Consider the following 131,624-nt stretch of genomic DNA (forward strand, 5'->3'; position numbering starts at 1 on the left):
TAAATTATTATTTTTATTATTTATTTATTTGTTACATTTATAGCCCACCTTTTTTCCTCCAAGGAGCCCAAGGCAGCATGCATAATCCACCTCCTCTCCATTTTATCCTCACAACAGTCCTGTGAGGCAGGTTAGGGTGAGAGTCAGTGATTGGCCCAACATCACCCAGTGAGCTTCATAGCTGAGTGGGGACTTGAACCCAAGTTACCCCAGTCCCAGTCCAACACTCTAATCACTACTCATGAAAGCCAATAAGATGACAAGCAACTGTTTGCCTCTCCACACTGGACAGGGTAGTTTTACGATACTGTTTTATTGCAAAAAAGCAGATACCATAAGAACATAAGAAGAGCCATGCTAGATCAGACCAAGGGTCCATCTAATCCAGCGCTCTATTCACGCAGTGGCCAACCAGATGTCATCCAGGAAGCCTTCTCCTCCAGGAATTTATCCAACCCCCTTTTTAAAGCCATCCAAATTGGTGGCCATCACTACATCTTTTGGTATTGAATTCCATAGTTTAGCTATGTGCTGAATGAAGAAGTACTTGCTTTATCTGTCATGAATCTTCCTCCAACAGCACAGAAAATAGTGGGATGCACCAATTTAGCAGTGCTGTCATTTGGATTCCCTGTAAAAAGCAAGTGAACCCTAAAGGAAGGGCTATAGCTCAGTGGCAGAGCTCAGGCTTTGCATAGAGATAAGGATCTGAGTTCAGTTTCTAGCTTCTCCAGTTGTTGTTGTTGTTGTTGTTTGTTTATTTATTCATTCAGTCGTTTCCGACTCTTCGTGACTTCATGGACCAGCCCACGCCAGAGCTTTCTGTCGGCTGTACCAATAACCACATCCAATTTGCCCTGGCTCATAGATCTTACATTCCAGGTTCTTATGGTGTGTTGATCTTTAGAACATCGGATTCGTCATTCACCACCAGCACCGTCTGCCGCTAGCCATCCTTTCAGCTTTGAGCTAGCTGCGTCATCACATCTGGGGCTAGTTGAACTTATCCTCTGTTCCTCCCCAGTAGCATTTTGACCATCTTCCGACCTGGGGGTCCCATCTTCCGATGGTATACCGACATATCTCTGGTTGTACTGAGCCATTTAGTTTTCACGGCAAGAATACTGGGTTGGGCTGCCATTACCTTCCCCAGGGATCGTATTTAGTCTGACCTCTCTACTATGACCTTCCCATCTTGGGTGTCCCTTCATGGTTTAGCTCGAAAAACTCCTGCCTGAAAACCTGAAGAGCTGCTGCTAGTCAGTGTCAACAATACTGAGCTAGATAGACCAGCATTCTGACTCCATATAAGGCAGACTCCTAGGTTCCTAACTTTTTGGAACTTCCTGCCCCTGGAGGTTAGGGAAGCACCAACGTTGTGTTGCACTGCCGGAAAGCATCGTTATCTCAGGAAGCCTTCTTTAAGTGACCAGCCACAGTTTATCAGAACTCGGTTTTTTCAGAACTCTGTTTCTTTTTTAAAAAAATATTAATTATTTTAACATGGTGTTTTTACTCTGCTGTTCACTGCGTCAAAATCTTTGGATTTGGAGCGGTATACAAATAGTGTAAATAAATAAATAATAGAGAAAATGAGTAGTGGGAGTAACTTCCGACTTGGAATACCACTTGGTAGAGACTATAAAGGCGGGGTGTTTAGAACATGCACAGTTTTAATCCTAGTGAATGGCCAAGGCAATTATTTCTTAGGGAATCAACAGAGTCTTTGAACTACAGATGAAACTCACCACTATCTTTAGCTGAGGTTGACCACCAGATTCCACACAGGACAGGACACGGCTTCTATCTGTGAGGGCCAAAAAGATGGGGTGTGTATGTTCCTCTCTTTGTTCGATGCCTCTGTTGGGGATCACAGCAATTAACTCCTCTGAAGGCAAACAACAAGGCAAGAGACAGGGTCAGTGGTACGAGAGAGATGGGAGGGGTGGGGGTTGAAGCATCTTTGGGATTTGGGACAGGAGTCTTGGGTGAGAAGCCAAAATGGATAGAAGTTTGCCAATAAGATTGAAAGCTACTGAAATGTCCCATCTGAGCAAATATGGCCAGGAGCTCAATGTTTAGACTCCTTGAACTGGAAGCCTGGAATGGAACTCCTTGAACTTTGATTTGCACACACAGTCTCCCGGGGCGAACTGCTTATACTCACAGCTACCTGGACAGTTTGGTAGAAACAACAGGATTAGGTCCCGGCAAGCAGTGAACAGAAGGCTTGCACATGCTTATGCAGTGGCAGAGCACATCCTTCTGTGTATACATGCTCTATTACTGAGCATCAGTCATTCCCCATTAACTGTAAATCTGTTCCTTGAGTAACAGAGTTCCTCATTGCTCTCCTGCAGAAGCCTTGCTTGTTTGAGCTTAAAGTGCGTGGTTTCAACCTGCAAGATGTATGTCTCTTGTATATACAACTAACTATGCCAAAGTGTGCAAACTTGAAGGAAAGAAAGAAAGAAAGAGCACTGAAAAACATTTCAGTATTAGGGTGTGTCCAGATGCACAGGAACTCAGTGGGGAGTTGGCTGTGGCCACAGTGACCACATGGATCCAACCTGCTTCACCCTTGCATTGAACTTAAAAGTGAACCTAACTGCAGGATTTGAACTTAGCTTTGCAAAATGCTGATTGGCTGGCCCTTTTGTTATCTCCAGTCAAAAGAATCAGGTCAGACGCAGTACTCCTTGATGGAGAGCTTGGAGAGTCACCACCCATCTGAGCAGACAGCATGGTGCTAGATGGACCAATGACCTGTCTTGGTGTATAGCAACTTCCTACGTACTAAAGCATCCTTCCATAACCTGCTGCCCTCCGGATGTTTTAGATAACAACTTCCAGGCATTCTGGACCACTGGCCATTCTGGGTGGCACCAAACTCAAGGAATGGCATTAGAACAGTCCAGGACTTCCACAGCTTCACACTAGAATATGTGTCTGAATCAGATGCCTTCCTGACATCTGGATTCCTGGCTGCAGGGTTTTCATATGTTTGATCAGCGATGGAGAGGGAGGCTGAAAAGTGCAAAGTGAACATAAGAGCTGTCACCTATTGACATGTTATTTTGTGGGGCTGCTTGCAGTGCGTTGTCCACCCAAAAGAGAAACTTCTGGTTAATATCCCAAATCCTGTAGGTCCAGGGTTGACTTAATGATGATATTGAAACTATACCTGGGAGAGACATTAGAGTAGAAATATAAATACACATGTACATATCCATATGCAAGAAAAATGGAAAGCATTTAAAGGAACAAGTCATGTGTTTGGCACCAAACATGTATCAAAATCTTTTACTTCTGCATTACAGCTGTAACCCAGTCGGTATGAAATAGTGAATGCCCTAGTTGGCACAATATATTTCCCCATAGTGGCACAATTTGTGCAGTTTCTGATATAACTCTAGAACATCCATAATTTGAAAGATATTGCATGCACCATTCATTAAACTGTTCCTCATTATACCTTGTTCAGCCTGGTTCAAAGCACAAGTCCCTGCAGCTAAAGTGAGAAATTACACACATGCCCAACCAGCTGAGATCCATTTAAGAAATTAAGCAATCTAATTGACCTAAATTCATTGTTTTCATGGCCCTGACAAGCAACCTACGTAGTGATGGAGGAGGTTGTGGTCTCACCCATGGCCTGTCATCCATACAGCACACCTCTGGAAGAAGTGGACAGAGAGAGCTCATATGACCCCAGAGGATATGAAAGCAATGGATGATAGAGTCAGGTGAACAAGGGACCAAACCTCACACCAGCCCAACAGACAACCCAACCCTCCAAGCACCCACCCTGCAGATTGGCCAAGACCTCAAGCTCGCGTGTTCTCCCTGACTGAAGACACCAACTGTCTATCAAAGAGAAGAAAAAACACCAAAGGAATGCTAGATTCCAGGTTGGAGTATGGTATCTTTGAGACTGTACTGGGCTACAAGAGATCCATAGGCCATATATGTCTTCCCCTAGCCTTCAGTGCAACTTCCACCAAAATTCAGTGGCATGTGCCAAACCAACTGCTAATTTTCCACTGAAATTCAGTGGTGCAGCAGTGACTGAAAAGGGTCAAATTTACCTTTAAAACAAGGCATGTGCTGTTGCCATCACAATGCTGAAATCCAATGGCTTACCACTTATTTTTTTGTTGCTGCTCTACCAAAATTTGATGACAGCAGCAGCAGGGGTACAGCCTACAGGGGATTCCAGAAGATGGAATTTGGCCTTTAGCCCAACCCCAGATGTTGCCTACTGATGTTTTAAGATCTCCATGTCTCAGCAGAGAGATGAGCTTGAGTCTCTTTTTAGGGCATACAGTTGTCTGCTTTGGAGTTATCCACAGTTGTCTTTAAAACTTTTGTATTAAGTAAAAAATCCTATTCCTCATTGTTTTGGGGTTAAATCACCAACATCATAAGTTGCCACAGGGAGGACATGATCTCCCTGAGCTGGCATCATTTTTTATTTTTTTTTATTTTTTATTTTTTTTGGTATGTGGGAGAATGGAAATGAAGCCAGTTTTTCCATTGTCAAAATGCTTAAAGATATCTGCCTAGTTTGGGAACGTCCCTTTGTTAATGAAAATCAAAACAGAACTAGCGAGATGTTTTCACCTGGAGAAAAGTTTTCATGTAGATCTGAATCTTGAAAGTTATTGAATAAATCTGCCATTTCCTGGTCCAAAGACCTCTTGAGGGGTTTCATCTTTCCAACCTCTTCCATCACCTCCATTCATTCCCTAGGAGAGCCTGAAGTTCAGGGTATTGGTTGCCTCGTCTACAATCAGAGCTATTAAAGAGAAAGGACCACATAGGCTTCAGTTTCTAAGTGACACTCTAGAATTTATTTAAAAACACTTATTTAGAAACACTCTAAATAAACATGGCAATAAAAGCTGCAGATCCAGTTCTACAGCTAAGTAATGTTAGACCGGGGACTTAATGATCCTGTGAAGTTCAGTTGCACAAAGTACAGGACAAATATTTCTCCCCACCCCCATGTGCCATTCCATGATTTACAAATAGGGATGTTGAAGAAATCATCAATAGAATCATATGCATTTGGGTGTCTATGAATCCAGACCCTGGCTTCTGCAGCAAACTGGCTTTTCCCCAGTCCTGGACTTACAGACCTTTTTTGTTTTTTAACTTTCCAAAATATTATGCAAATTTAGTGGTAGAAAAACAGGTTAAAAAAAACCCACTGGCCAAAAACACACATATCCCCTATGGGCTAAAGCATGAAAATGGACATGGGGGGGGGGGACTTGCACATTTTGGGTGGGGGGGTTGTGCATTTTGGGGGGAAATGCACATTTTTCCCAAGGGCAAATTTGCACAAATGCAAATTTGCACAACTTCTGGAAATGGGAAATCATCTAATTCCATCAATGAGTGGACGATGGAATGAAAAGCACCTGACAATCCACAAAACACAAGCAGAACGGATTTTATAAAATCCATACATCCCTATTATTCAGCTGCATTTACATCCCCCAAAATAGGTTCAGCACCTTAGATAGCTCCATTTGAGTTCTGGCTGGTTCTGATTGAAACCCGGAGTGGATTCACAGCCCCACCGAAATAGTAGCCACCAGTCTCCACCGGTTATAACTCCTTTCCTGATAAAAATCGCCTGTATCTATAACTAGTCCCAGACATTCAACAGGTCCAGTTTTCTCCGTTTTTGCACATCCGCTTTGGGGGAAATCTATCCCTGCTGCTGCTTTGTTCCCAGTTGTTTGTCAGGAAATGATTGATGCCACCGTCCAATGCCTCTCATCAGGCTGAAAAAAGCTGTGACCATTCGTTGTTTTCTGAGTGAAGAAAGCCCTCCACTAGACCATGGCTCCCCAAACCTGTGCCGTCTGGATGTGTTGCCTAACAACTCCTACCATCTGCAGCCTTTAACAAATTTAGAACCACCTTGGAGTCCTTCAATTCTGGTTGGAACATTGGAACCGGGCAAGGGTTTTATTTTTAACCATGTCCATGCCATTTTCTGAATCAAAATCTCCCACCTCTGCCCAACCCCAACCCAGAGCTGCTATTGCTTACTCAGTGAGGGGAACACAGGTTGTGATATCCTATCTTTGTGTGTTTTTCCTCCTACAGATTCAGTGGCAATTTTGCCAAGGTGGAGAGGGGGATTTATTTAAGGACATTATCCCCTGCTTTTAAAAAAATACGGAAGGAGGCTCACAATACATTTGTAGAAGCAACAACGCTATGCTAAAATAAAACTGGGACAAGAGGAAGCAGAACAGTGGTGCTGAAATTTCAAAATCCGGCAAACTGTCAAAGGATCCCGGAATTGTTCTTGTGAGTTAAAATCTCCGGAAAACATGCCTGTCTTGGTGTACTCCATTACCAGCCACCCATGACTATAAGGATAGATAGGGACATTGGCCAGGGCAGGGGCTATACGTGGATCTCCTGCCTCAAATGTGGTTTGGTGCAAGGAAGCACAAGGACAGAATTTGAGAGGAGTAATTGAGGAGACAGTACCTCTGCCGATGTGAGGAAGTCCTTTGCCTTGGGCTGAAGGTACCCTCTCTGTGCTCTTCTCTGAAATTTATACCTTGTATCGGTACTTAATGACACTGCTGGGTGTGACAGCCCGTGCACAACAGGAAATGCTGGAATCAAATAAATGGCTCAGCCTTCTCGTAAATTCCTTTTTTCCCCTGTATAGGCTGTGATTCCTAGGAGACTTTAAAGCAGCTTTTTAAAACTCACTAAACACAGCACAAGAGTCTCAGCAGCCTCTTGAGGAAGCTCAGGTGATATTTGGAATGTAAGAATGACTGCTTATAAGCCATTCCTTGGCTCCTTTAATTGTGTTCCCTTATCTCTTGGCAACAGAATAATATTTGCAAATGTACCAGTGGTAAGCTCCAAGCAATGGTTGATTTCATATTTGTTGGCCCAGCATTTTTTTTCTTTAAATGGGAATCAATGCATGGGCTTTGGTGTATTTCTAATTCCAAGGGTCTGAAATGAAATACAGATTCCTCCTTAAAATAAAAAGTCAAATACAAAATAGATCTGGGCAGAAAATTCACCTTTAACCTCACAGGTGGTTCAGGTGAAATATTTTGATTTCCAAGTGCAAAACTCATATAGCCCATATGGGATGTGCAGTTTTCCCATGTGCATTAGAGAACAGTCTTCTATTTTAACTCCAATCCACAACAGGGGAACCGTTTTACAAGGTATCCATCTGGGGGGTGGGGAATTAATTTTAATGGCATATCATGGTATTTCAGTACAAGAACAAACTAGATTTTGTCTGAACAAATCTACAGTGGATCATTGTACTGCCTTGGCCCATTTTGCAGAGAAATATGCTAACAGTGCAATCCTATGCATGTCTACTCACAAGTAAGACCTATTGATTTTTTTTTATTTGATTTGTACCCCACTTTTCTATCGAGAAAATGATACCCCAAGCTACTTACATTCTTAGACAAATGAAATTGAAATGGAAAAAATAATAAAACACATTATTATTTTTATTTTATTATTATTTATGTATATAGCACATGCTACATAGCACATGCATCAAAAACTTAATAACAGGACAGAAACAACACCCCACCCCAACGATCCACTTATGCACCAAAGGCCTGCTTGAATAAGAATGTCATGGGCCACAGCTAGACCTAAGGTTTATCCTGGGATCATCCAGGGTTCGCCCCTGTCTGAGCACTGGATCCCCTGTGTGGCACTTAGTTGAACAGGTTTGACCCCAGGACAATCCTGGGATAAACCTTAGGTCTAGCTACGGCCTTTGTCTGTCAGTGGAAAGACAGAAGAGAGGGAACCAACCCAACCGCTCTAGGCAGGGAGCTCCACATTTCAATGTGCATACTCCCAGGTAAGTGTGCATTCAATTGCAGCCTAAACCAAGCAGACAGAAACAGTTCACAGGGTTTATTGTCTTGAAAGGGAGCTTTCATTCTGTTTCAAGAAAAATATAGTGGTAGAAACTCGGAAAAGTATAAGTAGATAGAAGACGGTATACCCAAATGAGTCTTCAAGTCTGCTGTGGCCTTCATGGCCAGTTGTCAAACGAGATTGTGGTAAATAGGGGTGTTCAAAGATAGGAGCACATGCCCTTTATTTATTTATTTATTTGCATGTTGTCTCTTGGTTGAGGCAGCGAGTAATCTTTCTCTGATTAATTGATTAAAACCAATTGAATGGGTTGGTTGCCTACTGGGTGTGCAACCGACTTTCACATTTGCATTGATGAAAGAGCTAACCAAGAAGACTTCACATGCTTTCATTGATTGGGCTTTACCATTAACCTTCATCCCTCATCTCAACTGAACACTTTTGCTTTCTCGTCCCTTTTGCTGCATTGACTCCTAGCAATCACCTCTACCAACCTCTACCAACTGGACAAGGAAAGCTGCAAGGGTCTTGTATGCCAATTAACAGATACTGACTGCACTGAAAGACCTTACAGAAATATCAACTCAAGCATTGCCTGGATTGTAAAGAATGGTTACTCATAAACCACTCCCTGGATACTTGAAAGCCTCAAATCATTTCAAGGCTATCTGTCAAATCTCTTCAGCCCCTGAATAACAGGATGTTTTTAACAAAAAATGTAGTTGGGAAATTCCCACCAGTTCTCATGAATGCTCCATTAAGGAACTTAAACTTCCTTATCAGTAAAGTGCCCCTTTCAATTCACTCGGCTTCTTTTTTCCATTGGTCCCTTTGCTCCTCTGTCCATTTTGCCTATCCTGAGATTCTTCTCAGTGATAAAAAAATCCTTTCCTTCCCCCCCCACCTCCCGGTGTCCTTTTCATACTGCCCCCTTCAAAATGGAGCATTCTGAGCCCCTCACACACACAGGGCAACTCTACATTAAGGGGAAATCAAGCTGCCTTACTTGGGCATTGTGCTTCCTGCTTCTTTTGCATGATTGTAAAGGGCTGCATTACTCAGGTGGAGAAGATCGACCATATGGTTTGAATTGCTGACCACATGGTCTGTAATTGAAAACTTCCCTGCCTCTCGGTGCTTATATATTTGAATGTGACAACGCCCTCTAGTGGGTGCCTTGTAGCGCAACTTCAACTGCACCCATTAGGAAATCCCACAGTATGGGAAGGCATGGGAGATGTGCAGGATGTTGACAATATCATCTAAAGGACCAACAAACTTCCATGAGTTGCCAGTCACGAGCGTGCCATATATCGCTGGTGTAGGGATGCTCACAGTGTGACCACTGGGAAGCAGGCTTGAAATAAAGCTGCTACAGCTGGTTCTTTCTGAGCTCCAAACAGGGTCCCTTTTGCTCCTCTGACCATTCTAATGTTTGAATATGAAATAGGGTGAAATGTTAATGCGATATTAAATGCCCACTAGGATCACTTTCTCAGCGGCAGAGCACACGTTTGGTATGCAGAAGGTCCCAGGTTTAATCCTCCACATCTCCATATAGTGCTGGAAAATTTCCTGCCTGAAACCCTATAGAACCATTGCTGCCAGTCAGTGTCAACAATACTGAGCTAGATGGACAAATGGTCTGACTCAGTATAAGGCAGCCTCCTAGGTTCTTAAGTGGATGGAAATGGATCCTGGAAAAATAGTTCAGCTACTTCCATCTGTTTCATCTTGGGAAGATATGGCTTGTGTTGACCAAGTATGTGTTAGCTCTTGGTTCAATTCAAAAGGAAAAAAAAACACTGAATACAATACACTTTTCTCTCCATAACTATAAGGACTGGAAATGTGATATAGATATATACGGTAGAAATATATGTATAATGTATATTTATTCAAAACATCTTCATCCTGCTCTTCAGTCAAAAGAGTCCCAGAGCAGCTAACAAGAATCAACACTAAGGTAGTCCGTACAATTGAGCTCACAGACTAAAAAGACATGAGACGAAAGGAAAGGGATTGGCAGGGAGAAAGCATGGTGGCAGGGCCAACCCGAGTCATTTTGCTGCCTGAAGCAAAAGACAAAATGGCATCCTCCTCCACAAGCTAGCTTAGAGTCTGCAGGACTGGTCATGTAGCTAACACAGATCAGTCTTCCAAAATAGGGGAGTGGTTAGGAAGCTCAGGTGGAATAGTTTGGGAGTTGCCACAGCTACCCCCCAGCTTCTGCTGCCTGAAATGGCTGCGTCACTCTGCCTAATGGTAGGGCTGGCCCCACATGATGGTGATGCTTGATTCAATTGCCCACATGAATGGGAATATATCAGTTGAACTGAGGTTTGCATTTTATCTATTGCCCTTCAGTTCTGGCCTGTTCTTGTTTTCTTTCTTCTCTTCCACGGTTTCTCTTCTTTTGAGTTCAAGCATAATCCCTTTCTTCTCCCACACCCTCAGTGCAAGAAGTTTCCTCAGACATCCTTCTGGTAGCATTTGGGGGAAGGGTTGATGTCACTGTTGTTTTCAAGGAACCAATTGGTACACCAGATTCTATACTACATTTGTTAATTATATACAGAAACATAAAGAGATACTACATGCAGATATCTTTTTAAAATACAGTAAGTAGTATATAAGGGCACAATCCTATAAGGGCAGGATCCATCCTGTGCAATCGTCCGAAATCTGCATTTTAGCTAGATGGGTGTTTTCGCCCATCTAGCAGAGGCTTCAGGGAGAGGAAGCGAAGGAGGCTGGGGGATAGTGGGGGATCCCTGATTTAGCTAGCTGTTTTGAAACTGATGTTAGGTACCATTAAAAAGGTGAAACCAACTTGTAGGTCAATTTCTGATTGGCTACTTAGACCATCATGGATTTTCTGACTGGGGAAGGGGAGCAAAACCAGTTTGGGACTCTGCTGACATCTGGAGGAGCCATTCCCTCAGCTACTGGCCTAATCCCTTGACCCAATCAGGATGCAGAACATTATGCAACCTATGCACTAGGAAGATCTACTCCTCCAACTGCTGGCCAATTGTCTTCACTTATCAGTTAGCTATTTATTACATGCTTATACTGCCCAATAACCAAGGCTCTCTGAGCAGTTCACAATTAAAACCGTAAAATAAAATGCAGCATGGCAAAAGACAATATAAAACTTTAAATGTTTAACAAGTACTACATAAAATAAAACTCAGCAGCAGTTATAGCCCAGGGCAAGCCTATGTTTTTTAAAAAAGTGTGTTTTCAGGAGGTGTTTAAAAGCTGTTACATTCACTTGCTGATACAGGAGAAAGAAGTTCTGCAAGGCAGCCGGAAAAGGAATAAAATCGGACAAGTAGAATAAAAAAAATAACCCATGCCAGATTACTAAACTACAAACAAGGGAGTGCTTCTTTTTGAACATCCTGAAAAAGCCCTTTATGGCTGGAATGTTCAGACGCAGCCCTCTTCCATGTGGAAGTAAATGGCAATGTCTTCTCATTTGTACCAATGGAAGCTTCCCTCCTGATTCAAGGAGTACTTCAGTCTTCATCAGTATTCTGTAGTGGGAATAGTCAAAGGGCCTTACCTGCCAGCTGCTGTCACAGTCCTGATTTGACTTACCCCACAGTGGCTGCTATTTGCAGCTCAAATGAAGATACATTCATATAAAACCCATGTTTAATGTCAGAGGTAGTTTGACCTGTGGTGTGCATAGGCCTGTAGCTTTAAGATGGAGAGATAGTTCCTCCTTTATTCCATGGAGTGGAGGTATTGCTCCACATTCTGCTCAGGAACATAACACTTCTAAGAGACAAAATAGTTTCTCTGGCAGTCTGAAGTCTCCTCCCAACTGCCAAATCTCCCTGCACCCTCCCCTCTCTCTCTCTCTCTCTCTCTCTCTCTCTCTCTCATAGTCCCTCAAAGCCATGAGTCCAATCCCCATGGAACAGGATACATTGGTGCATGTCTGTAGTGAGGGAAACATTCCAGGTTACTAGAAGTCCAGTCAATTATTTCACAAGTGAGATCAAAAGTGAAGTGGTAAAAAATGGACAAGGCTCTTTCTTTTCTCTTTTTAAAACACATGTGGCAAGCAAATGCAGGAACAGCCCTACCAAGAGGCAGGGTGAAGCAGACACCTGTACGGTAAATGCCAGGAGATTGCTGGGGGGGGGGCAGCTGTTGCAAACCCTCTGGCCGCTTCCCTGCCCTTCCCCTCTTTTAGAGGACAACACTGCTTCTGCCCTGCATGCGTTAATCTAGACTGCTACTCTCCGGTGTGCTGGAGAATGCAGTCCCATCCCAAGTGGTGAAGAAAGATTTACCTGCTACTGTGACCAGCCTCTGTATAAGGAATGAGAGCCCAGATGCCTTCTTGGCCTTGGCCTTAGGCAATAAAAATATATTGAGCCATCTCTGCCTGCACTCATGGAATTGAGATTGCAGAGTTCTTGAGAATCATTTCAAATCCAAGGAATTCAGATAGAGGCATCTCAATGCAAAATAACATTATACACAGGTGATGTCCTTGTTGGCAATATCCCAGGCTATAGTAAACTGTAGTTTTATTTCATATCATAAAATAAATAAAGAAATCAACATGCATTACAATTAATCATCTTTTGTAATTAAAAAAAATCACGTAACATCACACTTGGGTCTACTGTTATCTAACAAACCAGTTATGGATTTGGGTGTAAATATCAATGCTGATATAAAGAATCTAGCTCATGTTAATTGTACTACCACCCCCATTCACAGAATTCAGAAAGATCTAACTAATTTGAAAATACGCTTAGCAAGAATATCAGCAGTCAAAATTACTATAGTCCATGCATTTTATTTATTCATTTATTCCTGCCAGTTGGAACTAAAAGGCTGGCAAAAACTTAAGAGAAATGTTCATTTATTTATCATTTAGCAAATTTTTGAAAGGTTGGTAAAGACCTCTCAACATTGTCAATTGAGCAGATGTACAGACAAAGGTAAAGACTCAGACTATTTATGGGTTGTTGCTTTCTTACATTGCAATACAGCCCAATAGCTGAAAGCAATTGACTTTACCAACCAAAGGTCTAGCAATCCCAAAGCTGTAATTAACTAAAATCCTGTGATCGTCCCTTTAGCTAAAGCAAATTCCTAAAGGGGGAGTTTTCAGTTGTGAGCCTGAAATTCTATTGAGATTCTTAGTTGCAAAGTTCAGCAGGTCATGGACACAGTGGAAGGGCTGCTGTTTCCTTTTCCTCTTCTATCCCTCTAAATAGCCTCATAAAGAAACAGGCCCAATGGAGGGCTGCCTGGCTGCTGCTTCCTTTCCCTTTGACGGCCTCAGCAGTGACAGTTGGTAGCAGGAGGGAAGGGAGCTCTCAGCCACCTGGAGAAACCTTGATGGGTGAATTGAGTCCCATGATGGGGCAAATGTGGTGATGATAAAACAGACACACATATGGGAAACAGACATCTATAAAAGAAGGAAGTTATAACTTGCTTGGCATGTCTGTGCTTTGGTTGTAAGCGCAAAAGAGTTTGCAAGCAGTAGTTTCCTGCTTTTCTGCTACATAATCTTTTGGTGACTCTACGGTATAGCGGAAAAGTGCATTCACACAAGTGGGGAAAGCATTTCTTTCACCTAGGGATGGATGGATTCACCCATGCCTGTGCCTCTAATGTTGCGGAAGTGGCCCGTTATGAATGCCATTTTGCACAATATTAAATATGCCGGAATTACCTGGAAACCCTAACTACCAGTGATGAATATAAAGGGCAATTGCTAATGATTTATAATTGCTGCATAATCAAATTTAAAGGGTTAAAGGGATCTTAGGATACCCATTGCAGCACAAGGATGTAACACATAACAGAATGTACTCCGTCATTTGTTTCTAATCTTGGAAATGCAAGGAAATAGAGCATATATTTATCTTATGTGGTAGGACTACCCATAAGAAGAAGCATACTGGCAGCAAATAATTAAAACCATAATACAAATCACAAGCCATAGAACTGGATTAAATCTTTTACTGATTTTATTCAATGTGATAGTGCCTAATCTACCAAGAATATGTCTGTTATCTATGGGAATGTGTTTTGTGACCTAGGTCAGATTGGGTCATTTTTGTTTGGTTAAACAAATATTTATTATTACACCTCTGTATTATTATATCACCGGTCTATATAGGGTGTTGTATCTGACTTTAAAAGAATGAAAGAAGAAATAGATTAGATTTCCCCTTATTTCATAACTATTCTGGTTCATTTTGGTCCTTTTTGTCAAAATAAAAATCAGTGATCTCAGTTTGTCCCGGGCGACTCAAAGCAATGGGCTTGTTTGGCTCAGTCGAAGTACTTATGAACCAACCCGGGAAAGCTACAGATTCAACATTGCAGGGGTCATTGCTTGGTCCAGTCTTACTGAAGAAAGTGAAGCTCTTGAATTCTTCATTTTTTTCATAGAGATTCATGATATTCTTTTCCTAAAACACACACACACACACACACAAAGGCTAGTTAAAAATTGGTTAAAATTGGAAGAGTTGTGTATGATTCTGTGCACCACATTTCCAGAAGGACATCGACAGGTTAAAACAGGTTCAGAGAAGGGCAACAAAGGTGATACAGGGACTTGAGGACATGCCCTAAGAGAACAGGCTGAGGGAACTTGGGAAGTTCAGTCTGGAGAAAAGAAGGCTGAGGGAAGACATGTTAGCAGTGTTCAGGTACATAAAACGATGCCATAGGGAAGATGATCAAGAATCATTTTCCATGGCTACAGAAATTAGGACCCGAAATAACAGTTATAAGTCACAGCTACCTAGATTCTGATTAAATATAAGGAAAAACTTCCTGATGTTAAGATCTTTACAACAGTGGAACAGTCTACCTATGGAGGTTGTCATTCTCCATCTCCAGACGTTTTTAAGAAGAGGCTGGACAGCCACCTCTCGTGGATGGTTTAATTGCTTTTCTTGCACATTGCAGAAGGTTGGACTGGATTATCCTTGTGATCCCTTCCAACTCATCAATTCTATGATTCTATGGTTCTATGATTCTATGAGTTGATGGTCTGGATGTTGACCCCACCACAACTGCATGATAAAGGCTTCATCTGGAAGCACTCTTGTAAAGAGTCAACAAAGGATTGCATTTCCATGCTAGCAAAGAAGATAACTAGTGTGGAAATTCTACTTATCTTAGGAAAGAACATGAGTCTCTTCGAGTGAGGGGGCGGGGTCTTATCATAGAACATAGACCAAGAATGAGCAACAACTGTCAGGTGGAGGGCTGGATAACCTCCACCCAGGTCTCTGTGAGCCAAATGGCATCATAGTGGAGGGGCCACGCTGCCTGGTGTCCGAGGCTGTTCCCTCTAGGCATGCTGAGTAGATGATCCTCACAATGCATCCACCGAAAATTGGCTTCACTACACATGGTGTTCCTCCTGTTAGAGAAGCCCCATGTGCGTTGAAACTGCTTTGCCTACCCTGCGCCTTCTGCCATTGGGGACAGGATGTGGTGAAGTTGAAGCAAGGGGGAGGGGAAGTGTAGCCCGCTCATCCAGTCTCTTGAAGGTGCCCATGTGCAGCTGTCTCCACAGCCCCAGAGCAATCCACTTGTGAGGTCCTATTCTGTGATAGGAGATAAGAGGATTCCTCTTCCTGCCTCCTCCCCAAGACCCCAGTAACCTCTGGGCCAGAGGTTGCCCACCCATGATATAAACCATCCCTATCCATTTCTTAGGGAATCGAAAGAGATGTTGACAAACAAATGGAACTCACCTCTATCTGTAGTTGAGGCTGGCCACCAGATTCCACACAGGACAGGATGTGATTTCCATCTTTGTGGCCCAGAATGATAGGGTATGTATTTTCTTTTTCAGGAATAGCTCTGTTGGGGACCACAGCTATTAACTCCACTGGAAATGAAGAACAGGCCAGGAACAGGGTCAGTGGTACAAGAGGGAGAGAGAGAGAGAAATCATATTTGTTTGAGACAGGGATCTTAGATAAGAAGCCAACATGGATGACAATATAATTTAATGTGACTGAAATATTCCATCAGAGTGAATGTAAATCTTTATGCAGGAGCTCTATTACTACACTAGAAGTATGTTCAATTTTCATATCATTGATTCTGTTACATAGAACTAGTAACCAGCACAACCCTCAGGTGATCCTGTGTCCCACTGCAACTTAGGCCATGGCTAGATCATGACAATCCACTCCCAGGATTGTCCCAGAATCATCCCTGTGCATCCAAATGACACACAGGGGATCCTGAGAGCAGGCAGGGATGAACTCTCCATTTGCCTGGGATAATCCTTAGGTCTAGCTAAGGCCTTGCACTCCCATTATGGATTGTTTTTAAACAGAGATTGTTACCTCATTACATCAGTACCAATCTCAATGCTAGAGCACATCTTTTTGTAAATATGTGCTGTACTCTACCACTGAGCTACAACCAATTCTGTCCCTTCACAATGACCCATAATCTCTGGTTCCCCAGATTACACTTACACTTACACACACACACACACACACCCTTTTGCTGGCACTATTTTGCCCACTCATTTTGTGGGAAACTAGCTGGCCCCCACCTTTCACTTTTTCTTGCCAACGAATGAAGTTATAGCAATGACTGACGTTTGGAAAAGTGGAGGTAGCCAATAAAGCAAAAAAGAAGTCTACAGTGGCACACCTATTGTCTTGAGAAAGAACATCATGGTTCATTTTTAACCCATTTTTTGGCCTTCCCTGATGAAAAAGTGATTGCTGCCACATAGAAACCAATCCAGAAAACAAAGATTTCAGTCAAGCTGTGATTCAGCTGGAGTGTGAAGGGCTCTATCCAAACCCAAAAAAGGAGCAGCAAAGGCAACAGTTCGTGATATTTCTAACTCAAGTCTTATTTATAGACAAAAGTTCATGATATTTCTAATTGAAATCAAACTCAACTCCCTCCATGTTATTTTTTAAACGTTTTCTGAACGTTACTCCATAATTATGTTGCCAGAGGCAGGGGTATGGATCAGGGACTGTGAGTTACACCAACATTTAATTTTTTTTCTTATACTACGGTGACCATGCGTAAAGTAGGACAGGGCTCCTGTATCAGCAGTGGAAACTGCCTCCAGACAACATGTCTGTCTATTGAAAGAAACAATGGGGTGAAAAGGCTGGGAGTACAGGGAGGATTCTACACATCGTACTCAGGGCGCTTCCATGCGCCCCCAGTGCGCCCCCAAAGCGATCGTGTAGCTTGCCTGGAAAAGAGACGAGGAAGAGCTTCTTTCGCTCTCCCCCCCCCCGCCTTCTTCCGTCAAGATCTCCGACCCGGCCGGCGAGGAGGTAGGTGGGTGGCGGTGGCGGCGGCGGCAGCGGCAAGGACGCCTCTTCCTCGTCTCTTTTCCAGGCAAGCTACACGATCGCTTTGGGGGCGCACTGGGGGCGCATGGAAGCGCCCTGAGTACGATGTGTAGAATCCTCCCAGGTTTCACAGAGGACAGGTCTACCCAGCTTGGAAGACCAGGTACTGGGGCCACTGAGACACCAGATCTACCAGAAATGATAGACCTGCTACCTGACAGTCAAACAGCAGCATTTCTGGTGCTTCCTGAAGACCATGTGGCTGAATCAGAACCTTCCTAGTTATCCAATTCCAGAATGTACATGTGTTCAATCAGTAACTGAGGTGGGGTGGGAGTGACAAATGCAAAGTAAGCATATGAGCTCTTACCTGCTGAGTTGGAATTTTGTGGGGCTGCTATCAGAGTGTTGTTCTCCCAGGAGAAGAACTTCTGGTTAATATCCCAAATGCTGAAGAGCCAGGGTGTTTCTAACTTCTCAGTGTGACTTTTTCCGGGATTGACTAGGATGGAAATACATATTTTTAAAAAACTTACCCATCCATAGACAAGAAAATAGACATTATAGGGAAGAAGAAACAAGCAATTTCCTTAGTTTTATCGTTGTGTACCTCTGTGTTACAGCTGGAATGCAGTTTGCATGAAATGGCACAATCTATGAAGTTTCTGATATGAAATGCTCTCCATTCTTAACATATTGTGCACAACCAATTCAATGAGTTTGTTTCATTGATTGGTAGACAGATAGATTGATTGATTATTTCATTTATATCCATCCTTTCTTCCTTTTACAAGAAACCCAAGGTGGCTTACATGTTCATCTTTGGGCCTTGCTAGACCTACCATTGAATCTGTGCATGAGGAGGGGCAAGCCCATGCCACAAGTAGCGCGGGCCATCACCCCTGCCTACACATAAGACATGACGGGCTGCAGGAAGGACCCATCATGTCCACCATCTTTTTTAAAAAAATTAAAGGGCCATGTGCACAGGAGTGCACCAATGATAACGGTAAGGGTTTGTGTGTGTTTTTTTTAAAAAAGGGTTCCTCGCTCCCCCCTCGCTCCGATGTCCCCCCTCTCCCCATGGCTCCATTTCCCACCCCCAGCCATGATCCCCCACCCACGATCTCTATTCCCCCCCCCGGCCGCAATCCCCTGTCCGCAATCTCCGTTTCCACCCTATTCCCCCTGGCTCCGATTCCCTCCCCATCTCCCCACCCTGCCCTCATGGCCGCAGCGCTCTTGCAGAGGGATGTGCGCCATCCACTACTTTTCCCGGCTACTCACGAGTAAATTCAGTAGCTGGGGAAAGTGGCGGAACGGGCTATACGCCCATAGTCTCGGGCTCAGCCTGAGACCACAGGAAAAACCAGGCCACAAGTGGTGCCGGTTACCCCAGGGCCAGGGAGGTTTGACCCCTGCCTGAGCCTGGGACCCCCTGTGCGTCATCTGGACACATAGGGATGAGCCCGGGCCTCTCATCTAGCAATGGCCTTCCTCTCCATTCAAAGCTTACAAAAGCCCTGTGAGTTAGGTTATCATGGGAGTCGGTGACTGGCACAAAGTCACCCAGTGAGCTTCATGGCTGAGTAGGAACTAAAACTCAGCTGGCCTGAGTCTCAGTCCAACACTCTGACCAGTACACTACAGGGGCTGTCTTTCATCTTGTTCATCCAGTGTTAAAACCAGAGGTATGTGTGGATCTCAGTGCAGAGCCTTTCAGAGATCCATACCTCATTGAGAATGGCCAAGCTTGTGGGTCTTTTTATAATGTACCATACACTCCCTGCTTTGCTTCACGCCTTTGCTATTGGACCTTTGGCTTTGAATCCCTCCTTATGTTCCCACATTTACATTTATTTGGCTGCACTATCCCCTCTCTATACACAGCAGCCAACCAAGATCAAACAGTTATTGAGACTGAAGTTTGTTTAGACCTGTTCGTTTCAATGGGATTGACATGGATGAAAACCAAACACACCAGTTTAACTGCTTTGTGAAGCTTTGCTTCTGTCCTCTTCCATCCTGACATGGGATGTCTAGGACTGGCTCAGTCCTGTCATGGGATGTCTAGGACTAGACAAGAGGGCTTGCCGAGGAAACCTTGGAGCAGGGCAGGAGGAGATGGTGTCTTAAAAATCCCAAGCAAAAACTTACCATAGGAGCGGATCTACACAGAGTCGTCGGGGCGCCCTGAAGGCGCTTGCGTGCGCCTCCAGGGCGCCCCGAAACTCCTAGTGTAGATACCTGTAGATACCTGTCCAGAAGAGGAGGAGGAGGAGGAGGAGGCGAAAAGTTCCCAGGGCTCCTGTCACATGCAAGGGTGCCTAGAGCGTCCTTGCCGCCGCCGCTCACCTCCCCGCCAGCCTCCTGCTGCCGGTGAAAGAGCCACCCGGGTTGGAGAGCTTCCGCCGAGGCATGCAAGCACCTTCAGGGCGCCCCGACGACTCTGTGTAGATCCCCTCTAGTACATTGTTCTTTATACCCAGTAGGGTAACGTAGCTCTGGTCTTCATCTCCATTGCCTTGGCATGGAAAAACCTTAACCTCTGTTCTCTAGAATGGCTAACCCAGGCAAGTGCAAAGTAGTGCAGAATGTCCACACAACAACTCTCTGGTCAGATCACCTACACCCACATACATGGACGAGGAAGGGGAAAATAATCAAATGATCATATAAAAATCAGAGATTCATACCAAAAGAATAATGCTGTCATATCTGCTGTAGCAATGATAGACTTGTGAGTTGGGGCAATCCTTCCAGTTCCCTGCTAATACTTTCAAGAGAGACACCTTTTGGATAAAAGTTATATTCACATTGCTATATTTTAAAGATTTGGGTACTTTTTAAAAAGACGCTATCCCTTTTTATTGGCTTGAGGTTTACACTGCACAATACTGTTTAATTATTCTTTTGACGTGAAATCCTATCGTCAAATTCCATTTCAGAGAAGCTCTCGGAGCCCATCTCCCCTTTGTGGGTGGGGCCAAAGGCAAAAGGGGCATGGCCAAAATACCCCGAAAAAGCCAGCTTATTGAAGCTTAAAGCTCCTACTGCGGATAACTAAGGCTTAAGAGAGGTATTTCACCTTTTTGGAATGGGGGGGTTGGTGGGGAGATTGCATAAAATTGCACAAAAGTTATCATGCTGCCAAAGAGTTGATGGTTGGGGGAAAGAGTGTGGGACCAGGGAAAAGTTTTATCTCCCCCCAGGCCTGGGGTTCTGCAACTGAAGAGTCAGATACCTGCACCATTTGCAAACTTGCAACTAATCAAAAAGAAAACAATTATGTTTAACCTGGCTTTGGAAATTTCTGGAATAGATCTTTCATTTGCTGGTCCACAGACTTCTTGGGCAACTTCATCAATACAGTTTCCACGTTCTCCATTTCTTTTCAACGAAGTTCCAGGTATTGGTTGATTGATCCTTCTGCAGTCACAGCTGTTAAAAGAGAGAGACATCATAGGCAGTTATTGAGTGACAGGCAGCAGGAAGCTAATCCTGCAAAACATTCTAAACACAGACGGTGATGGAGCAGGTCCATGGATTGTCCCATGCTCTATAGCGCAGATTCAGCAGAAGAAACAAAGAGAGATGGAGGAATACAGAGCAAAGGCTTGACAGAGGCAGGCAGAAACAGGGGGACATTAAAAAGTATTTCCAAAGAGTTGTCCTCACTTAGAGTTGAGCAAAGAGAAGGATACCTCCCAGAAGAGTCTAGAAGAAGGTAGAATGAGGGACAGTACTAGAGGTGGACTTAGAAGGTGAGGAGGAGGAATAAAAGCTACAAGTCACACCATCAACATTTTACTTAGCCCAGGAAAAATGCTCAGAGTCAGGACTGAATGATGTCATTGCAGGACCAGAAAAGGCAGTGCAGTCTGACTTGTGTCTGCTAAAACACCTGCTTTTGTAAATTAGTCTTACAGGGTTCTTTGTCTTTTATGGTGGAATGGACTAACAGAGCTGCTCTCTTGGAATCTGCCTCAAAGTATATCAGCGTAGGTATTGGGACCAGCACCTCTGCAGATGTACCCCAAGAAGACATGGGAAATGATGTGAAGCCATACTGCGGGGGGAAAGGTGTTGTCGAGGTGCCAAGCTTGCAGGAGGAGGAGATTGGTGAGAATGACAGTGAAAGACAGGAGGAGGACCAGCTGCAATCAAATCATCTGGATAATAGCCAGCCAGGGCCCTTTGAACTTTTGGGAATGCAGGATCCTAATGAGGAGGAGGGGCTGGGATCCAAGATGAGACATCAAAGGGGAAGGGAGGAGCAACACTGAGACACCTGGTGCTCCAAGAGGTTTTCAGGAAGAGGGGTGACTCCCTGGAAAGACCCAACTTGAAGGCAGGACTTGGTTGTCCTCTCAAGTTGTGAAGGGATGGCCATGGGACCACTGCACAGCTGTTTTTCGTAGTGCTCTAACCCAAAAACAGCTAACAGCAATTTATGGAGGACAATATTATGCAAAGCCAGATAGGAAAGTCTGGTCCTAATTTCTGAATGTGGATTACATCTGTTGCCAGAGTCAATGCTCATCTCTTGGTAGTCTGTTTAATAAAGATGATTGACTGGAAATACAACTCTTAGCAGCTTAACACACTCGACAATCAGCTCTGTTCTCATCATGTCAGTCCTATCCTCATGACTTCTTTCCTGATTTAAACACCTGTTCCTTTCACTGTCACAGCTTGAGACTTGTTCTCTCTTTTCTGTCAGGTTGTTTTGGATATGCTCCAGTTTTGTCTGACTCTAATTAAAATACCTGTGCCTTTCACTTGCCCTAGAAATTCAACAGATCCAGTTTTCTCCATTTTTGCACCTCCCTTTTGGGTGAAATCTATGACTGTTGGATTGGTTCCACTTATGCAGTCAGGAAAGGATCCAGCCACCACCTTCAGAATGAAACAAGCAGTTCTTTGATAGTTGACCCTAATAATCCAGAGGTAGCCCCCCCCCTCTGAAATCTGATATGATGGGGGATGGTTTTAAATATGTGCATTTTCATTTCAACTCTGATCCATCCAAAGGCCAAAATTAAGAGAAATTGCACCTTGGAACTAGAAAATGCAGTGCCAGTTCTTTGTTTTTCGGCCCAGGAAAACAATCCAGCGGACATAGTGTTTTCTTTAGCTTTTGTGGCACATGTAGCACTGCTCTGAAATCTGACAGAACAAATGTGGGACAAAAAGGTCACAATGACATTGCAGCCCCCGTCTCTCCTAAGCCTCATCACCAAGGCTGTGAGGAATAGAACACACATTTTGACTCCCATTCATGCTTTTTAGCCTATTTAATTAGATTGATCTCTGAGCCTCTGTCTCTTCTCCTCTGAGATGTAGGCAACATTTTATAGCTTCTCAGCGATATGTGGGTGGGATTTACATGCTCATGGGAAATCCCAATATGAATCACCTGGCAGGATGCTGTTTCGAAAGTGTACCACCCGTCACAAATTAAAGAGTAACTTTAGGTAACTTCTACAGGCAAGAGCATCTCCCATCATTTATATGATAGTTTCATAGCCCTGTTGGGGAAACGCCTGGATGGTTTTTCCCTCTCGTATTCAGAAGTTGTTTCAGGATCAAAACATCTCTGAACATAGGTGAATTCACACATCCATTTGGCTCTTAAAACACATTGGCCCTGCTCAGAAGGCACCTTAAACCACCATGGTTAAGACTTTTTTCTTAACAACTGCCATTGTTAACAACAGAACAGTGCCATTGAGTCTTGGTTGAACAGAAGATGGGTCTTCCTGCAGTGCCAATTGCATGGGTTGGTCAGATGTGGAACTGACCTTCACGTTTGCACTGGCGCAAGAGTTCAGTAGGAAGAATCAACAGCTGAATGCTTTCATGGATTGGGCTTCACCAATAAACCTCAGCCTTCACCTCACCTGAAAGCCACTGTTTCCGCATCCCTATTGCTATTTTCACACACACACAAGGACTTGGTTCACATCACATGACAACCCATTGTGGGCAACCATATATGTTTTCATATCAAGATGCAACCATCCAAAATTCCTTTGTCAGAAATCGCCTGTTCCCCAGTTCCTGTTATATCAGTTACCAACATTCTGCCTCCACATATATATTTTTTATTTTGCTACTGCAAAACAAATAGCACTTTTGCAGAGGTTAGGAAGAAGGATTTACTAAGACATTTAAGTCTTGTCTTTCTAATTAAAATGCACAAGGTAGCTTACAACAATAAATTAATCAAAGCAGAAATAACAAAATAAAAAAAATAGAACAAGAATAAATAAAACTTCAGTGTGGAAAGTTTAAAAATCAGCAAACCAGAAACAGGCATTTAGGGTGTACTCCTATGCAGGTTTTGACAGAAAAAAGTCCTGCAACTCCCAGCATTCTCTAGCCTATTGTTCATTAAAATCTCAGGGAAATCTGACTCTCAGCCCAGCCCCCAAATGGCCATCCTAAAAGATTGAGAAATTGGGCACGTGAAGGGCTAAATGCAGACCTCCTACCTCACAGGTAGTTCAGCCCTACAAGAAGGCAAGTTAGCATGTGGATCAAGGGCAAGAGAGGGAAATTGAGAAGGCAGTACCTGTTCTGATGTGGGGCAGCCCTGTGCTTTGGGCTGGAGGTTCCGTCTCTGTGCTCTCCTCTGGGACTTACAAAACAAGTTATAGCTACTCAGCAATATGTGGGTGTGACTTACATTGTGCTCAAGGTTAATTCCAATATGAAAGATTTATAGGTGAGCCTTAAGGCAGGATGTGATCTCCAGAAATTCAGTGACCTGTGATACTTTAATGACTAATTTAAGGCAGTACAAGCTTTTTCAGCCAAAAGCCTCCTCTATCAGAAACACGAGAATCTCACAAGCCTATTGGAGAATGCCTAGGCATTGTTTCCTCTTGCGTAAGGTGTTCAGGGATAGAAAAATGCAGAGCAAGAAGCAACCATTTGGCTTTTAAACCATGTTGAATCTTGGTCTGGGAAGGGGACGAATAATAATAATAATAATAATAATAATAATAATAATAATAATAATAATAATAATAATTTTCTTAGTATATTATTATTAATAATATATTATTAATAATATTATGACCACAGGAATGCTGGGTAGCACATCTGTATGAATCAGTCCATCACAAAAATGGGAGATCCTTCTGTAATTGCTTAAGTGGAAAGCTACTGCAAGCTAGTACATCCTGGACCAAATGCCACTGCTTGTAGATGATGTGTTTAATTCTCTGAGAAAGATGTTTAAATTCTAGAGACCAAAACAATCTAAAACTATTATTATTATTATTATTATCATCATCATCATCATCATCATCATCATCATCATCATCATCATCATCCCTCTCCCCTCCCCATTCCTTTTTTAAATAAATGATAGATAGACATGGAAAGGAGGACAGGGCTCCTGTTTTTTTAACAGTTGAACAGAAAACGGAATTTCAGCAGGTGTCATTTGTATGCATGCAGCACCTGGTGAATTTCCCTCTTTATCACAACAGTTAAAGCTGCAGGAGCCCTGTGCTATTTTGTAACTGCTGAGCTCTGAAGACTGATCAGAAATAGAATTTTGATATGCTGCCATCTAGTGACATTTTAGAAGTGATGTTTTTCTAAAATAGAGTGAATTTATAAAATTCTGTTGATATATAATCTTAATAAAATAAATCTCTTATCAAGAGGGGATGTTAAAAAGTATGCATGTAGTATATGTTTTGATAAGGACTTGGTGTGTCATTCATCATAATCCATGTGTGCTAACTTTATGTGCAAAGTATATATGTGTTATGAGCTTGTTTAAGTTCAAAACTGTGTTCTTGGAAATGGGACAAGGACGCTTGTTGCAGCTGGGTAGAATGTTATAAACAATGATGCTTAACCACAAAATGGTTAATGGAATGCATTAAGGTTAATGCATTCTGGTAACAATTTTGTGGTTTAGCAGCATGGTTTAGCGTGTTGTCTGAACAGGGCCAGTAAGATTTTGCCTTGATTGATTGAGCAGAGAGATTCTCAGTTTTGTTATTGTTTTTTGTGCAAACACCTTGTGTTATCTGTTTTGGATGGAGCATGAATGATTCACCGGTCTCAGAGGAAAAGTAGATTAGACAAGGCCATGTGAATTGATGGGTATGGAGAAAAGAGCAGGATATTTTTCTATATATCTCTGGGACTGTGCATGCCTTTGTCCCTTAGTTCTGGGGCTGGGTCTGTTTTATCGTGTGTGTGTGTGTGTGTGTGTGTGTGTGTGTGTCCTGGGACAGAGAGAGAAAGGGATGGGACAGGAGTAAGTTGGCTGGAGTAACTCTGGCTATAACTGAGAAGGAGTAGCTGCCTTCCCCTGACTGCAATCTTCTGTGGCATCAGGGGAAGGCATGACACCCGTTCCATGTCAGCCACAGCTATTATTGAATTGGCCAACTATTTTTTATTTATTTATTTATTTATTTATTACATTTTTATACCGCCCAATAGTCGAAGCTCTCTGGGCGGTTCACAAAAATTAAAACCACAATAAAACACTGCAGTTTTGTAACTGCAGTCCAGTCCCATCAATAAGGTAAGACTAGCATCTCAATAAATTTCTGATTGACTACCTAGACCACAGATCAGAGACAGAGGCCAGATCTACACCAAGCAAGATATAACAGTTTGAAAATGGTTTGAAAACTATATATGGAGTGTGTCCTGGGCCCCAACAGTTGCCACTACTGTTATAAACCATTTTAAAGCAGTCGTATAGATCCTGCCAGAGCTTCCAATTGGGGAAGGGAAGCAAAACAGGCTTGGACATCAAAGCCACATGTCCATGGAGCAGGATATGTTGGTTTGGGTATGTACTGAGGGAAACTTTCCAGGCTGCTACACAGCCCACTCAATTATTTTTTAATTCATTCAAGAAACAAATGTGGGGCCGGCGCTTCCATTTGGCAGAGTGAGGCAAATGGTTTTATGGCAGATACAGGAGATTGGTGGGAGCAGCCATTGAAGTTCCCCAGCCATTCCCCTAAGTTAGAGGAAATGTTGTTTCTGCCCTACATGCTCTAAGCTAGTCTGCTGCCATTCAGTGTGTGAAGAATGCTGCCCTGACACCAGTGGTGAAGAAAGGTTCAGCTGCCCGTCTGGTTGGCTTCTGTATATGGAATGGGGGCCCAGACGCCATCTTGTCTTTTCCCTCAGGCAGCAGAAGGTTTTGGGCCAGCCTTGCCTGCACTCCTGGAATGGAGATTGCAGAGTTTTGAGAAAGTCCAAGTCCAAGGAGAACAGATACTAGGGGCATTTAATATGATGTCATGTACTCAGTTGAACAACCTGAAGTATTTTTCTTGGCATTATCCCAGGTCAAAGAGTAACAACGTTTGATTTAACAGCATAAAAAAACCCAGACATAAATCAGAGTGTACTAATGAATGATCTTCTATAAGTAAAATACACATTACATCACATTGTAGTCTACAGCCATTTAACAAATCAGTTATGTATTTGGGTGTAAACATCAATTCTGATATAGGTGATGTTAATTGTTGCCCCCTTATTTACCAAAAAAACCCCAGAAAGATCTAACTAATTGGGAAGCATTAATGTTGTCTAGGTTACTAAGAGATGAGATGCAAAAAATAATGTGCCACATTATAACTCCTAAATCCTATTGCTTATTTTTTAAAAGAATTGCACCTGTTGTGCTAATGATGTGAAACATGGCAGCCATAATTTATCTGATAACACCTGTGAATGCACCAAATCCAATAAAAATTAACACAGGAACAGCAAGCTCAGTTGTGTTGGAAATTAACACACATGCACCTTTTGCAGCCATTGCTCAACAAGTGCACCATATATCTATTTCAAATTGAATGTAACAATCCAAAACAACAATTTGTTGAAAGTGATACATGCCTTTGGAAGGGATGCATCGAATTTTTAAGAATGACTAAGGGAATCAGAGTGATCTAAACATAATCCCAAATCAAATATTAGAATTATTGGGTATGTTTGTCCTGGTGAAAGGGAAACCTGAAGGTACCCCAGAACACCCCTCTTTCTCAGGTGGAAAACTGCACAAGCACCCAAAATCTCCCTGAGCCCACTCCCACTCCCCTCCTTGCTCTCAGAAAAGCCTCTTGGGCCACAGCTAGACCTAAAGTTTATCCTGGGATCATCCAGGGTTCGCCACTGCCTGAGCACTGGATCCCCTGTGTGTCACCTAGATGAACAGGTTTGACCCCTGGACGATCCAGGGATAAACCTTAGGTCTAGCTATGGCCTTGGTGGCTGTTCAAGGCTGTCTTGAACTCTGCACCTAGGCACTGACTCCTTATCTACCACGGTCAAATGTTGCTTTTTCCTATAAACATCTGCCTTGTGTTTAGGAACCAGGCTCTGTAACACAAACATGGAGGTGCATCATTGCTCTGTTTATCACCTTGATCCTCCCACCCCCACCCACCCCGGCAGGGTATTGGAAAGAGCTCAGAGCGGGCTCAAGAAACGTTCCAATGGTCCTTGGGGGTGGGGAGCTTATTAGGAACAGAATGCAACAGCTGTACCGGCCATAGGCTGCCAGAATATGACATTGTTTATGTGGAATGGTTTCATTTATAGAACCTGTATGGGACTTGGGATCAGTCACGAGAGGGAGGACGGAAAAGTATGATTTCATCAGAGCAACGTTGAAAGTATAAAAGTATGCTGTGTGTGGTTGATGGGCAGAGAGTTCAACCTTCAGCTTGCGGGAGATGGGCTTTCTTGTACATGCGTAGTACCTGGAATAAAACTCTTTGAATCTGGACCTGCCTGGATCCATTCCCTCCCTATTGGATCGAGGAAATTTCCCTAACACTGGGATATCACCTTTATGTCAGAATCCAATGCACATTTAGATTGGGGTGGGGAGGGGTAACCTCATACAACTCCCAGCGTTTCCCAGCTATCATGCCCAGCTGGGGAACGCTGGGAGTTGTAGGACATTTTCCCATATAAACATGCATGGGATTGTGCCTATAATCTCTGTAATAATGAGCAAGAAATTTAATATGATTGGGAGAGAGCAACAATTTAGAAATTGGAAAATAAATAAAATGGACAAAATTGTCTCATTCATTACTGATAGGCAAATACTGTCCAGGTACGATATCAGACAAAATCTAGTTGATTGGTAACCTACCCGATTTTCAGTATTTACAATTAAGGAGTTACTGAATGAATATACTGGAGCCCAACTATCCACTCAGAAAGCTGAAATACATGGAAACACTAACTGCCAGTGATGAATCAAAAGGGCAATTGCTAATGATTTATAATTGCTGAATAATCAAATTTAAAAGGCTACAGGGGAAGGGATCTTGGGATACTCACTGCAGCACAAGGATGTACCACATAACAGAATGTTCTCCATCATTTGTTTCTAACATTGGAAATTCAAGGCAAACAGAGCATATCTTTATTGTATGTGGTAGGACTACCCATAAATAGAGGTGTACTGGCAGCAAATAATTAATACTGTAAAACAAATCACAAACCACAAAATTGGATTAAATCCTTTACTGATTTTATTCAATGTGATAATGCCTAGTCTACCAAGAATAAGTCTATGTTTCAATCTGTTAATTGCTGCTAAGAGTAGTTTGGTAAAGAAATAGGAAGACCTCCTACAACCGCGATATGGCTGCCAAAACGTTGAGATTTGGCTGAGATGGACCGTTTAATGGAGGCAGGTGGGAATTTGCAAGCCGATCCTGTAGCAGGTAAATTGATATTATTTTTGTTATTTATGGGAAAGTGTTTTGTGACCATGTCAGATTGGATCATTTTTGTTTCTTTTAAACATATATTTACTACCAAAGCTCTGGTCTATATAGTGTGTTGTATCTAACTTTGAAAGAAAGAAAGAAAAAAGAAATCGATTAGATGTAGCATCTTCCCCCTATTTCATAAGAATTCTGGTCCTTTTTGGTTCCTTTTTGTCAAAATAAAAATCAGTAATCTCAGTTTGTCCCGGGCGACTCAAAGCAATGGGCTTGTTTGGCTCAGTCGAAGTACTTATGAACCAACCCGGGAAAGCTACAGATTCAACATTGCAGGGGTCATTGCTTGGTCCAGTCTTACTGAAGAAACTGAAGCTCTTGAATTCTTCATTTTTGTTGTAGAGATCCATGATCCTCTTTTCCTAAAACACACACACACACACAAAGGCTAGTTAAAAATTGGTTAAAATTGGAAGAGTTGTGTATGATTCTAGGCATCACATTTCCAGAAAGACATCAATGGGTTAAAACAGGTTCAGAGAAGGGCAACCAAGATGATAGAGGGACTTGAGGACATGCTGTATGCAGACAAGATGTTGCAAAGGTGAAGCAAGGGGGAGGGGAAGTGAAGCCCACCCATCCAGTCTTGCAGGAGCTCTTGAAAGAGCCCATGATCAGCTGTCACCCCCACAGCAATCCACTTGTGAGGTCCTATTCTGTGATACGAGATAAGAGGATTCCTCTTCCTACCTTCTCCCCAAGACCCCAGTAACCTCTGGGCCAGAGGTTGCCCACCCATGATATAAACCATCCCTATCCATTTCTTAGGGAATCAAAAGAGATGTTGAACCACAAACGGAACTCACCACTATCTGTAGTTGAGGTTGGCCACCAGCTTCCACACAAGACAGGACGTGATTTCCATCTTTGTGGCCCAGAATGATAGGGTATGTATTTTCTTTTTCAGGAATGGCTCTGTTGGGGACCACAGCTATTAACTTCACTGGAGATGAAGAACAGGCCAGGAACAGGGTCAATGGTACAAGAGAGAGAGAGAAATCATTTTTATTTGAGACAGGGATCTTAGGCCACAGCTAGACCTAAGGTTTATCCTGGGATCATCCAGAGTTCGCCCCTGCCTGAGCACTGGATCCCCTGTGTGTCACCTAGATGAACAGGTTTGGCCCCTGGATGATCCAGGGAGAAATCTTAGGTCTAGCTATGGCCTCAGATGAGAAGCCAACATGAATGGAAGTTTAACAATAAAATTTAAAGCAACTGAAATTTCCCATCAGAATAAATAGAAATATGTTCAGTTTTCCTATCATTTATTCTATTACATAGAACTAGTAACCAGCACAACCCTCAGGTGATTCTGTGTCCCACTGCAATTTGCACTCCCATTATGGATTCTTTTTAAACAGAAATTGTTGCCTCATTACATCAGTACCAATCTCTATGCTAGAGCACATCTTTTTGTAAATATGTGCTGTACTCTACCACTGAGCTACAACCAATTCTGTCCCTTCCCAATGACCCATAATCTCTGGTTCCCCAGATTACACTTATACACACACACACACACACACACCCTTACCCTTTGCTGGCACTATTCTGCCCACTCATTTTGTGGGAAACTAGCTGGCCCCCACCTTTCACTGTTTTTTAGCCAATGAATGAAGTCATATCAATGACTGACATTTGGAAAAGTGGGGCTAGCCAATAAAGCAAAAAGAAGTCTACAGTGTCACACCTATTGTCTCGAGAAGGAACATCATGGTTCATTTTTAACCCATTTTTGGCCATCCCTGAAAATTCTTGCCACATAGAAACCAATTTAAAAAACTAAGATTCAGTCTAGCTGTGATTCAGCTGAAGTGTGAAGGGCTCTATCCAAAACCAAAAAGTAGCAGCACAGGCAACAGTTCATGATATTTCTAACTCAAGTCTTATTCATAGGCAAGAGTTCATGATATTTCTAACGGAAATCAAACTCAACTCCCCCGTGTTACTTTTTTAAATGTTTTCTGAACATTACTTCATAATTATGTTGCCAGAGGCAGGGCTACGGATCTGGGACTGAGTTACACCAACATTGCAAAATGTTCTTTTACTACTGTGACCATGCGTAAAGGAGGACAGGGCTCCTGTATCAGCAGTGGAAACTGCCTCCAGACAACATGTCTGTCTATTGAAAGAAACAATGGGGTGAAAAGGCTGGGAGTACAAGTTTCACAGAGGACAGGTCTACCCAGCTTGGAAGACCAGGTACTGGGGCCACTGACGCACCAGATCTACCAGAAATGATAGACCTGCTACCTGACATTACATATTACCTAATGGAAAAGTCAAAGAGCAGCACTTCTGGTGCTTCCTGAAGAGCATGTGGCTGAATCAGAACCTTCCTAGTTATCCAATTCCAGAGTATAATGTGTTCAATCCGTAACTGAGGTGGGGTGGGAGTGACAAATGCAAAGTAAGCATATGAGCTCTTACCTGCTGAGTTGGAATCTTGTGGGGCTGCTATCAGAGTGTTGTTCTCCCAGGAGAAGAACTTCTGGTTAATATCCCAAATGCTGAAGAGCCAGGGTTCCCTTAACTCCGCACTGTGACCTTGTCCAGGAGCGACTAGGATGGAAATATACATTTTAAAAAACTTACGCATCCATAAACAAGAAAATAGACTTCATGGGAGAAAAGAAATCAGCAATTTCTTTAGTTTCATCATTGTGTACTTCTGTGTTACAGCTGGAATGCAGTTTGGACCATTTGGACCAATGGACCATTTTATGAAGTTTCTGATATGAGTCTAGAGTGCTCTCCATTCTTAACATATTGTGCACAACCAATTGAATGAGTTTGTTTCATTGATTGATTATTTAATTTATATCCCTCCTTTCTTCTTCTTACAAGAAAACCAAGGTGGCTTTCATGTTCATCTTCCTTTCCATTCAAAGCTTACAAAAGCCTGGTGAGTTAGGTTAGGCTGAGCTTCATGGCTGAGTAGGAGCTAAAACTCAGCTGTCCTAAGTCAGTCCAACACTCTAACCAGTACATTTCATGGGCTGTCTTTCATCTAGTTCATCCAATGTTAAAACCAGAGGAATGTGTGGATCTCAGTGCAGAGCCTTTCAGAGATCCATGCCTCATTGAGAGAGGCCAAGCTTGTGGGTCTTTTTATAATGTACCATTATACACTCCGTGCCTTGCCTCTCGCTTTTGCTATTGAACCTCTTGCTTTGAATCCCCTCCTTCTGTTACCACATTTACATTCATTTGACTGCAATATCCCCTTCCTATATATACAGCAGCCAACCAAGATCAAACAGTTATTGAGGCTGTTCATTTCAATGGGATTGACCTGGATGAAAACCAAGCACACCGGTTTAACTGCTTTCTTTGTGAGAGAGCTGTGAACTCCCCTTGCAGGTATGTTTGCCATTTCCTTTTTTTATGACAAGCTCCTGTTTCTTCATGAAGCTTTGCTTCTGTCCTCTTCCATCCTAACATGGGATGTCTAAGACTAGACAAGAGGGCTTGCCCAGGAAACCTTGGAGCAGGGCAGGAGGGGATGGTGTCTTAAAAAATCCCAAACAAAAACTTATAGCAGATTAATTCTTTATACCCAGTAGGGTAACATAGCTCTGATTGTCATCTCCATTGCCTTGATACTGAAAAACCTTAACCTCTGTTCTCTAGAATGCCTAGACCGAGCAAGTGCAAAGTAGTGCAGATGTCCATACCACAACTCTCTGGTCAGATCATCTTCACCCATATACATGGACGAGGAAGGGGAAAATAATCAAATGATCATGTAAAAATCAGAGATTCGTACCAAAAGAACGATGCTGTCATACCTGCTGTAGCAATGATAGACATGTGAGTTGGGGCAATCCTTCCAGTTCCCTGCTAATACTTTCAAGAAAGACACCTTTTGGATAAAAGTTAAATTCACATTGCTATATTTTAAAGATTTGGGTACTTATTTAAAAGACGCGTTCCCTTTTTATTGGCTTGAGGTTTACACTGCACAAAACTGTTTAATTATTCTTTTGACATGCAATCCTATGGCCGAATTCCATTTCAGAGAAGCTCTCGGGGGGGGGGGCTCCCCTTGCTGGGTGGGGCCAAAGGCAAAAGGGGCATGGCCAAAAAATACCCCTAAAAAGCCAGCTTATTGAAGCTTAAAGCTCTTACTGCTAATAACTAAGCCTTAGGAGAGGCATTTCACCTTTTTAGAATTGGTGGAAGATTGCACAAAATTGCACAAAAGTTGGCATGCTGACAAAGATTTGATGGTTGGTGAAAAGAGTGCAGGCCAGGAGGATGTTTTTTTTTTCGGGGGGGGAGGCAGGCCTGAGGTTCTGCAGCTGGAGAGTCAGATACCTACACCATTTGCAAACTTGCAACTAATCAAAAAGAAAGTAATTATTTTTCACCTGGCTCTGGAAAGTCATGGAATAGATCTTTCATTTGCTGGTCCACAGATGTCTTGGGCAACTTCATCAATACAGTTTCTCCCACTTTCTCCATTTCTTTTCAACGGTGGATTGAAGTTCCAGGTATTGGTTGATTGATCCTTCTGCAGTCACAGCTGTTAAAAGAGAGAGAGATCATAGGCAGTTATTGAGTGACAGGCAGCAGGCAGCTAATCCTGCAAAACATTCTAAACACAGACGGTGATGGAGCAAGTCCATGGATTGTCCCATGCTCTATAGCGCAGATTCAGCAGAAGAAACCAAGACAGGTGGAGGAATATGGAGCAAATGGCCTGACAGAGGCAGGCAGAAACAGGGGGACATTAAAAAAATATTTCCAAAGAGTTGTCCTCACTTAAAGTTGAGCAAAGAGAAGGATAAACACACATCCCAGAGGAGTTTAGAAGAAATTAGAATGAGGGACAGTACTAAAGGTGGACTTAGAAGGTGAGGAGGAGGAATAAAAGGTACAAGTCACACCATCAACGTTTTACTTAGCCCAGGAAAAATACCCAGAGTCAGGACTGAATGATGTTATTGCAGGACCAGAAAAGGCAGTGCAGTCTGACTCGTGTCTGCTAAAACCCCTGCTTTTGTAAATTAGTCTTACAGGGTTCTTTGTCTTCTATGCTGGAATGGACTAACAGGGCTGCTCTCCTGGAATCTGCCCCAAGCTATATCAGTGTAGGTATTAGGGCCAACACCTCTGCAGATGTACCTCAAGAAGACATGGGAAATGACTTGGAATCATACTGGGTGTGGAGTTGTTGTCGAGGTGCCAAGCTTGCAGGACGAGGAGAATGGCGAGAATAACTTTGACAGAGTGGAGGAGGACCAGCTGCAGTCTAATCTTGCAGATAGAGAAGGAAGCTCAGAAATAACAACACAGACACCAGAGCTCTGGATAATTAGGGCCTCTTTATTTAACTGGGAAATCCACTCCTCCCTGGATCTGCATGTGAGAGTGCAGGAATCTAATTAATCCTTTCTCCAGGCAACCAGCCTGTCATTATGGGCGAGCCACTTGGCCAAGCCAGGAGTCAGGTAAACCCCAGCTCCATTCTTGAGCATGCATGGGGGAATCACCCCATTTCCCATTTCACCCCCGCTCATGGCGGCACAACTCTGAGTAGGTGAGACAGAGAGGTCCCCAAGGGCAAGAGATATATCCGGAGCCCGGAGCCGCACAGCCCAATCATCATAAGATGCCAACTAGTGGTCTCCAAACCTCTTCTGATGTCCTGAGGTTCCTGCGCAACCCTGCCCATTCCAAACAACCTATTTACCCATCCTTGACTAAATGAAATACCAGTATGGAGTAGACAACCAACCTGTACACCAGAACCGATCTGTGGCAGGTAAAATTCCCCTACCCCTCCAAAGCGCTAATCCCATACTAGTTATAGGGTTGGAGCCGAAAACCAAAAGAGGCCAGGGTGTGTGGGGAGCGTTCCTTTATAGGCTTGCCCCACCCATGCTAGATGTGTCCATGTGCCGAAGGCGCATGGAGCATTCTTTCTTCCTCCTCCTTGCCGGCAAAAACCTCCTGCTGCCTTAGTCGTGCCAACAGGGCAGAAATAGGGCTTGCGGATAGAGAAGGAAGCTCAGAAATAAAGACACAGACACCAGAGCTTGGGATAATTAGGGCCTCTTTATTTAATTAGGAAATTAATTAGGAAATAAACTTCCATAGCAACACCAGCCTATCTAAAGACAATATTTAGACAGGACTGGACCAAGGAATTGTCCTGAGGAAAGCTGGCTAAAAATCAGGGCTTATCAATGGCATCCTCAGTGTTTGGGGTTCAGGATCCAGTGCTGGAAGAACTGGTGTCTATAAATTAGCCTTCATGAAAAGAAAGGGAATGAAATGATGTAAAATAGGATAACTGTGATCAGATCTGTGAGAGCCAGTGTGGTGCAGTGGTTAAAGTGTTGGACTGGGAGTCAGGAGATCTGGGTTTTAGTCCCCACTCAGCCATGGAAACCCACTGGGTGACTTTGGGCCAGTCACAGACTCTCAGCCCAACCTACCTCACAGGGTAGTTGTTCTGAGGATAAAATGGAGAGGAGCAGGATTGTGTATGGCGCCTTGGGTTCCTTGGAGGAAAAAAAGGTGGGGTATAAATGCAATAATAACAATACAATAAATAAATCTCCAAAGGCTGTGATAGTGGAGGTCATGTCAGAAGTCCCTTGTCCCCCAATACCTCCTATGTCAGCTTCCACTATTGTGTCTCTATTTTATTTCATTTTTCTGCTACAGAGCTAATAGCAGCCAACCAGACCCTGACAATAACATGGTTTATGTTTTTAATAAGGATCTAACAGGGACCAGAGTCGGTCCCAGCCCTGCTGATGCTGAACCTATTTGCCCTTATCACTTGCTGCTGTCTGGGTCATTATTTGTGTGGGGCAGGCTAGCTGGTGGGTCCCTGGAGTTCAGCCCTGAAGTCCAGCGTACTGAATCAAGCATAAGGAAAGGAATGACAGAAAGGTAAGTGGAGGAGACCGTACCTGTTCTGACGAGAAGACGTCCTGTACCTTCGGCTGAAGGGCCTCTGTCTCTTCTCCTCTGAGATGAAGGCAACATTTTATAGCTACTCAGTGACACATGGGTGTAATTTCCATGCTCATGGGTAATCTCAATATGAAGCACTTGGCAGGATGCTGTTTTGAAATTGTGTCACCTGGCACAAATCCTGCAGTGCTGATTGCGTGGGTTAGTCAGATGTGAAACTGACCTTCATATTTGCACTGGCGCAAGAGTTCAGTAGGAAGAATCAACAGCTGAATGTTTCCATGGATTTGCCTTCACCAATAAGTCTCAGCCTTCTCCTTACAAAAAAGCCACTGTTTCCGCAACCCTGTTGCTGTTTTCACACACACACTGTCTTCAACCCATTGTGGTTAGCAAGCCATGCTGGGTTGTCTGAACCCAGACTGCTTCCCACTGGGAATGCTTCCCACATTATGGGGAAGAAGAAACAACCCTTCGTTTCATCGTTGTGTACCTCTGTGTTACAGCTGGAATGCAGTTTGCATGAAATGGCACAATCGATGAAGTTTCTGATATGAAATGCTCTCCATTCTTAACATATTGTGCACAACCAATTCAATGAGTTTGTTTCATTGATTGGTAGACAGATAGATTGATTGATTATTTCATTTATATCCCTCCTTTCTTCCTTTTACAAGAAACCCAAGGTGGCTCACATGTTCATCTTTGGGCCTTGCTAGACCTGCCATTGAATCCGTACTGGAGGAGGGTCGAAGGTACAAGTGTAGGTACAAGTAGCGTGGGCCATCACCCCTGTCTACTCATAAGACACAACGGGCTGCACGAAGGACCCATCGTTTCCACCACTTTTTTAATTTTAAAGGGCCATGTGCGCAGGAGCGCACCAACGATAAAGGTAAGGGTGGTGTGTGTGTGTTTTTTAAAAAAGGGGGTTCCTCGCTCCCCCCTGGCTCCAATGTCCCCCCACTCTGGCTCCGATTACCCCCCTCTCCCCATGGCTCCATTTCCCAGCCCCGGCCATGATCCCCCACCCACGATCTCTATTCCCCCCCCCCCGACCGCAATCCCCTGTCCGCAATCTCCGTTTCCCTCCTATCCCCCCTGGCTCCGATTCCCTCCCCATCTCCCCACCCTGCCCTCATGGCCGCAGCGCTCCTGCAGAGGGATGTGCGCCATCCACTACTTTTCCCAGCTACTCACGAGTAAATGCAGTAGCTGGGGAAAGCGGCGGAACGGGCTACATGCCCATAGTCTCGGGCTCAGCCTGAGACCACAGGAAAAACCAGGCCACAAGTGGTGCCAGTTACCCCAGGGCCAGGGAGGTTTGACCCCTGCCTGAGCCCGGGACCCCCTGTGCGTCCTCTGGACACACAGGGATGAGCCCGGGCCTCTCGTCTAGCAATGGCCTTCCTCTCCATTCAAAGCTTACAAAAGCCCTGTGAGTTAGGTTATCATGGGAGTTGTGAGGATAAAATGGAGAGGTGCAGGATTGTGTATGGCGCCTTGGGTTCTGTCCTCTTCATCCTGACATGGGATGTCTAGGACTGGCTCAGTCCTGTCATGGGATGTCTAGGACTAGACAAGAGGGCTTGCCGAGGAAACCTTGGAGCAGGGCAGGAGGAGATGGTGTCTTAAAATATCCCAAGCAAAAATTTCCTATAGCACATTGTTCTTTATACCCAGTAGGGTAACATAGCTCTGATCGTCATCTCCGTTGCCTTGATACTGAAAAACCTTAACCTCTGTTCTCTAGAATGCCTAGACCGAGCAAGTGCAAAGTAGTGCAGAATGTCCACACCACAACTCTCTGGTCAGATCATCTGCACCCACATACATAGACGAGGAAGGGGAAAATAATCAAATGATCATGTAAAAATCAGAGATTCGTACGAAAAGAATGATGCTGTCATACCTGCTGTAGCAATGATAGACTTGTGAGTTGGGGCAATCCTTCCAGTTCCCTGCTAATACTTTCATGAAAGACACCTTTTGGATAAAAGTTAAATTCACATTGCTATATTTTAAAGATTTGGGTACTTTTTTAAAAGACGTGTTCCCTTTTTATTTGCTTGAGGTTTACACTGCACAATACTGTTTAATTATTCTTTTGACGTGCAATCCTATGGCCAAATTCCATTTCAGAGAAGGTATGATATCAGACAAAATCTAGTTGATTGGTAACCTACCTGATTTTCAGTATTTACAATTAAGGAGTTACTGAATGAATATACTGGAGCCCAACTATCCACTCAGAAAGCTGAAATACATGGAAACACTAACTGCCAGTGATGAATCAAAAGGGCAATTGCTAATGATTTATAATTGCTGAATAATCAAATTTAAAAGGCTACAGGGGAAGGGATCTTGGGATACTCACTGCAGCACAAGGATGTACCACATAACAGAATGTTCTCCATCATTTGTTTCTAACATTGGAAATTCAAGGCAAACAGAGCATATCTTTATTGTATGTGGTAGGACTGCCCATAAATAGAGGTGTACTGGCAGCAAATAATTAATACTGTAAAACAAATCACAAACCACAAAATTGGATTAAATCCTTTACTGATTTTATTCAATGTGATAGTGCCTAGTCTACCAAGAATAAGTCTATGTTCCAATCTGTTAATTGCTGCTAAGAGTAGTTTGGTAAAGAAATAGGAAGACCTCCTACAACCGCGAAATGGCTGCCAAAATGTTGAGATTTGGCTGAGATGGACCATTTAATGGAGGCAGGTGGGAATTTGCAAGCCGATCCTACAGCAGGTAAATTGATATTTTTTTGTTATTTATGGGAAAGTGTTTTGTGACCATGTCAGATTGGATCATTTTTGTTTCTTTTAAACATATATTTACTACCAAAGCTCTGGTCTATATAGTGTGTTGTATCTAACTTTGAAAGAAAGAAAGAAAAAAGAAATCGATTAGATGTAGCATCTTCCCCCTATTTCATAACAATTCTGGTTCATTTTGGTTCCTTTTTGTCAAAATAAAAATCAGTGATCTCAGTTTGTCCCGGGTGACTCAAAGCAATGGGCTTGTTTGGCTCAGTCGAAGTACTTATGAACCAACCCGGGAAAGCTACAGATTCAACATTGCAGGGGTCATTGCTTGGTCCAGTCTTACTGAAGAAAGTGAAGCTCTTCAATTCTTCATTTTTGTTGTAGAGATCCATGATCCTCTTTTCCTAAAACACACACACACACACAAAGGCTAGTTAAAAATTGGTTAAAATTGGAAGAGTTGTGTATGATTCTAGGCACCACATTTCCAGAAAGACATCAATGGGTTAAAACAGGTTCAGAGAAGGGCAACTAAGATGATAGAGGGACTTGAGGACATGCTGTATGCAGACAAGATGTTGCAAAGGTGGAGCAAGGGGGATGGGAAGTGAAGCCCACCCATCCAGTCTTGCAGGATCTCTTGAAAGTGCCCATGATCAGTTGTCGCCAAAACCCCACAGCAATCCACTTGTGAGGTCCTATTCTGTGATACAAGATAAGAGGATTCCTCTTCCTGCCTCCTCCCCAAGACCCCAGTAACCTCTGGGCCAGAGGTTGCCCACCCATGATATAAATCATCTGTATCCATTTCTTAGGGAATCAAAAGAGTTGTTGAACCACAAACGGAACTCACCACTATCTGTAGTTGAGGGTGGCCACCAGCTTCCACACAGGACAGGACATGCTTTCCATCTTTGTGGCCCAGAATGATAGGGTATGTATTTTCTTTTTCAGGAATGGCTCTGTTGGGGACCACAGCTATTAACTCCTCTGGAGATGAAGAACAGGCCAGGAACAGGGTCAGTGGTACAAGAGAGAGAGAGAAATCATCTTTATTTGAGACAGCGATCTTAGGCCACAGCTAGACCTAAGGTTTATCCTGGGATCATCCAGGGTTCGCCCCTGAATGAGCACTGGATCCCCTGTGTGTCACCTAGATGAACAGGTTTGGCCCCTGGATGATCCAGGGATAAATCTTAGGTCTAGCTATGGCCTCAGATGAGAAGCCAACATGAATGGAAGTTTAACAATAAAATTTAAAGCAACAGAAATTTCCCATCAGAATAAATACAAGTCAGAGCTCCATTACTACACTAGAAAAATGTTCAATTTTCCTATCATTGATTCTGTTACATACAACTAGTAACCAGTACAGCCCTCAGGTGATTCTGTGCCCCACTGCAATTTGCACTCCCATTATGGATTCTTTTTAAACAGAAATTGTTGCCTCATTACATCAGTACCAATCTCTATGCTAGATCACATCTTTCTGTATATATGTGCTGTGCCCTACCACTGAGCTACAACCAATTCTGTCCCTTCCGAATGACCCATAATCTCTGGTTCCCCAGATTACACTTACACTTACACTTACACTTACACACACACACACACACACACACACACACACCCTTTGCTGGCACTATTCTGCCCACTCATTTTGTGGGAAACTAGCTGGCCCCCACCTTTCACTTTTTCTTTCCAGCGAATGAAGTTATAGCAATGACTGACGTTTGGAAAAGTGGAGGTAGCCAATAAAGCAAAAAAGAAGTCTACAGTGGCACACCTATTGTCTTGAGAAAGAACATCATGGTTCATTTTTAACCCATTCTTTGGCCTTCCCTGATGAAAAAGTGATTGCTGCCACATAGAAACCAATCCAGAAAACTAAGATTTCAGTCAAGCTGTGATTCAGCTGGAGTGTGAAGGGCTCTATCCAAACCCAAAAAAGGAGCAGCAAAGGCAACAGTTCGTGATATTTCTAACTCAAGTCTTATTTATAGACAAAAGTTCGTGATATTTCTAATTGAAATCAAACTCAACTCCCTCCATGTTATTTTTTAAACGTTTTCTAAACGTTACTCCATAATTATGTTGCCAGAGGCAGGGCTATGGCTCAGGGACTGTGAGTTACACCAACATTTAATTTTTTTTCTTATACTACTGTGACCATGCGTAAAGGAGGACAGGGCTCCTGTATCAGCAGTGGAAACTGCCTCCAGACAACATGTCTGTCTATTGAAAGAAACAATGGGGTGAAAAGGCTGGGAGTACAAGTTTCACAGAGGACAGGTCTACCCAGCTTGGAAGACCAGGTACTGGGGCCACTGAGACACCAGATCTACCAGAAATGATAGACCTGCTACCTGACATTACATATTACCTAATGGAAAAGTCAAAGAGCAGCATTTCTGGTGTTTCCTGAAGAGCATGTGGCTGAATCAGAACCTTCCTAGTTATCCAATTCCAGAATATGATGTGTTCAATCCGTAACTGAGGTGGGGTGGGAGTGACAAATGCAAAGTAAGCATATGAGCTCTTACCTGCTGAGTTGGAATTTTTGGGGCCTGCTATCAGAGTGTTGTTCTCCCAGGAGAAGAACTTCTGGTTAATATCCCAAATGCTGAAGAGCCAGGGTTTCTCTAACTTATGATTGTCGACTAGGATGAAAATACATATTTTTAAAAAACTTACCCATCCATAGACAAGAAAATAGACATTATGGGGAAGAAGAAACAACCCTTCGTTTCATCGTTGTGTACCTCTGTGTTACAGCTGGAATGCAGTTTGCATGAAATGGCACAATCGATGAAGTTTCTGATATGAAATGCTCTCCATTCTTAACATATTGTGCACAACCAATTCAATGAGTTTGTTTCATTGATTGGTAGACAGATAGATTGATTGATTATTTCATTTATATCCCTCCTTTCTTCCTTTTACAAGAAACCCAAGGTGGCTTACATGTTCATCTTTGGGCCTTGCTAGACCTACCATTGAATCCGTACAGGAGGAGGGGCGAGCCCATGCTACAAGTAGCGCGGGCCATCACCCCTGTCTACACATAAGACACAACGGGCTGCAGGAAGGACCCATCGTGTCCACCATTTAAAAAAAAAATCAAACGGCCATGTGCGCAGGAGCGCACCAACAATAAAGGTAAGTGTGTGTGTGTGTGTGTGTGTGTGTGTGTGTTTTTAAAAAAGGGTTCCTCGCTCCCCCTCTTGCTCCGATGTCCCCCCGCTCTGGCTCCGATGACCCCCCTCTCCCCATGGCTCCATTTCCCACCCCCGGCCACGATCCCCCACGCACGATCTCCATTTCCCCCCTATCCCCCCCTGGCTCCGATTCCCTCCCCATCTTCCCACCTTGCCCTGATGGCCGCAGCGCTCCTGCAGAGGGCTATGCGCTGTCTACTACTTTTCCTGGCTACTCACGAGTAAATGCGGTAGCTGGGGAAAGTGGCAGAACGGGCTACACGCCTATAGTCTCGGGCTCAGCTTGAGACCACAGGAAAAACCAGGCCACAAGTGGTGTCAGTTACCCTGGGGCCAGGGAGGTTTGACCCCTGCCTTAGCCCAGGATCCCCTGTGCGTCCTCTGGACACACAGGGACGAGCCCGGGCCTCTCGTCTAGCAATGGCCTTCCTCTCCATTCAAAGCTTACAAAAGCCCTGTGAGTTAAGTTATCATGGGAGTCGGTGACTGGCACAAAGTCACCCAATGAGCTTCATGGCTGAGTAGGAACTAAAACTCAGCTGGCCTGAGTCTCAGTCCAACACTCTGACCACTACACTACAGGGGCTGTCTTTCAACTTGTTCATCCAGTGTTAAAACCAGAGGTATGTGTGGATCTCAGAGCAGAGCCTTTGAGAGATCCATACCTCATTGAGAATGGCCAAGCTTGTGGGTCTTTTTATAATGTACCATACACTCCCTGCTTTGCTTCACACCTTTGCTATTGGACCTTTGGCTTTGAATCCTTCCTTAAGTTCCCACATTTACATTTATTTGGCTGCACTATCCCCTCTCTATACACAGCAGCCAACCAAGATCAAACAGTTATTGAGACTGAAGTTTGTTTAGACCTGTTCGTTTCAATGGGATTGACATGGATGAAAACCAAACGCACCAGTTTAACTGCTTTGTGAAGCTTTGCTTCTGTCCTCTTCATCCTGACATGGGATGTCTAGGACTGGCTCAGTCCTGTCATGGGATGTCTAGGACTAGACAAGAGGGCTTGCCGAGGAAACCTTGGAGCAGGGCAGGAGGAGATGGTGTCTTAAAAATCCCAAGCAAAAACTTACTATAGGAGCGGATCTACACAGAAGCCAGATCTACACTACTGCTTTAAAGCACTTTATAACAGTTATAAAGCGCTTTAACTGCTTTAAAGCGCTATAAAACTGTTACAAAACGCTTTAAAGCAATAGTGTAGATCCAGCCAGGGTCATCGGGGTGCCCTGAAGGCGCTTGCGTGCGCCTCCAGGGCGCCCCGAAACTCGTAGTGTAGATACCTGTAGATACCTGTCCAGAAGAGGAGGAGGCGGAGGAGGAAGAGGCGAAAAGTTCCCAGGGCTCCTGTCAGATGCGAGGGTGCCTAGAGCGTCCTTGCCGCCGCCACTCACCTCCCCGCTGGCCTCCTGCTGCCAGCGAAAGAGCCACCCGGGTTGGAGAGCTTCCGCCGAGGCACGCAAGTGCCTTCAGGGTGCCCCAACGACTCTGTGTAGATCCCCTCTAGCACATTGTTCTTTATACCCAGTAGGGTAACGTAGCTCTGGTCTTCATCTCCATTGCCTTGGCATTGAAAAACCTTAACCTCTGTTTTCTAGAATGGCTAACCCAGGCAAGTGCAAAGTAGTGCAGAATGTCCACACAACAACTCTCTGGTCAGATCACCTACACCCACATACATGGACGAGGAAGGGGAAAATAATCAAATGATCATATAAAAATCAGAGATTCGTACCAAAAGAATAATGCTGTCATATCTGCTGTAGCAATGATAGACTTGTGAGTTGGGGCAATCCTTCCAGTTCCCTGCTAATACTTTCAAGAGAGACACCTTTTGGATAAAAGTTATATTCACATTGCTATATTTTAAAGATTTGGGTACTTTTTAAAAAGACACTATCCCTTTTTAATGGCTTGAGGTTTACACTGCACAATACTGTTTAATTATTCTTTTGACATGCAATCCTATGGCCAAATTCCATTTCAGAGATTTTCTCGGAGGGGGGGGCTCCCCTTGCTGAGTGGGGCCAAAGGCAAAAGGGGCGTGGCCAAAAAATACCCCTAAAAAGCCAGCTTATTGAAGCTTAAAGCTCCTACTGCTAATAACTAAGCCTTAGGAGAGGCATTTCACCTTTTTAGAATTGGTGGAAGATTGCACAAAATTGCACAAAAGTTGGCATGCTGACAAAGATTTGATGGTTGATGAAAAGAGTGCAGGCTAGGAGGATGTTTTTTTTGGGGGGGGGGCAGACCTGAGGTTCTGCAGCTGGAGAGTCAGATACCTACACCATTTGCAAACTTGCAACTAATCAAAAAGAAAGTAATTATTTTTCACCTGGCTTTGGAAAGTTATGGAATAAATCTTTCATTTGCTGGTCCACAGGCTCCTTGGGCAACTTCATCAATACAGTTTCTCCCACTTTCTCCATTTCTTTTCAACGGTGGATTGAAGTTCCAGGTATTGGTTGATTGATCCTTCTGCAGTCACAGCTGTTAAAAGAGAGAGAGATCATAGGCAGTTATTGAGTGACAGGCAGCAGGCAGCTAATCCTGCAAAACATTCTAAACACAGATGGTGATGGAGCAGGTCCATGGATTGTCCCATGCTCTATAGCGCAGATTCAGCAGAAGAAACCAAGACAGGTGGAGGAATATGGAGCAAATGGCCTGACAGAGGCAGGCAGAAACAGGGGGACATTAAAAAAAAAATTCCAAAGAGTTGTCCTCACTTAAAGTTGAGCAAAGAGAAGGATAAACACACATCCCAGAGGAGTTTAGAAGAAGGTAGAATGAGGGACAGTACTAGAGGTGGACTTAGAAGGTGAGGAGGAGGAATAAAAGCTACAAGTCACACCATCAACGTTTTACTTAGCCCAGGAAAAATACCCAGAGTCAGGACTGAATGATGTTATTGCAGGACCAGAAAAGGCAGTGCAGTCTGACTCGTGTCTGCTAAAACCCCTGCTTTTGTAAATTAGTCTTACAGGGTTCTTTGTCTTCTATGCTGGAATGGACTAACAGGGCTGCTCTCCTGGAATCTGCCCCAAGCTATATCAGTGTAGGTATTAGGGCCAACACCTCTGCAGATGTACCTCAAGAAGACATGGGAAATGACTTGGAATCATACTGGGTGGGGAGTTGTTGTCGAGGTGCCAAGCTTGCAGGACGAAGAGAATGGCGAGAATAACTTTGACAGAGTGGAGGAGGACCAGCTGCAGTCTAATCTTGCAGATAGAGAAGGAAGCTCAGAAATAACGACACAGACACCAGAGCTTGGGATAATTAGGGCCTCTTTATTTAACTGGGAAATCCACTCCTCCCTGGATCTGCATGTGAGAGTGCAGGAATCTAATTAATCCTTTCTCCAGGCAACCAGCCTGTCATTATGGGCGAGTCACTTGGCCAAGCCAGGAGTCAGGTAAACCCCAGCTCCATTCTTGAGCATGCATGGGGGAATTACCCCATTTCACCCCCGCTCATGGCGCCACAACTCTGAGTAGGTGAGACAGAGAGGTCCCCAAGGGCAAGACATATATCCAGAGCCGCACAGCCCAATCATCATAAGATGCCAACTAGTGGTCTCCAAACCTCTTCTGATGTCCTGAGGTTCCTGCACAACCCTGCCCATTCCAAACAACCTATTTACCCATCCTTGACTAAATGAAATACCAGTATGGAGTAGACAATCAACCTGTACACCTAACCGATCTGTGGCAGGTAAAATTCCCCTACCCCTCCAAAGCGCTAATCCCATACTAGTTATAGGGTTGGAGCCGAAAACCAAAAGAGGCCAGGGTGTGTGGGGAGCATGCCTTTATAGGCTTGCCCCACCCATGCTAGATGTGTCCATGTGCCGAAGGCGCATGGAGCATTCTTTCTTCCTCCACCCTGCCGGCAAAAACCTCCTGCTGCCCTAGTCGTGCCAACAGGGCAGAAATAGGGCTTGCGGATAGAGAAGGAAGCTCAGAAATAAAGACACAGACACCAGAGCTTGGGATAATTAGGGCCTCTTTATTTAATTAGGAAATTCACCCCTCCCTGGATTTGCATGTGAGAGTGTGGGAATCTAATTAATCCTTTCTGCAGGCAACCAGCCTGCCATTATGGGCGAGCCACTCGGGCAAGCTATGAGTCGGGTAAAACCCAGCTCCATTCTTGAGCTACACTTGCATGGAAGAGGAGATTAGTGAGAATAATAGTGACAGATGGGAGGAGGACCAGCTGCATTCTAAGCATCTGGATAATAGCCAGCCATGGCCCTTTGAACCCTTGGGAATGCAGGATCCTAATGAGGAGGGACTAGGAGAAGAGATCCAAAAAAGACATCAGAGGAGAAGGAAGGAGCAACACTGAGACACTTGGTGCTCCATGAAGTTTGTAGCAAGAAGGGTGACTTCCTGGAAACATCCACCTTGAAGGCAGGACTTGGTTGTCCTCTCAGATTGTGAAGGGATGGCCATGGGACTACTGCTGGTTTCTTCACAGCTGTTTTTCATAGTGCTCTAACCAGAAATAGCTAACAGCAGCTTATGGAAGACTATATTGTACAAATCCAGATAGGAAAGTCTGGTCCTAATTTCTGAATGTGGATTACATCTGTTGCCCGACACAATGATCATCTGTCTGTAGTCTGCATAATAAAGATGTTTGACAGGAAATACAACTCTTAGCCGCTTATCTGGAAAGGAACCCAGGAGCTGGACACTTGACAATCAGCTCTATCCTCATCATGTCAATCCTATCCATATCTCATGTCAAGTTCTCTGTCATCAGCTTTACACTTAGAAGTGTTATGACTTCTTTCCTGATTGAAACACCTGTTCCTTTCACTGTCACAGCTTGAGACTTGTTCTCTCTTTTCTGTCAGGTTGTTTTGGATATGCTCCAGTTTTGTCTGACTCTAATTAAAATACCTGTGCCTTTCACTTGCCCTAGAAATTCAACAGATCCAGTTTTCTCCATTTTTGCACCACCCTTTTTGGTGAAATCTATGACTGTTGGATTCATCCCCGTTATGCAGTCAGGAACGGATCCGGCCACCATCTTCAGAATGAAACAAGCAGTTCTTTGATAGCAGACCCTAATAATTCAGAGGTAGCCCCCCCCCCCGGGAAATCTGAAATGATGGGGGAATAGTTTTAAATATGTGCATTTTCATTTCAACTCTGATCCATCCAAAGGCCAAAATTAAGAGAAATTGCACCTAGGAATTAGAAAATGCAGTGTCAATTCTTTGTTTTTTGGCCCAGAAAAATAACCCAGCAGACATAGTTTTCTCTTTAGCTTTTGTAGCATATATAGCACTGCCCTGAAATCTGACAGGACAAAGGGTGGTATAAAAAGGTCACAATGACATTGGAGCCCCCATCTATCCTACGCCTCATCAGGCAGAGGCATTTTGACTCCCATCCCTGCTTTTTAGCCTATTTAGCTAAGTGGACCTCTAATTCCATCTAGCTAGGTTACCTCTGGGTAGGTGGGTGGGTGGGTGTGGAAATGGAGAAGCTCATGGATCCAGCCGATCCTTGCCTCTCCTTCCCTCCCCTCCTCACCCATCATGCCAGCTTTTCTCCCTTCCCACCCCTCTTGTGAAGTCACTCTTGCATCCTCGGAAGAGGAGCTACTGCAGAGCTTTCCATTGCAGCTGGAAGGGGGAAGGGGGTAAATTCTCTCTTGGATTCCACTGAGGCCACACTGAGATCATAGCTATGGCTTCAGTGGGAAATCGTCACCCAGGGACCATAGGATTGTTCTCAATAGGCTTTAAATAAACAAACATCTGCACTTCCATAGCAACACCAGCCTATCTAAAGACAATATTTAGATGGGACTGGACCAAGGAATTGTCCTGAGGAAAGCTGGCGAAAAATCAGGGCTTATCAATGGCATCCTCAGTGTTTGGGGCTCAGGATCCAGTGCTGGAAGAACTGGTGTCTATAAATTAGCCTTCATGAAAAGAAAGGGAATGAAATGATGTAAAATAGGATAACTGTGATCAGATCTGTGAGAGCCAGTGTGGTGCAGTGGTTAAAGTGTTGGACTGGGAGTCAGGAGATCTGGGTTTTAGTCCCCACTCAGCCATGGAAACCCACTGGGTGACTTTGGGCCCATCACAGACTCTCAGCCCAACCTACCTCACAGGGTTGTTGTGAGGATAACATGGAGAGGAGCAGGATTGTGTATGGCCCCTGGGTTCCTTGGAGGAAAAAAAGGTGGGATATAAATGCAATAATAACAATACAATAAATAAATCTCCAAAGGCTGTGATAGTGGAGGTCATGTCAGAAATCCCTTGTCCCCCAATACCTCCAATGTCAGCTTCCACTATTGTGCCTCTATTTTATTTCATTTTTCTGCTACAGAGCTAACAGCAACCAACCAGACCCTGACAATAACATGGTTTATGTTTTTAATAAGGATCTAACAGGGACCAGAGTCAGTCCTGGCCCTGCTGATGCTGAACCTATTTGCCCTTATCACTTGCTGCTGTCTGGGTCACTATTTGTGTGGGGCAGGCTAGCTGGTGGGTCCCTGGAGTTCAGCCCTGAGGTCCAGCGCACTGAATCAAGCATAAGGAAAGGAATGACAGAAAGGTAAGTGGAGGAGACCGTACCTGTTCTGACGAGAAGACGTCCTGTACCTTCGGCTGAAGGGCCTCTGTCTCTTCTCCTCTGAGATGAAGGCAACTTTTTATAGCTACTCAGCGACACATGGGTGTAATTTCCATGCTCATGGATAATCTCAATATGAAGCACTTGGCAGGATGCTGTTTTGAAATTGTGTCACATGCCACAAATCCTGCAGTGCTGATTGCGTGGGTTAGTCGGATGTGCAACTGACCTTCATATTTGCACTGGCGCAAGAGTTCAGTAGGAAGAATCAACAGTTGAATGTTTCCATGGATTTGCAATAAGTCACAGCCTTCTCCTTACAAAAAAGCCACTGTTTCCGCAACCCTGTTGCTGTTTTCACACACACACTGTCCTCAACCCATTGTGGTTAACAAGCCATGGTGGATTGTCTGAACCCTGCTTCCCACTGGGTGGCATTTTTGTGGGCAAGAAGCAACCCAGACAAACCATGGCTTGTTCTCTGCGGGTGTTAGCCATGATTGGTCAGAAAACCTGCCCCCTGTGCTGCAGTGTCAGCCCCTCCACAATTACCCAAACGGCACTTTGGAGGGGCTGTCATATTCACCAACCCCTGTTTCAGGTCCTGACATTTGTGCAAAGTTGTTGTTGTTTCTTCTCAGGTTTTCTCAAGTGCCCACTTGCAGCTTTGAGAATATATATACGGTAACCTTGTTTTCTCTATCGCCTTGTATGTTTCATCTGTCAAAGGGAATAACTGCAATATGAAACATACAAGGTTATTGACAAGATGGGAATGAATAAAGGGTAGTTGGACAGCTGTTGACAGGTCAGGGAAAGGGTAACACATCAGTCATTCCCAAGGTTTGAAGTGTTGAACTGACCATAGGGGGCGTCCTGTTTCCATTGCACATTTCCCCAAGTCTCCAGCAAGTCATTTTAAGACTGATCTAGGGTCTACGCCCTTTTTGCAGTGAATGGGACGTGGGGCTGGGAGATGGGAGCAAAAATGGAGTCACGATTGAAGTGGGGAGAGGGAGGGGTTCTACCATGGAGGACCCTGGGATATGAAGTGGAGGACCAAGGGGAGAGGAAAGAGAGAAGATCCCATAGTGAGAACCATCATCTGTTGGGTGCATCATGGGTTGTTCTGCAAACAGCCTACACTGCATGGCTTGTTTACCAGGGTGGGTTGACATGTCGTGCAAACCCAGCGGCTGCTTTCACACCCACCCACTGTCATTTAGTGGTAGAATCCTGGCAACCAACCTGCAAGGACCTTCTGGACCATTTAACAGATGGCAACAATTTTGTCATGGCTCATCTCATGTTCAAGCAACTGAAACTTGCACACTCAAAAGCCAAAATTAATGATGACTTCACCAAACATTCCTCCTGAAAAAGAGCTTTATCACACCAGTGTTATACTGTGCAATCACTGTGAATTGCAGTGCATTGCAATCCAGTGCATCGAGTGAAGTTTTCCATCTTATAATCTGCTTTCATTGTGAAGTACTCCCATGCATCCTGCTTTAATTGTGCTTCAAAGGCAAAAGACTCAACCTATTTTGGTACAACTTTTGGAGGAAATCATTTGTTGTTTTCCGAGCGGCCACTGGGGGCGCAGGAGGAGGATTTAGTACAAATTAAACAAATGTTTACATCTGCGTAAGTTTTAAAGATAAAAGCATCAAAATTGGCACAGTAATAGATATTAAGGAGAGCTTTAAGTATACCAAATTTGAATCAGATTGGGTCATCCATTGATTTTTTATGATTTTTTTTACATTTCCCCCTGAAACCCATTTCCTCGTATGCAAAGGATCTTAGGAGCGCTGCCGCCCAGGGTGTTATTTAGCTAGCAACAACAACAACAACAACAATGACAGCTAAATGCTAGAGGGGATAATTTGAGGGAAACAGGTACGTGGGAGGAAGCTATAGGTCATCCCAAGTCCCCCTTGGAATCTACGGAATGGTTTCTTGTAAACCTCACCCTGTTCTCGATTATTGTTAAGACTCCTCCTTTGATTACACTATGGTTCATTGATTTCCCTGACACTTAATATTACTTTTAAGGTGAGGCTGATCAAACGTATATTTGGCCAAGCATTGTGACCTGACTTTCAGAAAAGCTCAGGATGGTTGCTTGTGCTCTGGTGTGTTTCAGATTCTAATCATTAGGTTTGAAATGGAATAAAGCTGCCAGCTAAAAATGTTGGCTGTAAAATGGAGCTAGACAGAAAATTCATACTTAATCTCATGGCTCAATCAGGTGAGATGTTATTATACCCACATACAAAACTTGTTTGTTTATTTGAAGTTCGTATATACCATCCTTCCTCCAAAAGGGGCACTTATCGGTATCCAATATTAATAAAACAATGCCAATAAAACAATGCCTGGTAGAACAAAACCATGGCAGTAAAAACAAAACAAAAAAAATACCATTTGTCATAGACTTCCCTCTATTTTTAGTTCAGGCCATTTTTGTGTTGATTCCAGTTTGTCCTCTAAAAATCCGTAAGTCTGGATGCTGTGGTATATTAAATCTAAACCTTTTCTGAGCTTTTCTAGAGGAAGCTTTTATTCTACACTCGTCATTCCTCATTCACAGTTGTTTACTGGTATCATGTTTCCCAAACCCTCCCGCCTTTTTGGGAGACAATATAGAGGTCTGCCACGTAATCCATAAAGCTTTATTCAGGCAATAAACATCTCTTTCTGCCTGAAGAGAGTCTAATCTCTAGGAACTTTCTTCTAGGCAAAACTATGCAAACTAAGGCCACAGCTACACCTAAGGTTTCTCCTGGGATCCTCCAGGGTTCGCCTAGATGAACAGGTCTGACCCCTGGACGATCCAGGGATAAACCTTAGGTCTAGCTATGGCCTGTGTGATACAATTATCCTTTCAAGAAAATGGGAAAGCCTGTTCCGGGAATGCTTTAACTTCAAGGAGTCTGGTTATGAAGAAGCCTTTGGCAAAAAGCTAGCTGGGCCAACTTTCTCTCGCCTTCATTTAGCTCCGCCCTTTTGAGTCTGTGGTGGACTCTAGAATCAGCTAGCCCTGAAGTGCCCTCCCCCTCTGAAGAATACTGATTTCCCACAGACTGTGTTGTTAATGTTTTCAGTGATAACGTCTGGTGAAGGTTCATTCCCAGCTGATGACGAGCCCATGAGAGTCACCTCCCACACTTCCCGTGTAGGCTGGTACGTTTCTGGCACCGTCTCTTCTGCTTCGGAATCTGATACTGATTGATTGCCTGAAACTCCTTCCCCCAGCCTAAGGGGAACAGACCTATTCATGACCACAGGTGCTTTATACGATGCCATGACCCACCAGTTTCATGGCTGTTTTTTAAGAGCACTTGGGTGGGAGGAATCTGATATTTGGGGGTATTACAAAGAAAAGTGCTAGTCCCTGCCAGAATACTTGTATTATTCAACTAAACCATAGTGCCACTTAGAGGTTATGTAGCGGAAACTACAGAAAGACAGGAAAGGAAAATAACTTCATACCACCCCATAACCAAAGCTCTCTGGACCCAAAAAAATTGCGGGGGGGAACAACATTAAAATTCATGTTGCACAATACAAAAAAGCACCTACACAGAAACAGATAGCACACAAAAAAAGACGACATGTAACTAAAATATCACACAGAGGAGGGCCAGGATCTCTTCTCGATCCTCCCAGAGTGCAGGACACGGAATAACAGGCTCAAGTTAAAGGAAGCCAGATTCCAGCTGGACATCAGGAAAACTTCCTGACTGTTAGAGCAGTACGACAATGGAATCAGTTACCTAGGGAGGTTGTGGGCTCTCCCAAACTAGAGGCATTCAAGAGGCAGCTGGACAAGCATCTGTCAGGGATGCTTTAGGGTGGATTCCTGCATTGAGCAGGGGGTTGGACTCGATGGTCTTGTAGGCCCCTTCCAACTCTGCTATTCTATGATTCTATGATTAAAAACAATTTTTAAACCATCAGTCAAAGATGATCTGGGACCTAATTAAAAACTCATTATACACAACCAAATGCCTGAAAGAAGAGGGCAGTTTTAACTGGATGCCAAAAAGATAATAATGTTAACTCATTCGTAGTGTTCCTGTGAAACTCAGCCATGCTGGTTTCCAATGCAGTATTTGTAGGCATCTGTACACCTTGGCCTTTTCTAGATGAGGCATTTATCATGCGCTCATCATTCCCCGCTCATGGTTGTTTACAGGTTCTTTAGATGACATCAAGAAGCCCCAGTTTCACTTCTATGTCTAACGAGCACTTCCAATGAGTTTTTTTTTTAGAGCAGAGAAAATGCAGCATTTAATTGCAAAAGAAACTCACTCCTCACATAACTCCTGGCAAGAACCCACACAGCTAAACACATCTACCCTCCAAAACCCAAGCACCAACAGAACCACCAGAACCACTCAGCTCCCCCATATGTATACTCCTCCCCACTTTCCACAGCATCACCAGCCGCACCCACTCAGTCCAACATTCCATACTCTCTAGACATATTATTATTATTATTTATTTATATAGCACCATCAATGTACATGGTGCTGTACAGAGTAAAACAGTAAATAGCAAGACCCTGCCGCATAGGCTTACAATCTAATACTCTTCTAGACATACTTAAGGGAATAGAAATGTGGGTAACGCCACAGTGAGCCTTAAGGCAGGATGTGATATCCAAAAATTCAGTGACCTGTGATACTTTAAAGACTAATATAAGGCAGTACAAGCGTTTTCAGCCAAGAGCCTTAAGTAGTCCATCACAAAAATGGGAGACCCTTCTGTAATCGCTTAAGTGGAAAGCTACTGCAAGCTAGTACACCCTAGACCAAATGCCACTGCTTGTAGATGATGTGTTTAATTCTCTGAGAAAGATGATTAAATTCTAGAGACCAAAACAATCTAAAACTAATTATTATTATTATTATTATTATTATTATTATTATTATTATTATTATTATTATCCCTCTTCCCTCCCTATTCCTTTTTTAAATAAATGACAGAGAGGGTGACAATATGGAAAAGATGACAGGGCTCCTGTTTTTTTAACAGATGAATAAAAAAGGGGATTTCAGCAGGTGTTATTTGTATGAATGCAGCACCTGGCGAAATGCCCTCTTCATCACAACAGTTAAAGCTGCAGGAGCCCTGTGCTCTTTTGTAACTGCTGAGCTCTGAAGACTGATCGGAAATAGAATTTTGATACGTTGCGATCTAGTGATATTTCAGAAGTGATTTTTTTAATATAAAATAGAGTGAATTTATAAAATTCTGTTGATATATAATCTCAATACAGCAAATCTCTTATCATGCATACATACAAAGTATGCATGTAGCATGTATTTTGATGAGGATTTGGTGGTGGTGTTTTTTATGTGTCATTCATCATAATCCATTTGTGCTAACAGTATGTGCAAAGTATTTATATATGTGTTATGAGCTTGTTTAAGTGCAAAACTGTGTTCTTGGAACTGGGACAAGGATGCTTGTTGCTGCTGGGAAGAATGTTATAAACAGTAAGATTTGTCCTTGATTGATTGAGCAGAGAGATTCCCAGAGAATGAGAAGACAAACACAATTGCCTGAGCTCTACCAGTCATTCCTGAAAGATCTCAACAATGACAGTTTTGTAGGTTGAGAGGAACCGAACTTTAACGTTAATAAGAAATGTGCTAGCCACTATTTCTATTGCACTTTTAACCATCATAATTGTATTGTATGTGGTTATGGATTTCATCATTGCAAAGTTGTGTTATTGTTTTTTCTGCGAACACCTTGTGTTATCTGTTTTGGATGGAGCATGAATGATTCACCGGTCTCAGAGGAAAAGTAGATTAGGCAAGGTCATGTGAATTGATGGGTACTGAGAAAAGAGCAGGAATTTTTCTATATATCTCTGGGTCTGTGCATACCTTTGTCCCATGTCAGCCGCAGCTATTCCTGAATTGGCCAACTATTTTGTAACTGCAGTCCAGTCCCATCAAGAAGGTATGTCCAGCATCTCAGTAAATTTCTGATTGACTACCTAGACCACAGATCAGAGACAGAGGCCAGATCTACACCAAGCAAGATACAACAGTTTGAAAATGGTTTGAAAACTATATATGGAGTGTGTCCTGGGCCCCAACAGTTGCCACTACTGTTATATACCATTTTAAAGCAGTTGTATAGATCCTGCCAGAGCTTCCAATTGGGGAAGGGAAGCAAAACTGGCTTGGACCTCAAAGCCACATGTCGTGGAGCAGGATATGTTGGTTTGGGCATGTACTGAGGGAAACTTTCCAGGCTGCTACACAGGCCACTCAATTATTTTTAAATTCATTCAAGAAACAAATGTGGGGCCAGTACTACCATTTGGCAGAGTGAGGCAAATGGTTTTATGGCCGATACAGGAGATTGGTGGGAGCAGCCATTGCAGTTCCTTAGCCGTTCCCCTCAGTTAGAGGAAATGTTGTTTCTGCCCTACATGCTCTAAGCTAGTCTGCTGCCCTTCAGTGTGTGAAGAATGCTGCCCTGACACCAGTGGTGAAGAAAGGTTCAGCTGCCCGTCTGGCTGGCTTCTGTATATGGAATGGGGGCCCAGACGCCATCTTGTCATTTCCCTCAGGCAGCAGGATGTTTTGGGCCAGCCCTGCCTGCACTCCTGGAATGGAGATTGCAGAGTTTTGAGAAAGTCCAGGGAAAATCTGTCTAGGGGCATCTCAATGTAAAATAGCATTATACACAGATGATGTCATGAACTCAGTTGAACAACTTGAAGTATCCTTCTTGGCATTATCCCAGGTCAAAGAGTAACAATGTTTGATTTAACAGTATGAAATAAAAAGATAGAAATCAGAGTGTGCTAATGAATGATCTTCTATAAGTAAAAGACACTCTTTTTTTCCTGGGGCTGCCTGACTGCCCAGTGCATTCCTATGGCCATTCTGAAGGAACCTAATGTGCCTGTGCACCATGTGGGAGCCATTCCAATGGAGCATGCCTTCAGCAGGGATACTTAAGGTCTTATTGCAAACCTTCACAAGAATTTTGGGAGGGGACGTACTAAACCGAAGGTTACCGAATGGCCATTGAAATGCATTGGTTCATTCTGAATGGCCATAGGAAATCATTGAAGGAATTTAGGGATCATCTCCAAATCAAAATACATAAAGGAGTTAAACATTTAGTTTTCATAGAAAACAACACAGAATCAAAATACAAACTTACAGAGTGGATTTTGGGAACAACTACTATGACACCCCAACACTGTGGTTCTAGGGATCATCCCCAAATTCAAGAAGAAATCAGAATGCAATAAATAGAAGGTAATGACAGTTTTATACACTGCTTTTATAAGCACCAGTTATAATACACCCAGATAGGAGAAGGGAATTTTGTCCCAAAATGTCAAACATTATTTAAATGTTTATATATGCCCCCCTACAGTGCCCACACCTTACAACAGGCCTGTATTTCCAAGTGGCCATAGAAAAACATTGGAGGGTTGTAATAAGACCATAAGCACCATAAGAGTCCCTGCTGGAGATATGCTCCATTGGAATGGCCCCCACATTGCACACGGGCACATTAGGTTCCTTCAGAATGGCCATAGGAATGCATTGAGCAGGGGAAGCCCCAAAACTTTTCAGAGAGGTTTATACTGAGAACTGGAAAGACTAACTGTGATGAATCGAAAGGGCAATTGCTAAAGATTTATAATTGCTGCATAATCAAATTTAAAGAGCTGTGGGGGAAGGGATCTTGGGATACCCATTGCAGCACAAGGATGTAACACATAACAGAATGTTCTCCATCATTTGTTTCTGACACTGGAAATTTAAGGCAAACAGAGCATACCTTTATCGTACGTGGTAGGACTGCCCATAAGTAGAGGCATACTGGCAGCAAATAATACAGTAATACAAATCACAAGCCACAGAATTGAATTAAATCTTTTACTGATTTTATTCAATGTGATAGTGCCTGGTCTACCAAGAACAAGTCTATGTTTCAATCTGTAAATCGCTGCTAAAGGTAGTTTGGGAAAGAAATGGGAAGGCCTCCTAAATCAAAATGTTTAGATTTGGTTGAGATGAACCATTTAATGGAGGCAGGTGGGAATTTGCAAGCAGATCCTGCAACAAGTAAATTGATATATATTTTTTGTTATTTATGGGAAAGTGTTTTGTGACCGTGTCAGATTGGATCACTTTTGTTTCTTTTAATCATATATTTATTACCAAAATTCAGGTCTATATAGTGTGTTGTATCTAACTTTGAAAGAAAGAAAGAAAGAAAGAAAGAAAGAAAGAGATTAGATGTAGCGTCTTCCCCCTATTTCATAAGAATTCTGGTTCATTTTGGTTCCTTTTTGTCAAAATAAAAATCAGTGATCTCAGTTTGTCCCGGGCGACTCAAAGCAATAGGCTTGTTTGGCTCAGTCGAAGTACTTATGAACCAACCCGGGAAACCTACAGATTCAATCTTGCAAGGGTCGTTGCTTGGTCCAGTCTTACTGAAGAAAGTGAAGCTCTTGAATTCTTCATTTTTTTTGTAGAGATCCATGATCCTCTTTTCCTAAAATACACACACACACACAAAGGCTAGTTAAAAATTGGTTAAAATTGGAAGAGTTGTGTATGATTCTGGACACCACATTTCCAGAAAGACATCAATGGGTTAGAACAGGTTCAGAGAAGGGCAACCAAGATGATAGAGGGACTTGAGGACATGCTCTATGCAGACAGGATGTGGCGAAAGGAAAGCAAGGGAGAGACAAAGTGAAGCCCACGCATCCAGTCTTGTAGGAGCTCTTGAAAGTGCCCATGTGTAGCTGTCACCACACCCCAAAAAAATCTACTTGTGAGGTCCTATTCCGTGATAGGAGATAAGAGGATTCCTCTTCCTGCCTCCTCCCCAAGACCCCAATAACCTCTGGGCCAGAGGTTGCCCACCCATGATATAAATCATCTGTATCCATTTTTTAGGGAATCGAAAGAGATTTTGAACCACAAACAGAACTAACCACTATCTGTAGTTGAGGTTGGCCACCAGCTTCCACACAAGACAGGACGTGATTTCCATCTTTGTGGCCCAGAATGATAGGGTACGTATTTTCTTTTTCAGGAATGGCTCTGTTGGGGACCACAGCTATTAACTCCACTGGAGATGAAGAACAGGCCAGAAACAGGGTCAGTGGTACAAGAGAGGGAGAGAAATCATCTTTGTTTGAGGCAGTGATCTTAGATAAGAAGCCAACATGGATGGAAGTTTGACAATAAAATTTAAAGCAACTGAAATATCCCATCAGAATAAATACAAGCTCCATTACTGCACTAGAAGTATAATCAATTTTCATATAATTGATTCTATTACATAGAACTAGTAACCTGCACAACTCTCAGGTGATTATGTGTCCCACTGCAACTTGCACTCCCATTATGGATTGTTTTTAAACAGAAATTGTTACCTCATTACATCGGTACCAATCTCAATGCTAGAACACATCTTTCTGTAAATATTTCCTGTGCTCTACTATTGAGTTACAACCAATTCTGTCCCTTCCCAATGACCCATAATCTCTGGTTCCCCAGATTTCACACACTCACACACACACACACACACACACACACACACACACACACATCCCTTTTGCAGGCACTATTCTGCCCACTCATTTTGTGGGAAACTAATCGGCCCCCACCTTTCACTGTTTTCTAGCCAATGAATGAAGTCATATCAATGACTGACATTTGGAAGAGTGGAGCTAGCCAATGAAGTAAAAAGAAATCTATAGTGGCACACCTATTGTCTTGAGAAGGAACGTCGTGGTTCGTTTTTAACCCATTTTTGGCAATCCCTGATGAAGAAGTGATTGCTGCCACATAGAAACCAATTCAGAAAACCAAGATTTCAGTCAAGCTGAGATTTCAGCTGAAGTGTGAAGGGCTCTGTCCAAAACCACAAAGGAGCAGCAAAGACAAGAGTTCATAATATTTCTAACACAAATCCAAATCAACTTTCCCCCCCACAAGCTATTTTTATGCATGCAGCCTCTAGTGAAATGCCCTCTTCATCACAACAGCAGAAACTGCCGCTAGACAACATGGGTGTAAAGTTTTCACAGAGGACAGGTCTACCCAGCTTGGTAAACCAGGTATATGGGCCACTCAGGCAACAGATCTACCAGAAATGGTAGACCTGCTACCTGCTGTTACTTATTACCTAATGGAAAAGTTAAAAAGCAGCATTTCTGGTGCTTCCTGAACAGCATGTGGCTGAATCAGAACCTTCCTAGTTATTCAACTCCAGAATGTACATGTGTTCAATCAGTAACTGAGGTGGGGTGGGAGTGAGAAATGCAAAGTGAGCATATGAGCTCTTACCTGTTGAGTTGGAATCTTGTGGGGCTGCTATCAGAGTGTTGTTCTCCCAGAAGAAGAACTTCTGGTTAATATCCCAAATGCTGAAGAGCCAGGGTGTTTCTAAGGACACAGGTCCAATTTGTCCGGGAACCACTAGGAACATATATATACATATATATGATATGTATTCAACATTCTTACACATCCATAGACAAGAAAAAAGGTCATTATGATGAAGAAGCAAGCAATTTCTTAGCACTCAACAAGTTTCATCATTTTGTACTTCTTTGGCATGTCTAGGCCTACCGGGTCTAGAGGGACAGAGGAGGGATTATCTCCCAATATGGTGACTGCGAGATCTTCCCCTTCGGGCATATCTAGACCTACCAAGTCTAGAGGGACGGAGGAGGGAGGATCTTGTGATATGGTGATCGCAGAGGCCCGATCTACACTAAGCAGGATGCAACGCTTTAAAAACGTTTTGAAAACTGTATATGTAATGTGTCCTGGGCTTGAACAGTTGTCATAACCATTATAAACCATTATAAGCAGTAGTGTAGATCCTGCCTCTGTCTACACGGGGCATGCAATGACCAAGAAGGAAGAGCACGTCAAGCCCGCCAGTTTATTCTTTGTGCAGGAGCACTCCTATGATAAAGTAAGTTTAAAAGTAAATTACTTTTTTAAATAAATTACTTTTATTTAAAAGTAAATAAAAAACTTCCACTCCTACCACCCCAGGTCCCGGCTCCTCATGTTTACTTGCGAGGAAGCGGGACAAAGCAGCAACGGCAGGCAACATGTTCCGTGGTCTCAGCATCATCCTGAGACCGTGGAAAAATTGAAATTAATCTGTAGGCCGATATCCCGGGCCAAGGGAGTCATGTGGACACACAGGGATGATCCCGGGGCCATCACCGGGACATCGCCCCATCTAGACATGCCCTTTGTTACAGCTGGAGTCCAGTTTGCATGAAATAGTGAACTTCATGATGACACAATTTATGAAGGTTCTGTTGTGAATCTAGAGTGCTCTCCATTCTTAAAACATTGTGCACACAACCAGTTAAATGATTTCCTATTTTCACTGATTGATGGACGGATTGACTGATTGGTTATTTCATTTATATTCCTCCTTTTTCCCTCTTACAAGAAAGCTAAGTTGGTTTACTTGTTCTTCTTCCTCTCCATTTAAAGCCTACAAAAGCCCTGTGAGTTAGGTTATCATGCAAGTCAGTCACAGGCTCAAATAGTTTCATCCCACATACCTGTTTCCCTCTAATTATCCCCTACAGCATTTAGCTGTCGTTGTTGTTGTTGTTGTTGTTGTTGCTAGCTAAATCACACCCCGGGCAGCAGCGCTCCTAAGATCTTTTGCATTCCAGGAAATGGGTTTAAGGGGGAAATGTAAAAAATCATAAAAAAATCAACCGATCACCCAATCCAATTCAAATTTGGTATGCTTAACGTTCTCCTTAATATGTATTACTGTGCCAATTTTGATGTCTTTATCTTTAAAACTTACGCAGTTGTAAGCATTTGTTTTATTTTTCTTTAAACATATCAAATCCTACTCCTGCGCCCCCAGTGGCCGCTCAGAAAACAACAAATGATTCGCTCCAAAAGTAGTACCAAAATAGGTTGGGTCTTTTGCCTTTGAAGCACAATTAACGCAGGATGCATGGGAGTACTTCACAGTCAAAGCAGATTATAAACCGGAAAACTTCAGAGTACTTCACAATAAAAGCAGATTATAAGATGGAAAGCTTCGGAGTCCTTTGCATGCAATTCGCAGTGATTGCACAGTATAACCCTGGTGTGATAAAGCTCAACGTCACCCAGTGAGCTTCATGGCTGAGTAGGAACTATAACCCAGATCTCCTGAGTCTCAGTCCAACACTAACCTACACTACACTACAGGGGCTGCCTTTCATGTTGTTCATGCAGTGTTAAACCCAGAGGTATGTGTGGATCTCAGTGCAGAGCCTTTCAGAGAACTATGCCTCATTGAGAAAGGCCAAGCTTGTGGGGTTTTTTATAATGTGCCATTACACATTCCTTGCTTTGCCTCTCGCCTTTGCTATTGGACCTCTTGCTTTGAATCTCCTTCTTCTGTTTCCATATTTACATTCATTTGGCTGCACTACCCCCTCCCCTATGGGCAGCAGCCAACCAAGGTCAAACAGTTGTTGAGAGTGAAGCTCGTTTAGACCTAGACCTTAAAAACCTTAACCTCTGTAGTCTAGGGCTACATCCAAAAGCAAGACTACAGGTGGGCAAGTGCAAAGCAGTGCAGAATGTCAACACCAGAACTCTCTGGTCACATCAAGTGCACATACATACATGGATGAGGAATGAGAACATAATCAAATGATCAAGGAAAACTCAAAGAGATCTGTACCAAAAGGATAATTCCGTCATATCTGCCGTGGCAATAACAGATTGTGAGTTTGGGCAATCCTTCCAGTTCCCTGCTACAAATTCAACAAAATTATATTCATATTTCTATATTTTAAAGCTTTGGGTTCTTTTTTAAAAAAAGATGCTATCCTTTTTTAATTGGCTTGAGGTTTATACTGCAGAATGCTGTTTAATTATTGTTTTGGCACAGGGTTGCACCTTTGATGATTGTAAGCCCCCAAATTGTTTTAGATTATTAAACATATTTGCACTTATTTCATTCATTTATTTATTTTTATTCTTTTGTAAGCCCTCACCAGAATGCTGGTGACTGGTCATTGAAGTGGGATACAACACCATCAATCAATCAATAAGGTTAGCTACTGGCATGGAACAACTTGTGTGTGTCATTCACAATTATTCTTGGAAAATATTTCACATGAACCCTGCTGCTGGGATTCTGAGAATTTGAGCTTTATCACTTTTCATGTTTTTTTAATAATATTAATAATAATAATAATTCTAGGTCTCACTCGTTTTGTGTAAGACGGAGATGCAAAACCTCCTTCACTTCAAGGGCCAGATTCCATTTCAGAGAGGCTCCCAGGGGCTGCCTCCCCTTTGTGGGTGGAACCAAAGGCAAAAGCAGTATGGCCAAAAATACAGAAAAGCCAGCATGTTGAAGCATAAAGCTCCTACTGCCAATAACTAAGCCTTAAGAGAGGCATTTCACCTTTTTAAAATGGGGGCGGGAGGAGAAATTGCACAAAATTTCATAAAAGTTGGCATGCTGCCAAAGGGTTGATGGTTGGGAGAAAGAGGGTGGGGCCAGGGGAAAGATTCCCCCCCCCCCCAGGCCTGAGGTTCTGCAACTGGAGAGTCAGATACCTGCGCCGTTTGCAACTAATCAAAACAAGAACAATTATTTTTCACCTGGTTTTGCAAAGTCATTGAATAGATCTTTCATTTGCTGATCCACAGACGTTTCGGGCAACTTCATCATTACAGTTTCTCCCATGTTCTCCATTTCTTTTCAATGGTGGGTTGAAGTTCCAGGTATTGGTTGATTGATCCTTCTGCAGTCACAGCTGTTAAAGAGAGAGAGAGATCATAGGCAGTTATTGAGTGACAGGCAGCAGGCAGCTAATCCTGCAAAACATTCTAAACATAGACGGTGATGGAGCAGGTTCATGGATTGTCCCATGCTCTATAGCGCAGATTCAGCAGAAGAAACCAAGACAGGTGGAAGAATACAAAGCAAATGGCTTGACAGAAGCAGCCAGAAACAGGGGGACATTACAAAAATATTTCCAAAGAGTTGTCCTCACTTAGGCCTTAGCTAGACCTAAGGTTTATCCCGGGGTCATCCCTGTTCATGTAAATGAGACACAGGGCATCCTGGGATAAACCTTAGGTCTAGCTAAGGCCTTAGAGTTGAGCAAAAAGAAGGATAAACACACACACACACACCAGAAGAGTTTAGAAGAAGGTAGAATGAGGGACAGTACTAGAAGTGGAATTAGGTGAGGAGGAGGAATAAAAGCTACAAGTCACACCATCAACATTTTACTTAGCCCAGGAAAAAAATGCCCAGAGTCAGGCCTGAATAACCTGGTTTGTCACTGCAGGACCAGAAAAGGCAATGCAGTCTGACTTGTGTCTGCTAAAATGCAAAGGATTCTTTGTCTTCTATGCTGGAATAGACTAACAGGGCTGCTCTCCTGGAATCCGCCCCGAAGTATATCAATGTAGATATTGGGGCCTCTGTTGTGATTAGTGAGAATAACAGTGACAGAGGAGAGGAGGACCAGCAGCAATCTAATCACCTGGATAATAGCCAGCCAGGGCCCTTTGAACCCTTGGGAATGTAGGATCCTAATGAAGAGGAGGGGCTGGGAAAAGAGATCTAAGATGAGACATCAAAGGAGAAGGGAGGTGCAATGCTGAGACACATGGCACTCCAAGAGGTTTGCAGCAATGGAGGAAACTCCCTGGAAAGGCCCACCTTGAAGGCAGGACTTGGTTGTCCACTCAGGTTGTGAAGGGATGGCGATTGGGTTCCAAAACAGTTTCTCCAACCCGAAACAGCTAACAACAGCTTAAGTAGGACTATATTATGCAAAGCCATATCCCTTTTGGTTGAAATCTATGATTGTTGGATTGGTCCCTGTTATGCAGTCAGGAAAGGATCCGGCCTTCAGAATGAAATAAGCAGTTCTTCGATAGTTGACCCTAATAATTCAGAGGTAAACCCGTCGAGGAAATGTGTGAATGGGCTGTTTTGTCTGTGCCCACCTTGTTTTGATGTAAGCCCTTTCTATTAGACATTAAGTTCTATAGCAATTTGATCCAAACGTAGCTGAAAATATATTGAGCAACACTTGCTCAACCAACAAGAAGTGTTGACACATTAGTCAGAGTGTGAGCCTCCCAGCGAGGACAGGAAGAGTAGTAACCACAAAGGAACAGATGCTCCAGGATTGCAATACCCATCTATGTATTGTTTTTCTAGTCTTAGAATTATCTGCACTCTGCACATGCATAAATGCCTTGTCTATCATTGGTTATTGTATTGCAAAACTGTATTATGATTGGTTTATTATATGAGGAAGTTCTGTTGTTGCTTCTGAGGATGTTACCCTATAAGTATCTTAGCGTTGCCTACAACTAGTGGGCAGTCCTACAGATCCTCTAGGGTTTGCCACCTTGCAGCACTGCAGGCTGCTTGTAGTAAAACTTTTCCAAGATGAGAGAAATGGTGTCTTGAAAGTCTTTGATCGCCACTCAGCGAACCTAGGGAACTCGCCCTTTCGGGTTCCTCCACACACACACCCTCTTAAATCTGGTATGATGGGGAGGATGGTTTTAAATATGTGCATTTTCATTTCAACTCTGATCCATCCAAAGGCCAAAGTTAAGAGAAATTGCACCTAGGAATTAGAAAATGCAGTGCCAATTCTTTGTTTTTTGGCCCAGAAAAACAATCCAGCGAACATAGCGTTTTCTTTAGCTTTTGTGGCGCATATAGCACTGCCCTGAAATCTCACAGGACAAAGGGTGGTACAAAAAGGTCACAATGACATTAGAGGACCCGCCTATCCTAAGCCTCATCAGCCAGGCTGTGAGGAATAGAACATGCATTTTGACTCCCATTCCTGCTTTTTAGCCTGTTTAGCTAGGTGGGCCTCTGAGTACATCTAGCTAGGTTACCTCTGAGTTACCTCTGAGTGGGTGTGGAAACGGAGAAGCTCATGGATCCAGCACAAAAGGTGGTACAAAAAGGTCACAATGACATTGGAGCCCCCATCTATCCTACGCCTCATCAGGCAGAGGCATTTTGATTCCTGCTTTTTAGCCTATTTAGCTAAGTGGACCTCTGAGTCCATCTAGCTTGGTTACCTCTGGGTAGGTGGGTGGGTGGGATAGGATAACTGTGATCAGATCTGTGAGAGCCAGTGTGCTGCAGTGGTTAGAATTTTGGACTGGGACTCGGGAGATCTGGGTTCTAGTCTCTACTCGGCCATGGAAACCCACTGGGTGACTTTGGGCCCATCACAGACTCTCAGCCCAACCTACCTCACAGGGTTGTTGTAGTGAGGATAAAATGGAGAGGAGGATTATGTATGGTGCCTTGGGTTCCTTGGAAGAAAAAAAAGGTGGGATGTAAATTCAATACTAAAAATACAATAAATAAATCTCCAAAGGCAGTGCTGATGATGGTGGTGGTGGTGATGTCAGAAATTCCCTGTCCCCCAATACTTCCTATGTCAGCTTCCACTATTGTGCCTCTATTTTATTTCATTTTTCTGCTACAGAGCTAATAGCAGCCAACCAGACCCTGACAATAACATGGTTTATGTTTTTAATAAGGATCTAACAGGGACCAGAGTCGGTCCCGGCCCTGCTGATGCTGAACCTATTTGCCCTTATCACTTGCTGCTGTCTGGGTCATTATTTGTGTGGGGCAGGCTAGCTGGTGGGTCCCTGGAGTCCAGCCCTGAAGTCCAGCGCACTGAATCAAGCATGAGGAAAGGAATGACAGAGAGATAAGTGGAGGAGACCATACCTGTTCTGACGAGAAGACGTCCTGTACCTTGGGCTGAAGGGCCTCTGTCTCTTCTCCTCTGAGATGAAGGCAACTTTTTATAGCTACTCAGCGACACATGGGTGTAATTTCCATGCTCATGGGTAATCTCAATATGAAGCACTTGGCAGGATGCTGTTTTGAAATTGTGTCACATGCCACAAATCCTGCAGTGCTGATTGCGTGGGTTAGTCGGATGTGCAACTGACCTTCACATTTGCACTGGTGCAAGAGTTCAGTATGAAGAATCAACAGCTGAATGCTTCCATGGATTTGCCTTCATCAATAAGCCTCAGCCTTCACCTTGCCTAAAGGCCACTGTTTCCGCAACCCTGTTGCTGTTTTCACACACACACTGTCCTCAACCCATTGTGGTTAACAAGCCATGGTGGGTTGTCTGAATCCAGACTGCTTCCCACTGGGTGGCATGTTTGTGGGCAAGAAGCAACCCAGACAAACCATGGCTTGTTCTCTGGGGGTGTTAGCCATGATTGGTCAAAAACCCTGCCACCTGTGCTGCAGTGTCAGCCCCTCCACCTTTGCCCAAACGGCACTTTGGAGGGGCTGTCATATTCACCAACCCCTTTTTCAGGTCCTGACATTTGTGCAAAGTTGTTGCTGTTACTTCTCAGGTTTTCTCAAGTGCCCACTTGCAGCTTTGAGAATATATATACGGTAACCTTGTTTTCTCTATTGCCTTGAATGTTTTATCTGTCAAAGAGAATAACTGCAATATGAAACATACAAGGTTATTGACAAGATGGGAATGCATAAAGGCTAGTTGGGCAGCTGTTGACAGGTCAGGGAAAGAGGAACACATCGGTCATTTCCAAGGTTTGAAGTGTTGAACTGACCATTGGGGGTGTCCTGCTTCCATTGCACCTTTCCCCAAGTCTCCAGCAAGTCATTTTAAGACTGATCTAGGGTCTACGCCCTTTTTGCAGTGAATGGAACGTGTGGGGGGGAGATGGGAGCAAAAACGGAGTCACAATTGGAGTGGGGAGGGGGAGGGGTTCTACCATGGAGGACCCTGGGATACCAAGTGGAGGATCAAGGGGAAAGGAAAGAGAGAAGATCCCATGGTGAGAACCATCATCTATTGGATGCATCATGGGTTGTTCTGCGAACAGACTACACTGCATGGCTTGTTTACCAGGGTGGGTTGGCATGTCGTGCAAACCCGGTGGCTGCTTTCACACCCACCCACTGTCATTTAGTGGTAGAATCCTGGCAACCAACCTGCAAGGACCTTCTGGCCCATTTAACAGATGGCAACAATTTTGTCATGACTCAACTCAAGTTCAAGCAACTGAAACTTGCACACTCAAAAGCCAAAATTAATGATGACTTCACCAAACATTCTTCCTGAAGAAGTCATCCGAAGTCCCCCTTGGAATCTAAGGAGTGGTTTCTTGTAAACCTCACCCTGTTCTCGATTATTGTTAAGACTCCTCCTTTGATTACACTACGGTTCATTGATTTCCCCAACACTGATATATCACTGCTAAGCTGAGGCTGATCAAACGTATATTTGGTCAAGCATTGTGACTTGACTTTAAGAAAAGCTCTGGATGATTGCATGTGCTTTGGTGTATTTCAGATTCTAATCATTAGGTTTGAAATGGAATAAAGCTGCCAGCTAAAAATGTTGGCTATAAAATGGAGCTGAACAGAAAATTCATCCTTAATCTTATGGCTCATTCAGGTAAGATGTTATTATACCCAAATACCAAGTCCAAGTCAAGTTTATTGTACTTAGCAACCAGCCACCATACAGCTTCACATAGATGTGTTACATTCATTCATTCATTCATTCATTCCCTTGGCCTTTGTGCACAAGAGCAGGGCGGGCACAAGAAATTTAGCAGTTCTAAAAGTTACATATTTGTTAAAATCGATATTTTATTGATAAAATATTTGATAAAATATTTGATCTTCCCTTCATCCGAACTAGCAAAGGAAGGATATAAATTTTCCTAATGTCTGAATAGACTTTACATTCTAAAATAAAATGGGGAACATCTTCTAAAGTAAAAAGGTTGCAAGGACAACCTCTGGCTTCCTTGGGGATACCCTGGAGGCGCCCCCATACAGTCTGCCAAGGGGAGTACATTTAAACTTGCCCAGGAAAAGGCTGTTCTCATCTTAACAGAGGTAAATCAACCAGGTATTTCAGAAGGTTAGGGAAAGAAGGGGCTAAATGCACATAAAGCTTATTAGATGCGCAACTTGTAATTTCAGCTATTTGAGACTGCATTTCAATATCTTTAAGACATTGCAACAGTGCTGACTTTGCTCCATCATAACCCAGTGAAAATAAAAAGGGTGTAGAAAATCCCTTATTTGAAATGGAAAGAAGAATATTTTGTTTCCAAGAGACAGAGCAACATTTCCTCAACTGCATTGAGTATAAATTCAGAAACCTGTTTAAATATCACCTTTAACCAAAAACACACACACACACAAACACACACACAAACACACACACACACACACACACACACACAGAGAGAGAGAGAGAGAGAGAGAGAGAGAGAGAGAGAGAGAGAGAGAGAGAGAGAGAGAGAGAGAGAGAGAGAGAGGGCTAATTTAAGGGCTTCAGCTTTTATTGACATCAGTACCAATTCAGCACGAATTGTTGCCAATTTAGTAGGAACTGGGACAGAGAGAAGTCTATGCAGGAATTTGTTTTGGACTCTTTCTATTGGATCTAATTTGGCTAGAGCCCGCAATGGTTGTATACCCACATACAAAACTTGTTTGTTTGTTTATTTGAAGTTTGTATATACCATCCTTCCTCCAAAAGGAGCACTTAGCAGTACCCAATATTAATAAAACTACGGCAATAAAACAATTCCAAGTAAAACAGAACCATGCCAGTAAAAACAAAAACAAAAAATTACTTCTTTTGTCATTGACTTCCTTTATTTTTAGTTCAGTTCATTTATGCGTTGATGACAATTTGTCTTCTAAAAATCCATAAGACTGGATGCTGTGGTATATTAAATCTAAACCTTTTCTGAGCTTTTCTAGAGGAAGCTTTTATTCTGCATGCATCATTCCTCGTTCACAGTTGTTTCCCCAAACCTCCCACCTTATTGGGAGACAATAAAGAGGTCTGCCATGTAATCCACAAAGCTTTATTCAGGCAATGAACACCTTTTTCCACCTGAAGAGAGTCTAATCTCTAGAAACTTTGCTCTAGGCAAAACTATGCGAACTAAGCAAGACAATTATACTTTCAAGGAAAAGGGAAAGCCTTTTCCAAGAATGCTTTAACTTCAAGGAGGCTGGTTCTGAAAAAGGCTTTGGTGAGAAGTCAAACACTGTAAACCACCCAGAGAGCCCTGGCTATGGGAGCGGTATATAAGTGTAATTAATAAATAAATAAATAAATAAATAGGCAGCAAGGAGCAGAAAGTTCCAGGTGGCCATGTGCAAGCAAATGCCATCGAATGTAATCAGTGTTTATAAAATATGTGTGTCCTTTACTATAATTGAATTAATAGGAGTCAATTAATAGGAGTTAATTGGTATGCAAAGCATGAGATTTCCAGATATATGCAGGCACCTTCCTGTGTGCCAAGCCACTACCCTAGTTAAGCCTCCCAAATGACTAACCTAAATTGGCCAATCTAAAGCCTTGGTGGGAAATATCTTCCACTACGTCAGCATCTGTATCTACCTGTGGAAAAGCCATTTGCATAGTTGATCGTTAGTAACCATCAAGGTCAACCTCTTTCATCCAATTCACCTTTGCATCCATCAAGACTTCCAATGTACTAAGGTCCTCCCACCAATCACATAAGATCTAATCTAGCCTTCCTCAACCTAATGTACTCCAGATGTTTTGGACTTTAATTCCCATCAGCCCCCAGCTAGCCTGATCAATGGTTGGGAATGCTGGGAGCTTGGATCCAAAACATCTTGGTGGCACTATTTTGGAGAAAGCTGGTCTTGTCCCCAAGACCATATATTTTCACTCATATATGTAGTCGTGTGTACTTTTCCCTTATATACACATTTTTGTTCACATTTTTTTGATTGAAAAGCTCCATTGCAAATTTTGAAGGATAAACAGATTGGTTCAAATGTGTGAAATGCAGTAAGTACACATGAAATTGTTGACCAAATTAATTTCTCTCCCATCCATAGTCTAGAGGACTTTTCCTTCACCACTGACTAGCTGCAGGGACTCTTAACTCAGGAAAAATTAGGGGAAGGGGCAAACAGATTGGATGAAAGTGTAGGAATGTGCTATTGAGTTGGTATTTTAAAAAAACAGCTTACAATCCACTGTTTGATAAAGATTTATAACATTTTGAACTTTGTGTATGCTGTTCAGGACCTACGCAGGCATTACTAACTTAACTGGTGTATTAATAGCATTTTATACAGTTTCCTGGTAGGAACAAGCCTGTATGGTTTTTCTCATACAAGCCTGAAACAAGATTACTCTGGGATCAAGGGAAGAGAAGAAGTGGGAAGTTTGGGTTGTCCTTATGTGTACTGTGCATAAATAATCCACCATGCCTAATAGAAGAGCACACCGCCTCTGCAAACAGAGGAGGTGTGCTCATGCTTTGCATCATTTATTTTATTTATTTTATTTACAATATTTATATACCGCTCCCCATTCAAAATTTTGGAGTGGTGTACAAGATAAAATAAACTAAAAAACAGAATAAAACACTTTAAAATATTTTAAAAGAAGCAAAATGTACAGTGAATCAAAATGTACAGTGAATCATGGCTGGTCATTAAGGAAAGGCTTCCTGGAACAATGACATTTTCAGGACGCGCTGAAAGGAATACAAAGTTGGTGCCTGCCTGACCTCCAGAGGCAGGGAATTCCATAGGAGGGGGCCACCACACTGAAGGCTCTACCCCTGGTGGACTCCAGTCGGAGGATGGGTCTACCAGGAGCATGCCCTCGGATGACCTCAGTAACTGGGCAGGTTGGTAGGGGAGAAGGCACTCTATCAGGTATCCTGGTCCCAAGTTGTTTAGGGCTTTGTACACAAGTACAAGAACCTTAAACCTGGCCCGGTAGCGAATAGGCAGGCAGTGCAGTTCTCTCAGCAGAGGAGCTGGAAAGGGGCAGCTCTGGACAACAGCTGAGCTGCAGCATTCTGCATTAGCCCAAGCTTCCGGAGCAACTTTAAGGGGCAGCCCCACATAGAGCACATTGCAGTAATCCAATCTTGAGGTTAACAATGCATGTTCCAGCACGGCCAAGCTATCCCTGTCTAGGAGAGGCCGTAGTTGGTGAACCAGTCAAAGCTGGTAAATGAGCCTCCAGTGACAGAGATGGATCTAAAAGTACCCCCAAACTACGAACCTGATATTTCAGAGGGAGTGCAGCCCCATCCAGAACAGGGAATGAACCTATCTCCCGGACTCGGGAACCACTCGCCCACAGGGCTCCCATCTTGCTAGGATTCAGTTTCAGTTTATTGGCCCTCATCCAGCCCGTTACTGAGTCATGACATATGTCATACCCATTCTATAGAAATGGGCATGCATGGCTGCATTGCCTCGCGGACATGTTGCTTGTGCGTTCTGAACACACTCATCATCCAGTACTCAATAAAATACACTGAAAACAGAACACTTTTCATACCACAACTATGAAAATTACATGTTGTTGTTGTTGTTATAATAGCAAAAGATGCACTTGTCAAGAAACCAATTAAAGCACTAGATTCCATGTTACATTGCAAGAAAGGGCCAATCTTCACATGATGTTGAACAAATCATTAGAAAGTCATTAGAAAGGTGTGCGGATGTATCCATTGACATATATTTTTCAGGGTCTAACAGCAGCAAGTGGTAGGACTAATTTTGCCTATACTATAAAAGAGGAAAGAGTTAAACCTCCCCTAATTATATACTGCAATCCTTCTTCCTTCCACCCTTCCATCCCACCCCACATTTGCTAATAATTTGTTTGAAGACCTGACTGGCATCCTAAGGACACATTTAGCATCATATTTAGGGCCTTGAGGCCTGTAGACTTGCATATAACTCTGATAACATGATTTCCTGAATGCATCCCTATTTTGCAAGACTGTGTCTTCACCATCCTGAAAAAGTCGTACTCCCAGTTCGGTCTTAAAGCATGAGCCAAATGACAGTGGGCACACCTATTCCAGCCCCACCTCTTAGAACATTACAGTCTACAGTCTACATCAGATGAGAGTTAGGCATGTGCCACTATTCTGCTCACATCCCGATCATTGCGGTCCTCTTGCTCTGGTCCAGAAGACATAACCCACATGTGAAATCTGCATTCTGTGCACTGATTTCTGGTACTGGCCATGCAAAGGTCTATTGTCCAGGAGATGCAAAGAACATGAGCAACATCCCCGATCATCCATGGGATGCGCCATGCCTTAGCCAAAGGACTTTCCTAGGCACTGCTAAGCGCTGATTAGCTGTCACTCCAGCATTTTGTTGCTGCTCCTATACATTTCTGGATACAAAACCACACTCTAAGTCATGGGTCCCCAACCCCCAGGCTATGGACCGGTACCAGTCCATGGCCTGTTAGGAACCGGGCCGCGTTCTCATTGACAACAATGCAATTTTTGCATTGACAACAACCAAAACGAGATTACAGAGTAGACTGGACATAAGCAACACACTTCGGATGTCACTGTCTCCCATCACCCCCAGATTGGACTGTCTAGTTGCAGGAAAACAAGCTCAGGGTTCCCACTGATTCTGCATTATGGTGAGTTGTATAATTATTTCATTATATATTACAATGTAATAACAATAACAATAAAGTTCACAATAAATGTAATGTGCTTGAATCATCCCCAAACCATCCCCTCAACACCCACCCCCCAGTCCGTGGAAAAATTGTCTTCCACGAAACCGGTCCCTGGTGCCAAAAAGGTTGGGGACTGCTGGTCTAAATCACCCTCCAGTCCAAATCGCAAATTCTGCTTTGTAAATCAATCCTACCCCCAGTTGTCCACATAAAGTTCTGAAGGGCTTCATTCAGCCACACGTGAAATATATTGTATATATGGTTTGAAACTTGCTCTTCTTTCTTTTCCCCTTAAAACTATGCTTCTGCTTCAGAATGGGGCTGTCTTTGAAAATAAAAGAGAGTGTTCTCAGTGTCTCCTGGACGACTGAGACCAACTGGCTTGTTTAGCTCAGATGAAGTGCTTAGGAACCAACCCGGGAACTCTGCAGATTCAAAGCTGCAAGTGTCTGGGCTGCCTTCAGTCTTGCTGTAGAACGTGAAACTCAGTTGTTTCTCAGGTTTGCTGTAAAGGTCCATGATGTCTCTCTCCTAAGAAAAAATGAAGGCTCAGATAGAAGGAATGTTGTAACAACAAGACATGAACTGCCAGCTCCGAGTATGAGGGCCTTAGGGCAAATTGTCCTCTAGTGGTTTCAGGTTCGGAATAAATGGGTCCTTAGAAGGTTTCTACTCCACATCAAGTGGACTTGAATTACTGTTCGCAATTTATATTTCTTGTGTTTCTTTTTTTAACAAGTTATACTCTTTCATTATAAAAGGAATAGAAAAGAAACAGTGGAAACCCATAATTAAAGTCTATCCTACCCCCATGGACAATAGAAGATGGAATAAAATAGGCAAAACCTGCAAACACAGGAATTTTTTAATTAATGCCACAATAGCCCTTAAAAGCCTGAAAGCCTGTCAACATTGGAGAGACAAGCACTGTAATTGTATTTTACTGCAAAAAGAAGGGGGGAAAGAGCGGGGGAAAGATAGCCACCAATCAGATCTGAAGAAAACAGAACAGGAGAACACAGAAAACATTGTAATGGTGGTCATTCCAGGAAAACAAATACTGTCGTGGAAGCATCCCTAAGTCTCAGTTTTCAACCTCTCTAAGGGTGGAATATGAGTCATCTCAGTAGAGAATACTGGGATGTATTTAGCAGCTGGAAGATCCAGCTTGCCTCGCGATCTCTTGGGCATTGGACAATCTCAGGCCCAGAGGCAGGAAACAGCAGCCTTGCTGCAGGGCAGGGCAGGGCTCTGGACTAAAGGCTTTACCCCACATACCTGTTTCCCTCAATTTATCCCCTACAGTGTAAAGCTGTCTTTGTTGTTGTTGTTGCTAGCTAAATCACACCCCTGGCGGCAGCACTCCTAAGATCCTTTGCATATAAGGGAAAGGGTTTAAGGGGGAAATGTAAAAAATCAATGGATGACCCAATCTGATTCAAATTTGGTATGCTTAAAGCTCTCCTTAATATCTATTACTGTGCCAATTTTGATGACTTGATCTTTAAAACTTACACAGATGTAAGCATTTCGTTAATTTGTACTTTAAACATATCAAATCCGCCTCCAGCACCCCCAGTGGCCCCTCGGAAAACAACAAATGATTCGCTCCTAAACAGGTAGCAAAATAGGTCGATACTTTTGGCTTTATAGCACAATTAAAGCAGGATGCATGGAAGTACTTCACGGTCAAAGCAGATTATAAACTGGAAAACTTCAGAGTCCTTTGCACGCAATTCGCAGTGATTGCACAGTATAACCCTGGTGTGATGAAGCTATGTGACTCTACACGTGTGCTGGTGAGGAGCACAGGAGTTGGGGAAGAGGACAGACTGTGTCAGATTTAATCAACTGTGCTGCTTTAAGAACTGCTGCATTGAGATCTGTGGCTTTAAGGACATCTTAAACAACAGCCTCGCTGCAGGGCAGCGAGCTGCCACCAGCAGGCTGCCCCAGCAGGGTGGTCCCCGAAGAGGGTGTCCCCAAAGGGGGTGCACCCCTTTGGTTTGACCCTTCAGGATGCAATGAGGGCAAGGTCACCTCCCATTTTTGTCTTCTTCGTCTGCTCTTTTCTTCCCTGTTTGTTTGTCCCTGTGTTAGGACTGCTTCTTCTGCTCAGGGTGAGAGCCTGTGGTAGTTTGAAGTGGGGCCACCCTCTGCGTGAGAGACAGAGGGGAGGGGTGCATGTGAGATGCCATGTGAGAGATGGAGTGTGTACGAATCTAGCCGCAATAACTCTGAACTACTGGGAGATACTTTACTTTTATATTTCTAGTGGATTAGGTAGCCTGATGTCCTTTTTGTGACGAGTGGCTGGCTATTACCACAAACTATTTTATGCGATTGTGCTAGTTGGATGCGTATGAGTGATTGAATGGAGTATGTATGTAACTACTGTCTAGTTGGTTCTACAACTTCACCTTAGTGTGAGTAAAGTTATGTTGGATTAGCCAATTTATCAGATTAGCCCATTTTTAACTTCTACAAGACCAGTATGTACTAATTGGAAACCAAAAATCTCCACCGTTTGGCGATTGTCAAATTGAGCTAATTAATTGTTAAATTTCACTGTTAATTGTGTATTCTTATATTTTGTTAATTTGCTATTGTGAGTATTGCTTTAGTTGGGGTATTATAGGGCATAATGTATAAAGAAAAGGAGCCGACAATACGAGTTGTGCAGGGCAGAGGGAGATATGGTGATGGCAGGCAAAGTGCCATTACAGGGGAATGAGAGAAAGATATTTAACACCTATCTTACCTTCTGGTTGCCCTGCCACCCTGGGGAACTTGGAGAAAGAACCAGGCCACCCACAGAACCTCTGCTTGTTCCTGTGTGATGCCAGATCGGTTAAGAACAAAATAAATATCATCTATGATCTCCTTAAAGATGAGGAGGCCAACCAGGCATACTTCACTGAGACCTGGCTGAGAGATGACAGTGGCCAAACATGGGCCGAGGTCCTCCCAGCTGGGTACTGTGTTAGCGAGCAGGTAAGGAAAAGTGAGTGGGGGGTGGAGTAGCTGTGGTCTACAAGGACAATCTCAACCTGACCAAACTTCCTGTCTGAGAACTGACTCACATCGAGTGTGTGTACCTGAGTCTGAAGACCAGGGATAGACTGGGGATCCTGTTCGTGTACCGACCACCCCGCTGCCTATCAGACTCCCTGTCGCCCCCATACTGTGGAATGGCCTGCCGGAGGAGATTTGTAAACTTAATTCTCTCTCTGAATTTAAGGCAGCTTTAAAGACTAGCCTTTTCTGGTAGGCTTATCCAGATTAATGTGAAACCAAGATTTTTTAAGTTGTGTTGATTGTTATTTTGATGTTGCATTGATTTTATATGCTCTTTTAATTAATTTTATGTATCTGATTTATACTGTATTTTTGTACTAATGTTGTTCCGCACCTCGATCCAAAGGGAGAGGTGGGTAAGAACTAAATATATTGTTGTTGTTGTTGTTGCTATTAGGCCCAGTATTGGGCAAAAGGCACGATACAAATAAATAAATATAATAATAATAATAATAATAATAATAATAATAATAATAATAGACAGGAAAAAAAGTCAAAACAGATAATTGCTCAGAGAATTAAAATGGATGTCGAACTATGAATGAAACTTTCCATTAACTGTAGCTGAGGTTGACCTTCTCCGGTCTTCACACAGGACAAGACGAGATTCTTATGTGCAGGGCCCATAAAGATGGGTTGCTTTTTTCTATCTTGAGCAGTATTGGGGATCACAGCCATTTGCTCTGGAGAAGAATAGGAGGCAAGAAACAGAGTCAGGGCTACGAAAGCATTTTCCATTTGTCCAGGAGTTTTGGGTGAGAAGTCCCTGATGGAAGATGAATAGTGAAACTTACAGAAGTGGATAGGGCTCAGGGGGACAAATATAAGTCTTCACAAATGAGGTCAAATTGGAACCAAAGCTGCAGTGCAGCAGCAAGGGAAAAGGTCAGCCACCCCACCTCCACTACCCAGGTCCAGAATTTACAAATGTGTCCCCAACAATAACTTTGACCAAACAAATCAGAAGAGTTTCAGTTGTTACCTGGGGAATTAGAATTTTGTGGGTTTGCTACTAGTATGTTGTTCATCAGGTAGAAGAACTTCTGGCTAATATCCCAAATTCTGAACAAACGGGGCTTCTCTTCATGCATTTTCATAACTATGGAAGGACCTAAGAATAATATATACATATCACAAATACAGATACGTATATGTACAATATCTGTCTATCTATCTATGTAAACAAGCAAAGAAATTGGTCTTGGAAAGGAATGATCAAAGGAGTCTGGAGCACAGCACAGTTTAAGAGATCCATATCTCTTATTTCTTATGTTAACTGCTCCAGAACCTATTTCAGATATGGAGCAGTATACAAATATTGTAAATAAACAAATAAAATAAAGAATGGATAACTGTTGCAAGGCGACCGCTGTCCAGATAGGGTTGCAGCTAAACTATCAACTTACATTGATAAAATGTGCTCTGGGCTGTTGAGGTCACCTGGGTCTCAAGTGACAGTGATGAATCCAGGATTACCCCCAAGCTGCATGCCTGATTTTTCAAAGGGGAGTGCAACCCTCCCTCCAGGGCAGGTTGAACACCACTCAACGGGGCAGTTGAACCAGTTGTTAACAGTATCTCCATCTTGTCTGGATTGAGTTTCTGTTTGTTGACCCCTTTGTCCATTACCCTGCTCAGGCACTGACATCCACTGCCCCACCTGGGTTTGATGAAAAAAGGTGTCATCAGTATATTGATGGCACCTCAATCTACATCCCTGGATAACCTACCCCAGCAACTTCATGTAGATGTTAAACAGCATGAAGGGGGGTAAAATTAAGCCCTGTGGAACCCTGTGACATAATTGCCACACAGCAAAGCAATAATCCACCAGCATCACCTTCACCTTCTGAAAGTGACTGGAATGGAACCAACTATAAAGCAGTGCCCCACCCCCATTCCCAACTCAGACAGCTGCAATGGCATCAAAAGTCACTGAGAGTTCCAAGAGAACCAACGCAATCAATTCTATGCATTTAAAGTTTAATTTAAATACCCCCCCTTATCTCCTATCATTGATGGAGATAAAACCAGAAGAACCGTGCAGGCTGGATTGGGAACTCCTGGGGGCCACATCTGGCCCACTGGCCAGAAGTTTCCTACCCCTGTTCAAAATATTGTTTAAGGATATATGCATGGTTTGGGAACATTTCACCTGTATCTGGCTCATACACACGTTTTTCACCTGGATGTGGCTTATATGCATTGAATAGATCTGCCATTTCCTGATCTACAGTCATGTTGTGGTGCTTATTCTCCCGAGGTTCCTTCTCTATGACGTCTCTCACTTTTTCTAGAACCGGCTGAGGTTCACAGTTGGAGGCTATGATTCCCGACAAGCAGAAAACAGAGACCACCCAAATCATCCTAAAGGGAGACAGTTGAGAGACGCAGATCCATTATTGTCATGCATTAAAGACCTTTGACTCATGCACGAAAGTGCTATTGACTTGTGTCCACCTAATAAAAGGTAAATTTGCCTCTAAAAACCAGTAGATTAGTATTTAAGGTGTCACACAGGACTCTTTGTCTTATTTGTGGACTAACATTTCTGCTCTCCTGGAATCTCTCCAGAGAGTATCTGGTCCATCCTCAACATTGTCCTTATAACACATTTAAATGATCCGCTCTGTCCACTCCATACCTCATTTCATGTTCTATCATCACTTTCACATCTACAGATGTATAACTCCTTTCCTGATCAACACGCCTATGGCTTTAATTCCAATGAAAAATTCAACAAGTACACATTTCCCCACTACTGCAGCTCCTTTTGAGGAAGAGCTATACCTGTTGGATTGTTCCCTCTTATACTGCTCTTAGGAGAGCTTTTTTTTTTTTTTTTTTTTTATAAAGGATTTGGCCACCAAATTCCATGTCCCCAAATCACACTGAAATGCTCTGAAATGCTAATTCCATATATTTTTTTACCCAAGGAAATGAACCATCTCTGTTCTCCTGTAATAGCACGCCCATGTGCATTTCCATGTGAGCACCAGCCCCCAAAAAGCCAAAAGGACCTAGGAACTGATCTGTTAAGGAATTGCATGGGAACAACTGGTGAAGAAAGCAGGCTGGAAACACTGGAGCAAAGTTGCAACAGCGGGATCAGAACTCCCAGATTCTGAAAAATAAATGGCTTACAGTGATTTCAAGTTAAAAAAATAAAATAAACCAAACAGCACCACATAATACAATAGAACAGGAATATATAAACCAGCAGTGCAGAATGTTTAAAAATTGACAAATCCCCAAAGAATATTTTAACTATTCTTCTTCATTAAAATATCAAGAAAATGTGACTGTCTTAGCCTGGCTCCCAGATGTCAGTAATGATTTGTGGGGAAATTGGCCAGGGAGAGGATAAAGCACACCTCTCCTGCCTTATAGGTGGTTTATCCCTAAAAACAGACACCTAGCACAAGGGAAGGAAGGCTGGAGAGGAGACAGTACCTGTTCTGATGAGAAGTCCTGTGCTTTGGACAGACGTTTCCCTCTCTCTGTTTACCTCTGAGACTTACACAACATTTTATAGCTACTCAGTGACACTTGTGGGTGTGATTTGCATGTTTTCTGGTAATTTCAGGATCAAACACATGACTAAGCATTGTAGCAGGATGCTTTTTACAGAAACTCTGAGACCTATCTCATTTCAAAGGTTAACTTAAAACAGCACGAGCTTTTGCAGGCAAGAGCCTCTGTCTTCAGCGATGTGAGGGTCTCAGGCCTATTAGAGAACACCTAGTTTGTCTCTTTCCCTCTCGAATTCAAAGGATGTTCAGGGATAGAAGCACTTCTGAACAAGGATGAATTCACACAACTGTTGGGGTTTTAAAGTATGTTGAGACTTGGATGGGGAGGAGATGGATCTTCCTGCAATGTCAATTCACTGGGTGGCTTGATTGGTTGGTTGACTGGCTGGCTGCAGACTGGATGGTCTTCGCCTTTTCATTGGTGTGAGAGCACATTGGGGCGGGGGGCTTCTCTAATGAGCTATTTATAGCACACTCTTTTCTGGCCACTCACAGGCATTTCCAGGTCAATTAAATGATGTTGTAAACAGACAGGACATCTCCCGTGGTTCCCCTCCCCCTATTCTGTTTTAAAATAGACCAGAGAAAAGCTGGAATAAACTCTTGAATCAGCAGTGTGTACAGCTGGCATTGTGTTATGAAGTTGCTGAGGAACGGAGGGAGGATTTTAAATGGAGGGAGAAGAGGGTAAAATGCCTCCCTTGCAACAAAGGGAGGCAGATCTGATCCCCCTGTGTCTACTCATGGCTACTTTCTAGCCCTAAATGGTTTGGGTCCAAGTTACCTGCGGGAACGCCTTCTCCCATATAGTCCGCCCCGCACACTCAGGTCCTCTGGGGTGAACTTCCTTCAGTCAGCTAAAACTAGGCTGGTATCAGTTTCCCAGAGGACCTTTTCTTCTGTCGCCCCCAGATTGTGGAATGGCCTGCTGGAGGAGATTCATAAAATTAACTCTGTGTGATTTTAAGGCAGCTTTAAAGACTAGCCTTTTCCGGCAGGCCTATCCAGATCAATGTTAAATCATGCATTTTTAAGATGTATTGATTCCTGTTCTAATGTTATTCCCCGCCTCGATCCAAAGGGAGAGGCGGGTAAGAAATAAATTATTATTATTATTATTATTATTATTATTATTATTATTATTACTACTACTCAGAAGTAAGTCCAATTGTGCTCAATGGAGTTTACTCTAGGGTGACCATATGAAAAGGAGGACAGGGCTCCTGTATCTTTAACAGTTGTATTGAAAAGGGAATTTCAGCAGGTGTCATTTGTATATGTGGAGAACTTAGTGAAATTCCCTCTTCATCACCACAGTTAAAGCTGCAGGTGCCCTGCCCTCTTTTAAATCCGGTCACTCTAGTATAGCTCCTGCAGCTTTAACTGTTGTGATGAAGAGGGAATTTCAACAGGTTCCCCATATATACAAATGACACCTGCTGAAATCCCCTTTTCTATGCAACTGTTAAAGATACAGGAGCCCTGTCCTCCTTTTCATATGGTCACCCTAGTTTACTCCCAAGTAAGTGTGTGAACGGTTGCAAACTTACAGCACAGTCTTACTCCTGTTCAGAAGGAAGCCCATGCTTTCCTGGAGGCTGCAAGGAAACAGACAAAAGGCTCCTCACCCCCCACTGCTTTGTACACATGCCAGGGACGGAGGTGCTCCCTCGATTCAACTGTGTGTGTCTTTTAAAGGACCCCTGGGAAGCAGCAGGATCTTCCACCTTGTCTTCCTTCTCCTCCCATATAATCCAGCTTATATCAATAATGCTAAAGAACCAGGAAGCACAATAGTGCTGGGTAAACAACCAGATTTCTCTTTGTGTAAAAACCGCTTTGAGAAGACTCAATGATTAGGAGTTTTCATTGATTGAGCTTTCCCTCTAAGCCTCAGGCCTCATGTCACCTAAAAGTTACTGCTTCCTTATTCCCTACTGTTCCTTTGACATCCCCTGTCTTTGAGTATTCACTGTTACCAGCCTGTAGGGTGACCATATGAAAAGGAGGACAGGGCTCCTGTATCTTTAACAGTTGCATAGAAAAGGGAATTTTATTTGTATATATGGGGAACCTGGTGAAATTCCCTCTTCATCACAACAGTTAAAGTGCAGGAGCTATACTAGAGTGACCAGATTTAAAAAAGGGCAGAGCACCTGCAGCTTTAACTGCTGTGATGAAGAGGAAATTTCACCAGGTTCCCTATATATACAAATCACACCTGCTGAAATTCCCTTTTCAATACAACTGCTAAAGATACAGGAGCCCTGTCCTCCTTTTCATATGGTCACCCTACCAGCCTGGCAACCAACCTGGGTCCACTAAACAGAGGGCAACAGTTTGGGCATCACAGCACTCATGGGCAGATTGCTGCATCTTCCTCACTCGAAACTGAAATTAAATCTGGCATTCCAGAATGTTCTCCCTGGAAATGTCAGTTCAGGTTCCAGTTTGAATGACTCATCATAAACCACTCCCTAAATGCCATTATGTTTTTTTTCCCATTACATCACCTTTCAGTAGTCCAGTTTTAATTTCCAGTCTTTTAATCTTTGTAAACTGTCCAGAGAGCTTCGGCTATGGGGTAGTATATAAATGCAATAAATAAATAAAGTACTGCTTTTAAATTATATATTGTTTTAATTTGGTTTATGATTTAATTTGTTTTTAGTTGTGTATATTTACTGTTTTATACTGTATGCTTTTATCTGTGTGCCGCCCTGAGATCTTATTGATATAGGGCGGGATATAAATGTTTTAAATAAATAAATAAATAAATAAATAAATCCTCACTGGGTCGAAACACTGGAATGTTTTGATTAGCAGTGATGATGGCAACAGCATATACCACTTCTACCTCTCACACCCTTCCCTGTTCCTGATGAGTGTGCCTTTCAATGTCAAAATAGCTGGGAGGGAATGGTTTTTCCAGCAACAATATATCCTTGTGAGCTATCCCTGTTGGAAGGCAAAGTCTTTTGGAGACAACTTGTTCTTGAATGGGCAATTAAGACCCATTACCACGGGATGGACTAATGACCTCACACGTCCCTTCCATCTCCAGATTTCTATGTTTCTGGACCGTCAGGGGGAAATTAAATGATACCAATCAAAAGAAAAGAATAGATGGACAGGCTGAGGAAAGAGACTTCACTGCAAACCTCCAAGAGGAGAAACAATATTAACACAATCAAAATCTCAGGATTCCATATCTGAAACAAGTATCCATGGAAGTATCAATTGATAATGGCTCCTAGGAATACCATTGACAATCCACCACTGAGAGTCCGGACTTGTTTGTCTTTTATTGTGGTTGTTAGGTAGCCTTTTTTTCCCCTTTAATTGCCAACAGCAGAGATGGTAATTTTTCAATGGACTGGGTGGGGGGAGCACCATGGGTTCACTCACATTTTATGGGAAGTCCTCATGATGATGGTGTCATGGTTAGAGTGTTGGACTGGGAGTTGGGAGATCCAGGTTCTAGTCCTCACTCACCCATGGAAGCCTACTGGGTGACTTTGGGCCAGTCACAAACTCTCAGCCCAACCTACCTCACAGGCTTGTTGTTGTGTGGATAGAGTGGAGAGGAGGAGGACTGTGTATGCTGCCTTGGGTTCCTTGGAGGAAAAAGATGGGGTATAAATGCAATCAATCAATCAATCAATCAATCAATATTATCCATTTATAATCCTGTCAACATTTCCCAATGCAGCTTCCAAGTTCCATACTTTTTTCTAAACAGAGAAAGTCCAAACAATTTGAGATGGATGGAAGAGTGACTCAGTGTTCACTGAGTCAATTTACATGAGCAATTTATTGCATGCTCATGACTGTCCACTCACGGAAGCTTGCAGGTCCTTTACGCAATATCATCAACTGCCAGGATGTCTCCCATGCTTTTCCCCAGTAATCTCACTTTTTAAAAAAAAAAAAAAATCTGACATAATGCGGTACTTAGAATTATTATGGGATGTTTCTACCACTAGATGGCGATTTTTAATTGAACTTAATAGAGCATTGCCAAGAGGGGAAGTTTTCAGTTCAAGATCACATGGTCACCTCCTAAACGAGCCCATCCTAAATGCGGAAAGACTCTAGAAGAAGAAACCCCAGTAAGGATGCAGGGGGTGTCCCAATGTAGAGACACCCATAGATGACCATAGTGCTACTTTTCAGGGATTTTTTAACAGAAGTGTGGGTTTGAAATGGACAATGACATCTTGGGCAGGTGAACCTATCATGGGTTCAGTTTGATAACCCATATATTTTATTTGCCATTGATTCATAAAGCACTTTTCAAGAGAGAGAAAATAAAATAATAATAAAATATCCCCTTAAATGAAAATGTGTTACAATATAATACCCTTATAATGCTTTTTTTTTTAAAAAAAATTGATGGGGTAAAGAAAGTCTTTTCCATTCACCACCATTTTAATAAGGTGTAAGGTCTTTCTTTTTAGTGATTTAAAAGGTTTCTTATTAATTATTTTTAAAATTAGCATGATTGTGGTATAGTACTAAGCCCCTTTAGGGGACAATCCTATGCATGTTTAGGCTGAAAAAAAGTCCTACAATTCCCACCTTGGCCAGGTGTGAAATGAGATGTAGGACATTTTCCTGTCTAAACATATATAGGATTGCACCATTAATGCTGCAATACAACTTTTTGAAGTCTTTCTCATCATTGTATATGCTTAGATATACATTATATATTATATATAAAGTGTGTGTGTGTGTGTGTCACTCTTTCATTTAAGTAGTATTTTAATAATTAAAACATATAGCTGGAAAATTCTTTGGCCACTTAAAATTTTGATTTTAAAACTGTAAATAGATGATGAAAAATGGTGCCCATTGCAAAGAAGAGAAGGGGATAGAGGCAGGCCAAGAAGACCTCAGGGGCTCCCCCAGATGGAGTCTCCCCTGAGCCCCAACACCACTACAGGATCATCTATCATCAATTGCCCTGTGAGAAGAATTCCATGAGAGATGGAGGTAGATAAGAAAAAAAATAGGTACATGCTCCTGTTCAAGCTAGACTCTCCTTTCCACAAGGGTCATACTCCACCAACTGCCCTGTGAGAAGGATTCTTGTTATTCTTTATTCTGATTTATTATTTTTAAATATAATTCAGATGAGCCCCAGACCCATATCAGTATGTTTTAATATTGTTATGAGCATTTATTGATGTTAATATATATTTAATAATGAATTGCGAATGATCTAAAATATAGTTTGACTTCTGCATGTGTTATCAACTTTATTGTGCACTGTTACAGACTTTGTTCGGTAATTTATTTTGCAGTTACATGTCTTCTGTTAACATCTTATTAGCATAACAAATATTATTAACATTTTTTTAAAAAAAAATCTGGCAAGCTTCCCAATGACACTTTTCATAAACTTGAAGGGGGCTATAAGGCCATCAAATTCAACTCTCTGCTCAATGGTTTCCAAGGATGGGATATTTTGAGGACCTTCAAAGGGGAGACAGATTTCATAGACTTGAAGGGGGCTATAAGGCCATCAAATTCAACTCCCTGCTCAATGGTTTCCGAGGATGGGATGTTTTGAGGACCTTCAAGAGGGAGACAGATCTGCCTCCCACCCCCTGGTTCTGGGAGAAGAGTGTGTTTCTGTGTGCCAGCCTATCAGCTCCTCAGCTTGGAGGGAGAAAGTTCTAAAAACGGGCTAGTTTTGATCTTTGGTCTTGCTCCATGGGGGAATAGGCATGCTACCTGCCAGGAGAAATTTGTGGCTCAAGGAACAGCTTCTCGTATATTTTGGATATTCAAATATAGAATTCAGCTTGTGACAGAGAACTGCTCTTGTCAACTGAAGAAAGCTGTGAACTCTGTCTGTCTGTCTGTCTGTCTGTCTCTCTCTCTCTCTCTCTCTGTACACACACACACACATTTATTTATTTATTTATTTATTTATTTATTTATTTATTTATTACATTTCTATACCGCCCAATAGCCGGAGCTCTCTGGGCGGTTCACATATATATATTCTGCATTCGTTTTCTATCAATATACTGTCATGATTTTGCACAAGTGGCCTTGGTAATCAAAAGAAGCTAATTTAACTGGGACCTGGCAGTATCAGGCCTCCAGATCAAAACAGCACCAATTAGCAGTGCTGCTGCTGCTGCTCTCATACTTTCCACGGTCTACATCCACAGCCAGTCCAAATCACCAATTGGTGATTATAAAATTATAAATTGCTTCATTTTGCTACACAGCAAATATATCACAGATGATTGATATATAAACACTTCCTCTTCTTTCTTTTCCCCTTAAAACAATGCTCCTACTACAGAATCGGACTTCGTTTCAAAATAAAAGAGAGTGTTCTCAGAGAATCCTGGACGACTGAGACCAACTGGCTTGTTTAGCTCAGATGAAGTGCTTAGGAACCAACCCGGGAACTCTGCCGATTCAAAGCTGCAAGTCTCTGAGCTGCCATCAGTCTTGCTGTAGAACGTGAAACTCGATTGTTTCTCAGGATTCTTGTAGAGGTCCATGATGTGTCTCTCCTAAGAAAACATGAAGGCTCAGATAGACGGAATATTGTAACAACAGGACATTAATAGCCACCAACACAATTGAGGGTTTAGGACAAAGTGACTTTTAGCGGACTTCTTTTTATGGTGGACTTACTTAGCTGTGATGGCAGGACTTCAAGCAGAGCTGGCCAATTGAGTAGAGCCACCCTTTTATTTACCTACCATGTCCTAGAACAGACGTAGGCAACTTCCAGATGTTTTGGCTTACAACTCCCATCTTACCAGCATAGCCAATCATGAGGTATGGTAGGAGATGTATACCCAAATAATAATAATCTGGAAGGCCACAAGCTGTCCAACCCGGCTGCAGAGTGACACAAAGGCCTAATCTAGGGTGACCATATGAAAAGGAGGACAGGGCTCCTGTAGCTTTAACAGTTGGATAGAGAAGGGAATTTCGGCAGGTGCCCTTTGTATGCATGGTGAAATTCCCTCTTCATCACAACAGTTAAAGCTAAAGGAGCCCTGCACTCTTGCCCAGATACAAAAGAGGGCCAGGTTCCTGCAGCTTTAACTATTGTGATGAAAAGGGAATTTCACCAGGTGCTTTGTGCATACAAATGACAGCTGCTGAAATTTCCTTTTCTATGCAACTGTTACAGATACAAGAGCCCTGTCCTTCTTTTCATATGGTCACCCTACCTAATCTACACCTACCACCTTTTCACAAGGGAGGAATGGTGATTGCGAGTTTTCCTGCTTCCACAATCACCGCTCACGGGGCCCACACAGGGGAAGTTTCCCATAAGTAAAGGAGAGCCATTGCAGGAACACATGTTTCCCCTGATGACGCTTCCACATGTGGATCGGGAGAAGTGGGCGGGGATACACAGATGATTCCATTACAGGGATTTTTTTATGAATCAGGAGGCATGCTCAGGAACATGAAATCACACCGACGCATGGGGTGGATAGGAGGTCCAGCGATTATGAGATGCTGCGCAGAGATATGTTTGTGTTAAAAAACAAAAACAAAATACACACAGTTGGTGCCACAACACTCAGATAACCAATCAAAAAATGTGCCGAAAATGGTGGACGGGTCACCTCCCACACACGTCCGAAACCCCTGGACGCTCCCTTGATAGCCAGTTAGCTGTTTGCCAAGCCAGGAGCTCACTCCAAACAGCAACAGCTTCACAAAGGCAGGTCACACCAGCCGCGGACTTCAGGATTGTAGCAAAAGAGCCGGAAAAACACGACAAAAGCAATCAGAGATATTTCTGAATAACTGAGTTGTAGAGCCGAGTTCACAGCAGGATCAGCATTATCCCGGAATAAATGGCTGGTGTAGACAAGGCCAAAATTGGAACCATTGTGGAAAATTGAAAGGGTAACTAGATCTAGCGATGTGGTGCTGCTTGACATATCAGGCCAGGGTTGTGGGGGGAGCATCTAATAACCCTGTAAAAATACTTATCAAAGAAATGGGGAAAGACCTCCTTTCCATTGCCTGGTAAGCTTTGGGGGATGGGGGAAGCAGAGTGACCTTCTGTGAGAGCAGAGAGGGGAAAGGAGTTATTCAGGTAGGGGAAGAGAGCAACCTGTGGCAGCAACTGAGGAGGGTAGAGAGAAAATGGGTTGCCAGAGAGAAACATAGGCAGGTGCAGAGACAGACTCTGGCCACAGCTAGACATAAGGTTTATCCTGGGATCATCCAGGGTTCACTCCTGCCTGAGCACTGGATCCCCTGTGTGTCACCTAGATGAACAGGTTTGACCCCTGGACAATCCAGAGATAAACCTTAGGTCTAGCTATGGCCATAGAGAGAAGGTGCAGAAAAAGATAAAAGTCAGATCCAATAGAACTAAAATGGATCCTCTTGAATTTGCATAATTTTTACATGCGGTTCCCCCTCCCTCCAAAGCCACTATCAAATTAAAGCTTACATTCTATAGTGCACATCTATAGTGCATCCTTGTAAAAAAAATCACAGATCCAGCACTTTCCAGTATCTCCATGGGACAAAAACGTGGATCTGAAGAATGTATCCTTATGGATCCTCATGATTTTTTACAAGGATGCCTCCAAACCGCCAACTAAATCATACATCAGTCACTTCTACTGGTAGTTTGCTGGTTGTTTGGTTGGCATTTCATATAAAAATTGTGAGGATCCATGAAGACCTGGTGCCTTTGATCAAAGTTTCCATGCCATGGCTCCACTGTCAAGCTCCGGATCTGTGACTGTTACCATGCAGCCTAGACACAGAATGTAAGCAAATTTCATGGTCATTGGGAGGAAGGATCCCATGTAAATATCATGCAGATTTATGCCGATCCATTTTTAATCTGACTGGCCCTACCCCAGGGCAGCCAATGTGTGACAGGCCACACACCCATGCCAGCTGTGTTGTGATGGTGGCCATACCTCTTTTCCAAAAGTCCAAATGTGCCTACAGGCCTAAAAAGAGTTGTGACCCCTGCTGTAAATGAAGTGAATGAAGGATGGTCATTCCAGGGAAAATGCCTGGTCTGGAAGAATCTCTAGGCCTTGGTATTCTTATTTCCTAGGTGGAGAATACAAGCCATGTTGATATAGAATAGCACATTGTGTTTAGTACAGAATGTAGGAAGTCATAATCACAGTGGAGAAAAGAAGGACAAAACAGATGATTTCAGAAAGAATAATTTCAAAACAGAGATTTTGAACTGCAAATGAAACTCACCTCTAATTTTAGCTGAGGTTGGCCATCATCAGATTTCACACAGGAGAGAGTGGGCTGTCCACCTTTAAGACCAATAAAAATTGGTGGTTTTTTTGGATCTAGAGCATTATTGGGGAGCACAGTCATGAGCTGATCTGGAAGAGGACAAGAGGTAAGAAACAGCATCAGTGAAATACATTTTTTCAAATGCTCTTTCAGTAGTTGTTCTTGTTCCTTGAACCACATCAGAAATGTATGGATTCTGACCACAGGTTGAGTATGGCTGTGCATTAGTTCCAGGATGTGCAAACTCGGTAGACTCTGGTCAAAAACAATCTGAATTTCTCATATATGCCTATCACCAATCCCACTCAAAGGTGGCAAGTCCTCACATCTCCCATTACCCAGCTCCAGATTTAACAAATCTTACACGAACCACCCACAGAGCTTCAGCTATGGGGCAGTGTACAAATGCAATAAATAAAATAAAATAAAAAAACAAACAGAAGAGAAGAGTTTCAATGGTTACCTGGCATAGCGGAATTACTTGGGCTTGCTACTAGGCTGTTGTTGATCAGGTAGAGGAACTTCTGGTTAATATCCCAAAGTTTGTAGTACCGGGGTGCTTTTTCTATATGAGGCACATTATGAGCAAAGGGAACCACTGGGGGGGGGGGGGGAATATAAATTCACACACATTATATGCATGCACATATAGTACATGAAGAGAGAGAGAGAGAGAGAGAGAGAGAGAGAGAGAGAGAGAACCAAAATGTTCTCAAGATGGTATAATCAACCTCTTTGGCTCTGTATTTCACCTTGCAAACATATTATTTTGCTATTGCCATATTTCATTTTTTGTGTGTGTTGCAGCTGTAATATAAGAACAAATGGTGAATGACAGGCTAAAATAACTGAATGGAATGTCAGAAGTATGTCCCAGTGGCTTGGAACATCTCTACATTAGGGGGAAAGCACACTGCCTTACCAGGGCTGCTCCTTTGCATGGTTGTGATGGGCTCCATTATACAATCAGACAGGGGCAACCATGTGGTTTGAATTGCCAACTACATGGTTTATAACTGAAAATTTCCTCTCCTTTTGGTACTCATAGCCTTGAATGGGACATTGCCATCTAGGGGCTGCTTTATAGCACAACTTCGACTTTAGATGCTGGGGCAACCCGTGCTTTTTCAAAAGGACCAGAATATCTCAGGGTGGGGGGTTTAGGGTGAGATTTCCAGAGCAAGGCAAAAAGATGAAGTTGATGACATCAAAGGACTGGCAAACTTCTGGGAGTAGCAAGTCACAAAAGTGACATATATTGTTGGTGTAGAGATGCTCTTGGCTTGATTTCCCCCCTATTTATTCATTCATTAAATCTTTTATTTATGAAAATCCCAACCAAGATTTCATGTTTAACTATTCTCCCTTGCCTAAGAAATTAACCAGTCTTCAAACAGAAGACCATCTATACCCGTATCAGCCCGCCTGCACTTTAAGATCAGCAAGAGAGGCCCTGCACATTTGCCCACTGTGAAAGCAGTTAGAGCATAGGAGAGAGAGCCTTTTCTGCAGTGGCCCCACTCCTCTGGAATACGTCAGGCAGAACTGTGATGCCCTTAAGAGATCCATATCTCACTGAGAGCTTGAAGCTTGAGGTTCTTTTTAGGTCTGCAATGCACCGCTAGATAATTGGCACTGTCCATACTACTGTTATCCCTACATCGTCTCTTCTTGGCTCTGATGTTACATCTCTCGCTTTATCACCTCCCTCTGCTTCCATGTTGGCTCCTACATGGCCTCACCCTGCCCCAAGGGTCGTGCCCTGCCCAATGGCACCAACTCTGTCAAGACAGGACAGTTACTCAGATACACTGTATTGTTTAGCTCTCTTTATTCCAATCAAATTGACTTCGCTGAAAACAGAGTATTCTTGTTTAGCTAGTTTAACTGGCCTTTAAAATTAATGTCTGCAAAAAAAAAAAAAAAACCAGGAGAAGATCAGCTAACTTCATCTGCTGGAACTTCAGACCTTCTTCAGGCAAAGCATGTGATCTACCACTGAGTTTTGGCCACTCCATCACTTTCCTGAAGCTAAAGGTTCCTGCCTCTTTACAGTGCAATCCTATACATGTCTACTCAGAAGCAAGTCCCTCTGAATGCAATGGGACATACTCCCAGGTAAATGTGTGTGTGACTTCAGCTTTAGTCAGTCTCTGTGTTTAGCTGTATTCTTGCCCTCACCCTCTATGTGATATGTCTAGAACTGCATTCATGCAAAATCAGACAACAGAGGAGGAAAAGCACTGTGACAAATGAATGCGTGGAACAGAGAAACAGTTTCTGTTAGGCGTAAAAATCCACCCCAAGGTCATCAGTTTCGACTATCAATTTGCTAGACCCAGGACTGTTAGCTGTTGAAGAATATAACATTTTGACATCTGTACTACGTTTGACATCCATAATAGGGTATGCACAGCATTTTGCATCAGTTCTGGCATTGGGCAGGTTTCTGACCTGGATTTTTACTTCGTTCATTGAATAAATCTCTCATCAACTCATCCCAAGTTTGCTTGTGGGGCTTGTGGGGATTCTGGGGTTCCATCTCTATGATCTCTCCTGCTTCTTTCCGTCCTTTTTGAAAACTGGTTGAACTTCAGGTTCTTGGATGTCAGCTGCAGCAACAATCCTGGCAGGAGCTGTTAAAAGGAATTGACATCAAAGGCTATAATTCCTGGCATGCAGGGAACTGAGAATATCCAAACACAGACCGACTTTCCCTGAGTAAAACTCCATGGGCTTCAGTTCCAATGAGAAATTGAAAAACTGCACTTTTCAGTCATCACAGTTGCAGCTCCATTGCAAGAAACAGCTGTACCTGTTGGATTGTTCTCTCTTGGTTGTTCTATGGTTGTTAGGGGAGTTTGTCAGGAAAGAATTTGGCCACCATCTTCCATGCCCAGAACCACACTGAAACAGTCTGCAAGGCCAGTTCATTTCTGTATTGTTTTTCCCAAGAAAATGATTTGCTCTAACAACACAGCCATGCACATTTCCACACCGGCACCAGCCATGCAAAGGTCAAGGTTAAAAGGGAAAGTTGTTATACTGTGATCAGGTCTCCCAATGCTTGAAAATTTGGAGCATCCATGGGGGTCTCTTTAATTTTCATTGGAGCATGGACATTGGGGGCATGAAGAGATTTTAACACTTTCTTGAACAATATTGTTATCCACAACAATTTGCTTTTTCCTACTTCTGTTTGTCTGCTACCGGATTAATGCTGGAGAGGTAGTTTTATTTTAGAAATTGAAAGCCTGCCTTTCCATTATTTTAAAAAATGTACACAGTGGCATACAATAAAATTATTTTTAAAAAACTACAACATCACCACAAAACCAAATGTGACCAAGAATAAATAAAACAGCAGTGCAGAATTTTTAAAGGTTGGTAGAAAATATAGAGACGTAGGTGATCATAATGAAGATAATGTAGGGTGACCATATTTGGGAAACCAAAAAAGAGGACACCTAGTGTGTGGGGGGGGGGAAGCAGCTTTCTGAGTCCTGCAGAAAGTACGTTATTCCCCCGTCACCTTAAAGAACCCGATTGGAGTGGAGGAGGGGAAAGGATTTCATTCTGCACCACCACCATCCACTCCAATTGGGGCCTTTTCTATAATGTCCACGAATGACCCACTTTAAGACCTCAATTGGAGCTCAGGGTGGGGGAATGACGTGCCTCAAGAAAGCATGTCATTCCCTCCTGCCATGCTAATGGCAGCCTTAAAGGGGAAGGTGTGTCATTCCAGGACATTATTGAAAATTATAGAAAATCCCCCCTGACACCATGGAAAGAACAAAAACCAGGACAAATCCGGGGAAATCCTGACAGTTGGTCACCCTAGATAATGTCATACTCATCATCTCAAGAAAAAATGTCCCTCTCAGGCTGGCCCCCAAGTGGCTCCAATGATAGATAGGGAAATTGGCCTGGGGAAGAGCAAAACATGGATCTCCTGCCTCACAAGTGGTTTAGTCCTGGAAGCAAATGATCTAGCACAAGGAAAGAAAGGCCAGAGAGGTAACTGAGGAGACACACCTGTGCTGATGCAGTGTCCTGTGCTTTCAACCGAATGTTCTCTCTCTCTCTCTTCTCTCCATTGCATTTTACACAATTTATACTTTGTCCTCAATGACTGTAGTGGGTGTGACTGCACACCCAATGGTAATGAAATATGTGACTAAGCCTTGTGGGAGGCTACTGTTTCTACAGGCTTTGAATCCTGTGACACAGTTTGTGACACTCCAAACTTTTTCCTGCGAAAGCCTGCACCATTGACCACATGGGAATTTCACAAGCCCCTTGTGAGGTATGTTCTACATGAGAAGCACCTCTGAGCAAGGATGAATTGACACAACCATTAAAAAAAGAAAGCAGGCCAACGCTGGGTTTGGGATGCCACAGATCTTTTGGCAATGCAAATTGCCTCGGTTAGATGTGGGGCTGGTCTGCTGCAAAAGAACTGCATGGCCAAGTCAAGGTGCAAAGGAGAACCAGCAAGTGAGCTTCTGTATCTTTTAACAGCTCCTGAGACCAGGGGGTTTAGCATGTGCAGCTTGTGAAATTCTGCCAGATTCCCCCTGAATTTTGATTTCTGCTGACTTATGGGGGCACCATGCATCGTGCAAAGGAATTTGGGAAGCAGCAAGAATACCAGCAGTTCTTTCAATGTGAACCAGGTCCTTTCCTCTCCCGCCCCCCCCCAGATACAACCCCCACTGTTATCTCTGATCTGAGACTGGGGATCCCCTGAAGGCCACCCCCTTTCCCAATTGGCAGGAGAGCAGTGCACAGGGGAATTCCAATGGTTTTCTCCGGGATTTCTCTAGTGGGGAACCTGCAATGCCTGGTTATTGAGCTCAGAAGCTAGGTTAGATATGCAGGCTGGGAGTTCAGCTGCCCTGCTCTATTTGAAGGGTTGTCAAGTCTACAGTGATCATATGCCCAGTTTCGCCCAGACAAGTCTGAAAAACAGGTGCAAATTTCTGGGTGGAAATTCTTTATTTTGATGAAAATCCAGAAAAATCAGCACGCCGCACAGACTGGAAAGGCCCATTCTGGCACTTCCGGAAATGGGCCTTCCCAGCCCTGCCCTTCCCACATCCGGGTTTCTGCTGTGTTGTTACCATAGCGATGACCCAGGAGACACCCATGTGTACTGTGGGTGGGGCTGGGAAGTCCCATTTCTGGAAGTGCCAGAATGTGACTTTCCATCCTCTGCCGTGGCCCATCAGGGCCATGGCGACAACCCAGAAGAAGCCCGGATCGCCCCATTGCAGAGACTGGAAAGGCCTGTTCTGGCACTTCCAGAAATGGGCCTTCCTAGCTCCTCGCATGGTACATTCTGGCATCTGCTGGGTCGTTGCCATGTTCGACTATGAATGGATGTGTGTGCGTGTGTCAGGGTGGGTGATCCTGAGTGTGTTTTTGTGTGCATGTTGCAAATGTGTGATTGTAGTGATGTGATGTGATGATGGCTGAATGGGGTGCATAGTTGTTTGTTACCACCTGCACCTGGGGCAGATCCGCACGTCGGCCCCAGAGCGCATTTATGCGACCCCAAGGCACCCCGAAAACGATAGTCTGTACTTGCCTGTAAAAAGAAACGAGGAAGAGACGACGACGATGACGCCACCCAGCTTCCTGCTCCCCGGCCGGGACGGAGAGCTGGGTGGGGAGCAGAAGAAGCAGCTCTCTACCCCGCCTTCTTCAAAAAGAGCTCTCCGAGCCGGCCAGGGAGCAGGAAGCTGGGCGGCGGCGGCGGCGGCATCGGCGTCGTCTCTTCCTAGTTTCTTTTTACAGGCAAGTACAGACTATCATTTTCGGGGTGCCCTGGGGTCGCATAAATGCGCTCTGGGGCCGACGTGTGGATCCGCCCCAGGTGCAGGTGGTAACAAACAACTATGCACCCCATTCAGCCATCATCACATCACATCACTACAATCACACATTTGCAACATGCACACAAAAACACACTCAGGATCACCCACCCTGACACACGCACACACATCCATTCATAGTCAAACATGGCAACAACCCAGCAGATGCCAGAATGCACACGAACAGGCACAAAGATCATTAGATCATAGTCTTCCCCACTATAGAGAGATGTATTGCATTCCTATTTAAACTACTGTAATCCTTTCTAAATTTGCATGTGTACATATAAATTCGCTTATGCCGATTTTATACAAATCCGTCCTACTCTTTTGCAGTGATGCATTTCCTCTCTTCTTTTTTTAGCAACACGTAGGTTAGTTGCCCAAAGATCAACACAGGTTTGAGTAACTTCACTGGTGTATTAACAGGGTTTTATACAGCTTCCTGGCAGGGCTCTGAATGCCAGCCTGCTAAAGGGTTACTCAAAGGCCAAGAGAAGAGAAGGAATGGGGCAACTGGGTTGTGTTTAAGGGAACAGTACATAGTGAACACACTGTACTGAATAAAATGCTTCGCCTCTATGAACAGGAACGGGGCAGTTTGTTGCTGATAATGGCTCTGCTCATGCATTGCATCAGGATACATTATAGTCTTTCAATTCCAATGTATCCTATATCTGCTGCTACTTGCATCTCAGGCTGTGTTGCCTCAGGGAGATGTTAAATTGTGCTTGCTCAATATGCATCAGCTCTTGATTCAGTTCAAAAGAAAAGATATTGAATACAATACACTTGTCTCTCCACAACTATGAGGATTAGAAATCTTGGTGTGATGTTGTTGTTGTTTCTGTTTATAAAAGGTAAAATGGCCAAGAACTGAATTGCAGCAGCACATGCCATATATATTTCAACCAAGAGAGAAACTTCGTATGATGCCAAAGATACATTTCGAAGCCCATAATATTCTTTATTTAAAAAAAAAACAGGCAAAATGGAGCTGATTAAACATTTGTTTCCTTGGGGCTGCAAGCAAGCAGGCTGGGGAGTGAATGGGATGACTAATGGGTGCTTTTTTGTCTGACTGTAATAGCAGTTTATGGGGGTGGGATTTTCATAAGGGCTCTGGCAAGAAAGGAAGGGGTTAAAACTCCCCTCCCTGAGTGCTGTTGCTCTTATGAACTGCTTCCGCCACACAGAAAATAGATAGATAGATAGATAGATAGATAGATAGATAGATAGATAGATAGAGATAGAGATAGAGATAGAGATAGATAGATATAGATATAGATATGCTTTCTAACAGTGTGTATCTATCTAGTATGATCCTGAGACCTCAGCAGTTGAAAATAAGTCTTGTACAAGGTGTGCCCCAATTGTGCAATGCAAACTGTCTTCAATATCCTGCAATACCCGCACTCCCAATTCCGTTGAAGCAGAAAGGGAAGTATTTCTTTATTCCTAAAATGTAAACTGGACAAGAGCGGAGGCACCTCTTCCAGCACTGCGCCTTATCACTCTACGCAATGATGTGCTAAAAAAACACATCAGAGGAGAGCTGTGTATGTCACACCATTCTGTCCAGACCCCAGTCATTGCCCTTCACACACTCCAGTCCAGCAGATATGCTGCACATGTGACAACTGTTTTCTGTGCTCTGGTTTGCTGTATTGGGTGTGCAAAGGTCTGTTGTGGAAGAGAAACAAATGCCAGGATCAAGCCCATTCTCCCTAGTTTGAGCAACTGGGTTTCACAGCCTCAGTTGGATTCAGAGGCTGAAGAAATGGAAGCAGATGTGCACCAGGAAGTGGGTGAGGAAATTCTCCAAGGCTCTTCAGGAGTCCAGGAGAAATCTTCCCAGGAGCTGCTCAGGCTCAGACATCACCCTCTCCCTCCTGCAGTGGAACTCAGTCTCTCTTGGAGGGGGAAGGAACATCGGAGCCGACAAACCTCAGAATCCACCACAGGGTCAAGCAGGCAGAGTTGTGAGGAGGTGGGAGGCGGTCCATGATGTTGGCCACTCGGCAGAAGCTTCACCTTCAGGACCTGCACTGTGGGGAAAAGGTCCACTGAGTTGATGGGCAACTGCCTTGCTATGTTAGCTTAGAGGATAGCTCCCAACTTTCATACTCTCTTCAGATGTGAACAAACATCTATTTACTCAACAACAACAACAACAACAAAAAGTTTTGTGGATTGCATGAAAGACCACTTTATTGTCTCACATCTCAGTGGGATGGTTTTGAATCATGACAACAAAGTTTACAAACAATTCCCCCATAACCAGTGGAATAATCCATGCCTTACTCCATGCCTAACCCAATGGACTCTTCTTCTAGGCACCGATTAGTTGCTGATGCAGCCATGTATTTGCAGCTTGCTGCTGCTCCCATTCTTTTCTGGATCAAAGCCACTGTCTAAACCTTCCGAAACTCCTAATCACAAGGATGGCTTTTTAATCAACGCCCCATCCTGTGCCAATTTGTCCATAAAGCAACAAAAGACTTCATTCCAACACAGTCCAGATGTAGCAGGTATCCAGATTAAAATGCCCGCCTTTTTCATTTCCCCCTGAGAAACAATAGTTTTGATTGATTGATAGATTGATTATTACATTTTTATACCACCCCATAACAGAAGCTCTATAGGTGGTTTACAAAAGTTAAAAACCGTGGACATTAAAAACAAATATACAAAAATTTAAAAGCATAAAAACAGCAATTTCATTTAAAACAACTATTCTGGGGTCAATTTAAAAAACTCAGCATATGTTGTTAACTGCCTGGGCGAAGAGAAAAGTCTTAACCTGGCGCAGAAAAGATAACAATGTTGGAGCCAGGCAAGCCTTGTTGGGGATATCAATTGCTTTCTTTCAAAATAAAAGATGTGATCTTGGTGCCAGACAGGTGTCTCCTTCGAGACCCGGGCCACGATCCAGCCAAGCTGAAGATACAAAGCAGCAAGTTGCTTAGTTGCCATTAGTCCTAATAGATAGATAGATAGATAGATAGATAGATAGATAGATAGATAGATTCTATACAACTGCTTTAAAATGGTTTATAACAGCAGTGACAACTGTTGGAGCCCAGGACACACTTCAAATACAATTTTCAAACCATTTTCAAAGTCTCATAACTTGTTTAGTGTAGATCCACCTATAGCTAGACTACCTCTTCTTCTACTTCCCCTTCAACACAATGGTTCTGATCTATTGGACCTTTTTTTCAAAATAAAAGAGAGTGTTCTCAGTGCCTCCTGGATGACTGAGCCCAACTGGCATGTTTGGCTCAAAGGAAGTGCTTAGGAACCAACCCGGGAACTCTGCCGATTCAAAGCTGCAAGTCTCTGGGCTGCCGTCAATCTTGCTGTAGAATGTGAAACTCAATTGTTTCTCAGGTTTGAAGTAAAGCTCCATGATGTCTCTCTCCTAAGAAAAAAATGGAGGCTCCGTTAATAGGAATATTGTAACAACAGGACATTAATAGCCAGCTCCACGTTTAGTGTCATAGATAAAGTGTCCTCTAATGGGGCCCATCTTAAGTTTGTAGGTTTTTGGTGGGCTTACCTGGCTGTGATGGCAGGACCTCAAGCAGGGCTGGCCAATTGAGTAGAGGCACCCTTTTAATTTCCCACAATGCCCTAGAGCAGAGGTAGCAGCTGTGGCCCTCCAAATGTTTTGACTACAGCTGTCATCAGCCTAACCAACCTAGCCAATAGAGTTGTAAGCCTAAACATAAGAGGCCCAGTAGCAGAGGCAACAAGCCTATGGACACCAGTGGCTTGAGAACATAGGTGGGAGGACGCTGTTGCACCATGCCCAGCTTGGGGGTCCCTGGTTGACAGCAGGTTGGCCGCTGTATGAACAGAGTGCTGGACTAGATGGACTCTTGGTTGACCCAGCATGGCTCTTCTTATGTTCTGATGTTTCCCTTAATTCCTCCATCAGTTGGGGTTGTGCCCATGAGAGCAAAGTAACCCTGATTGTCCAGAACCAGAAGTTCCTCTACCTGATGAACAACATGCTAGTAGCAACCCCACAAAGTTCCAATATGCCAGGTAACCTCTGAACCACTTGGTCTGATCCAGCATGGCTTTTCTTATGTTCCTGTGTTCCACAAGTTGCTCCACCCTGCTGGATAGTGATGCTAGGTTGAAAGCATTGCGGGAAAGCTTATGGGGGAGAAGAGTGACCCAGCTGGTGGCAGAGGGAGCAGAGCAGGGACAGGACTTACTCAGCAGAGTAACTTTGGCAGCAACTAGGGGGATAGAAAGAGAGATAATGGGTTGTTGAGAGAGAGTCAGAGGGAAGCAGAGACAGAAGGTGCAGAAAGAGATGAAATTCTAAAAGAATTTAATTCTAACTAGCTGTATCCAGCATAACATACACCATTGTAGCATATCAGCCTTGGGCCGCCCGCCCAACTTGCATGAGATTAGGCCGGGGCCTGGGCTCACGGCAGGCAAGCGGCCTCCCACCTGGCCACCAAGGACCCCGGCCATGCCTCGCTCATGATCTGGACCATGGCGCTGCCCCCTTTGTGGGGGGGGGGAGCGAAGAGGCAGAAAGGTGGGTAGGATTACCTTGGAAAGCCCGGAGGAGTCGGGCGAGGGGCTTAGCAACCTGTATCAGCTGACGTTGCACGTTGTTACTGTTGCTTAGCAACCTGTATCAGCTGAAGCCTTTATGTAAACATACCTACACATTTTATATAGAGAGATAGGATTAATTCTAATAGAATTAAATAGAATTAGAATAAATCTTCTCAAATTTTCATAATTTTTACATATGGCTCTCTCTCTCTCTCTTCTCTCTCTCTCTCTCTCTCTCTCTCTCTCTCTCACACACACACACACACACACACACAGAGAGAGAGAGAGAGAGAGAGAGACCAGTATCAAATTAATGCTTGCATTGCTGTCTATATGCTGCACAGCAAAAATCACAGATCAGTATTTTCATGCTACTGAACCACTGCCAAGCACTAAATCTGTGATTGTTTCAATGCAGCTGATACACACAATGTAAGCGATAATGTGATGGTCATTGAGGGCAAGCATCCCATGTAAAAATTATGCAGATTTATGCTGATCCATTTTTAAATTGACTTGCCCTACCCTTCTGCAGTCAATCCATTTCAACCATGCTGTGATGGTGGCCATGCCTCTTCTTTTAAAGGTCCAAATGTGTGTACAGGGCCTAAAAGAGTAGGGATCCCTGCTTTAAAAAGTGAAGAGTGAACAGTGGTCATTCCAGAGGAAATGGTTTGTTCAGAAGCATCCCTGGGCCTTGGTATTCTATTTTTCTAGGTGGAGAATAGGAGCTACATTGGTATAGAATAGCAGGTTGTGTTTAGCACAGAATATAGGCTGTCCAAATCAAAGTGGAGAAGAGGACAAAACAAATAATTTCTGAAAGAATAAGAATAATAAGAATAATAGACTTTGAACTGCAAATGAAACTCACCACTAACTTTAGCTGAGGTTGGCCCTCACTAGATTTCACACAGGAGAGAGTGAATTGCCCGTTTTCAAGGCCCATAAAGACGGGTTGTTTTTTTGAATCTAGGCTTCTGTTTACAAGCACACTCATAAAATACACTGGAGGAGAACAAGAAGCAAGAAACAAAATCAGTGAAATGAATTTTTCTAACACATTTTCTTTTACTCTACAAGCTCAAAAATGGATGGATTGCAACCGCAGACTGGGAATGGGTATCGTTAGGCTCCGGGGAGGTGAAAAATGGGTAGATTCTGGTCAAAAACAAACTGAATTCCTTATACATCTGTATCACCAATCCCACTAAATGGTAGCAAGTTCTCATACCTCCATTATCCAGCTTCAGAATTAACAAATGTATTCCATCAATGACTTTGAGCAAACAGAAGAGAAGAGCTTCAGTGGTTACCTGGCATATTGGGATATGGTGGGGTTGCTACCAGCACATTGTTCTTCAGGTAGAGGAACTTCTGTTCAATATCCCAAAGTCTGAGCATTAGGGCTCCCTTTAATCCCTTGGGTTCAAATCCAACTGATGGAGGAACAAGGAGAAACATAAGAACGTGAGAAGAGCCATGCTGCATCATACCGAGGGTCCATCTAGTCCAGCATTCCATTCACACAGTGGCCAACAGCTGTTGACCAGGAACCCACAAGCAGGACACAAGTATAATAGCCCCATCCTACCCATGTTCCCCAGCAACTGGCATATACGGGCTTACTGCCTCTGATATTGGAGGTAGCACATAGCTGTCAGGACTAGGAGCCATTGTTAGCCTTCTCCTCCATGAACTTGTTTAACCCCCTTTTAAAGCCATCCAAATTGATGGCCGTCACTATATCTTGTGGTAGTGAATTCCATAGCTTAACTATTTTGTGTATGTGAAGAAGTACTTCCTTTTATCTGTCCTGAATCTCCCACTAATCACCTTGATGGGATGACCCTGTGTTCTAGTACTTTGAGAGGAGGAGAAAAATATCTCCCTATCCACACTCTCCACACTCTGCATAATTCTGTACACCTCTATCATGACTCCCCTTAGCCTCCCTTTTTTCCAAGCTAAACAGTCTCAGCTATTGTAACCTTCCCTCGTAAGGGAGATGGTCCAGGCCCTTGATCAGTGTAGTTGCCCTTTTCTACACCTTTTCCATCTCTACAATATCTTTTTAAAATATGATCACCAGAACTGTACACAATATTCCAAGGGTATTCACACCCATAGATTTGTATAAAGGCACTATGATACTGGCAGTTTTATTCTCAAGTCCTTTCCTAATCATGCCTAACATGGAGTTTGCCTTTTAAACAGCAGCTGCACACTGCATTGACACTTCTATTGAGATGTCCCCAAGATCTCTTTCTTGAAGTTGGGAAAATATACATTCACACACACTATATGCATACAAACATTTGAGAGAGAGAGAGAGAGAGAGAGAGAGAGAGAGAGAGAGAGAGAGAGAGAGAGAGAGAGAGAGAAGAAGAAGAAGAAGAAGAAGAAGAAGAAGAAGAAGAAGAAGAAGAAGAAGAAGAAGAAGAAGAAGAAGTTGTTCTTAAAATGGTATGATCAAAATATTTGGCTCTGTTATTCGCCTTGCAAATATAGTATTTCACAGTTGCCATATTTCACTTTTGTGTTGCAACTGTAATATAGAAACAAATGGTGAATGATAGGCTGGGCTGACTGAATGGAATGTCAAAAACATGAAATTGTGACTTGATATGACATTTTTTATTTATTTAAAGCCTTTATTTATTAAAAGCCTAACCAAGATTTCATGTTTACCTATTTGTCTTTGCCTAAGTAACCAAACAGAAGACCGCCTACACCCATATCAGCTGCCAACACTTTATGATTGACAAGGGAGGCCCTCCTCATTTGCCCACTTGTGAGAGCAGTTAGGTGGGGAACCACATGTGACAGGGCCTTTTCTTCAGTGGCCCCACACCTCTGGAATAAGTTGCCATGGAAGATCTGTGAAGCCCCATCATTGCAGGTTTTTCAGAAAGCCCTTAAAACATATTATTTTACTTTCGCCTTCTCTGATTCTTTTGCGGTTGTCATTGCTTTTTTTATTGCTTTTTAAACTGGGTTTTCTTGCTTTTTAAGAGTGTATCAGTTATTTTCTGTTTGATTATTGTATGCTGCATTGGAAGGGCTTCAGCTTTGAAAAGCAGCCAAGATAGAATGAATGAATGAATGAATGAATGAATGAATGAATGAATGAATGGAAGGAAGGAAGGAAGGAAGGAAGGAAGGAAGGAAGGAAGGGAAAGGGAGAGGGAGAAGGAGAGGGAGGGGGAGGAGGAAGGGAGGAAGGGAGGAAGGAAGGAGATCAAAGGATGCTAGACTTTGTCAGGTGAAAGTGTGATGCCTTCAAGTGATCCATATCTCACTGAGGGGTTGGCACCCTGAGGTTCTCCTTTTAGGCCTGCAATGCAACGCTAGATAGTTGTTGCTGTCCATGGTTCTGTTATACAGCTCCCTCTCTACACCATCTTTTCTTGGCTCTGATGTTACATCTGATGTTAATATTTTGTAAACCACCTGGAGAACTTTAGCTATGGGGCAGTACAGAAATGTAAATCATCATCATCATCATCATCATCATCATCATCACCTCTTGCTTTATCACCTCCCTCTGCTTCCATGTTCCCTCTGCCGTGTCCAATGGCACGAAATCTATCAAGACAGAACCAGTACTGAGATATACTAACCAGTACTGAGATATTCTAATCAGCTTGACTTCACTGAAAACAGAGTATTCTGATTTAGTTAGTTTAACTGACTTTTGAAACTAGTGTTTGCAACAACAACAAATCCAGGAGGAGATCGGCTAACTCCATATCCTGATACAGTTATGAACATAAGAATCTGCCTTATACTGAGCCAGACTATTGGTCCATCTAGCCCAGTAATGTTGTCACTGTGGCAGTGACTCTCCAGGGTTTCAGACAGCTTTTTCAGCCCTACCTGGAAAGGCCAGAGATGGACTTTCCAGGTAGTCCATCCAGGCAAGGCATGTACATGTCTACTCAGAAGCAAGTCCCTCTGAATTCAACAGGACATACTTCCAGGTAAGCATGCCTAGGACTGCAGCCTCAGCCAGGCTTTGCGTCGAACTGTAGTATTGACTACACCCTCAGTGTGATATGATATCTGGAACTGGCAAAATCAGACAAGAGGAGAAAAAGCACACTGAACAATGAAAGTTTAGAACAGGGCCATAGTGGCTGGTGCCCAAAAACTGACACAAAAGCCATCAGTTTCACCTTGTTCATTGAATAAACCTCTCATTAACTCATTCCAAGTTTGCTTGTGGGGCTTATACATCTGCCATTCCATCTCTACAACCACTTCCGCTTTCTCCAAGCCTTCCTGAAAGTTGGTGGAATTTCAAGGTCTTGGATGTCCACCTGGAGCTGCAGCAACAATCCTGGCAGGAGCTGTTAAAAGAAATTGACAACATCAGCTATGGTTCTTGGCATGCAGGGAACTGAGAGTATCCAAAGCATTTTAAACAAAGGTCGTTGAGGCTCCTTTCCTGAGCAAAACTCCTACAGCTTCAGTTTCAATGAAAAATGGAAGAAGTACAATTTCCCCCACTATTGCAGCTGCGTTGTGAGGAAGAGATATATCTGTTGGATTGTTCTCTGTTGGTTGTTCTCTGTTATATGGCTGTTAGGGGAGTTTGTCAGGAAAGAATTTGGCCACCATCTTCCATGCCCAGAACCACATTGAAATAGTCTGCAAGGCCAGTTCATTTCTGTACTGTTTTCCCCAAGAAAACATACCATCTCTCATTTGCTCTAAAAACACTGCCATGCACACTCCCATACCAGCACCAGCCATGCAAAGGTCAAGCTTAAAAGGGAAAGTTGTTACACTGTGATCAGATCTCCCAATGCTTGAAAATTTGGAGCATCCATGAGGGCCTCTTTAATTTTCATTAGAACATCGACCTTGGGGGCAGGGAGAGTTTTTAACACTTTCTTTCATGCCATTCTTAAAATGTTCATCTCACTTCCCCTGAATACTACTGTTATCTACAACAATTTGCTTTATCCTGCCTCTATTTGTCTGCTGCCAGGTTAATGCTGGGGCAGGGGAGGAAATTTATTTTAGAAATTGAACATGTGATTTACCATTATAAAAGAATTCACACAGTGGCTAAGTTCATTTAGCTATGTTTTTATCAACATAAAATGATATGTGAGCAAGAATAAGAACATAAGAATATAAGATGAGTCATGCTGGATCAGACCAAGGGTCCATCTAGCCCAGCACTCTGTTCACATGGTGACCAATCAGCTATTGACAAGAGATCCACAAGCAGGACATGAGTGTGACAGCACCCTCCCACCCATGTCCCCCAGCAACTAGGGTATATAGACTAACTGTCTCTGATGCTGGAGTTAGCACATGGGTATCTGGACTAGTAGCCATGGATAGCCTTCTCCTCCAGGAATCTAACCAACCCCCTTTTAAAGCCATCCAAATTGGTGGCCATCACTACATCTTGTGGTTGTGAATTCCATAGTTTAATTATGCACTGTGCAGTGCAGAATGTTTAAAGATCAGTAAAACATTTTTAAAAAAATAGTCGATAATGATTGTGATATCTTCATCATCATCTGCAGAAAAAATGTCTCTCTTAGCCTGGTCTCCAAATGACTGTAATGATAGATAGGGAAATTGGCCAGAGGAAGAGCAAAACATGGATCTCCTGCCTCACTGGTAGTTTGGCCCTGGACGCAGATGATCTAACCCAAGGAAAGAAAGGCCAGAGAGGTAATTGAGGAGCCAATACCTGTGCTGATGCAGTAAGTCCTGTGCTTTCGACCGAATGTTCCCTCTCTGTTCTTTCCTCTGGAATTTACCCAATTTATACCTCATCCTCAGTGACTCTAGTGGGTGTGACTACCTACCCAATACGTGCTTAAACTTTGTGTGACGCTGTTGTTTCTACAAGCTTTGAATCCTGTGACACTTTTAAAGACATATTTATGTCAATACAAACTACTGCATGCAAGAGCTTGCTCTGTAAGCTGCACATGATTCTCACAAGCCCCTTGGGGGAGTGCCTCATATTCAAGATGTGTTCTGTGTAAGATGCATCCCTGAGCAAGGTTGAATTCACACAACCATTAAAAAAAATTAAAAAAACAGGCCGACCTTTGGTTAGGGATAGGACAGACCTTTTGGTAATGAAATTGCCTGGGTTAACAACTCATTATAATCATTTCTAAATTTGAATGTGTAGATATACTTTGGGATGTGCAAATTGTATATATTTCTTGTTTCGTTGTGATGCATTTCCTCTTTTTTTAGCATCATGGAGGTTTGTTGCTCTGAAATCTACACAGATGTGTGGAACTTAACTGGTATATTAACAGGGTTTTATACAGTTTCCTGGCAGGGCACTGAATATCAGCCTGCAGCAAAATTACTCCCAGGCAAACAGAAGAGGAGGAGTCCTCCACTGCAAACTTGAACAGGGTGGTTTTTTATAGGAATGTCTGGGTTTTGTAAAATATGTTCTGTCGCATTTCATGTATGGTCCAGTGCCTTTCATTCTGTCATCTGTTCATTGGCAAAACTGGATTTTCCCCAATTTCCGTACTTGCACAAATTTGCACTTGCAAAGAAAACACACACACCACATGCACAAATTCCCCAAATGTGCATTTTCATGCTTCAGCCTATTAGGGATTGGCATTTTCGGACAATGCCCGGGGGGGGGGAGCTGTTATTATTATTATTTGTTGTATTTTTCCACAACTAAATTTGTGTACAATTCCAGAAAGTAAAAATAAGAAAGGTCCACAAATCTGCAGAATCCATGCCACTCGGGAAAAGTTGGTCTGCTATGGAATCCTCAGATCGGACATAGAAAGCCAAACTCATTTGATTCCCTAGTGGATTTCTCCAACATCCATAGTTTGTTCCTGATGATGTCTCTGCTCATGCTTTGCATCACGATACAGCACAATCCTTCTACTCAAATGTGTCCAATAAATGGAGTGTATAATTTTATTTATTTATTTATTTATTTATTTATTTATTTATTTTATTGCATTTATATACCACCCCATAGCTGAAGCTCTCTGGGCAGTTTGCAAAAGTTAAAAACAGTAAACAGTAAAACAAATATACAAAGTTTAAAAGCATAAAAAGCATAAAAACACAGTATAAAAACAGCTCTGGCTATGTCTAATCCCCTTCTAAAGCCCTCCAACTTCAGGGCCATCACTCCATCCCGTGGTAGCAAGTTCCATAGTTTCACAACGCACCACTAGTACTATTATTGAATTTATGCTCCATCTTTCTACAAAAGTACACAAGGCAGCTTATTCAAATCAGCATAGTACAAAACAAGATGCAAATAACTTACAACCTAACAATCAAGCCACAGTTTTAAATGCAGCAACTCACGAGATCCGTGACTGGAGGGGGGGCTGCCCAATTCTCCCCCTGCTCTTGCTCTAGGCTCTCCTGCCAGGACCCATGCAACTACTTGCATATCAGGCTGTGTTGGTTAAGGGAGACGCTATTTGTGCTGGCTGAGTATGCATCTGCTTTTGGTTCAGTTGAGAACAAAAGACATTGAATATAATACAATACACTATGAGGATTATAAATCTCATAGATTATAAATCTCATAAATCCCAGGCTATTATTATTATTATTATTATTATTATTATTATTATTATTATTATTATTATCAAAAGACAAGAAATAAATCTCTGCGGCACATTCCATACTATATGTCAACTAAGGGTGAGACTTCATATGATGCTAAAGATACGTTAGGAAGCCCATAATAAGAAAAGAGGGGGGAAAGCAGGCAAAGTAGAGCTGATTATACATCTGTTTCATCAGGACTGGAAGCAAGCAGGTTAGAGACTCAATGGGAGCTTTTTGTCTCAGTGTAACAGTGGGGGTGGGAGGTTGGAATCCACCAGGAAGGTTAAGCCTCACTTCCCTGTGTACTGTTTTTCCATGCCTAACCCAATGGACCCTCCTTCTAGGCACTAATGAGCTGGTGATGGTGCAGCCATGTGTATGTGGCTTGCTGCTGCTCCCATTTTTTGGAACCAAGCCACTGTCTAAACCTACCCAAAGTCCTAATCACAAATTTGGCTTTTTAATCAACACCCTGCCCTCATCCCTCCAATTTGTCCATAAATCAACAAAAGGCTTCCTTTCAACACACTCCAAACATGTCAGGTATATGTAACCCTCCACCTCTTTCATTTCCCCCTGAAAAGCAACAGTCCCGATCTATTGTTTTCTTTCGAAATAAAAGACGTTGATGTCAGCGCCTCCTTCGCGACTCAAATGAATAGGCCTGTTTGGCTCCGTGGAGGTGCTGATGAACCAGCCTGGGAAAGCTGCAGATTCAAAGCAGCAAGTTTCTTGGTTGCCACTAGTCCTACTGAAGAAAGTAGAGCTTAAAGATGGCTCCTTCTTTTTATAAAGCTCCACTATGTTTTCCTTCTAAGAAAAGAAAAGAAAAGAAAAGAAAAGTTATATTGTAGCAATAGAGCAGTGCGGCTGCCCATTATAATGTTTCTGTTCTTTGCCAAAAAGGCTTTACTATTTAATAATAATAATAATAATAATAATAATAATAATAATAATAATAATAATAATCTTTTTTCACTTTCACATCAAATATCACTATCTCATTATAAAAGAAAAGAAAAATAATAAATGGTAACTAGCAATTAAAGTCTATTGTGCCCCATGGTGAACAGATGCTGACAAATTAAGAAGCAATACATAACAAATCCCCCAGTTGTGCTAAATACAAAGCAGTAAAACAAGTAGATACTGCAAACACAGGAAGCTTTTAATTAAATGTACTGTATCCCTTAAAAGGCTGAATGGTGCTTTGCCTCTCCATACCAAACACTGGAATTGCATAACATGTGGCAGAGAGTTCCTTAGGCCCTAAAATATAAGCACTTGCTGAAAATAAGAATCCCCATAGGTTGGATTGCCCAGTGAAGGAGCAGTTTCCCCATGGGCGGTGGCTGAGCTGGGAGAGAAAATTCCCCATAGAATCAAAACAGATTTTTGAACTACAAACACAACTCACCACTAACTGTAGATGAGGAGGACCATCATTAGATTTCACACAGGACAAGGTCTGTGTCGCATCACTGAGACCCATAAAGATGGGCTGCCTTTTTGGATCTAGGGTGATATTGGGAAGCACGGAAATTAACTGTTCTGGGATGGAACAACAGGCAAGAAACAGGGTCAGAGATATGAGAGAATAAAATACATTGTCCATTGGTGTAGTCATTTTAGACGAGAAGCCACTGGTGGAAGGTTAACAATAAGACTTACAGAACTGCAAAGTCACTAACCCTGACAAAGAGTGGCACATCCTGACACCTCTATTATCCAGGTCCAGAAGTTACAAATGTGTTCCATCCATAATTGGGATTGGAGGTAGGGAAAAGTAGTGCAAGCAGAATAGAAGAACATCAGCAGTTACCTGGTGAATTGGACGTTTTTGGGCCTGCTACCAGTATGTTGTTCATCAGTAAGAGGAACTTCTGACTAATATCCCAAATTTTGTACAATCGAGGTTGGTTTTCACTGAAGGTGATAACCACTGAAGGAGATGCTGGGGAGAAATATACATACATATCTCACATAAGCAAAGGAAATGTTCTAAGGAAGAAATAACCATCTTGTATGGCTCCGAACACCATCTTGCAAACCTATCATTTTTCAGTTGCCGCATATTACAGCTGTAATGTGTAAAGAATGAGCATGGGATGATGAATGCCCTGGCATTTACTTATTTATTTAAAGATTTACAATAAATTGCTTTGCCAAGACCTCGTGTTTACCTAATCAACCAGTCTTCAAAGAGAAGACAGGAATGCTAGGTCCGGGTCAAACTGGGACACTAAGAGATCCATATCTCATTCAAGAATACATCACTGGATCGGTGGAGCTGTCCATAGTTCTTTTATCTAGTTGATGCTCTGCTATGTCTCTCCTTGTCTTTGATGGTATGCCTCTAGAGTTGTCACCTGTGTCTGCTTCTGTTTGCTCCCATGGGGATCCACCCTCAGACAATAGAGAAGAAGTCCCGAGAAACTCTCTTGTTTAGTTCTCTTTGTTACAATGGGGTTGACCTTGCTGAAAATCAAATACTTTTGCTTACATAGTTTAATGGGCTTGCTTAAGTGGTTTCGCCAATATTCCCAGCAGGAGATCAGTTAATTCCATGTACTGGTACAGCTCTCAATTTTCTGTCGGCTAAAAGTTCCTTCTTATTTACACTGCAATTCTATACATGTCTACACAGAAACAAGTCCTACCAAATTCAATAGTATTAGGGTGACCATATGAAAAGGAGGACAGGGCTCTTGTATCTTTAACAGTTGTATTGAAAAGGAAATTTCAGCAGGTGTCATTTGTATATATGGGGAACCTGGTGAAATTTCCTCTTCATCACAACTGTTAAAGCTGCAGGTGCCCTGCCCTCTTTTAAATCTGGTCACTAGTATAGCTCCTGCAGCTTTAACTGCTGTGATGAAGAGGGAATTTCACCAGGTTCTCCATATACACAAAGGAAACCTGCTGAAATTCCCTTTTCTTTGCAACTGTTTCTTTGCAACTGATACAGGAGCCCTGTCCTCCTTTTCATATGGTTACCCTAAATAGTATGTGTATATAGGATTGCAGCTTTAGTCAGGCTTTATTTATTTATTTATTTTGCCAATTTAAAGATATGTGCACGTATACTATAGTGTTTGCCAGTGGAGACCATCATAACTTCAGATAAACAACTTGTGTAAAATGGATGTCAAATCCGATTATTTTTCCTGTACTATATCTTCAACTGAGACCCACTATTGGGCAAAAGGCAGGATACAAATAAATAAATATTATGATGATGATGATGATGATGATGATGATGATGATGATGATGATGAAGAAGCTTTTAATGTGCTGATATAAAGGCAACTATAAATAGCAGATATCCAAACAACTGGAAGTCATAAAGCTGTTCTAAAGTTGTTCTAAAGGAGGTGCCGTTTCTGCAGCTGTATGTCATGCCCCTACTTGAGGAGGAGTCCTCCTCAGAGGAGAGCTAGAGGCCCCAGAAGCCGAAGCCCCAGACCAAAGACCACCATCAGACCTGCAGGAGCCTGAGCCCTCAGGGGAGGTAGTTGCAGGACCATCCCTGCCAGGACAAAGGGAATCTGAGGCAGAGGCTGAGCACCCACCCCCCTGACCCCTGGAAGCGATGTCACCTCAAGCGAGAGGCGAGTAAGGCTCCTGTGCAATGGAGTACTCACCTACAGAAAGGCTCTCCTCAGGAGTAGGGCTTTGAAAGGAGAGCTTTGATTATTGCAGCTCAGCTCTGGGTGGGGTCCAACAGGCTTTGGGCTTAAAAGCCTGCATTTGGAATCAGCCAGCGTTGGAACAACTTTGGTCCAGTGTGCCTTGTACCTGGTTTCCGGAACCTTGCCTGATACCCTGTTTACTGACCTTTTGGACTGCTTACTGCCTCTGCCGCCGGACTGTGTAAAGAACTGACTGTTTATGGTGTTTTGACCTTTGCCTGTTATTGTGACGACTCCTGTTATTGCCTGACCCTCTTGACTGATTGACTGCATGTGCTCTGACCTCGGCTTGAATTGATCATCTCTTTGTATATTCCTGATCTGCACCTTAGAGCATCCTACAGCCCAAGCAGGACACTGTAAAACATGTATTCAGCAGGTCAAAAAAACAAAACCAATAACAATCAAGGAAACAAATTACCCTCAAAAAAGCCTCAAAATTTCAGAAACCTCCCTGACTACATCAGTTCAGGCTTTTAAGCAGACTGTTTCAAATTGTTTTTAGTTAAGATGCTTTTTTTATTAACGTTATTACCAAACAGGCATTATGTTGCTGCTTTTGGTTTATATTACTTTTGTTTTCTCAGTCATATTAATTATAGATTTCTGTATTTGTGTGTGTGTGTGTGTGTGTGTAATTTACATTGAGACTGCTTTTTAGCAGTGGGAAGTAACACATAAGTTTTAATAATAATAACAACAACAACAACATGTGGGCTGTTCTTAGATTATTCATTGTTATTTTACAGCTGTTTTTAAACAGCATTTTTAAGTGGTTTGGGATGCAATCTTGTTAATGTTTAAACCAAAAGAAGTCCTACAACTCCCAGCATTCCCAAGTCAGCGTGGCTGGCTGAGGAATGCTGGGAGTTGTAGGACTTCTTTTTGTCCGAACATGCATAGGATTGTACCCTTTTAATTAATTTTATGGATCACTTGAATGAACTTTTGTAATTTCGTTAATTATTGTTCTAAGTTATGGTAGTTTGTGTAAACCGCATTTTATATTTTGAGCTTTTTTACTTGGCGTAAATTGGCAGAATAATTCTCTCATCTCCCGATCCCAACTCTTCTTGGAAGGTCTCCTCCTTTGGGTTACCATCTTGTAGGGTACATAATTCTGAGGTTGCATCCTGTAGGGCTGAGGTTCCATCGTGCAGGGCATAAGCTTCCGAGTTTCCATCTCTTCAGCCTCTTCAACTTTCTCTAGTCTTTCTCTGGGATTGCTAGAGCTTCTGGGTTTCAGGTATGTCTTCTCAAGTCACCGTTTAAATCCTGGGGTGAGCTACTAAGAGAGATTGACAAACAAAGAACTAAGAGCATCTGTAGCTTTCTAAACAATGATGGCTGTAGGGAAGGACCATAGATTGTCCTAAACAACCAAGAGGGCAAAATTATCACTGGAAGAATGGTTTCGGAAATGGGGGTGCTAATACCTTCGTGGCTGGACTTTTAAAAAAACTAGGCTTTACTCAAGGATTGAGAACAAATATAAGGATCATAGAATTGTGGAATTAGAAAAGACCACAGGGATTTTTAGTCCAACCCTCGGCAATATGCAGGAAAACCAAACCATCTATAAGAGGTGGCTGTCCAGCCTCTTCTTAAAAGCCTCCAGTGATGGAGAACCCACAATCTCTGTAGGTAGACTGTTACATTGTTGTACAGATCTTACCATCAAGAAGTTTTTCTTTATATATAATTGAAATCTAGGTAGCTGTGACTTATACCCATTATTTTGAGTCCTAATTTCTGTGGCCATGGAGAATAGTTCTTGACCATCTTCCCTGTGGCCCCCTTTTATGTACCTGAACACTGCTAACGTTTCTCCCCTCGATCTTTTTTTCTCCAGACTGAACATCCCAAGTTCCTTCAGCCTGTCCTCAAGTCCCTGTATGGTCTTTGTTGCCCTACTCGGTACCTGTTCCAACCCGTCAATGTCCTTCTGGAGATGCGGTGCCAAGAATCTTACACAATATTCCAAGTGTGGTCTCACTACTGCGTCTTTGATACAATGCTTCATCTAATGCAGCCCAGAACTGTGTTAGCCCTTCTAGCAGCTATCTCACATGGCTGAATCATGTTCAGCTTGCTGTCAACAACCACCACACCCAAATCCTTCTCTGATGTAGTGCTTCCAAGACATGGATCCCCCATCTTGTATGTGTTTGTTGTTGTTTATTCGTTCAGTCGCTTCCGACTCTTCGTGACTTCATGGACCAGCCCACGCCAGAGCTTTCTGTCGGCTGTCGCCACAAACATAGCCTTGTATGTGTAGCTTATGTTTTTCCTCCTTAAGTGTAATACCTTACATTTCCCCCTGTTAAAGGACATCTTGTTCCTCTCAGCCCAGTCTTCCAACTTCTTTGGGTCCCCAAAGAGGTGAGAAAAAGGAAACATGAAGGCCACTACAAGAGAATGAGAGGCCTGAGGTAGACCAGAAGCTTTAGACTCACCTTCCTCCTGAAATCCAGGTTTGCACCACCTTTCTTCTCCTCAGCAGGAGCTATAAAGTGTATCTTCTTCACTGGCATTAGATTTAGCTGCCTACCTGTTAAGCTTTTTTTTTTTTTTAAAGTCTGTGGGTGTGCTTTTATTCCATTGTTATTGTTCATTGTTTACTTTTAAAAAAAAGGGTCCTGTGATCTACTTGGAAAAGTAGCTTAAGCATTTAAATAAATATCACAGCAAGAAGGGGAATGAACATTGCAAGACAAGAGAACAACATTTTACTTAGCCAGGAAAAACGCCCAAGGCTAGCCCTAAATGGTCTAACCATTTGTTGCAGGACCATGAAAAGAATCAATTCACAACTTCTAAAGGACCTTTGATGTGCATCTGATGAATTTATTTATTTAAAACGTTTATATCCCACCCTATATCAATAAGATCTTAGGGCGGCATACAGATAAAAGCATACAGTATAAAACAGTAAATATACACAGCTAAAAACAAATATACACAGCTAAAAACAAATTAAACCATAAACCAAGTTAAAATTATATATAATTTAAAAGTAAAACTATTAAAACAGTTAAAACAATGAATGAGATTCTTGCTTATCTTCTTTCTTGTAGAGGACTGTTTTAGCGGCACACACTGCATGAGCATTTCAATCAATCTCTTAAAGACCAAAGTTAAAAGGGCCTGGACCTAGGGGTTGGGGAGAAATCAGTTTGGATTGCATTTAAATGCAAAGTTATCTAATTTCACAGTTTTGGAACAATACACAAACCAAAAGTCAGTTATCCTTCCAACTTTGGCAAACTCCATTGCTAAATCTGGAGAAGTACAATCAAACAATACATACAAAAATGTGTTAGGTGAAAGTGCATACAAAAATGCATATATTTGGGAAAGTCATGTTCAAAAATGCATTGGATTAGGAAAACGGCTTTCAAAAATAATGTATATATTAAGCCAAATTGTGTAGAAAAATGCATGTATTGGGAGAAATTCTTCCAAGAAATGTCAGCTCAAGTCCTACTTGGAGTGCAAAGAAGGATTCATTATAAATACCATAAAGTAGGGACAGTTTGCTATCGTGTTTCTGCTCTAAGGCTTCAATGGCACAGTGTCAGGTCAAGTTTAAAACCCACTAATTCTTAAGGCAACAAATCATACCATTTCCTGCATCAGAAGCCTTCAGTTTTAATGATCCAGCATTAAAAAAAAATCCTCAAAAGGAGGAAAGAACACTGCAAGTAGGTTCATTCTTTTATTTCCGCTTGCCCCAACATGGTATCCTCCAGATGTTTTGGATGCAGCTAGTTCCGGACATTAGGACTGAAGTCCAGGGCCCCACAGTCCCAGATCACTATGCTCCCCACACACACACACACACACAGTCTGATGATCCATTCCATTGTATTCCTAAAGTTATGATGGTACTATGATTTGAGTCTGAAAAGCAAAACTGCACATGCTCAGGGTGTTATTCATTTTTTTAATCAGGACTGACAAACAGTTTTGTTCTAACTTATCAGGAATGTAGAAGGAGATGTAAACCATGGATTGGCAGGAGTTGGGGAAGAAAGAAATGTTAGTTGAGAGCTTCACAAATGAAGTAATATGGTGGGGCATGTGACCGTTGGGGTCCTGGATCTAAAAGTACCAAGCTGCAGCAATGTTTGGATCACAGCTCCCATTATCCCTGAAGATTCGCTATGCTGGAGATGATGGGAGTTGTTGCCCAAAACATCTGGAGGGTACCATGCTGGGGAAGACTGCTTTATGCTGCAGGGGGAGGAAGTTTTACCTTTACTGTAAAGCACTAGAAACTGTGAAGCTGTTCTGGTCGTATTTGAAGGCATTTCATCCCCAAGGCTGTTTCGATCAAAGAGCCCAGAACCCTGGAGAATTGGTTGAATCATTTATTTGCACTGAATTGTATGAATAGGCTGAATAAGGAATTTGTGAACAACGAGGAGGAGAGACAGAGACATAATGGATTAGTACTTGGAATTTTAGACACACAGGTTTGTGAACGTATTCAGCTAATAGAGGTCTTCACTCTTCACAAAGCCAAAGAGATGGCAAGGCAGAATGGATCAAAACTGAGGAGCAAAAACACAACTTGGGAGTGATTGGGGGGGGACGGGACCACAAAGCTCCAGGAGCAGCTGAGGCAGCTATTTTGAAAAGAGCAAATTCGCTCTTTGCTTCTTTGCGAAAACAGCATGAACGAAAGTCCGAGGAAAATGAAGTAGTAGTCCAGCCATTTCAAAAGCACACTGCAGCAGAAAGGCCTACCTTTTTAGGCTACCAGCACAAGATGTGGAAAGGTCCATAACATTAGAGGAGTTTATCCAGCCAGAGGAGCTGTGTGCAGAAAGAGTTTAAAGCGGGGAGGACATTTGGCTATCACGTGTTCTCTAAGGGCTAAAGCATACATTATTCTGACTTTTGCCTTTTCTTTTTTCCTAGTCTAGTGTTGGGCTATGGGGACTTTAAGCCTTTCCCCTTCTGCAGCCAAAATCTGGATGGAGGGTGAAGATGGGAACATCCACAATATATTTTGCCAAATAGTGACCTATTTGCTTTAATAGATCACCACAGGCAACATTTATCTTTTCAGACTCCAATCCTCCAGTTCCACCTATAGCATCTGATAAAGTGGGTTGTAACCCACAAAACCTCAAGCAAATTTATTAAAACATCTGACAACTATATGTATGCTACCGGTAATCATTAACTTCAAAGCATCTTTTACGTTTTATTGTTATATTCTTTGATTGGAAGCTCCATCACACTGGGGGGGGGGAACATGCTCCCCACCGTCGCTTCTCTGCCCGTGTTTTCGTTCCTCAGTTACTTCCTCTTTCAAAAGAGGAAGTACACAATGAGCACAAAGCCTATTCAGTCTGCTGTTCTAATAGCGCTGCTTCTTCTGCACACAGCAGGAGAGAGCAGCAATTCCGTGTTTAAAAATACAGACTTAACGGGGGGGGGGGGGGTTGTCGCAAAAGGAAGGCCAGAAGGGGCAGAAGGGGCGCGGGAGGCAGACAACGTCATGTGAGGGACCTGAGCAAACTCCATGAGTGCCCAGTAATGAGCGTGCAAAAAAATGCTCATCGGATGGAACTCTCAGTTAAGGACTTTTATTAAGATTATTGTATTTATTATATTTTTTGTAAACTACTGAACTACTTTATTTTATGTACAGCTCTTTGTAATATAGCGCTATATTTAATTTATTATTATTATTATTATTACTATTATTATTATTATCTTCACAGAAATTAAACAGTGGATGCCCTGGATTTTAGAAAATAGCTGATTTTGCTTTATTGGATTTGCTAGGAAGACTATTGAAAAAAACGCTAACCCACCTCACTTACAAAAACAATATAAGATATCTTATTATGAAATGCAAATACCAAATCTTTAATGATAAATAATTAAGAATTTGAAAATGTATATATGTAAAAGTAGGAATTGTATTAAAGGAAAGATACAGGTTCACAAGCAATTTCACAATGAATTCTGGGTAACTGGCATAAAAAAAAAATGGTCAAGTTGACCTGGATGGTATCCAAAGTGTAAATATTGAGTTAAAGCTTTAAAAAAAAGAAAAGGAGTTGGTCCAAAAAGTTATTTGAGTAACAGCTATGAGACTGTATTATGCCAGGTCATTATTCCAGGTCAAAACTGTTTTTACATATCGATTAATGAGCAAAAAACATTTTTTACGGTATACACGTCAAAAAGATAGAAATGTTTAGAAAAACATTTAGACTTAGGTTTAATTGGCAATTTTTGAGTAAAGAATTATCTTCTCATACATATAATTTAAAATTTATCTTATCTATCCTTAAAAGTGTATGTGTAAGCCTTTTATGTATGTTCTAATTTTTTGAGAATGTTTAATAACAATGAGATAATTAAGAATGTGAGCCCTAATATATGGAACAACAGAAATTAGCTATGTAGCAACTTCAACGCAAAATATGTGCTGATTTTAGAATGTGGGAGCTTCTTCTTAAAAGCTCACCAGACCTGTGTACTTGTAAGCTGAATTTGGTATTAAATTGGGAACTTGATGCTTAGAATGAAATCTCTGGTTTTTAAGGTATTGGAACTTAGAGCTTTATCACACCAGGGTTATACTGTGCAATCACTGCGAATTGCATGCAAAGGACTCCGAAGTTTTACAGCTTATAATCTGCTTTTATTGTGAAGTACTCCCATGAATTCTGCTTTAATTGTGCTATAAAGGCAAAAGACTTGCTGTATTTTGATGCTAGTTTTTGAGCGTATCATCCGAGCAGCCACTGGGGTGCAGGAGCAGGATTTGAAGAAAAATTAAACAAATCCTTATATCTGCCTAAGCTTTAAAGATAAAGACATCAAAATTGGCCCAGTAATAGATATTAAGGAGGGCTTTAAGCATACCAAATTTGAATCAGATTGGGTCATCTGTTGATTTGTTATGATTTTTTTTTTACATTTCCCCCCTTAAACCCATTTCCTGGTATGCAAAGGATCTTGCCGCCCTGTAGCAACAACAACAACAATGCCGACTGTGTAGCGCTGTAGGGGATAATTCGAGGGAAACAGGTATGTGGGAATGGGATGAAGCTCTAAAAGTCTAAGAACAAGAAATATTTAACAAATTTTAGGTCTAGGGTTCATCATATCGGATAGATCCTTTAGAATTCTCACTGGTTCTGACTAAAACCCAGAATGGAATCACAGCTCCATCGAAATCAGAGCCACTGGCCTCCGCTGGAAGTAAGTTACTTCCTTTGAAAATAAAACAGTGTGACCTCAGCTCCTCCTTGGCAACTCAAACAAACAGGCTTGTTTGGAGTAAAAGAAGTGCTTATGAACTAGGGTGACCATATGAAAAGGAGGACAGGGCTCCTGTATCTTTAACAGTTGTATTGAAAGGGAAATTTCAGCAGGTGTCAATTGTATATATGGGGAACCTGGTGAAATTTCCTCTTCATCACAACCGTTAAAGCTGCAGGTGCCCTGCCCTTTTTTAAAATCTGGTCACTCTAGTATAGCTCCTGCAGCTTTAACAGTTGTGATGAAGAGGAAATTTCACCAGGTTCTCCATATATACAAATGACATCTTCTGAAATTTCCTTTTCTATGCAGCTGTTAAAGAGACGGGAGCCCTGTCCTCCTTTTCATATGGTCACCCTATATGAACCAACCAGGGAATGCTGCCGATTCAAAGCCACAAGTCACTGAGCTGACTTCCGTCTTACTGAAGAAAGTGCAGCTCTTGTGTTCCTCCTCATTTTTTTTGTAAAGATCCATAATGTTTCTCTCCTAAGAAAATGCAAAGGCTCGCTTAATCAGCAACAAAATTTGTATTGGATCAGTAGGATAGCATGGCTTCAGTATTAGCCTCTTAATTAGTTGACTTGTGTTTCCTACAGAGACCAACTTTAGTTACTACTGATTGCCTTTTTCATTTTTCATTTTCTTTCCTTTATTGCAAAATAGTGCTTTTTCCACTATACAATAAAGAGAAATGAATCTAGTAATTAAAGCCTATCCCCAATGAAGGAAACAGATGTTAACTATTAAGGGACAATGCTCTGATCCCTTCCTCCACCACCATCACCACCCCTGCCCCCAGCCATGCTGAACAGGAAGCAATAAAAGAGTCAGTAAAGTGTTTAAAATAAACAATTCCAATAAAATGAAGACGAAGGACTTGGGAAAAGGAAGGGAAGCTCCAGGGCAAGAAAGTAACAGGGAAAAGTGCCTGGAGGCACTTCTCAGAAGGTATCTGCTCAAAGGAAGCTGTCTTCACCCAAGTTAGGAACATAAGAAGAGCCATGCTAGATCAGGCCAAGGGTCTGTCTAGCCCAGCATTCTGTTCACCCAGTGACCAACCAGTTGTCAACCAGAAACCCACAAGCAGGACACGAGTGCAATAGCACCCTCCCATCCATGTTCCCCCGCACAGGCATACTGCCTCTGCTCCTCGAGGTAGCACATAGCTATCAGGACCAGTAGCCATTGAAAGCCTTCTACTGAACAAGTGGTACAGCTAGCTCAGTATTGTCTACAGCAGCCTTCCCAAAGCAGGTGTGCCCTCCAGCTGTTTAGGACTTTAACTCCCATCAGCCACAGCCCTCGTGGCCAATGGTCAGGAATCCTGGGTGTTGTAGTCCAAGACATGTGGAGAGCACTAGATTGGGGAAGATTGGTCTAGAGTCATAATGGTGGGCTAAACTGGGACTTCCCTCAGTACACAGCATGCAGCAACATATCTTGCTTTTCCTTACTAAATTACAGCTGCATAGGAGAGGGGGAAGCAACCCTTACTGGGAACACAATGAAAGGGGAGGGGAGAGTTCTCTCTTCCCTCCCCAGTGCAATCAAAACCAAAACTGCCCCTCCCCGTGGAGCTAAAACCTTAGGGGGGAATTATCATTGGCGCCATAGCCAGGGTACTACCTGTGGACTTTAACTTTGGGGGACAAGGGGATACCATTTACTCTTCTGCCCCAGGCCACAAAACGTCCCAGGCCAGCCCTGAGAAAGCATGTACTCTCCCTTTGATCTATGAACCGTCCTCTCCATTGTTATCATGTCTGTAGAATGCACCTAAACAATGCCCAAGTAGAGCCAGGCTAGATCAGATCAGCAGTTTGTCTGCTCCAAAGGCTTGTTTCCCACAAAAGCCAACCAGCTGCTTTCTGGAAAGCCCACAAGCGAGCCAAGAAGGCAATCACCCTCTCCCTCACTTGCAACCCTCCCTTAGCAATGGGTATTCAGTGCCATGCTGCCTAATAGGGGGCCCATTTATCCAATAGTTGCTGATAGATGTTTTCTCCATGAATTTGTTTTAGCCCCTTTTAAAATTCCCAAGCCAAGAACCATCACCTCCCATAGGTATGCGCACGGGGTGTGCCAAGTGTGCCCAGGCACACCCTAATTTCTCAGGGCTGCCTCTGCTTTCCTGCCCCCCCTCACTGCTCCGATTGGAGTGAAGGAGGGGAAAGTGTGCTCTCCGTGGCCTGTGAAGAGTGTGTAATTCCCAACCCACCCACCCCCGGACACACTAATATCAGCCATTAGCATGGTGGGGGAGAATTACGCACTTTCTGGAGCCCCTGGAAAAGCACATTTTCCCTCCTCCGCTCCAATTGGGGCCTTTAAGGTGCACACCCTCATGAAATGAGCCGTGCACGCCTATGTCACCTCCTCCATCTTGTTCCAGGGAATTCTACAGGCGCTTTATGCATTGTGAAGAACTTCCTCTTTCTCTACCCTGAATCAATGTTCATTGGTTTCCATTTCTCTTCAGGCTCTTATCCTGATCATGTGCCTTACTTTAAATAAATTTAACCTGTGTGATTTCTATTCTTTCCCTTTTTTTGTTTGGGGGGGGGGGTTCTGAATCTTAAATTTCCATGACATTTAACTTTGTTTTGAAATAAAGTATAAAATGAAATAAAGGCAACAACAACAGCAACAACAACGAAAAAGAAAATACATTAAAAATGTAGGAAAGGAAAGGAACCTCTCGTGCAAGCACTGAGTCATTACTGACTCTTGGAGGGACACCAGCTTTCGCTGACGTTTTCTTGGCAGGCCTTATAGCGGGGTGGTTTGCCGTTGCCTTCCCCGGCCATTATTACCTTTCCCCCAGCTAACTGGGTACTCATTTTACCGACCTCGGAAGGATGGAAGGCTGAGTCGACCCGAGCCGGCTGCCTGAAACCAGCTTCTGCTGGGATCGAACTCAGGCCGTGGGGAGAGTTTCAGCTGCAGAAACTGCTGCTTTACCGCTCTGCGCCACACAGGAACTCACTAGTTATGATTCCTAGGGCCCGTCTACACTTGTCTAGATGAAACGTAACAAGTTGGCAGAGATGACGTCAGCAGTCACGTGATGCTGTTGTTACGTTTCTTCTGACTTTTAAAACCGTTCCACTTTCTGTTAAAATCATTTTAAAACTAACAATGTGCCCCAACCTTTCGTTGTTTTCAATGCCGTCTTTCAAAGTCATGTCTCGTGACCATGGTCTTTGCTTCCTGATTAGGACAAGTGAGGGCTTTTCTAGACGAGGGGAGGGAGAGCTGGCACAACGCGATGAGGGGGAGGGGGAGGGGGGAGGGAGGGCGGTAAAAGAGGGGACAGAGGCTTAATTTTTTTAAAAAACCGCTTATCTTTCGGGGCGCACGTGGCCCCTTTAAGACGCTGCAGGGCTTCCCTCGTCCCTACGCGTCGCCCCGCCTTCCTGCCGGCTTATCCAGGCAGGTCTAGCTCAGAGTCACCGGAAGAAGGAGATTTACTTCAGAGCCGGTATGAGCATAATGAAGAACGTTCTAAAGAAGAGTGTGCCGGGGTAAAACGATAGAAGAAAAGGTATTTCGATTGACTGGGCTCAAGTTGCATTTTGTAACGTAGCAAGGGAGGACGCAACAATGCACTTAAACAACGGTGTAATGAATAGTGTAGATCCTGCCCTAATCTATCAAAAATATGTTTGTGGAATAGTAGAAGCTAGGATGAAAATACTAGTTATACAGCATATATAAGTGGTGTGCACATGCATGTGTGTGTTAGCTGGGCCAGTGTCAAGCGTTGGCATGATTGGGCACCTGCCGAGGGTCTACATCCCAGTGGGGGGCTGCTGAAAGAACCCCCTGGAATTGCTCCTCCTCTTTACCATTGTAACCTACTTGTTCACCTGCTGTTATGTCTAGCTCTGCTCTCCCTGGATTGGAAGAAGGTGTTTCAAGTGATCAATCAGAATCAGACTCTGAAGTAGAGGAGTCGGCGCCAGACACAGGCCGGCCTGTACCAGTGGGGGAGAAAGCTCTCACGGGCTCTTCACCAGCTGGGGGTGAACTCTCTCCAGAGCTTATCTCGTCAAGGGCAATTATTATTATTATTATTATTATTATTATTATTATTATTATTATTATTTGTATCCCGCCTTTTGCCCAATACTGGGCCTCAAGGCGGCTTTACAAAGTTTTAAAACATACATTGTAAAACCTAGGAAAAGAAATGTAATAATAATTAATAATAATAATAATACACAGTCAATGGGAAGCCAACATTCTTCCGAGGGAGAGAGCATGGAGAGGTTAGCCGATCCTAGAGTACACCACAGACTAAAATGGGCGGAGCTAAAGGAAGGCGAGAGAAAGTCGGCCTGGCTCGCGTCCCGTCAGAAGCCACCTCAGAACTAGTCTCTCTGAAGTCAATGCATCTTGGGAAAAGGCTTTCCATTCTTCTTGAAAGGACATTTGTCTGGCTTAGTTTGCATAGTTTTGCCTAGGAGAAAGTTCCTAGAGATTAGACTCTCTTCAGGTGGGAAGAGATGTTTATTGCTTGAATAAAGCTTTGCAGATTACTTAGCAAGCCTCGTTATGGTCTCCCAAGAAGGCAAGAAATTTTTGAGAAACACAACACCTGCTTCTCTCTCTGGCCCAGACAAGTATGGTGATAAGAAGGATCAGTACTTCTTCACTGGCTCTCTGCCTGCCAAGCAGACAAATGGTCAGAGCCTTTATACGCATCTTTTGGACAGGGATAGCTTGGCCACAGTGGTACAGGCATTAGTAACCTCAAGACTGGATTACTGCAATGCACCCTAGGTGGGGCTGCCCTTAAGGCTGCTCCGAAAGCTGAAGCGAGTGCAGAACACACCAGCTCAGTTGTTGTTAGGAGCTGCCTCTTTTCAATATATAACTCCTTGGCTGAGGGAATTGCACTGGTTGACTATTGGCTACTGGGCCAGATTTAAGGTTTTGGTACTAGTGTACAAAGCCTTAAACAACTTGGGACCAGGACACCTGAGAGAGTGCCTTCTCCCTTACCAACCCACCTGGTCACTGAAGTCTTTGGAGGGCATGCTCCTGGTGGTTCCACATGGACCATTGGCCCAACTGGAGTCCACTACAAGAAGAGCCTTTAGGGTGGTGGCCCCTTCTCCTTGGAACTCCCTGCCCAGGTCAACACTAGGCTGCTTCTGACACCTCCTGAAAAAAACTCATTTATTTATTTATTTATTTATTTATTACATTTCTATACCGCCCAATAGCCGGAGCTCTCTGGGCGGTTCACAAAAATTAAAAACATTCAAAGTATAAAACAACAGCATAAAACCACAATATAAAATACAATATAAAAGCTCAAACAGATAAAAACAGCAGCAATGCAAAATTACACATTTAAAACACCAAGTTAAAATTTGTTTATAGACTGTTAAAATACTGGGAGAATAAAAAGGTCTTCACCTGGCGTCTAAAAGCATATAATGTAGGTGCCCAGCGAACCTCCTTAGGGAGCTCATTCCACAGCCGGGGTGCCACAGCAGAGAAGGCCCTCCTCCTGGTAGCCACCTGCCTCACTTCCTTTGGCAGGGGCTCACGGAGAAGGACCCTTGAGGATGACCTTAGGGTCCGGGCAGGTACATATGGGAGGAGGCGTTCCTTCAGATAACCTGGCCCCAAGCCGTTTAGGGCTTTAAATGTCAATACCAGCACTTTGAATTGGGCCCGGACCTGGACTGGCAGCCAATGAAGCTGGAAAAGGACTGGCGTAATGTGGTCTTGTCAGCCAGTCCCTGTTAGTAAACATGCTGCCCTGTTTTGTACCAGTTGAAGTTTCCAGACCATTTTCAAAGGCAGCCCCACGTATAACGCATTGCAGTAATCCAAACGAGAGGTTATCAGAGCATGGATAACTGTAGCTAGGCTATCTCTGTCCAGATAAGGGCGCAGCTGGTATATCAGCCTAAGCTGATAAAAGGTGCTCTTTGCCACTGATTTCACCTGTGCCTCAAGTGACAGTTCTGGATCCAAGAGCACCCCCAAACTATGGACCCGATCCTTCAGGGGGAGTGCAACCCCATCCAGGACAGGGCAAACATCACCTCGCCGGACAGATGAACCACCCGCTAACAGTACCTCCGTCTTGTCTGGATTGAGTTTCAGTTTGTTAGCCCTCATCCAGTCCATTACCGTGCCCAGGCACTGGTTCAGAACAGCCACTGCCTCACCTGGGTTTGATGAAAAGGAAAGGTAGAGCTGGGTATCACCCGCATATTGATGACACTGCCATGACACAGGCTCTGAACACCAGACCTCACGTCTGCCACCACTTATTATGGGGCGACACAGGCTCTGAACACCAGACCCGGCCGAGGCTACTCCCTGCTCAAGCCAAGCACCACTACTTGGTACGCCTGAGGCAAGGGATAAAAACCACCTTCCTCCAAACTATGTGGAGAAAGGGGTTTAAAATGGAGAAGGATTTTAATATATATAATAATGCGCTGTGAGTTATATCTGCTTAGGTGAATGATTGTCAGAGTGGGTGCTGAATGTGTAAACTTAAGATGATAAATGCCAAACAGACACGTGGGACTTTTGTGGTAGTTTAAAAACAAAACAATCAAAATTTATTTTTAAATGTTCATAAGCTTTGTTTCAAATAACAACATTTAAAAACTTTTTTGAAACCTTTCATACAATCCAGTCACTCATTCACATTCGCGCTTTCCTTTTTCTCACACAATCACTCTTGAACTTTCTTTATTATAGACGACGCACAGGGGATCCCGGGGTCAGGCCGGGCTAAACGCTCCCTTGACCCAGGATAACCGGATCCGCTTGTGGCCCGGTTTTTCTGCAGCCCCAGGCATCGGACATGGCGAGCGAGGGGGGTGGACAGGCGAGCGGGGGGGTGGACATGGCGAGCGGGGGTGGACATGGCGAGCAGTGGGGGTGGACGGACGAGCGAGCGGGCGAGCGAGCGAACGGACAGGCGAGCGAGGGGGCAAGTGAATGGACAGGGGAGCGGGGGGCAAGCGGGGGGCATCAGACATTGTGGGGGGGAATCGGGGGCAGGGGAGAGTGGGGAACGCTTTTTTTAAAAAAAACTTACCTTATCGTTGGTGCGCTCCTGCGCACATGGCCCCTTTACGTTTTTTTTTAAATGGCCGACGCGATGGGGCTTTCCCTTACCCCGTCGCGTCTCACGTGTAGAAAGGGGTGACAGCCCACGCTAGCTGCAGCGCAGCCTCGCTCCTTCTCACCGGATTAACAGGTAGGTCTAGCAAGGCCCTTTGTCTCACACACAAACGCACAACATTTGCATCGCCTGGCCCAATCAGGAATGACAAGAGACTGTTAAAGCTGGCTCCAGGCTCAACTTCCCTCTTCCTTCTCCATTCCTTTTTTCCTTGTATGTCATGTCTTTTTAGATGGTAAGCCTGCAAGCAGGGGCTGTCTTGTCTTGTTTAATTGTTCATATTCAATGATCAAACAACCTGCCAGTTTAAAAGACCAGAGTTAAGGCTATCTCATGTTGGCTGAAGCGCCACAAAGCCAGGGAATTGGAAGCTAAGGCTGATGCCTTAACTAACACACCCTGTGATCAGTCATGATGTTGTGCAATAACACAAATGTGCTTGCTTACAAGTTACCCTCCATACGCCCACACATTTCCTTGGTCTTTCAAGCCCAACTCCAGATGGGGAGGATGGAGTGCCTGGGATCACCAAAGATGCTTCACATTGTCCTGGTCCTGCATTGCCTTATGAAGAATATGACCCTTACTGTATTAGAAGAGGAATTCTCTTGTAAGTTGACCTATACCTGTTTGCTGCTTGTAAGGAAGCACACAATGTTGAGCTCTATGTGCCTACCAAAGTGGAATGGCAGAGGCATGGCCACCGCATGCATCACAGACATGGCTAGCCTATACAGTTTGTGACACACACACCAATATACTCTTTCAACACATGGGAGGTTCATCTGAACCCCAATAAAGTAGGGGATCCCCTGATGGAATAGGGATGAGAAAACAAGCCATATTCATGATTACCCAGATTGTCCGAGCACTTAGTCAATGCTCGTCTCATCTTGTTTTGCGTGTTTGTTTGCGATCGCCATTCGTTTAACGCGAAACGGGAAAATGCACAAAACGAATGCAATTAAACTGAAAAAATGTGTGCACATTTCCAAAGTCTGAAATGGCACATTTCTAAAGTGTGATTTTTAAACTGATTTTTCAGACAGGGTTGCAAACACAGCAAACATTTCTGCTCGCATGTTTTGCAAGCAGAAATAAAACTCTTGTGCATCCCTTATGATGGAAAACAATTCTCAATATGAAATGATTGGTTAGAAGACCTGACAGATTTGGCAATTAAAGAAATAATTCTCTTTGATTATTCAGAAGCAACAGGGAAAATATAAGCATTTGGACTCTATTTCTAGAACTTCTTGGTAACTAAGGGCACAATGCTATTGGATCCATTCTTGATACTCGTAAACATGGAAGCTTACAAGTATCCAAAGCAGAGCTACCAAGTGTGCCAAGTGAAAATTAATCCAATCTTCATAGCAACTCCATTATTAGTATTAGTATTTTTAAGTGTCAAACCAAATCATAGTAACTTGCGAACAGGTTGTCTTCTGATTCCCTCTAGTGGATCTAAGCGGAAGAAGTATTCACTGTTGGGGACAATAATATTGTCATTAATAGCACTTTTATCTGTGGAGCGTCCATGTCAAGAGCTGCATTTGCTATCCAGAATACTCCTTATCAGCTCCTGACGAAGGATCCTGGTATCCGAAACGTGAGCTTTTTAAACTACAAATCCATTTTTTCGACAATACCATTAAAGGTGGTATAGAAATAAATAAATAAAAATTATCTTTCATAGCACCAGAGTTAGTCTCTTCTCTCGTACCGCTTCGTGGTGCTTTTTCGTGGTCTCCTTTCTGCACATCCTCATTGCAGCAGAAACAACAAAGATGCATCTGATGGAGTAGGCTTTGGCCCACAAATGTTCATGCTACAACAAAACTATAGGTTTTTCAATGGCTACAAGAGCTTATTTTTGTTGCTGTTTTACTTCTCATGTGGCAGGAATGTAAGGTAGGTATGATTCCACAAGGGGGAGACCTATCAATATACTTCTACCAATGGCTAGAAAACCTTGCAAAACAAGGGTGGGCAACCCACCACGGCCCTTGGAGGCCGCCTATGCAGCCTACCACAGGTGCCCAGTGCCACCACTGCCACCTTCCAGACTCCCATCCCATCCCAACCACTAGGGATGAGGATGGGCAAGGATAACTCTCCCACCACCCCATTCTCTAAGGCTAGCAGGTTCCTGACAGGTTTCACAGTCCTTTGGAACCCGGCTTCTGGGTATTGAACACCAGAGAATCATCATCTATTTCTATTTACATGGACAAGCCTGGAGAGGCAATGATTCCTTGAAGAAACCTCTCCTCATGCAGACTTTTTCTCCAGAGCAAGGGACAGCACAATGGGTCCAGGGCCCATTAGTGGACCTTGCAGGGGAGAATATATGGCAACAACATTGCTGAGACCAGTGCATCCATATCGTGAAATATACCATTCAGGATGCATTCAATCCTAGGCATGTTTTTAGCCAGAAAAAGTCCTACAACCCCAAGCATTCCCTACCCAGCCATGCTAAGCATGTGTTACATGCATTCACATGTCATATACATCAACAGGGAGAGGGCTTTCTCTGTTGTGGCACCCCGACTGTGGAATGCCCTCCCCTTGGAGGCCCGACTGACACCAATGCTGATTTTATTCCGGCGCCAAGTGAAAACATGGCTTTTTAACAAAGCTTTTAATGGTTGGATTCACTAGGCAGATTGTTTTAACTGCTTTTAAATTATTATTATTATTATTATTATTATTATTATTATTATTATTATTATTTATATAGCACCATCAATGTACATGGTGCTGTACAGATAACACAGTAAATAGCAGGACCCTGCCGCGTAGGCTTACAATCTAATAAGTTGTAGTAAACAATAAAGAGGGAAGGAGAATGCAAACAGGCACAGGGAAGTGTAAACAGGCACCGGGTAGGGAGAAGCTAACAGTATAGAGTCAGAACAAACTCAGTATTTGAAGGCTATAGGGAAAAGAAAAGTTTTTAGCTGAGTTTTAAAAGCAGTGATTGAGTTTGTAGTTCTCAAGTGTTCTGGAAGAGCGTTCCAGGCGTAAGGGGCAGCAGAAGAAAAAGGACGAAGCCGAGTAAGGGAAGTGGAGGTCCTTGGGCAGGCGAGAAGAAAACAATTATATATTGTTTTAATTTGGTTTATGGTTTAATTTGTTTTTAGTTGTGTATATTTACTGTTTTTATACTGTATGCTTTTATCTGTACGCCGCCCTGAGATCTTATTGATATAGGGCGGGATATAAATGTTTTAAATAAATAAATAATAAATAAACTGGGATTGTTTAGCTTGGAAAAAAGGAGGCTAAGGGGAGACATGATAGAGGTGTACTGTACAAAATTATGCATGGTGTGGAGAATGTGGATAGGAAGACATTTTTCTCCCTTTCTCAAAATACTAGAACCCGGGGTTATCCCATGAAGCTGATTGGTGGGAGATCCAGGACAAATAAATGGAAGTACTTCTTCACACAGCGCATAGTTAAATTATGAATGTAAGCCTATGCGGCAGGGTCTCGCTATTTACTGTTTTACTCTGTACAGCACCATGTACATTGATGGTGCTATATAAATAAATAATAATAATAATAATAATAATAATAATATGAAACTCACTAGCACAAGCTGTTGTGATGGCCACCAATTTGGATGGCTTCAAAAGGGGGTTGGGTTAATTCCAAGAGGCGAAGGCTATCAATGGCTACTAGCCCTGATGATTGTGCACTATCTCCAGTATTCGAGGCAGTAAGCCTGTGTGCACCAGTTGCTGGGGAACATGGGTGGGAAGGTGCTGTTGCACCATATCCTGCTTGTACATCCCTGGCCGACAGCTGGTTGTCCACTGTGTGAACAGAGTGCTGCACTAGATGGACCCTTGGTCTGATCCAGCAGGGCTCTTCTTAAGTTCTTATATAACATTAAGAGTGCATTCAATCCTATGCATACGCCCAGCATTCCTCACCCAGCCATGATGAACATTGTGTTACATGCACTATCAAGAAATATAGTGTTAAAGGTTTAACCCTATGCATGTTTAGCACAGGGAAAAGAAAGTCCTGCCACTCCCAACATTCTCAGCCAGACTTTTTTTTCTGGTTAAACATGCATGATAGGATAGCACCATTAATTATAACGCTCCTATATCCTATATGCATTGACTCAGAAGTAAGTCCGTGTGTGCGCGCGCGCGCTTCTTTCAGTGCTAACGTTCAGTGCTTAGGATCGCAACCCTAGATATGAATTTCCAGTTTATGATTCAGTTGCAAATAATTCCACAAGGGGTTCAGCCGTGGGGGGGGGGGGGAACTATGCGCCTGAGGGGGGGGGCGGAAAGCGGCTCCTTCCCGCCCGCCTGCGCAGCCCCACCTATTTCAAAGTGCTGAGCAAAGGTTATGAAGCAACTCGGCATTTGCGTGCCACGACTTATCACCGGCTATATTGGAAGTCGCTTAGTGACGGCGGCGCAAGGCACGTCTCGGCCCGGAGCAAACAAGGTCAAGCCAGCGGCTCGTGCAAAGGAGCAGCGTGGGAGGTTCCTGTGCGCCGAAAGCACGTTGCTCTGGCGCTCCCCATTCGCCACCGCCGCGTTGCAAGGGCATCCGAGCACGGCCACGAGACGCAACCTGAGCCGCGGCCCACGAGGGCGCAGGGAGGAGTCCCCTGACGCGGCGGACAGGGCGAGGCGGACGGGGGCGGCGCGCCCCGGGACTCACTGGGCGTGTCACATGAACAAGCCATGTGAACCGGCGGGCAGAAGCGTCGGAGCGTCCTAGGACAAGGCTGGCGGGCCTTTGCCTGCAGCCCGGACGTGGTGGTTGTTTTTGAAGCCGCGTGGAGGACGGGTGGCCCTTCAGATGTTTGTGCACTGCAAGTTCCATCTGCCCTAGCCAGCACAGCCAGTGGTGAGGGATGATGGGAGTTGCAGCCCAACAACCGCACGTTCCACCCAACCCTGTGTTAGATTGACAATAAGGGCGCAGCTGTTGTGCAGTGGCCCGAGATAGAAAACTAAAGTTGCGGTCCTATGCAGCCCGGTGTAATAAGAATGCGGGACCGGGACAGGGGAGATCCAGAATCAAATCCCCGCCCAGCCGAAGCTCAGTGGATGACCTTGGGCCAGCCACTGGGGTAGCCAGGTCCAGTTTAGAGCGCGACTCTAGGTCAGTTTAGACAGGACAAAAAGTCCTGCAGCTCTATAAGTGGCCGCTCTACCAGTCACTGTCTCAGCCTAACCCATTTTACAGGGTGATTGCTGTGAAGATAAAATGGGAAAACATCTGTGCTCCGTTGAACTCCATGGAGGACAGGATAGTGATAGAAATGCAATTAATAAATAAATGATGATGTACATTTTCCTGGGAGTAACTTCCATTGAATGCAGTGAGGTTTTCTTCTGAGTAAACATGCTTAGAATTGTGCTGCAAAGTCGAAATGCATGATGTGGAGGCATTGCTGTTTTTGCTTGAAGAATGTGTCAGATTCAATCCCACCATCTGCAGGTAGGTCTGGAAAGACTCCGGTATTATGAAACCTTGGAGAGCTACTGCCAGTTAGCCAATACTGACCTAAATGGACCAATGGTCTGACCCGATATAAGGCAACTTCCTATATTGTCACACGCACCATCACACGTCCCACAGTAGAAACAGAAATGTTATTTATTCTTGTGTAGGAAAACATGGTTTCTTTGTTAGCTTGTTCTTTAAAAACAATTACCTTGCAAATGCTTCCTGCACTAGAAGGAGAGAAATAAAGTGTCATTTTTTAGTATCGCAATATAGGGCAGTTGTGAGGCAAAGAGGCTGTTGTTTATGACAACTCCATAATGTTGCCCAGTGTTCTCATCCATACATTCTGGCTCAGTTCGGACGACACCACACTTTAATCACCTGGTTGGGGGGGGGGGGGGGGAACAGGAACAGAATGGGAAACAGCCATTGATTAGCGTGTTATCCGAACTCAGCCTATAAATCTGGGGTGAAACAGATGACCAGACATTGAGAGTGGCTTGCAACACCCCTCCAGTGCAGTCATGTGTTATTATATCCCCTTCTTTGCACATGGGGATGAGGGGGTCTGAGGCTGAAAGTGGCTTTTGATAATATCTCCATGTTGTTAATGGGGCGGGTGGAATGCTAACCCAAAATGTAGTCCAATTCAAAGATGGTAACACTGGCCTGCATTGCAGGGTAGCATTCCCTCCCAGCAATCAGCAAAATGGGGATAATAACAGTGGGCTACATTACAGGGTTGCCATAAGTCACTCCCAGGTTCATCTCTTCCCCCAGCCTTCAGTGTTATCATCCACGCATCGAAGACAAGAGGAAGAGTGCAGGTTGGATATAATTTATGACAGCCTTGCAATGTAGTTCAGTTTTTATTATCCTCATTTTGCTTATTGGAGAGTGCAATGTAATCTGATTTTTTGTGTGTCCTCTATTTGAAGACTTACAACAACCCTGCAATGTAGCCCACAGTTAATCCCATATTGTAGGGATTGAGGAAGAGTGACGCAACCTTGCTCCAGCCATTCTTACCATGGATTTAAGCCCTACATGATAGGAGAGGAGCGCCGTAATACCGTAAGAAGGGGTCTGGTGTTCCTCTACCCTTTTTATATCTCTATGACGGCGGGGAGCCGGAGCTTTTCTTTTTACCCTCACGTGATCTATCGGAAATGGGTTAGGTCTACAGAGATGAAAAGGTGTAGAGTAATGCATCCCATAGATTGGATGGAGAATTTTCGGGTTTCCCTCAGAATCCGTTATTAAATTTCCCCGAGGCAAATATCTTCCCATAAAAACCAGTGGAAAAATATGGGATGTTGCGGAATCTTTAACTGGGCAGCCGCAGCAGGTTCCTCCTCCAAAACCTAGCCAAAGGCAAGGGTGGAACCAAGTAATCTTCAACAATAATATTAGTAAAAGTTTTATTAAAGTGCCAGGTGCGGTTGCGTTCTTCCTCAGTGCTTTATCTAAAAAACAAAGAAGTCCTTTGTATCATAATATTTACAATTAGAGGCATTTTACAATGCCTTTGGCTACTTTTTTACTCCCCTACGGGGTTTTCCTTGCTTTCGCACTTCCTCCTCCCAAACTCCATCAAAGTTCTTTAATACAGTTCTTATTTTGTACGTAAAATTTATTTATTATTATTAATATTTTAAAAGCCTAGAAGGTAAGCCTGCCGGTGCAAATATAGTCCGTTGCCCGCACAATGCGCTCGAGCGGATTTCGCCTTTGATTTATTTATTTATTTATTTATTTATTACATTTCTATACCGCCCAATAGCCGGAGCTCTCTGGGC

General features: G+C 43.1%; 6 protein-coding genes across 6 annotated transcripts; all 6 read right to left on the minus strand.

Moving 5' to 3' along the window:
• Positions 1-14,135: 14,135 nt before the first annotated feature.
• On the minus strand, positions 14,136-20,643 carry LOC134407623 (interleukin-36 alpha-like). Its single transcript, XM_063139492.1, has 4 exons — positions 20,553-20,643; positions 17,626-17,757; positions 15,669-15,805; positions 14,136-14,366 (listed from the first exon to the last, which is right to left on the minus strand). The coding sequence occupies exons 1-4, from the start codon at positions 20,641-20,643 to the stop codon at positions 14,136-14,138; spliced, it is 591 nt and encodes a 196-aa protein (XP_062995562.1).
• An 8,535-nt stretch (positions 20,644-29,178) lies between these two features.
• Positions 29,179-32,878, minus strand: LOC134407624 (interleukin-36 alpha-like). Its single transcript, XM_063139493.1, has 4 exons — positions 32,857-32,878; positions 31,496-31,627; positions 29,866-30,002; positions 29,179-29,421 (listed from the first exon to the last, which is right to left on the minus strand). Exons 1-4 carry the CDS (start codon positions 32,876-32,878, stop codon positions 29,179-29,181), a joined length of 534 nt encoding a protein of 177 aa, XP_062995563.1.
• Positions 32,879-38,963: 6,085 nt separating this feature from the next.
• On the minus strand, positions 38,964-47,021 carry LOC134407626 (interleukin-36 alpha-like). The gene is made up of 4 exons (XM_063139494.1): positions 46,928-47,021; positions 41,325-41,441; positions 39,635-39,771; positions 38,964-39,185 (listed from the first exon to the last, which is right to left on the minus strand). Exons 1-4 carry the CDS (start codon positions 47,019-47,021, stop codon positions 38,964-38,966), a joined length of 570 nt encoding a protein of 189 aa, XP_062995564.1.
• A 38,116-nt stretch (positions 47,022-85,137) lies between these two features.
• LOC134407627 (interleukin-1 family member 10-like) lies at positions 85,138-93,489 on the minus strand. Its single transcript, XM_063139495.1, has 4 exons — positions 93,222-93,489; positions 88,584-88,718; positions 88,076-88,209; positions 85,138-85,377 (listed from the first exon to the last, which is right to left on the minus strand). The coding sequence occupies exons 1-4, from the start codon at positions 93,487-93,489 to the stop codon at positions 85,138-85,140; spliced, it is 777 nt and encodes a 258-aa protein (XP_062995565.1).
• Positions 93,490-97,204: 3,715 nt separating this feature from the next.
• Positions 97,205-102,502, minus strand: LOC134407628 (interleukin-36 receptor antagonist protein-like). The gene is made up of 4 exons (XM_063139496.1): positions 102,466-102,502; positions 99,903-100,025; positions 99,461-99,594; positions 97,205-97,423 (listed from the first exon to the last, which is right to left on the minus strand). The coding sequence occupies exons 1-4, from the start codon at positions 102,500-102,502 to the stop codon at positions 97,205-97,207; spliced, it is 513 nt and encodes a 170-aa protein (XP_062995566.1).
• Positions 102,503-106,776: 4,274 nt separating this feature from the next.
• Positions 106,777-111,024, minus strand: LOC134407629 (interleukin-1 family member 10-like). Its single transcript, XM_063139498.1, has 4 exons — positions 110,895-111,024; positions 108,002-108,133; positions 107,597-107,730; positions 106,777-106,992 (listed from the first exon to the last, which is right to left on the minus strand). The coding sequence occupies exons 1-4, from the start codon at positions 111,022-111,024 to the stop codon at positions 106,777-106,779; spliced, it is 612 nt and encodes a 203-aa protein (XP_062995568.1).
• Between the last annotated feature and the right edge of the window lie 20,600 nt (positions 111,025-131,624).

Source organism: Elgaria multicarinata, chromosome 12, assembly GCF_023053635.1.
Source record: "Elgaria multicarinata webbii isolate HBS135686 ecotype San Diego chromosome 12, rElgMul1.1.pri, whole genome shotgun sequence".
Classification (NCBI taxonomy): domain Eukaryota; kingdom Metazoa; phylum Chordata; class Lepidosauria; order Squamata; family Anguidae; genus Elgaria; species Elgaria multicarinata.

Bases quoted from the DNA above. Each gene is read 5' to 3' on its own strand.
- LOC134407623 (XM_063139492.1), bottom strand. From the start codon at position 20,643: ATGGAGAACGTGGAAACTGTATTGATGAAGTTGCCCAAGAAGTCTGTG. The intron at 17,758-20,552 runs GTTAAACATAAT...TTTCCATCCTAG, and splicing joins CCAGAAATTTCCAAAGCCAG to TCAATCCCGGAAAAAGTCAC. The intron at 15,806-17,625 runs GTAAGAGCTCAT...CTTCATTTCCAG, and splicing joins ACAAAATTCCAACTCAGCAG to TGGAGTTAATAGCTGTGGTC.
- LOC134407624 (XM_063139493.1), bottom strand. From the start codon at position 32,878: ATGTCTATCATTGCTACAGCAG. The intron at 31,628-32,856 runs GTATGACAGCAT...TTTCCATCCTAG, and splicing joins GTCTATCATTGCTACAGCAG to TCGCTCCTGGACAAGGTCAC. The intron at 30,003-31,495 runs GTAAGAGCTCAT...CTTCATCTCCAG, and splicing joins ACAAGATTCCAACTCAGCAG to TGAAGTTAATAGCTGTGGTC.
- LOC134407626 (XM_063139494.1), bottom strand. From the start codon at position 47,021: ATGAATCCAACAGTCATAGATTTCACCAAAAAGGGTGGTGCAAAAATG. The intron at 41,442-46,927 runs GTATTTTAATTA...TTTTCATCCTAG, and splicing joins AGGGCAAGTGAAAGGCACAG to TCGACAATCATAAGTTAGAG. The intron at 39,772-41,324 runs GTAAGAGCTCAT...CTTCATCTCCAG, and splicing joins CAAAAATTCCAACTCAGCAG to AGGAGTTAATAGCTGTGGTC.
- LOC134407627 (XM_063139495.1), bottom strand. From the start codon at position 93,489: ATGGCAACGACCCAGCAGATGCCAGAATGTACCATGCGAGGAGCTAGG. The intron at 88,719-93,221 runs GTGGGAAGGGCA...CCCCCCCCCCAG, and splicing joins AACACAGCAGAAACCCGGAT to TGGTTCCCTTTGCTCATAAT. The intron at 88,210-88,583 runs GTAACCATTGAA...GTCCTCTTCCAG, and splicing joins AAGTAATTCCGCTATGCCAG to ATCAGCTCATGACTGTGCTC.
- LOC134407628 (XM_063139496.1), bottom strand. From the start codon at position 102,502: ATGGACTACCTGGAAAGTCCATCTCTGGCCTTTCCAG. The intron at 100,026-102,465 runs GTAGGGCTGAAA...TTCCTCCATCAG, and splicing joins TCCATCTCTGGCCTTTCCAG to TTGGATTTGAACCCAAGGGA. The intron at 99,595-99,902 runs GTAACCACTGAA...GTTCTCCTCCAG, and splicing joins ACCATATCCCAATATGCCAG to TGTATTTTATGAGTGTGCTT.
- LOC134407629 (XM_063139498.1), bottom strand. From the start codon at position 111,024: ATGGAACCTCAGCCCTACAGGATGCAACCTCAGAATTATGTACCCTAC. The intron at 107,731-108,001 runs GTAACTGCTGAT...GTTCCATCCCAG, and splicing joins AAAAACGTCCAATTCACCAG to AACAGTTAATTTCCGTGCTT. The intron at 106,993-107,596 runs GTGAGTTGTGTT...TTCTTTTCTTAG, and splicing joins CTCCTCATCTACAGTTAGTG to AAGGAAAACATAGTGGAGCT.